Below are 144,179 nucleotides of genomic sequence, written 5' to 3' on the forward strand. Positions count from 1 at the left end.
GGAATAAACGATGACATCGTCCAGGTATAACAGGACCGTCTCGAAATTCCGGTGTCCCAGACAGCATTCCATCAACCGCTGGAAGGTTCCTGGTGCATTGCAGAGCCCGAACGGCATACAGTTGAATTCACTGAGACCCATCGGGGTGGTGAATGCAGTCTTCTCCTTGTCCGCCTCTGCTACAGGAACCTGCCAGTACCCGCTAGTAAGATCCAAAGTGGAGAAGAAGTTAGCAGATTTTAATGAAGCTAAAGATTCTTCTATTCTAGGTAACGGGTACGCATCTTTGTGTGTGATACGGTTGACCTTTCTGTAGTCTACACACATTCTCATGGTGTTGTCCTTCTTTTTCACTAGAACTAGTGGAGCTGCCCAGGGGCTACAGCTGTCCCTGATTACCCCAGCCTCCTTCATGTCCCGCAACATCCCCTTTGCATGCTGATAGTGTGCAGGGGGTACAGGTCGGCACCTTTCCTTTATGGGTGGATGGTCTCCTGTGGGGATGTGATGTTCTACCCCCTTTACTCGCCCGAAGTCTAGTGGGTGTTTACTAAAGACTCTTTCGTACTCCTGAACCACCCGGTAGACTCCCTGTTTTTGGTGTGAGGGAATGGAGTCAGTACCCAAATGCAGTTGCTGACACCAGTCCTCCATTTGTTTCTTAGAGCCGTTACCTTCCTCTGAGGCAAGGGTTCTACGGCCTTTACCGAATTTTGGTTTATGGTGAACAATTTGGCTAGCGTGGCATACCGGGGCAGGTGTACTTCTCTCTCCCCGATATTTACGATGCGGACAGGTACCCTCCCATGGCGTACATCGACCACCCCCCGTGCTGTCAAAATGGTGGGCCTACTGTCTGAGTAGACGGGCTCTACCATTGCTTGGTAGTCTCTACCTCTCAGACCAATAGCTGCCCGGCACCAGATCATCATCTCACTTTTCGAGGGCATGGCAATAGGGAACGGGTCACACTTTCTCACGCTACCAATCTCACCACCAGATAATTCCACCTGTTGCCGTTTCATCAGTGCCCGGATCTCTTTTTGGAGGACACGCTGCTGGCTGGAACTGGCGTTCTTGGCAGCCTGCTGTAAAATGAGAATCACCTCTGCAAGACAATTTTCAATCACGTTAGTTCTCAAGGTTATTCTAGGGTGACTCTCATGACGGTTAATGTCCACAATAATCAGTCCTTGTGCCGCTAGATTGACTTTACCGATCTTAATGGTCACCTCTTTGAATCCCACCTGCGGCACGGGCTGACCATTGCTGGCGATGATACTCAGGTCGTCATCTGGGTAGCGGGTTATGTCCGAGTCATTCCAGTACCGCTTAAAGAGCACGTACGGGATGGTAGTCACCTGTGACCCAGTGTCTAGTAGGGCACTCATAGGAATGCCATCCAGTACCACAGGCAGACTGGACGTCCCCCTACGTATTTATCACGCCAGTTTGAAGGGCCTGATGATCTTATTCCTGGGGGTTGGCCCTCTGCCCCAGGTTGTGCCCATTTAAATGACAGTACCTTGCCATATGTCCGGGATGATTGCAGCGGCGGCAGATGGGTTGTCCGTCCTCGTTGTATCTGTCGCTGGGTCTTCCTCTGGACGATGGGATCCTCCTCTGTCGGTGCCATGGGACGTCCTCCGGACTGGTGGCCAGCTTGATTCTTCCTGGAGGAGAGACCTGTAAAGACTGCACAGTTCGGGTTAGCGCGGCTACGCTTTTAGTTAGCTCTTGGACCTGATGGTGCAGGTCTGTAGCCGGGTTGTTGTCCAAAGCCTGCGCACCAGCTCCTATAGGCTCTGCAGACAAGGGCGCCGCCTCCTGGTGATAGGTAATAGCAGGGCACCGGTGGGTGACAGCGCTACCCGGTGCCGGTTCTCTGAGCACCCGGATGGCCCTGTCTTTGAACTTTGCAAAGTCTAAACCAGGGTTCTGCAAGGCCATTGCACGTAACTGGGTTCGGTGGGCGTTGGACAGCAGACCCTCAATGAATTGCTCAGTTAACAGTTCATCTGCATTCCGCACACTGTCAGGGTCTGCCTGTTTAATGCCTCCCAGGGCCTCTTGCAAACTCAAAGCATAGTCTCTTATACTGTCTTGGGCCCGCTGCTTCCACCCATTTTGATCTCGGCTGAGGTGCGGGTATCAAAAGTGTCCTTCAGACGGACCAAGATCTCCTTTACGGTCTCCTTGTCCCGGACTGACCAGGACTTTACTTCACGCTGGGCTGCACCGGTTAGCTGGCCTATCAATATGCTCAATTTCTGGCCCTCCGTCAGGGGGTATACCTTAAATAGGCTGTACAGTCTCTCTTTAAAGTCGCTTAGGGTATGCGACTCCCCTGAGTATTGGGGCAGCCAGGCCGCTCCGGGGATGTAAGGCATTGTAAATGGCATTACTGCGGCAGTGGCCGCGCTGGTGGTAGAGGGTCCCTCTGTGTCTGTCATCTTCCTCCCCCCTAGTTAAGTATGGCCTACCTTCCGACGATCCTCTTCTGTAGACCGCGGCTCCGCTGGTGCTGCTCCGGACGAGGACCTCGAGTCGCGTCCTGGTGACGTCAGCGTCGCGCTCTCTCCCTTCCAGGACCTTGTGCAGCGTCGGTGCGTGGGGCGGAGCTTCGGGTCTCGCGCGCTTTCGGCGTCCACGCCCCTCTTCTTCCCGCGCGGCGTCCCGAAGATGGCGTCCGATGGCGGGAAAACGACTGCGGATGGCGGGAAAACAGCTGCGGATGGCGGGAAACTTCTGAAGATGGCGGGAAACGGCTCCGGATGGCGGGAACCTTCACCACGGCAGGTATGACAGTCTTTTGAAGGCACGCAGTACCCGGTGGTTGCGGGCACGAAATCCTGCCGACTACGCCAAAGTTGACGCGCCCCCTGGGCCGTGTGTGAACGTGTGTGGGTTACCAGGAGCCGGGTCTCTGGGGGTTGTAGTCTCCGTGGCGGCAACCCGGTCCCGTGGCTCAGGGTGGTCAATCCAGTGGCAGTGTTTATAGGGTTTTGTGGTTTTTAATGTCCGACTACGCCACCCGTGGATTGCGTTCAGGGTGTACCGCCGCTGCGAGGCTGTCCGCTGAGGCTGGTGTGGTGTGCGCAGCTAAAGATGGGATAACTCCCCACGGGAAGAGTATGGCCTCAGGGCAGGGAATGTGGATGATGGGAGTGATGGTGCGCGGGCGTCCCAGTACTAGTAGTGCTGTATGCAGTGAGAAAGCAGGAACGACTCAGAGTCTTTGCAGTACAGTTCAGGGTCTTTACTGATGATATTAAGGCAGACCCTCCCGGGAGTACTGGCTAGCATAAGGGGCCTGGTCAGTCTGCGAGCAAGCAGGAGTTCCCCTGGCCAGGTGGAGTTGTAGGCCTCCCCGTCTATCTGCACTCTTCCTGGCTACCTTGCTGTAAGCGAAGGAAGTAGCCCACGTCCCTGAGTATACCGTGTGGTGCTCACCCGTATGGCTGGTGACTTGGGGCCTTCTGATAGCCTCCGCTCCTCGATGGCGGTGCTGGTCCCTTCCTTGTGACTGAGCCTCTGAGCTTCTTTGGCCAGAGGACCTGGAATCCCCTGCCGGCTGGTTTCTGCTGCTGGACTTAGAGGTTCCCACAGCCTCGGACTCCGTTGTCCGGTAGTAGTCTCTTCAGCCAGGACGAGCAATATATCTGCTTCCAGTCCCTGGCACTCAGCTCCTGCTCCTACAGAGCTCCTAGCTGTCTCTTGCCCTGTGTCTGGAACTGCACTCCAGGCTCTGACTAACTAACCCCGCCCCAGATCCAGTTTATATAGGGCAGGTTCCTCCCCTATCTGGCCTGGGACAGGAGGTGTTGCATGTTTAAGGGCTCCTGACCAGGAAACCTCCCACCTGCTCTCAGACGTAATATTTCTATTACTGTGGTAACCAGACCCCTGGGGTGCCACATATGTTCATGATACGGGAAGCTGAACCTTCTTATTGTTTGCTCCTGAGTGGGCGGATCCCTGCAGCAACACAGACTGTGCCATACGTTATGTTTTTGTTTTCCCATTAGGCCAGAAAGGCCGTGTTTATTTTGCTAACTCTACACTGGCTCATGCAGTACTTTTAATAAACCAGTGGAAAATTTAAAGAGACAGCGTTCCTGTGTCTACCTGTATGTGCAGCCGCGTTAGCCGGTCTACCACATGTGGTGACTAGAAGTGTGGGTAAAATCCCCTGGAAGCAAGTGTGTTGGCTGTGGACAAATTGCATGTCCTGGGTAAAGGCGGCTATAAGAATGGAACAACGGTCAGACAAAATGGAGGAGCTGATCAAGCATCTAGTCCAAAGCCAGCAGCAGCAACAAGCCCAGCAGGAGACAAATAGACACCTGACACAACAGATCCAACAGCAGCCAGGGCAGATGGAGCTCCTGCCAGGGGATATACAGAGTAGAGAAATTGCTACACCCCCAAGTCCAGATGATGACTAATGTCTGGAAGGCGGTAAGAAATGCAATGCAAAAGATGACCCAGGGGGATGATGTATAGTCATTCTTGGTGGTATTTGAAAGAGTTGCAGAGCAGGAAAAGCTGCCACCGGAGCAGTGGGCAGAGGTGCTGGCGCCCTATTTAACTGGCAAGCCCCAAGAGGCTTATTATGACCTTGCCTTACATGACGCAAAGGAATAATATGCCAAACTGCAGACAGAAATATTGGCACGCTTGGGAGTAACTTTGTCTGTCAGGGCCCAATGGGTCCACCAATGGGCATATTTTGGCAACAAATTCCCCCTGCTCACAAATGTTTGACTTGCTACATCTTGTTCAGAAGTGGTTGCAGCCGGAATCCTCCACCACAGCTCAGATTGTCGAGCGCATGGTGTTGGACAGGTTTATTCACGCCCTTCTTAGACCGGTGTAGACCTGCGTTGCCCAAGGAGATCCCAGAAATGCGGAGAACCAGGTGGGCTTAGTGGAAAGGTACCAGATAGTGATGAGCGAGCACTAAAATGCTTAGGTACTCATTGTTTGAGTCGAGCAAATTGGAATACGCGAGTGCTCGGTCGGTCCGAGTAACATGCCCAATGTAAGTCTATGGGAAACTCGAACATTTTTCCGGTGGCTCCCACCAGCAGTCTGCAGAGGGCCTAAAAATTGCCCAAATCGATGGGAACAGTGCTCAAATGACATGGGAACAGCATGGGGAAGACCCCTGGAAGCATTTCTGACTTCCAGGTCAATGCTGTCAGCAATGCTGTCAGAGGTATTACGCCACTTTTATGGACTCACAATAATTATTATTATTATTATTATTAATTTATATAGCGCCATTGATTCCATGGCGCTGTACATAAGGGGTTACATACAAAATAAGAATATCACTACAGTAAATAAACTAACAATGATAGACTGGTACAGAGGGAAGAGGACCCTGCCCTTGCGGGCTTACATTCTACGGGAATGGGGAGGATATAGTAGGTTGGGGAGGTTGCAGTAGTAGTAGCTTCGGCGTTGTTGAGGAGGCAGTGTGGTCATTGCAGGCTGTAAGCTTTCTTGAAGAGATGGGTTTTCAGGTTCCGTCTGAAGGATCCGGATGTGGTGGATAATCGGACGTGTTGCGGCACAGAAATCCAGAGGATGGGGGATATTCAGGAGAAATCTTGGAGGCGATTGCGTGAGGAACGGATAAGTGTGGAGGAGAGAAGGAGGTCGTGGGAGGACAAAAAGGAAACCAAAATGGACTTTCCTGGGAAATATGTTATGGAACATCCTTTCCAGGGTAATGACTTGTATAGAAGGCAAAATAAATATACAAAAACAAAAATGCTCCTCCACACCTTGGACTATGTTCACACGTAGCGTTTTTGATGCATTTTTGCACTTTTGCATTGCTTTCAACCAAGACAAATGCATTCACCAGGAAATGTCATTTAAACATCATCAGACACATCTCGTTTCATTTATGATGGAGGGACTCTGAAAGTCACAAAGCCTATTTTTATAGGGCCATTAGGCGGCCCTTACTATTCTTAAGGGCCAGCAGTTGGCCCTCACTATTGTTAGAGAGCCATCAGCCGGCTATGCTTTGTTGTTCCCATTATTAACAAGTGGGTCTCCTATACTGTTTGCCTATGCAGTGAAGCAACGGTTGCCAAAAATTTAGAGGAGCTCCAATGTCCCTTGCAAGAGACGTAAAGGTTGGAGGGCCTCCTGAAAACAATGTTCCCATTATTAGGAAGTGAGTCTCCAATACTGTTTGCTTACGCAGTGAAGCAACAGCTGCCAAAAATTTGGAGGAACATATGGTGGTGAAATGGTGGTGGAGGATGAGGATGCGGAGAAGGAGGACAAGAGCAAATAGACAAAATCAGGAAGCGTATACCCATGCCTGGGTGTGAAGACAGAGGTGCATGGGAATAGAGTTAGACCTCCCAAAAAAATGATAATGTCTTTGAGTTTATGTTACATGGCTATCATTCGATGGTGTTGAGAGTCAGCCTGTCTTCCTTTTCAGTTGACAGTCGGATGCGCCTATCGGTTATAATTCCACCGGCGGCACTAAAAACCTGCTCTGACCAAACGCTAGCGGCAGGACAGACCAGGACCTCCAAGGCGTAGAGAGCCAGTTCATGCCATGTGTCCAGCTTGGATACCCAATAATTACAAGGCACAGAGGAATCACGGAGGACGTTGGTACGGTCGGCAAGGTACTCCCTCAGCATCTTCCGCAACTTTTCCCTCCATCAGAGCTTGTGCGATGGGAGAGTCTGAGAAAACTGTCCCAGAACTTTGACAGTGTTCCACTGCCTCTGCTGGATTGCATTTGTGTCTCTCTTGCCTGTACTCCTTGGTTGTCCAACGAACTGTGACCTCTGCCGCCAAAGTTTTCAAATGGGATTTTTTAATAATTCCGCAAGAAGGGCCTTCACGTACTGCCCCATTTTATTAGGCCTGTCCTGCGTGGGAATAAGAGACAGAAAGTTCTTCTTTAGCATGGGTCTAGTAGTGTCACCAACCAATAATGACTGTCACCCAAAATTTGGACAATGCGAGGGTCACGGGAAAGGCAGTGTAACATAAACTCAGGCATGTGTGCCAGACTGCAAAGAGGCAAGACTTCCGTGTCCTCACCAAGAGGACGACTGACAATGTTCTCCTCCTCATCCTCTTCCTCTTCCTCCTCCTCCCTGTCCTTAAACCATCCATGCTGAACCAACGGTATGACAGACGTGCAGGTAGTACCGTCTATAGCGCAGGAAACTAGCTCCTGTTCTTCCTCCTCCTCCTCCTCTTTGTCACCCAATCCACGTTGGGATGAGATGAGGCTGGCTTGTGTGAAATCACCCTGTATGGTTCCTTGCTCCATCTCATCGTGCTCCTCCTGCAATGCATCCTCTTTAATTGTGAGCAGAGAGCATTTCAGAAGACAGAGAAGCGGAATGGTGATGCTAATTATGGCATCATCGCCGCTCACTATCTTGGTGGAGTCCTCAAAGTTTTGGAGGATGACACATATGTCTGACATCCATGTCCACTCCTGAGGTTTTATGTGTGGAGTCTGACCTGAATACCAACAGCCTTGTTGTTGCTGGTAGTCAACAACTGCTCTATTCTGCTTACAAATCTTTCCCAACATCTGCAATGTAGAGTTCCAACGCGTGTGGACATCGCAGATCAGTCGGTGAGATGGAAGGCTGCAAACGAGGCTGAAGCACTGCAAGGGCGGCGGGAGCTGTAGCTGACTTTCTAAAATGGGCACACAGGCGGCGTACTTTGATAAGCAGATCTGGCAGATCCGGGTAGGCTTTGAGAAACCGCTGAACCACGAGGTTAAGCACATGGGCCAGGCATGGTACGTGTGTGAGCTCGCTTTGCCTCAGAGCCACCATCAGGTTCCGGCCATTGTCACACACGACCATGCCTGGCTGTAGGGTCAGCGGTCTGAGTCCTAGATCTGCCTGCTCTTTCAGAGCTGTCCACAACTCTTCAGCATTGTGCGGTTTGTCACCGAAGCATATTAAGCTTCAGCACAGCCTGTTGCCGCTTGGCTGAGGCAGTGCTGCAGTGCTTCCAGCTTGCGAATGATGTGGTCATTTCGGAGATGGAGGCTGAAGAGGAGGAGGAGGTGCAGGAGCTGTAGGATGAGGGGGCAACCCTGATTGACCTAGGGCCTGCAATCCTTGGCGTCGGGAGGACGTGTTCCGTCCCAAGGTCCAACTGGTTCCCGGTTTCCACTATATTAATCCAGTGTGCCGTCAGCGAGATGTACCATCCCTGCCCACAAGAACTTGTCCACATGTCCGTGGTTAGGTGGACTTTCCCAGTAACTGAGTTGTTGAGGGCACGTCTAATGTTATGGGACACGTGCTCGTGTAATGCGGGGATGGCACATCATAAGAAATATTGGCGGCTGGGGACCGAGTACCGAGGGACGGACGCCGCCATCAGATAGCTTCCTTCTCCACTACCCTAAAAAGCAACATTTCTAGTTTAAGCAGTCGTGAAATGTGTGAATTTAGAAGTGTGGCCTGTGGGGTGTTGGCTGCGTATTTGTGCTTGCGTTACACGGACTGGGGTAGAGACAACTGAACGCTGTGCTGGGATAAGGATGTGGACATGCTTGCTGATGGTGCTAGTTAAGAGTGTTCAACGACAGGTGCAGGGCGGGAGGAGTCTTGGCATGTGCCATGGACAGGGGATTGGCATGCATGCACAACAGTGGAACAAGCACTGGTATCACCCGCAGACACTGTTGTTGAACCCTTCGGCCCACTTAGTCGAGTGCTTTGTTGCCATGTCCCTGATCATGCTGGTGGTGGTCAGGCTGCTAGTTTTGCTACCCCTGCTGATGCTGTCCTGGCAGGTGGTGCAAATGGCCTTTTTGGGGTTATCAGTAGAGTCTTTAAAATATAACCAGACTCGGGAAGACCTAACAGTTGTACTGGCAACTTCCGTCGTGTTGGCATTTCGAGGAACACTTTCCCGCCTTGTGTCTGCGGCGACCACACTGCTTCTTCCTGCCTGTTGTGGTGCTACACCTCCCTCCCCCTGTGTGCTGCTGTCCTCACTCTGTATGTCCCACTGCCAGCTTGGGTCAGTTACTATTCCATCCACCACCTCGTCTTCCACTTTCGCACTCTGGTCCTCCTCCTGACTTTCTGGCAATTTTTGTCTCATCATCATCATCATCCACCTCTTGCGACAGTAATTGCACTTTCTCACCGTCACCTTCGTGTGACTGTGGCTGGTCCAATATTTGGGCATCGCTGCACGTGCTCTCCTCTTGACGCGTTTGAAGCTGGCCGAGCGAGAGACCCGAATCTACAAATGCAAAAGTGAACAGCTCTTCTGAGTGTTCAAGTGTGGGATCAGTTGTCTCCGGGGACGCGGCATGGTGGGAGGAAGGAGGATCAGGGTGAGGAATATGCGGTCCAGACTCACGGCTACTGAGACTTGACCGTGTGGAAGACAGGGTGGTGGTGGTGGTGGCAAAGTGACTGGAAGCATTATCTGCTATCCAACCAACAACCTTTTGACACTGCTTTGGGTTCAATAGTGGTGTACTGCGGTCCCCTAGTAATTGGGACAGGAAGGTCGAGCGACAACATGTGGGTGTTTGTTGTGGCACAATTTCAGCTTGCTCACGGCCACGTCCTCGGCCCTGGCCTCTGCATGCACCATCAACATCACGACCACTTCCCCATCCCTTGCCACGCACATTGCCCATTTTTAATGGAGGACAATATTTTCCACGTTCAAGAGGAATGGCTGATTTTGGAACGCTGTAATATGTGATACGTCTGACAGAGAAACACAATGTTAAACAGCAGGCCTGTAATTTACTAATATTATTCCACACAAAGACCTAGTGTGAATAGCTTGACCGACACACTGCAAGAAAATGAAAATGGAAGAAATGGCTGATTTTGGAACAGTCTTATAGGTGTTATGTCTGACAGAGAAGCATGGTTTTAAATAGCAGGTCTGTAATTTGCTAATACTATTCTTCACAGACACCAAGTGGGAATAGATTGACTGACACACAGCAACGAAATGAAGATGGAAGAAATGGCTGATTTTGGAACAGTCTTATAGGTGATATGCCTGACAGAGAACCATGATTTTAAATAGCAAGCCTGTGATTTACTAATACTATTCTACACAGAGACCTAGTGTGAATAGCTTGACAAAAACACTGTAACAAAATGATAATGGAAGAAATGGCTGATTTTGGAAAACTCTTATAGATGATATATCTCAAAGAGACACACGGTTTTAAATAGCAGGCCTGTAATTTACTAATACTATTCTACAAAGAGACCTACTGTGAATAGCTTGATCGACACAATGAAATGGAATGAAAATGGAAGAAATGGCTGATTTTGGAACAGTCTTATAGGTTTTATGTCTGACAGAGAACCATGGTTTTAAATAGCAGGCGTGTAATTTACTAATACTATTCTACACAGAAACCTAGTGTGCATAACTTGACAAACACACTGCAACAGAATGGAAATGGAAGAAATGGCTGATTTTGGAACAGTCTTATAGGTGATATGTCTGACAGAGAACCACAGTTTTAAATAGCTAGCCTGTAATTTACTAATAATATTCTTCATAGACACCTATTGTGCATAATTTGACCGACACACTGCAACAGAATTGAAATGGAAGAAATGTCTAATTTTGGAACACTCTTATAGGTGTTATGTCTGACAGAGAACCACGGTTTTAAATAACAGGCCTGTAATTTACTAATACTATTATTCACAGAAACCTAGTGTGAATAGCTTGACCGACACACTGCAACAAAAAGAAAAAGGAAGAGGTGGCTGATTTTGGAACACTCTTATAGGTGTTATGTCTGACGGAGAACCATGGTTTTAAATAACAGGCCTGTAATTTACTAATACTATTATTCACAGAAACCTAGTGTGAATAACTTGACCGAAACACTGCAACAGAATGGAAATGGAATAAATGGCTGATTTTGGAACAGTCTTATAGGTGATATGTGTGACAGAGAACCACGATTTTAAATAGCAGGCCTGTAATTTTCTAATACTATTCTACACAGAGACCTAGTGTGAATAGCTTAACCGACACACTGCAACAAAATGAAAATGGAAGAAATGGCTGATTTTGGAACAGTCTTATAGGTGTTATGTTTGACAGAGAACCACGGTTTTAAATAACAGGCCTGTGATTTACTAATACTATTCTACACAGAAACCTAGTGTGCATAACTTGACAAACACACTGCAACAGAATGGAAATGGAAGAAATGGCTGATTTGGGAACAGTCTTATAGGTGATATGTCTGACAGAGAACCACGGTTTTAAATAGCATGCCTTTAATTTACTAATACCATTCAACACAGAGACCTAGTGTGAATAGCTTGACCGACACACTGCAACAAAAAGAAAATGGAAGAAGTGGCTGATTTTGGTACAGTCTTATAGGTGATATGTGTGACAGAGAACCACGATTTTTAAATAGCAGGCCTGTAATTTTCTAATACTATTATACACAGAGACCTAGTGTGAATAGCTTAACCGACGCACAGCAACAAAATGAAAATGGAAGAAATGGCTGATTTTGGAACAGTCTTATAGGTGTTATGTTTGACAGAGAACCACGGTTTTAAATAACAGGCCTTTTAATTTACTAATACTATTCTTCACAGAAACCTAGTGTGAATAACTTGACCGACACACTGCAACAGAATGGAAATGGAAGAAATGTCTAATTTTGGAACAGTCTTAAAGGTGATATATCTGACAGAGAACCACGGTTTTAAATAACAGGCCTGTAATTTACTAATACTATTCTACACAGAGACCTAGTGTTAATAGCTTGACCGACACACTGCAATGAAATGAAAATGGAAGAAATGGCTGATTTTGGAACAGTCTTATAGATGATATGTCTGACAGAGAACCATGGTTTTAAATAGCTGGCCTGTAATTTACTAATACTATTCTACACAGAGACCTAGTCTGAATAGTTTGACCGAAAAACTGCAACAAAATGAAAATAGAAGAAATGTCTGATTTTGGAACAGTCTTATAGGTGATATGTCTGACAGAGAACCACGGTTTTAAATAGCAGGCCTGTAATTTACTAATACTATTCTACACAGAGACCTAGTCTGAATAGTTTGACCGAAAAACTGCAACAAAATGAAAATAGAAGAAATGTCTGATTTTGGAACAGTCTTAGGCTATGTGCCCACGTTGCGGAAATGAAGCAGAAAATTTCTGCTTCATTTCCGCATGTCCTCTCCCGGAAAAACGCATGCGGAATTCCGCACGCGTTTATTGCTCGTTTATCGCGCGCTTATCGCGCGTTTAACACATGCGGAATTGCCTTGCGTTTTTAATGGATTGCACAAGGCAATTCCGCTTGCGGAAACGCAAAATTAATGAACATGCTGCGGATTTTTGAACGCAGCATAAACGCTGCGGAAAAATCCGCAGCATGGGCATAGAACTTGCGGAATTCCCTTGGGGACCATGGGGAGCGGATTACCTAGCGTTTAACGCTACGTGGGCACGCAGCCTTAGGCTATGTGCCCACGATGCAGAAATGAAGCAGGAAATTTCTGTAGCATTTCTGCATCTCCCTAGCAGAAAAAAACGCCTGCAGATTGTGCATGCGTTTTTCCTGCAGAATACATGCGGATCCACATGCGGATTCACATGCGTTTCTGCATGCAGATTGACAAGCGCTTTCCAGGCGATAGCATCACTTGGAAAGTGCTTGACAACTAGGTCACACTGTATAAATCCATGCAACCGGCATGGATTTATACAGTGTGAACCGTAAAAATGAAAACAAATAAAGCTATACTCACCCCCAAGGCCCCGGCGTGGCTGCAGCGCTGCTTCCTGTCTGGTTCCTGGATGCCGGCATCTCGCGAGACAGAGCGGTGAAGGGCCTGCGGTCACATGACTGTGACGTCACCGCAGGTCCTCAAGCGATGCCGGCATTCAGAGAGAAGCCGCCGGACAGGTGAATATAACTTTATTTGTTATTTTATTCTTTTTTTACAGGTACAATGGTACCCAGGTCTGGATGAGAGTCTCCTCTCCTCCAGAACTGGGTACCATCCGCACATAGAGACGCATAGAAGCCGCTTGTAAAAATGTACAGTCGCGGTTTCTATACGTCTCAATGCAAGTCAATGGCGGGAGTTCCGCTGCGCTTCCGCAAAATTAAATGACATGCTGCGGATTTTTGTACGCAGCATAAACGCTGCGGAAAAATCCACAGCATGTGCATAGAACATGCGGAATCCCCTTGGGGACCATGGGGTGCGGATTACCTAGTGTTTCACAAGCGTTTATGCTGCGGAAATTCCGCAGCATAAACGCTTGAAAAATGCTACGTGGGCACCCAGCCTTATAGGTGATATGTCTGACAGAGAACCATGGTTTTAAATAGCAGGCCTGTAATTTACTAATACTATTCTTCACAAACACCTAGTGTGAATAACTTGACCGACACACTGCAACAAAATAAAAATGGAAGAAATGGCTGATTTTGGAACACTCTGATAGCTGTTATGTCTGACAGAGAACAACGGTTTTAAATAGCAGGCCCGTAGTTTGCTAATACTTTTCTTCACAGTCAGCAAGTGTGAATAGCTTGACCAACACACTGCAACGGAATGAAAATGGGAAAAATGTCTGATTTTGAAACAGTCTTATAGGTGATATGTCTGACAGAGAACCCCGGTTTTAAATAGCAAGCCTGCAATTTTCTAATAATATTCTTCACAGACACCTAGTGTGCATAACTTGACCGACACAATGCAACAGAATGGAAATGGAAGAAATGGCTGATTTTGGAACAGTCTTATAGGTGATATATCTGACAGAGAACAATGGTTTTAAATAGCAGGCCTATAATTTACTAATACTATTCAACACAGAGACATAGTGTGAATAGCTAAACTGACAAACTGCAATGAAATGAAAATGTAAGAAATTGCTGATTTTGGAACACTCTTATAGGTGATATGTCTGACAGAGAACAACGGTTTTAAATAGCAGGCCCGTAGTGAGCTAATACTTTTCTTCACAGTCAGCAAGTGTGAATAGCTTGACCAACACACTGCAACGGAATGAAAATGGAAGAAATGTCTGATTTTGAAACAGTCTTATAGGTGATATCTCTGACAGAGAACCCCGGTTTTAAATAGCAAGCCTGCATTTTCTAATAATATTCTTCACAGACACCTAGTGTGCATAACTTGACCGACACAATGCAACAGAATGGAAATGGAAGAAATGGCTGATTTTGGAACATTCTGATAGCTGTTATGTCTGACAGAGAACAACGGTTTTAAATAGCAGGCCCGTAGTTTGCTAATACTTTTCTTCACAGTCAGCAAGTGTGAATAGCTTGACCAACACACTGCAACGGAATGAAAATGGAAGAAATGTCTGATTTTGTAACAGTCTTATAGGTGATATGTCTGACAGAGAACCCCGGTTTTAAATAGCAAGCCTGCAATTTTCTAATAATATTCTTCACAGACACCTAGTGTGCATAACTTGACCGACATAATGCAACAGAATGGAAATGGAAGAAATGGCTGATTTTGGAACAGTCTTATAGGTGATATATCTAACAGAGAACCATGGTTTTAAATAGTAGGCCTGTAATTTACTAATAGTATTCCACACAGATACCTAGTGTGAATAGCTTGACCAACACACTGCAACATAATGGAAATGGAAGAAATTGCTGATTTTGGAACACTCTTAAAGGTGATATGTCTGACAGAGAACCACAGTTTTAAATAGCAGACCTGTAATTTACTAATACTATTCTACAAAAAGACTTTTTGTGAATAGCTTGACCAACACACTGCAACAAAATGAAAATGGAAGAAACGGCTGATTTTGGAACAGTCTTATAGATTATATGTCTGACAGAGTACCATGGTTTTAAATAACAGGCTTGTAATTTACTAATACTCTTATTCACAGAAACCTAGTGTGAATAACTTGACCGACACACTGCAACAGAATGGAGATGGAAGAAATGGCTGATTTTGAAACAGTCTTATAGGTGATATGTGTGACAGAGAACCACGATTTTAAATAGCTGGCCTGTAATTTTCTAATACTATTATACACAGAGACCTAGTGTGAATAACTTAACCGACACACTGCAACAAAATGAAAATGGAAGAAATGACTGATTTTGGAACAGTCTTATAGGTGTTATGTTTGACAGAGAACCACGGTTTTAAATAACAGGCCTGTAATTTACTAATACTATTCTTCACAGAAACCTAGTGTGAATAGCTTGATCGACACAATGAAATGGAATGAAAATGGAAGAAATGGCTGATTTTCGAACAGTTTTATAGGTGTTATGTCTGACAGAGAACCATGGTTTTAAACAGCAGGCCTGTAATTTACTAATACTATTCTACACAGAAGCCTAGTGTGCATAACTTGACAAACACACTGCAACAGAATGGAAATGGAAGAAATGGCTGATTTTGGAACAGTCTTATAGGTGATATGTCTGACAGAGAACCACAGTTTTAAATAGCAGGCCTGTAATTTACTAATAATATTCTTCATAGACACCTATTGTGCATAACTTGACCGACACACTGCAACGAAATGAAAATGGAAGAAATGGCTGTTTTTGGAACAGTCTTATAGGTGATATGTCTGACAGAGAACTATCGTTTTAAATAGCAGGCCTGTAATTTACTAATACTATTCTTCACAAACGCCTAATGTGCATAACTTGACCGACACAATGCAACAGAATGGAAATGGAAGAAATTGCAGATTTTGGAACACTCGTATAGGTGATATGTCTGACAGAGAACCATGGTTTTAAATAGCAGGCCTGTAATTTACTAATACTATTCTACACAGAGACCTAGTGTGAATAGCTTGACCGACACACTGCAACATAATGGAAATGGAAGAAATATCTAATTTTGGAACACTCTTATAGGTGATATGTCTGACAGAGAACCACAGTTTTAAATAGCAGGCCTGTAATTTACTAATACTATTCTACAAAGAGACCTATTGTGAATAGCTTGACCAACACACTGCAAGAAAATGAAAGTGGAAGAAATGGCTGATTTTGGAACAGTCTTATAGGTGATATGTCTGACAGAGAACCATGGTTTTAAATAGCAGGCTTGTAATTTACTAATACTATTCTACACCGAAACCTAGTGTGAATAGCTTGATCGACACACTGCTACAGAATGGAAATGGAAAAAGTATCTGATTTTGGAACAGTCTTATAGATGATATGTCTGACAGAGAACCACGGTTTTAAATAGCAGACCTGTAATTTACTAATACTATTCTACAAAGAGACCTATTGTGAATAGCTTGACCGACACACTGCAAGAAAATGAAAATGGAAGAAATGGCTGATTTTGAGACAGTCTTATAGGTGATATGTCTGACAGAGAACCATGGTTTTAAATAGCAGGCCTGTAATTTACTAATACTATTCTACACAGAAACCTACTGTGAATAGCTTGACCGACACACTGCAACGAAATGAAAATGGAAGAAATGGCTGATTTTGGAACACACTTATAGGTGTTATGCCTGACAGAGAACCACGGTTTTAAATAGCAGACCTGTAGTTTGCTAATACTATTCTTCACAGACACCTAGTGTGAATAGGTTGATCGACACACTGCAACAGAATGGAAATGGAAGAAATGTCTGATTTTAGAACAGTCTTATAGTTAATATGTCTGACAGAGAACCACGGTTTTAAATTTTAGGCCTGTAATTTACTAATACTATTCTACACAGAGACCTAGTGTGAAAAGCTTGACCGACACACTGCAACGAAACGAAAATGGAAGAAATGGCTGATTTTGGAACAGTCTTATAGGTGATATGGCTGACAGAGAACCATGGTTTTAAATAGCAGGCCTGTAATTTACTAATATTATTCTACACAGAAACCTAGTGTGAATAGCTTGATCGACACACTGCTACAGAATGGAAATGGAAAAAGTATCTGATTTTGGAAAAGTCTTATATATGATATGTCTGACAGAGAACCACGGTTTTAAATAGTAGGCCTGTAGTTTGCTAATACTATTCTTCACAGACACCTAGTGTGAATAGCTTGACCGACACACTGCAACGGAATGGAAATGGAAGAAATGTCTGATTTTGGAACAGTCTTAAAGGTGATATGTCTGACAAAGAACCACAGTTTTAAATAGCAGGCCTGTAATTTACTAATATTATTCTTCACAGAGACCTACTGTGAATAGCTTGATCGACACACTGCAACAAAATGAAAATTAAAGAAATGGCTGATTTTGGAACACTCTTATAGGTTATATGTCTGACAGAGATCCACGGTTTTAAGTAGCAGGTCTGTACTTTACTATTACTATTCTTCACAGACACCTAGTGTGAATAACTTGAGCGACACAGTGCAACAAAATGAAAATGGAAGAAATGTCTGATTTTGGAACAGTCTTATAGGTTCTATGTCTGACAAAGAACCATGGTTTTAAATAGCAAGCCTGTAATTTACTAATTCTATTCTACGCAGAGACGTAGTGTGAATAGCTTGACTGACACACTGCAACAAAATTAAAATGGAATAAATGGCTGATTTTGGAACACTCTTATAGGTGATATGTTTGACATAGAACCACAGTTTTACATAGTAGGCCTGTAATTTACTAATACTATTCTACACAGAGACCTAGTGTGAATAGCTTGTCCGACACACTGCAATGGAATGAAAATGCAAGAAATGTCTGATTTTGGAAACGTCTTATAGGTGATATGTCTGACTGAGAACTACGGTTTTAAATAGTTAAGAGACAATTTGACCATGAAGAATGACCATCGCAGTCAGAGGCAGATGATTTTCCCCAGTGTATCCTTGCTTGCGCCGAGATGGATATTCCAGAGTTGATGGTTTCAGGGGGAATTTTGGGACTGCTCTAATGGAGGACCATACGTTAAAAGGGGCATGGGACAATGTTACTGTGATAAAAATGAGGTTTCCCAGGAGGCGGGCGCTGACACCAGGTCTCCATATTTCACGGTAAATGAGGATCTGCTATATTGGGTCATTAAACTGAGAGGGGAAGTATTAGAGCAGCTGTTAGTACTGGAAAACTATTGGCCTAGGCTATTAGACCTGGTCCATTCTCATGTCTTGGGTGGGCATCCGGGCAGAGAAAAAACCCAAGAGTGGGTTCTTCAAAGGTTTTACCGACCTGGGTGTCACCAGGAGATTGATAATTATTGCATGTCCCATTGGAACAGATTACCATGGACCTTGTTGGGCCCCTTGTTAAGTCCGCCAGGAGGCACCAATGCATCTCGGTGGTCATGGTCTATGCAACACGGCATCCAGAGGCGGTACCACTGAGAAACTCCTCCGCCAGGAGTATAGCCTGAGAGCTTTCCATATTTTCTCTCGGACGAGCCTGCCAAAGGAGATCCTGATGGACCAAGGAATGGCATTCATGTCCAATGTAATGAGAGAGAGTTATGTAAGCTCTCCATATTACACAGCTCAGGACATCTGTGTACCATCTGCAAATGAACGATCTGGTAGAGAGGTTCAACAAGACCCTGAAGTCCATGCTTAAGAAGGTCGTGGAGAAAGATAGCCAAGACTGGGATTGCCTACTCCGATACCTGTTGTTCTCTATTTGGGAAGTTCCACAGTCCTCTACAGAGTTCTCACCATTTGAGTTGTTATACGGACGGCACCCTGTGGGACTTCTAGATATTGCGAAGGAGACCTGGGAAGCAGAGGTTACATCCCACCAGAGCTTCATCGAGGATGTGGCCCAGATGCAGGACAGGATCACAAAAGTGATGCCAATTATAAGGAAGAGCCTCCTTCAATCGCAAGAGGCCCAGGGAAGGGTCTACAATCGGGTGGTGAGGATGAGACAATTTAGCCATGGAGACCGGGTGTTGATGTAGATCTCCAGAGTTGAAAATAAATTTCTGGTCAAGTGGCAGGGGCCAGATGAGGTGGTCGCGAAGCTGAATGACATCAACTACAAGGTCCACCAGCCAGGGAGAAGAAAGCTGAACCAGGTGTATCATATCAACCTGCCTAAACCGTGGCGAGACAGGGAACCATTGGAAGCTATGTGCATGGAGGCCAATCCAGAAGCCAAGGTCGATGATGTCACTATGGCAGAGACACTGTCACCAGCCTAGAAACAACAGTGCCAAGAACTGCTTAAGTGAACCAGAAACCTGTTTTCAGAGTTGCCAGGACATACGCAGGTTGTTGAGCATGAAATCCTGACGAAACCACATGTGTGGGTTAACCAAAAACTGTATCGAATTCCCGAAGCCTGCTGCGAGGTGATTTAGAAGGAGATGAGAATGTTGAGCCTGGAAGTCATTGAGGAGTTGAAGAGCGGCTGGTCCAGCCCCATTGTCCTTGTGCCGAAGCCTGATGGAGAGTAGCGTTTCTGTAACGACTACAGGAAACTAAATGACACGATATAGCTATTGGGCTTATTAGTAATGATACAATGTCTGATAACTGCAATAGCCGTGTATCAATTAAAAAGTAACTTTTAATCAGATATTTATAAAACTTATGGTGCAAGTGCTCACAGACTGACAAAAATATAATATAATAAAAGATTGATCCACTCATACACTCCTTTTTCTCCCAAGTCACACCCAATATCCAGACATCAAGTGTTCAAATGACCTTACATATATTCAATGGTCGTCCGACCTATAGACAATTATTGTATATGCAGGAAAGTTTAACTGGATTAGTCCTACTAGCATGAATCAGTGGTCAGTGGTCACTCAACAAAAAGCATCTGGTGATACACATCAATGACCATATTACCTTAGTGTTGAATAAACATAGAGGTCAGTGTCAGATATAATGAAAGATGCTTATTGGACAGGAGAAAATGCAAAGGGAACATAATTGTTTACCTAAAATGCAGCAAATAGTAATATTAGGGTCTGTCCATAATTAGCCCTACTTCATGGTTATGATACTTAATTTGCACAAATATACCAATGGGCAGGGAAAAGACCCGACTACTTCATGACCCTACAACACATATCCCCAGTTTAATTATACATGGGAGAAAGGAAGGGCATATATCCAAAAAATGATCTCACCCATAGCTCTAGAGACTTCTATTGTCCATTCTCAATTAAGGTGAGCATCATATTATACGAACCACCCAGATGCGTTTTTTCAGACTGAGTCTTCAGGGGGAACAGAGGTTCATAGATTTCCATTAAGGGGCAAAAAAGGTTTCTCCTAATTGGTGCTGCTTGAGCAAAACAATAATTGTGTATAGGTCGGACGACCATTGAATATATGTAAGGTCATTTGAACACTTGATGTCTGGATATTGGGTGTATGAGTGGATCACTCTTTAATTATATTATATTTTTGTCAGTCTGTGAGCACTTGCACCATAAGTTTTATAAATATCTGATTAAAAGTTACTTTTTAATTGATACACGGCTATTGCAGGAAACTAAATGAGGTGTCCAAATTGTATGCATAGCTGATGCCCAGGTCGATGAATTCTTTGAGAGGCTAGCGTCAACCAGATATATCACCACTCGAGTGATATATCTGTATTGCACACACGCTGCACATTCACGTTGTATATTCACACAATTGCTGCATACAGTTAGGTCTATATATATTTGGACAGAGACAACATTTTTCTAATTTTGGTTCTAGACATTACCACAATGAATTTTAAACAAAACAATTCAGATGCCGTTGAAGTTCAGACTTTCAGCTTTCATTTGAGGGTATCCACATTAAAATTGGATGAAAGGTTTAGGAGTTTCAGCTCCTTAACATGTGCCACCCTGTTTTTAAAGGGACCAAAAGTAATTGGACAATTGACTCCAATGCTATTTCATGGACAGGTGTGGGCAATCCCTTCGTTATGTCATTCTCAATTAAGCAGATAAAAGGCCTGGAGTTGATTTGAGGTGTGGTGCTTGCATTTGGAAGGTTTCGCTGTGAAGTAAACATGCGGTCAAAGGAGCTCTCCATGCAGGTGAAACAAGCCATCCTTAAGCTGCAAAAACAGAAAAAACCCATCCGAGAAATTGCTACAATATTAGGAGTGGCAAAATCTACAGTTTGGTACATCCTGAGAAAGAAAGAAAGCACTGGTGAACTCATCAATGCAAAAAGACCTGGGCGCCCACGGAAGACAACAGTGGTGGATGATCGCAGAATAATCTCCATGGTGAAGAGAAACCCCTTCACAACAGCCAACCAAGTGAACAACACTCTCCAGGAGGTAGGCGTATCAATATCCAAATCTACCATAAAGAGAAGACTGCATGAAAGTAAATACAGAGGGTTCACTGCATGGTGCAAGCCACTCATAAGCATCAAGAAGAAAAAGCCTAGACTGGACTTTGCTAAAAAAAACATCTAAAAAAGTCAGCACAGTTCTGGAAGAGCATTCTTTGGACAGATGAAACCAATATCAACCTCTACCAGAATGATGGAAAGAGAAAAGTATGGCGAAGGCGTGGTACAGCTCATGATCCAAAGCATACCACATCATCTGTAAAACACGGCGGAGGCAGTGTGATGGCTTGGGCATGCATGGCTGCCAGTGGCACTGCGTCACTAGTGTTTATTGATGATGTGACACAGGACAGAAGCAGCCGAATGAATTCTGATGTATTCAGAGCCATACTGTGTGCCCAGATCCAGCCAAATGCAGCCAAACTGATTAGTCGTCGTTTCATACTACAGATGGACAATGACCCAAAACATAAAGCCAAAGCAACCCAGGAGTTTATTAAAGCAAAGAAGTGGAATATTCTTGAATGGCCAAGTCAGTCACCTGATCTCAACCCAATTGAGCATGCATTTCACTTGTTAAAGACTAAACTTCGGACAGAAAGGCCCACAAACAAACAGCAACTGAAAACCACCGCAGTGAAGGCCTGGCAGAGCATCAAAAAGGAGGAAACACAGCGTCTGGTGATGTCCATCAGTTCAAGACTTCAGGCAGTCATTGCCAACAAAAGGTTTTCAACCAAGTACTAGAAATGAACATTTTATTTACAATTATTTAATCTGTCCAATTACTTTTGGTCCCTTTAAAAACAGGGTGGCACATGTTAAGGAGCTGAATCTCCTAAACCCTTCATCCAATTTTAATGTGGATACCCTCAAATGAAAGCTGAAAGTTTGAACTTCAACTGCATCTGAATTGTTTTGTTTAAAATTCATTGTGGTAATGTCTAGAACCAAAATTAGAAAAATGTTGTCTCTGTCCAAATATATATGGACCTAACTGTATATACATACATATACACACGTGGTCAAAATTGTTGGTACCCTTCGTTTAATGAAAGAAAAACCCACAAATGTCACAGAAATAACTTGAATCTGACAAAAGTAATAATAAATTCAAAAATCTTTGAAAATGAATAAATGAAAGTCTGTCATTGCTTTTCAACCCTGCTTCCACAGAATTTAAAAAAAAATTAAACTCATGAAATAGGCGTGGACAGAAATGATGATACTCTTAACTTAATATATTGTTTAACAACCTTTAGAGGCAATCACTGCAATCAAACGATTCCTGTAACTGTCAATGAGAGTTCTGCACCTCTCGACAGGTATTTTGGCCACTCCTCATGAGCAAACTGCTCCACTTGTCTCGTGTTTGAAGGTTGCCTTTTCCAGACGGCATGATTCAGCTCTTTCCAAAGATGCTCAATAGGATTGTCCTTTTCTTGATATGCTTAATTTTTCCATCTGTGAACATAGAGCTGATGTACCTTGCCAAAAACTTCCATATTTGTCTCATCTGTCCATAGGACATTCCTCCAGAAGCTTTGTGGCTTGTCAACATGTAGTTTGGCTAATTCCAGTCTGGCTTTTTTATGATTTTTTTACAACAATGGTGTTCTCCTTGGTCGTCTCCCATGAAGTCCACTTTGGATCAACAACGACGGATTGTGCGATCTGACACTGATGTTCCTTGAGCTTGAAGTTCACCTTTAATCTCTTTAGAAGTTATCATTGGCTCTTTTGTTACCATTCGTATTATCTGTCTCTTTGATTTGTCATCAATTTTCCTCCTGCGGCCACTTCCAGGGAGGTTGGCTACAGTCCCATGGATCTTACATTTTTGAATAATATGTGCAACTGTAGTCACAGGAACGTCAAGCTGCTTGGAGATGGTATTATAACCTTTACCTTTAAAATGCTTGTCTATAATTTTCTTTCTAATCTCCTGAGACAACTCTTTCCTTTGCTTACTCTGGTCCATGTTGAGTGTGGTACACACCATGTTACCAAACAGCACAGTGAGTATCTGTAGCCCTATATACAGGCCCACTGACTGGTTACAAGATTGTAGACACCTGTGATGATAACACACACACATATACACACATTGCGCACATTGTACACACATTGCACATTCACACAAGTGCTGCATATACAGAACATAAGTATTTGATACACTGCCGATTTTGCAAGTTTTCCTACCTACAAAGAATGGAGACGTCTGTAATTTTTATCATAGGTACACTTCAACTGTGAGAGACAGAATCTAAAAATAAAAAACAGAAAATCACATTGTATGATTTTTACATAATTAATTTGAATTTTATCGCATGAAATAAGTATTTGATACAATAGAAAAACAGAACTTAATATTTGTGACAGAAACCTTTGTTTGCAATTACAGACGTTTCCTGTAGCTCTCGACTAAGTTTGCACACACTGCAGCAGGGATTTTGGCCCACTCCTCCATACAGATCTTTCAGCTTTCGGGGCTGTCACTGGACAACATTGAGTTTCAGCTCCCTCCAAAGATTTTCTATTGGGTTCAGATCTGGAGACTTGCTATGCCACCCCAGGACCTTGAAATGCTTTTTACTGGGCCACTCCTTAGTTGCCCTGGCTGTGTGTTTCGGGTCATTGTCATGCCGGATGACCCAGCCATGACCTATCTTCAATACTCTTACTAAGGGAAGAAGGTTCTTGGCCAAAATCTTGCGATACATGACCCCATCCATCCTCCCTTCAATATGGTGCAGTCGTCCTATGCCCTTTGCATAAAAGCTCCCCCAAAGTATGGTGTTTCCCCCACCATGCTTCTTGGTTGGGACAGTATTCTTGGGGTTGTACTCATCCTTCTTCTTCCTCCAAACACGGTGAGTGAAGTTGAAACCAAAAAGTTCTATTTTGGTCTCATCTGACCACATGACCTTCTCCTATACCTCCTCTGGGTCATCCAGATGGTAACTGTGAAACTTCAAATGGACCTGGACATGTGCTGGCGTGAGCAGAGGGACCTTGCGTGCCCTGTAGGATTTTAATCCATGACGGCGTAGTGTGTTACTAACGGTAATGTTTGAGGCTGTGGTCCCAGCTCTCTTCAGGTCATTCCTCCGATGTAGTTCTGGGCTGATTCCTGACCTTTCCCAGAATTATCCTTACCCCACGAGGGGAGATCTTGCATGGAGCCCCAGACCGAGGAAGATTGACATTCATCTTGTGTTTCTTCAACTTTCTAATAATTGTGCCAACAGTTGTTGCCTTCTCTCCAAGCTGCTTGCCTATTGTTCTGTAGCCCATCCCAGTCTTGTGCAGGACTACAATTTTGTCCCTTGTGTCCTTATACAGCTCTTTGGTGTTGGCCATGGTGGAGAAGTTGAATTGTGATTGATTGTGTGGACATGTGTCTTTTATACAGGTAACGAGTTCAAACTGGTGCAATTAATACAAGTAATGAGTGCTGAGTAGAAGTGCTTTTTAGAAAAACTAACAGGTCTGTGAGAGCCAGAATTCTTGATGGTTGCTTGGTGATCAAATACCGTATTTTTCGGACTATAAGACGCACCTAAGTTTTAGTTTTAGAGGAGGAAAATAGAAAAAATGTGGTCATGATTAGAGATGAGCAAACCTTTCAAGGTTTTGTTGGGATCTGCTCGGCGATCTTCCCGATGTTCGCCGAACAGTTTGTCGATCATATCCGAACCCCATTAGATTCAAAGGGAGGCAAAACCAAATGATAGACACCACTTTCAAAGGGGCCCAAAAGCTGCCAAAACAGCTCAAATTAGGGGCAGACACCAGGAAAAGTGGCATCAATTGACCCACAGTACAAATTTTATAATGGCACAGCAGCAGTCAACCGTGGGCCATGCATGAGGTATCACGTTCTGGGTCAGCATTTACAACTTTGAATGTAACTTCAAATTAAGATGAGGTTGGTGAGGGATCGGTGTAGGCCTGCTGTGCTGGGAGCCCTGATACAACATGCAACAGCTCAAGCTGCTTTTCTGCTCAGCCACACTTAATGGCACAAATATCAGTTGTGTAGACTACTATTGGTAGAAAAATTCATGGATAGTAACACAGTTAGTTTACTGAAAGTAAGTGCAGCCCTGCCTTTCTGAGAGCCCTACTGCTGCAGGCAACACACATGAAGGAGACCCAACTTATAGTCTCCACATTTAAAAAAATTATTGCCACACACCGCTAAAGTGTGATCAATTTCACCAGAGTAGAAATTGTATTAAGGGGACCAACACCCCTTCCACTAAAGGAAACACCCAGATGGAAACCAGACCAGGAGTCTCTGCATTTCAAAAAATTAGAGACAGACACTACAAAAGTGTCATCAATTTCACCAGAGTAGAAATCGTATAATGGGGATCGACACCCCTTCCACTACAGGAACCACACCAGATGGAGTCCCAACCAGGAGTCTCCGCATTTCAAAAAATTAGGGGCAGACACCATCAAAGTGGTATCAATTTCACCAGAGTATAAAGAGTATAATGGGAACCAACACCCCTTCCACTACAGGAAACACACCAGATGGAGACCCAACCAGGAGTCTCCACATTTAAAAAAATTATTGGTAACATCAACAGCAGCAAAAGCAGGCACAGAAGCCACGACAAAGATGTCACAGACTGCAATAACGTGAGATCAATGCAGCACATTAAAAACTACACCATCGCCTAGTCTGCACAGTCTGCGATTGGGGTGCAAAACTCCTTAGAGATCCATGACTTGTTCACCTTTATGTAAGTTAGACGGTCTACACTTTCAGGGGACAGCTGGATGCACTTATCTGTCAGGACACCTCCAGTAGCGCTGAAGACACTGTCTGAGAGAATGCTGGCTGCCGGGCATGACAAAACCTCAAAGGTGTGACAGTTGAGCTAAGGCCACTATTCCATTTTTGAAGACCAAAATATAAAACGGTCCAAACCTTCTCTGATGGTATTGATATTGAGTTCGTGATACTCCTGCACCATCCTCTCCAGTCGTTCGCTACATGTCAGACTTACACTCTGTTGTGCTGGTGCACGAGATGGTCTAAAAAATGTGTCAAACGACTCACAGAAATTGCTTCTGACACTTACACTGCTGCTGCTAAAGTTATTGCATTGACGAATTGACATTCCTGTGGTTGAAAGTCTAGAGCTGCGATGCACACTGTGTGCCTCACTGCTGTCTAAAAGCGTGTTTCGATACTCCAGCATGCGCTGGTCTTTTTCCAGGGGAGGGAAGCGTCAGGCAAAATTTACTCTTGTACCATGGATCTAACAGAGTGGCAACCCAGTAGTCCACACTACTGTATTTTGAATCCTAACAATACAGGGATCATGTTGCAGATGTTGCAGCAAGAAGGCGCTCATGTGTCAGGCTCTTCCATGCATTCCAAGCCCATTATGTGTTGGTGGCTGGGTAACACTGATGCTTGCTTCCTCCATCCCCTCCCACAGACAACAGAGAAGGGATCATTATCCTCTTCATCTCCTGACTGTTGCTCGCCCATCACCTTTTCCTCCTCGTCCTCCTCCACTTGTTCCTCGGCACCTTCACTGTCACTAACAGTTTGTCTTATACCACAAGCCCCCCTCGATTGCTGTAATACACCCTACCTTATCACCTGCCTGTGTGACAACAGTGTGGAACTTAGAGACATTGTTATCCCTTCCGCATCCTCCTCTGCTTCCTCCTCTTCCTCTGGGACCACCACCTTCTCCCGCAGACTATTCAAAATGTGCTCCGGCATGTAGATGATGCTGATGATGGCATAACCATCTTAGTAGCCATTTCAAAACAGTGCAGAAGGGTGCAGAGGTCTTAATCTGTGCCCACTCCACAAACGTGATTTGCACCACGTCCGTACTGCATTGACCCAGACTATACGACATGAGACACTGCGTCAGTGCTCGTCACTGCTGCCACAGTTGCTGCAACATGTGCAGAGTGGAATTCCACCATGTCGGCACATCACATATCAACCAGTTAACCGGTATGGACAAAGACATCTGTATTGATGCAAGACGGTGACCTGCGGGATGCGAACAGTGGAAGTGAGCACACAGCGACCGTGCTTTCTGCAGCAGCGCATCCAGGCAGGGATAGTGGCGGAAAAATTATTGTACCACCAGGTTGAGGACGTGAGCCATGCAAGGCACATGTGTGAGGTTGCCCCAGCGTAGGGCCGCCACCAAGTTCGCACCGTTATCGCACACGGCCTTCCCTGGCTCCAGGTTCAGTGGAGAGAGCTATTGCTCAAACTTGGCCTGGATAGCTGTCCACAACTCGTGAGCTGTGTGACTGCGATCTCCAAAGCTTAATAATTTTAACACTACCTGATTGTGTTGAGCCCTGGCTGCGCAGTACAGAGGTGGGGGGATTCTCTCTGCACTGTTGGATCGCGTGTCTCTTTAAAGCAGGGCTGAGGGTGCAGGTGGAGGCCCTAGAGGAGGTGAGGAGATGGAGGAGGCAGAAGCAGTGGAGTGTTAGATACAGAGGTTTGTCCCGCAAGCCTTGGGGATTCCAAGACTTGTGGAGCAGCCCCTTATACGCCTGCCCCCACAGCCACCAGAGTCACCCAGTGCCCAGTCAGTGAGATGTAACGCCCCTGGCCATGCTTACTCGTCCAGGTGTCTGTGATGAAATGAACCCTAGCAGACATAGATTTAGTCAAGGAAGGGGTGATGTTGTTTGTGACATGCTGGTGTAGCGCAGGCAAAGCTTTGTTACAGAAGTAATGGCGACTGGGCAACTGGTACTGGGGGACTATGATAGCCATCAGCTTTCGGAAACCGTTTGTATTCACCAGGCGGAAAGGCAGCATTTCCGTGGCCAACAGATTGGAAATGGTGGAGTTCAACCTCTTAGCTTTGTCATGTGTAGGATTAAACAATCTGTTATGTGACCACAACTGCGGGACCAAGGTCTGGCTGCTGTGCTGAGAGAGGGTGGAGTAGGGTGAACATGACAAACTGCTGGACCGTGAGTGAGGTGCAAGCGGAGATGTTACAGTGGATTGAGAATGATGTGGTGTGCTCGGTGAAGCAAAAATAGCAGGCATGTCCACTTCCGTTAAGCTGATGGGCTGTCACTCAGCCTGACTGGAGCGGGTAAACAAGTGGAGGTTCTGCGGCTGGAGACCTGTGTGAGAAACTTGGCACAGTGATAGAGGAGGAAGAAGCAGCAGATGTGATTGATGGGGCTGTCAATGGTTGATGAGGCTGGCTGGTCCGCATTTTATCGCAGTGAGATTCCCAGACGCATGTCGATTGCGCATGTGACGGTTCATGCATGTAGTAGTCAAATTATTGCAATTTTTCCCTCTACTGAATTGTTTTTTGCAAAGTTAGCAGATAACATGAGTTGGGTCATCCTTTGCCGTCTCAAAAAAAGGCCCAGGCTAGGCAACCCTTGCCGCCCCTGCGAACTGCCGACCCATGACCGCTGCTGGCCACAGCCACAGTTGAGGATGCAGTTCTCGTCGTGGTTGCATCACTCCCTGTCTGGTCACAATGTAACCTTCTCGTCTTCCTCCTCCTCCTCTGCTGAGCTACTCAGCTGCGTGCCTCTGAGTTCACACCAAGTGGGATCTACAACCTCATCATCATCCTCTCTGTTCTCCCACTCCTCGCCCTGAGACTCACCCTCCTCATCTTCCTGCCCTGAGAGGAGAGCACAGTACAGTCAGCATGTGCCTCTGGTATCTTAGTCTCATCAGGATCACATCCCCCCCCCCCCCCCGGGGTTAATATCTGGTGATGAGGGTCAGGATTCTTCTCGGACCCTACTTCATTCTACCCTGGATCCAACAGAAAAAAAAAATCTTTGGAGCAGACCTCTGATGCCCATGGCATAGAATGTGTGAACAGCTCTGCAAACTCGCCCATCTGTGGTTCCCTACAGTCAGTTGGTCGGTTGGAGAGTTGTGATGCGGGGGGGAAACAAGGGTAATTGGGGTGCCACCTCTGAGGACTGTACTGTGTGTGATGTTGAGGTGGAGGAAGAGGAGGAGAGGCCACTTCATGCAGCACTTGCCATCCACTGGAGCACATGCTCTTTCTGGCCCTCATCTACAAGGTGTACTGCTGTGCGGCTGCCAAAGAGAGGGAGTGGAGTAGCCCATCCAGTAATATAAGTTGTTAATTGTCTTTGCATAGGACATGACGGTGTTGGCTCAGTAGAGCTTTCACTAACATTACCACCTACCCTATGTACACCTTGAACACCAAGCCTATTTCCCCTTTCACCACAACCTCGCTTTTTCCCACTCATGGTGGATATACCTTTCCCCTCTTTTAACCAGCTGTTTAACAAACCTATGCCCAGACCTGTGAGTCACCTGTCACTAAGTTTCCAAGCAGTATTTATTTGCTCAGATAGTGTGGCTGGAGAACGTTATTAGCAACAAAAAAATTGATTTTCTACTGTGGAGTCCTGGATACAGCAGAATCTCAATGCAAAACAATTACAAGTTGAGATGTGGCCTGCTTTTTGTAGCACAGTAGTAACAGAAAAAATTAGAGTTTCAAAGGTGTACTCCTGCATGGAGCACAATTTCAGCATAACAGAGTTCTATGCTGAAATATGGCCTGGTGTCTCTGTCTGGACCACACTAATAGCAAAAACAATTGATCTGCTGGAAGGTCGATTTCCCAGCCACACAGGATCCTATCTATCTAAACTATCTTCGACTGTGCAATATTCGTGCCAAATTTGAGCAAACTGAACGTTTTCCGAACATGTTCGCTCATCTCTAGTCAAGATGCATGTTATGAGCGAGGGGGTCTTCTGCTGACACTGTTATAGGGGTAATGTCCCCCAATTCTGTACTAATAATCCTCATCCTGGTATATATATGCCCCCATCCTGGTAAATATGGCCCCCCCTTCCTGTTATACGTGGCACCCATCCGCATCCTGGCATACATAGCCCCCATCCTGGTATGCATGGCACCCCCATCCTGGTATGAATGGCACCCCCATCTCCTTCCTGGTATGCATGACACCCCATCCCCATCATGCTGAAGACATTAAAAAAATAAAGGATTCTACTCACCTTCCCTCTGCTGCAGTGCTGCATTCTGTACTGATGTCAGCTGCTGATCTCAGTGAGTAAGCAGCACATGACATCACTGCCATGTGCCCTCACACGCTGAGGTCAGCTGCCAGAATATTCACTGCTCCTCACGCCCGGACTGTGGATGTGGGGAGCAGTGAATATTCTTTCTCCTTAATAGCACGCACAGTGTGAGCCACAGCCTCCTGCAGCAGCCACGTGATCACGTGTGCCTGCTATTAAAGAGAATGAATATTCACTACTCCCATGCCCATGGAAGTGGAGAGCAGTGAATACTCATGCTCGTAATAGCAGGCACACTGTTAGCTGCAGGAGCCGGTGGCTGCGGCTGACACTGTGCATGTGCTATTAAGGAGAATGAATATTCACTACTCCACAAGCCCATAGGTGTGGGGAGCAGTGAATATTAATTTTTTTTAACAGCGGGCACAGTGTTAGCTGCAGCAGGCTCCTGCCTCCTGTGACCCACTTCTTTGCCGCTGCTGCCACCCACCCCTCCCTCCATCCACAGCTTGACTGTACATCCGGACTATAAGATGCACTCCCCACTTCCCATCAAAATTTTGATGAAAAAAAGTGCATCTTATAGTTTGAAAAAAAAGTGCATCTTATAGTTCGAAAAATATGGTACTTATTTCATGCAATAAAATGTAATTTAATTATTTAAAAATCATACAATGTGACTTTATGGTTTTTATTTTTAGATTGTGTCTTGCACAGTTGAAGTGTGCCTACGATAAAAATTACAGACCTCTCCATTCCTTGTAGGTGGGAAAACGTGCAAAAGCAGCAGTGTATCAAATACTTATTTTCCCCACTGTAAATATATATATATTGTAAGGTTTTACTCACTCAGCTTCTTTTGAGGTAGGCACAGAAAGCGGTTTCTTTAAAAATGTCCAAGGCAGGTTTATTAGAACTTCATAAATCGCACTTTATAAGTAAACGAAACACAGCCTTGTCCGGCACAAAGTAACAAAACAGGAAAATAAACAATCCATACAGTAGTGCGAGTTTGCCCACTCACGGTTAATGTCCTTCAGCACAAACACGCTGGAGGTCTGCACACCTCCAGCCACAGAAACTGAATGAGACACTTGGTCTCCATTTTAGTTACGAAATCACGCCCCCGGGGGGTGGGGATATTTCAGCAGCCATTCCCTTCCATCTCTTATGATTGCTCGTAAAACCCGGCCCTGGTACGCCCTATTAACCCTCTCAGCACTATGTGTGCTGGAGCATGCTTTCCCAGGTTTAGTTCACTGAAGCTACCAACCTTGGTGATACATATCTCTCCTCAAGGACCTGTCCGGTGGACATCTTACATACCCCCCCTCTGCCCAAAGCCTGGGGGCTTGGCACCATCCGCTATCAAACAGTGGACCCTCGACAATGCGTCAGCATTGCCATGCAGTTTCCGGGCCTATGCTCTACATGGAAGCTAAAATCCTGCAGGACTAGGAACCACCTGGTCACTCGGGAATTGTTTCCTTTCTTTTCCCTTTTCCACCTTAGTGGGGCATGGTCTGACACCAGCCTGAACTTTCTGCCTTAGAGATAGTATCTAAGCGGGTCCAACACCCACTTGATGGCCAAACATTCCTTCTCCATTATGGAGTAATTTTTCTCACAAGATGTTAGCTTCCTGTTTAAATACATTATGGGGTGCTCTTCTCTGTTCATCTCTTGTGACAGGACAGCACCCAGCCCTTTTTCTGATGCATCCGTCTGGACCAAAAACTCCTTTGAGAAATCTGGTGCCACCAGCACTGGCTGTTTACACAGTGCTAGCTTCAGTTCTTGGAAAGCCGTCTCAGCCTCAGGAGACCACTTAGCCATAGCCAACTTTGTCCCTTTAAGGAGATCTGTCAAAGGGGCGGCTATTATGGTGAAGTTAGGGATGAACTGGCGGAAGTAGCCCAAGATGCCCAGGAATGCTCTTACCTGCTTTTTTGAGAGGTTGTGGCCAATCCTGGATCGCGTCAACTTTATTTATTTGAGGCTTTTTCTCGCCTCTGCCTATGACATAGCCCAAATATTTGGCTTCCCCCATGCCCATGGAACATTTCTTTGGGTTTATGGAAAACCCCGCCTTCCGTAGAGCATCAAATATCGCCTGGACTTTACTCTGATGGCTTCCCTAATCCTGGCTGTAGATCACGATATCATCCAGGTAGGTCGCTGCATACTTCTTGTGGGGAGCTAGGATCCAGTTCATGGCTCTCTGGAAGGTAGCTGGAGTCCCTTGCAACCCAAACGGCATCTTTGTGTACTGAAAACAACCATCTGGCGTTGAAAAGGCTGTCTTCTCCTTGGCATCTTGAGCCATAGGAATTTGTCAATACCTTTTTGTGAGGTCAAGGGTGGTAATGTACCTGTCCAGCCCTAGCCTTTCGATTAGTTCATCTACCATGGGCATTGGGTGTGAATCAAACTTAGAGACCTCATTCAGTTTCCTATAGTCATTGCAAAACTCCATCTAGTTTTGGCACTAAGACTATGGGACTGGCCCAACCCATTATTTGACTCTTCAATGACTCCCAGACTCAGCATGTGCTTCACCTCTTTCAAGGTTACCTATCGGCAGGCTTCAGGAATCATATATGGCTTCATGTTTACTCGGACATGAGGTTCCTTAAGCACCTCATGCTCTATGATCTGTGTACACCTCGGTAGATCCACTGTAGCAACTCTTGGCACTGTTGCTTTTCAACATGTGACAGCGACTATGCCACCTTAATCTCTCCCATGTTGGCTCCAGACTTTGCCACCAAACACAGAGCTTCCATGGGCTCCCTATCTCACCGTGGCTTGATCTCACCTGTTAGGGCTTCCTTCTCCCTGGTTGGTGGACTTTATAGTTGACATTGCCAACCTTTTCCACTACTTCATAGGGGCCCTGCCACTTAGCCAGGAACTTTGCTCTTCAACGTAGGTACCAGCACCAGTACTCGATCCCCAGGGTTGAAGTGTTTCGCCCTCGCCGACCTATTGTACACCCTCGACTGTGTCTCTTGTGCTTTGGGGAGGTGTTCTTTCACAATGCGCATCACCTGTGCAATCCTCTCTTGCATCTCGGCCACATGTTCGATTCCACTCCTGTAGGGTGTAGACTCCGCCTCTCAGGTCTCCTTCGCTACGTCCAGGAGTCCGTGGGCGTGTCGGCCATACAACAGCTCAAAAGGGGAGAATCCAGTGGAGGCCTGCGGGACTTCTCTGATGGAGAATAGAAAGTATGGCAGTAGACAGTCCCAGTCCTGGCTGTCTTTCTCTATGACCTTCTTCAACATGGCTTTCAAGGTCATATTAAACCTCTCTACCAAGTCATCTGTCTGTGGGTGGTAGACTGAGGTCCTGAGTTGTGTGATTTGCAGGGTCTTCCACAGCTCCCTCATCACCTTTTGACATAAATGGAGCCCCTTGGTCCATTAGGATCTCTTTAGGCAACCCTGTCCTGGAAAAGATATGGACCAACTCGCAGGCTATACACTTGGAGGATTTTCGTAGTGGTATGGCCTCCAGATACCGTGTAGCATAGTCCAGTACCACCAGGATATACTGATGTCCTCTGGCGGACTTGACCAGGGGTCCCACTAGATCCATGGCGATGTAATCGAACAGGACCTCAATGATAGGCAGTGGCCCTAAAGGGCTATGGAAGTGAGCCACCTGGGAGGTCAGCTGACAGGTGTGACAGGACCTACAATAATTCAAGTTCTCTCAGTGACACCCGGGCCAGTAGACCCTCTGGAGGTTCCTTTCCTGGGTTTTTTCTACACCCAGGTGACCTCCTAAGACTTGTGCATGGGCCATATCTAACACCCTGCGTCTGTACGGCCCTGGCAGTAGTAACTACTCTATTACCTCTCTTCTGAGCTTGGTGATCCCATATAGTAACTCCCCATTTACGGCAAAGTACGGAAATCTGGTGTCAGCCCCTGGCTCTTGAGCAACACCATTCAGAACAGTGACATTATCAAACGCCCCTTTTAGAGTTAAGTCTCTGAGCTGAGCGGTTCCAAAGTTTCCTCCGGACACCTCCAGCTCAGGAATGTTGGCCTCCGGGGATGCTGCCTCATCCTCATCCCCAACAAGCACACAAAAAGGAAACCCATCGGCTGCGGCATGCAATGAGGTTTCTTTAGGAGCGACCTGGTGGTTGTCTGAACAAGTCGGCATCCTTTCCTTTCTTTCTCCCACAAGTCCCAAAACAAGGCAGAGTCCTGCCCTATTGTAACAGGGTGGCTTCACCCACCTCATGGGACTCGGCGCCACAGTTTGTGTCTATGACCACCTGGGCCACAGGGTAGTCCTTAGCGTATCCATGGATAAAATGGACGCCGACCTTTTTCCTCGGAATCAGCCGATGAGGAATTATAGCCCTCACTAGGGTTACCAAACTCCCCGAGTCCAACAGACCAGTCATTTGCACTCCATTCACTGACATGGGGCATGCTTGTGGTCCCTCGCCTGGTTGAGGAACAGCACTGCAGGCAGGATATGTAAAATATGAGCAGCGCCGTTCTGCGCTGCAGTCCATTGGCTCCTTGGCCATGGAGCAACGGGCGGCTATGTGACGTGGGGTGTGACACCTCCAACAAATTAAGACATTGGATGGGGCCTTTGGCAGCAACTCAGACCCCTCCTGGGCTCTAGAACGCCCTCCAGATGTGGCTCTACTGCCCCTCTTTTAGGTGTTTGACCCCCTTTGGAAATCCCAGTATGGAGATGCTACTACCCCTTGCTTCCCCAAGGAACTCTCTACCTCCTGGTACCTTTCCACCAACCCCACCAGGTCATCAGCATTACGGGGATCTCCCTGGGCAATCCAGGATAGTACCGATCTCGGAAGAGAATGTATGAACATGTCGATGACAACTTTCTCCACTATCAGTGCTGGGGAGGAAGATTCAGGGTGCAACCACTTTTAGACCAGGTGTAGGAGGTTGAACATTTGGGACCAGTAAGGTTTGTCATTGCAATAGGCCCACTGGTGCACCCATTGAACCCTGACAGTCAAAGTCACTCATAAGCGCGGCAAGATCTCCATTTTCAATTTGGCGTACTCCTTTGCGCCCGCAAGGCCAGGTAATAATAGGCTTTCTGTGGCTCCTCCGTTAAATATGGTGCCAGAACCTCCGCCCCCTGCTCTGGAAGCAATTTCTCCCATTCCGCCACCATTTCAAATACAGTCAGGAACACCTCGACGTCATACCCCGGTGTCATCTTTTGTAGGGCTTCTTACCATCTTCCTGACGTGTGAGTCATCACCTGGACTTGGGGGAGGGGCAGTTACCCTGCCAGGGATCACCTCGACTAGGAGCTCCATCTGCTGCTTGTGCTGCTGCTGCTGTTGATGCTGCTGCGCCTGCTGCTGCTGTTACCACTCCTGCTGCTGCTGTTGATTAGCCTGCACCAGTTGCTTTAGCAGTTCCTCCATGCCGCTGGATGTGCCTTGCTGGCTGGCGGCCTTCACCCAGGACATAAATGGTTTCCTGTAGCAGTCACGCAGCCCCTTGAGATTCATGCCCGTGCTTCTAACACCAATTGTAGGGTTTTACTCACTCAGCTGCTTTTGAGGTAGGCACAGAAAGCGGTTTCTTTAAAAATGTCCAAGGCAGGTTTATTGAAACTTCATAAACCGCACTTTATAAGTAAACTAAGCACAGCCTTGTCCGGCACAAAGTAACAAAACAGGAAAATAAACAGTCCATACAGTAGTGCAGGTTCGTCTGCTCACCGTCAGTGTCCTTCAGCACAAACACGCTGGAGGTCTCCACACCTCCAGCTACAGACACTGAATGAGACACTTGATCTCTGTAATGCACACGCCCGGGCTGAGTGGCGTGTGCGCGTGATTCCACCGGACCGTGCCGGAGAGTGAATGCCTGGAGGGGCGTAACTAGGTATTCACCCGATCCGACCAGGGTCGCACGACAGCATACGACGCCAGTGCACCAAGGAGGAACCGAGCAGAGGGACCAGGTGCTACTCCAGGACAGACCCCGGACACGGCTGTTGACCCACACAGGGGAATACAGGAACAGACTGGTTAGGCTGGCACACAGACTGGTGGGTATAGGCAGGCACGACTGGTATGCAGGCAGGCGGGTATGCAGGCAAGGGGGTACAGGCAAGCACGGCTAGAGTGCAGACAGGGAGGTGCAAGCAGGTAGGAACACAGGCGGGATAGGACCCAGTACACACTGGGACTCAGGAACAGAACCACAGATGTGGCGGACAAACACAGCAGAGTGAGGCCGCCCAGAGAGGTGAGCGAGAGCAGGGCAGGACGAGACCGCCTAGAGGGGTGAGTGAGAGCAGAGCAGGACGAGGCCGCCTGGAGCGGTGAGCAAGAGTAGAGCAGGACGAGGCCGCCTGGAGCGGTGAGCAAGAGTAGAGCAGGATGAGGCCGCCTGGAGCGGTGAGCAAGAGTAGAGCAGGGCGAGGCCGCCTGGAGCGGTGAGCAAGAGTAGAGCAGGACAAGGCCGCCTGGAGCGGTGAGCAAGAGTAGAGCAGGACAAGACCGCCTGGAGCGGTGAGCAAGAGTAGAGCAGGACAAGGCTGTCTGGAGCGGTGAGCAAGAGTAGAGCAGGACAAGGCCACCTGGAGCGGTGAGCAAGAGTAGAGCAGGACAAGACCGCCTGGAGCGGTGAGCAAGAGTAGAGCAGGACAAGGCCGTCTGGAGCGGTGAGCAAGAGTAGAGCAGGACAAGGCCGCCAGAGCGATGAGTAAAGGCAGAGCAGGCTAGAACCGCCGGAGCGGTGAGCAAAGGCAGAGCAGGCTAGAACCGCCGGAGCGGTGAGCAAAGGCAGAGCAGGCTAGAACCGCCGGAGCGGTGAGCAAAGGCAGAGCAGGCTAGAACCGGCGGAGCGGTGAGCAAGGCAGAGCAGGGGGGACAGGGCTCTGTTCACACGGAACAGACAGGAAGGGAAAGGCAGAGCCAGATACCCACAGGGTACTTGCAGTGAAGTAGCGAGTGGACCACAAACTCACAAACAGGAGTACAGTGACAACGAGCAGGAGTAGGTACGACTTCAGACTCTGCAGAAAAAGGAAAGGTACGGACATAGAGAAACACGGGAAAACAGGCTAGAAGAGTATACAGACAAGAACAGACACAGTAGCAAGATACAGGAGCGGGTCTAGGAATGCAGCCCCTAGAAGGCGGGAGGAACAGGCCAGGAGCGTGTTCAGACAGGACAGACTAGATACAGGAGCGGGTCTAGGAATGCAGCCCCTAGAAGGCGGGGGGAACAGGCTAGGAGCGTGTTCAGACAGGACAGACAAGATACAGGAGCGGGTCTAGGTATGCAGCCCCTAGAAGGCGAGACGAACAGGCAAGGAGCGTGTTCAGACAGGCCTGGAAATACAGCCTCCAGGATAGGCAGACAAGAGAACACAGAAGGGAACCTGGCACATTCAGAGTGAAAGACCACACTGAATGAAACACAATGCTCAGGCAGGGTTTCTTGGGAGGAGCTGGGTTAAATACCAGGTGACAGACAGCAATAGGCTGAGGACGCACAAGGGGTGTGCCCGCAGCAGGTACAAGAAACAGGAAGTGATCGGGCGCCGCCCTTAAGCAGCAGACACAGAGGCAAACAGACAGCATGGAGGGAAGCCAGGCTAGCAGACTGGACTGGAGATCAAGTGCGTGCTCTTGCACAGTGGGAGATGGACCACTATACAAGGACGCCGCCAGGTATGTTACAGTACCCCCCCCCCTTACACCCCCTCTTCTTCAGGCCTGCTAGAATGTTCCGCAGGGAATTCGAGGGCCAATCCTTCACTTCAAGGAGATCACTTCCATTGTCCACAGGAAATACTGGTCTCATCTGAGTAGTTAGGATGCTACCTCCTATCCAGCCATCCTCAGCAACAGACGAAACGGGTGGAGTACCAGGAACAGCACACAAGGAAGTCTCTCTCCACTTATTATCAGGTAGCAACGCAGAGGGTTCAGGAGACCACTGGAAGCCCTCCACCGGGTTGGAGGGGTGCAGAGACTCGGGGGTAACCTCTGCTTCGGGGTACATCTTGTCAAGCTCACAGGATGAAATGGGCGAGGTATCAGGTACAAGGTGTAGAAAAGTCACTGTCTCTTTGTTATCAGGTGGTACCCCGGAGGATTCAGGAAACAACTGGGGGTCCTCCGCCGGGTCGGAAGAGTGCAGAGACTCGGGGGTAACCTCTGCTTCGGAGTACACTAGGTCGGACTCACTGGAAGAAGCGGGCGAGGTATCAGGTACCGAGTATAGGAGAGTCTCTGTCCATTCGCTATCAGGTAGCACCCCGAAGGGTTCAGGAGACAACTGGAGGTCCTCCGCCTGGTCGGAGGGGTGTAGAGACTCGGGGATAACCTCTGCTTCGGAGTACACTAGGTCGGACTCACTGGAAGAAGCGGGCGAGGTATCAGGTACCGAGAACAGGAGAGTCTCTGTCCATTCGCTATCAGGTAGCATCCCGAAGGGTTCTGGAGACAACTGGAGGTCCTCCGCCTGGTCGGAGGGGTGTAGAGACTCGGGAGTAACCTCTGCTTCGGAGTACACTAGGTTGGACTCACTGGACGAAGCGAGCGAGGTATCAGGTACAGAGTATAGGAGAGTCTCTGTCCTTTCGCTACCAGGTAGCACCCCGAAGGGTTCTGGAGACAACTGGAGGTCCTCAGCCTGGTCGGAGGGGTGTAGAGACTCGGGGGTAACTACCACTTTGGGGTACCCATTGTCAGGCTCACAGGACGGAGCGGACAAAGTATCGAGTACCGGGTGTAGAGAAGTCTCTCTCCATTCGTCATCGAGTGGTATCCCGGAGGATTCAGGAGGTAACAGGGGGTCCTCCGCCAGGTAGTAGAGGTGCACAGACTCGGAGGTAATCACAGCTTCGGAGCATCCATGGACATGCACACTGGTTAAAGTGGGTGAAGTATCTGATGCCGAGTGCAGGAAGTTCTCCTGTGTGGAGTCTGGATGGGCAGTAGTCTCTTCGGGCAGGAGAACTGGTGCACTACCCACGCACATTACCCGTTGGGGCTTCTCCGGGATATAGGGAGATGAAGCTTCAGTCGGGACTTCAAGGTTGGGGTCAGGAGGTCTCAGGGAGGACAGACCCTGGCGTGACGGCTTGCCTCTACGTCTAGCACGTCTGGACTGCCTCTTGAGGTTGGGAGAAGTATTCCGGAGAGACTAGTCACCCTGTGAGGATTCTGGGTGGGCAGTAGTCTCATTGGGCTGGAGGACTATTGCGCTACCCACACACATTACCCATCGGGGCTGCTCAGGATATTGGGAAGTGAAGCTTCAGCAGGAGCCTCCGGGTTAGGATCATCGAAGACCATTAGAAAGGCCACCAGGAAGGCCATTATGTCCAGTACGATAGAATCCTGTGTTTCCCATAGGGGGTTGATCCATTCCAAGGCATCACCCGCTAGGTTAGACATAATGAATCCCACCTTAACCCGATCGGTGGGAAAACAAAGAGGGTAGAACTTGAAGTATAGCAAGCATTGCTCCACAAATGCACGACTCTGTCTTGGATCCCCATAGTACCGTGGCGGATCCGCAGGAACGAGAGCTGATAGATCCATCTGGACGGGTGCGTAATTTGCCTGGAACTCAGCTAGAGAAAAAAAAAAAATTATTTATTTATTTTTAATGCACGTATTCGCTGGAAAACGTCTCAGAGAGCGAAGGCCGTGGGGCTCAACGGGAACCATGGCCTGAGCATGCCTTAATGCACATGCCCGGGCTGAGCGGCGTGTGCGTGTGATTCCACCGGACCGTGCCGGAGAGTGAATGCCTGGAGGGGTGTAACTAGGTATTCACCCGATCCGACCGGGGTCGCACGACGGCATACGACGCCAGTGCACCAAGGAGGAAACGAGCAGAGGGACCAGGTGCTACTCCAGGACAGACCCCGGACACGGCTGTTGACCCACACAGGGGAATACAGGAACAGTCTGGTTAGGCTGGCACACAGACTGGTGGGTATAGGCAGGCACGACTGGAATGCAGGCAGGCGGGTATGCAGGCAGGGGGGTACAGGCAAGCACGGCTAGAGTGCAGACAGGGAGGCGCTAGCAGGTAGGAACACAGGCGGGATAGGACCCAGTACACACTGGGACTCAGGAACAGAACCACAGATGTGGCGGACAAACACAGCAGAGTGAGGCCGCCCAGAGAGGTGAGCGAGAGCAGGGCAGGACGAGACTGCCTAGAGCGGTGAGTGAGAGCAGAGCAGGACGAGGCCGCCTGGAGCGGTGAGCAAGAGTAGAGCAGGACGAGGCCGCCTGGAGCGGTGAGCAAGAGTAGAGCAGGACAAGGCCGCCTGGAGCGGTGAGCAAGAGTAGAGCAGGACGAGGCCGCCTGGAGCGGTGAGCAAGAGTAGAGCAGGACAAGACCGCCTGGAGCGGTGAGCAAGAGTAGAGCAGGACAAGGCCGCCTGGAGCGGTGAGCAAGAGTAGAGCAGGACAAGGCCGCCAGAGCGATGAGTAAAGGCAGAGCAGTCTAGAACCGCCGGAGCGGTGAGCAAAGGCAGAGCAGGCTAGAACCGCCGGAGCGGTGAGCAAAGGCAGAGCAGGCTAGAATCGCCGGAGCGGTAAGCAAAGGCAGAGCAGGCTAGAACCGCCGGAGCGGTGAGCAAAGGCAGAGCAGGCTAGAACCGCCGGAGTGGTAAGCAAAGGCAGAGCAGGCTAGAACCGCCGGAGCGGTGAGCAAAGGCAGAGCAGGCTAGAACCGCTGGAGCGGTGAGCAAAGGCAGAGCAGGCTAGAACCGCCGGAGCGGTGAGCAAAGGCAGTGCAGGCTAGAACCGCCGGAGCGGTGAGCAAAGGCAGAGCAGGCTAGAACCGCCGGAGCGGTGAGCAAAGGCAGAGCAGGCTAGAACCGCCGGAGCGGTGAGCAAGGCAGAGCAGGGGGGACAGGGCTCTGTTCACACGGAACAGACAGGAAGAGAAAGGCAGAACCAGATACCCACAGGGTACTTGCAGTAAAGTAGCGAGTGGACCACAAACTCACAAACGAGAGTACAGTGACAACGAGCAGGAGTAGGTACGACTTCAGACTCTGCAGAAAAAGGAAAGGTACGGACATAGAGAAACACGGGAAAACAGGCTAGAAGAGTATACAGACAAGAACAGACACAGTAGCAAGATACAAGAGCAGGTCTAGGAATGCAGCCCCTAGAAGGCGGGAGGAACAGGCCAGGAGCATGTTCAGACAGGACAGACTAGATACAGGAGCGGGTCTAGGAATGCAGCCCCTAGAAGGTGGGAGGAACAGGCTAGGAGCGTGTACAGACAGGACAGACAAGATACAGGAGCGGGTCTAGGTATGCGGCCCCTAGAAGGCGAGACGAACAGGCAAGGAGCGTGTTCAGACAGGCCTGGAAATATAGCCACCAGGATAGGCAGACAAGAGAACACAGAAGGGGACCTGGCACATTCAGAGTGAAAGACCACACTGAATGAAACACAATGCTCAGGCAGGGTTTCTTGGGAGGAGCTGAGTTAAATACCAGGTGACAGACAGCAATAGGCTGAGGACGCACAAGGGGTGTGCCCGCAGCAGGTACAAGAAACAGGAAGTGATCGGGCGCCGCCCTTAAGCAGCAGACACAGAGGCAAACAGACAGCATGGAGGGAAGCCAGGCTAGCAGACTGGACTGGAGATCAAGTGTGCGCTCTTGCACAGTGGGAGATGGACCACTATGCAAGGACGCCGCCAGGTATGTTACAGTCTCCATTTTATTTACAAAACCATGCCCCCGGGTGGTGGGGATATGTGAGCAGCCATTCCCTCCCATCTCTTATGACTGTTCGTAAAACCCGGCCCTGGTACGCCCTATTAAGCCCCTCAGCACTACCTGTGCTGGTGCATGCTTTCCCAGGTTTACATCACTGAAACTACCAACCTCGGTGATACATATCTCCTCTCATGGACCTGTCCGGCGGCCATCTTACAATATATATATATATATATTGTGACATGTAAAAGTAGTGCTGTTGCTTCAAAAGCATCCAGCAACAATACGAGTTAACACAGTCACAAGAGACAGGAAGTGATGTGCTTCAGAAGCATCCAGCAGCTAGAGGGGTTAACATAGTCATAGGAGACAGGGAGTGTTTAGCAGAGCCCCAGGGGGATTGTGGGGAACTTGTTATTGTAGTCTGACTGAAGCCGAAGAGAAAGGTGGTTTGTTATCTGTATCTTACAAAAGGCAACTGAGCAGAATTCAGATCAGGAAAGAAACTAAACACAGGTCAGATAAACTCCCTGAACTAACAGTGCAGAGTATTATCTGGCAGGAAGATAAGGACTGGAATGAATTGTATCACAGGGATCATCTCCCTCATCAAACCCCCCCCCCTCAATCTCCATGCAGGATAAAGAAGGCTGTGTACTAGTGAGTCCTTGTGTAGGAAAGCCTGCTGTTTATGCATGGAAGTGTGCAGCCAAGAGATCTAATCTGTGCTGAATTATGCTACTGAAGAGACAGACGTTACTGTGCCTGCTTTATGAGACTGTACTGTAGTGAAGATTATTGCTGTAATATCCCTGAATTGCACTGGCCGTGCTTCAGATTAAATTCCACTGTTAAACTGTTGAAAAAGACTCTTGTCAGATGTGTCAGGTCAGCAATTGAATCTATTGTGTGCCTGAGAGAAGCTGCAGCCTATGGTCGCCCTGAGTAACGGTTCCCCCAGGATTCCAAAGAATTCATGAAATCCGTCTCGCCCTATCTGAACCTAGCGGCGTGCATGTAACAATATATATTTATATATATAATATATACACATACACACAGTCACTGTACATACATGTTGCATATACTTATACTGCACACACGCTGAACGTTGACACGGCACACACAAGCTGCATATATACACTGCGCACACACATGCTGCACATACACACACTACACACAGTATAATGAGTGATGTCTAACTGCTCTCAACATCTCCCCAATGACTGGGCACGAGCAACTATAACCACTGTTCCACTTATACTGCCAAACATGATTAAAAATGCTATTTATTGCATATTACCATATTACCACTATACAGTATCTGCGGGCAAATATTGTGTTTATAGATGACAGCGTCTCTTTAATGACTTGATGTTCAGTTCAAAATATATAGCACACAATACTCTTCCAGATCAAAAACCCCTGGGGATTTCAGATGGTAAATTTCACTGTGTTGGACTCCAGAGTGGCCATCACCATTATATTTCATACATTGCTGTGTCATGAGCCCCGATGATATAAATACAAGTCCACAATAGGCTGCAGGAGCACAATGCACTGAAATGGGAAATACAATCACCGCTTTGATGGCAACAGTTATCTCTGGACATGTTTTTGTAGACATCCAGGTAGAAAAAGCAAGATTAATGTTACATCACCTATTGAGAAAAGAAATAGGAAAGTAATTACTTCATAACAGCTGAAAAAAAAAAAACAAATCATATTGCAAAATGGTGTGGAAAATCATCACGATTCACCCTAGGAGAAGACCATCACGAAATAATAAAGGAAAGAGGTGAAGATATTGATCTTTACATGCAAAGGCAATGCAATTCTACATGTTTTTGTGACATCTTTATCTGTGCCTGCCCTTCCTGTCGTTGCTTCTGCACACGCGACAACTCTAGTTCTGTGTCCTCCGGGACTTTAATTCTGTCTAGGCCGAGATGTCAAGAGTTAACTTCTGGCAGTGTTGTCTCCCTACTGAGTAGTCTGGGAGGGGCTGCAAACTAAGTAACCTTCTAAGAACCAGAGATTTTTTAATTTTTGCGCTTTCATCTTTTCCTACCCTTTTTCCAAGAGCTATAACTTTTTTTTTGCCGACATAGACGTATTAGGTTTTGCTTTTTGCGAGATGAATTATACTTTTGAAGGACACCATTGACTTTAGTATATAAAAATGGGAAAAAAATTCCAAGTGGGATAAAATGGTGAAAAAAAATGCAATTCCACCATTGTTTTTTTTGTTTTGTTTTTACAGAATTCATTGTGCAGTAAAAATGACCTGCAAAAATGATTGTTCGCATCAGTCTGTTTACGACGATAACAAACATGATTTTGTTGTAGTTAAGTGATGAAAATAAATTCTAAATATTGTAAGAAAATGTTTTTTTGCTTTGTGTCATCATTTTCTGAGACCCGTAACATTTTTATTTTTCTGTTGATGGGGCTGAATGGCTGCTTGTTTTTTTGTGTGGTATGATGATATTTTTATTTATACCAATTTTGTTATATACAAGTTGTCAAATCTTGTTATAACATTTTTAGGTGGTGAAGTGACTCAAAAATGACAATTATGATGTTTTGATTTTTTTTTTCTCTTTATGACAACCGACTGGATTAATTCATTCCATTTTTTAAGAGATTAGACTTTTATAAATGGTGAGATACCAAATATGTTTATTTTTTTCCTTTCTTTGATGATTAGAATTTTTCTGGCTGTCACAGTAACCCATCGGCCAATGGAAGATGGTGCTCGCGAGCGCCGATGCGCATTTCATTTACACTCAGCTGTCAGAAATTGACAGAGTTGTTTAAATGGTTAAAAGCCACAGCTAGAACTCCACTCCATTAGAAACTGATGCTGGCTGTGTAATATCTAGTATCTGCCGTCTGTGTACACCTGTTTTCCCCTTCCTGAAATTCTACTGTCATCCACTGCCAGTTATAATTTGACTAGCTTAAGTGAACTCCTGTGTGCCTTGCTCTTGCATTCCCAGTGGATATTCCTAATTCTGACCTTTGCTCACTTTCTAACTATATTGCCTTACGATACTGTCTCTATATGTACCTTCTGGCTGTCAAACCATTCTTTCTACCAGCCTGCATCACCAGCCAGCAGATGACTCCATGGTCCCAACCTCGGGGCCCCTGTGTTTTTCCATATGGAAGTGCATTGAGCTGTAGGGTGCATTGCTGCAAAAGGGAAAAAAAACCCTCTTTAAATCTTCTTCCTTAGCGAGTGTGAACGAGCTGAGTGTGACCGGAGCGTAAGTGCAAACGGAAGTAAGTGTGTGACTTGTTGTTCAGTGACTTGGATTCAGGGAGTTTGGAAGGGAGGATTTTGGACTGAATTGCTGTCTGTATTTTATTAATTCTTTACATTTCTTTTTACCTAACATGTCTGTCTAGTGCAATCCCCATTAGGAAATGAGCTCCATTATTGGCAATGCTATCGAGTGTACATTTTGCCACATGTATGCAATCCTTGAAAGGCCGGTCGGGGTTGCATACTGCTGCACGAGATGTGTGTGACGCGCCCAGGGGATGTGGATGACTTGGCGCCCGGGCCTTGTTGCCTGGTCTTGGGGATGTCGCGGTAGTCAGCTCCCGGGCCCGTACCCTGGGCCTCGCTTTAAAAGGGTGGATAATTATGTGAAAGTTCGTGATGCCACCTGAGGTGTCTGGTGAGGATCACCAGCACTGTGGCAGCCCACTGAGGCCGGTGTTAAGGCAGCTTGGGTGGTAGAGCTCTCCAGAGGTGGAGCTAGGCCTCAGGGCAGCGTGGATGTAGGGATGCAGGACAGATGGGACCCAGCCGGGTCAGAGTAAGAACAGGGACAGACACGATAGTCACTTCAGTACCTTTTACAGGTGGTATTCAAGGCACAATCCGGAGCACTGTAGGGTGAGGGGTGCAAATCAGGACTCTCCCCAGTGAGCGGGTGTAGGGCCTCCTGTCTCTTGCCTTTGTTTAGTAAGTCTCTGGCCTGCTTGGAGCTAGGCCTAACTTAGTCTCTGTCTTGCACCTCCTGACCTTGTGGTAGGGCCTTCTGTTGGAGATCACTCTCCCTGCTTGCAGGGCCTCCGTGACTCCTGACCCTGGTACGTATCAGCTTCTGGTGAACCTGGGACCTGTAGTTCACCAGGGATTCTGGTTGTTTCTTACTGGGTCATAGAGATCCCTGTAAGCTCGGACCCGGTGTCCGGTATATGCTTTCGGGGTGAGCTGGTTAAGCTCCTCTGCCCCTTATGTTACTCACTTTCCACTCGCCTTCGCCCACGCTCGGGCCCTCACTAGGCTACACACAGCAGCAGGCACACGTTTCTTCACTGCTCTTATGGTGTCGGTACGCCCTCAGCTCGCTAACTTGAGCTTCACTCTAACTTTCTCACTAGAGGAACTGAACTGAGAACTCTGTCCCTCTCTGGCTCTGAGCAGGGACTCTGTTCTCTAGACTGAGCTCGACTCTGTATTAAGACCTGTACTTGCTGAACTCTCCAGAGGAACTGCCTGCCTAACTCCACCTTCCCTATTTATATCCCTAACGGGCTCCCTCTGGTGGTCTGAGGTGGAAGGTGGAGGTGTGTGTATGCTGTGAGGGCCTCTTGTGGAGGAATCCGTCAATGCACCCCTCTAGGATCTGTGGTACGAATGCGCAGCAGGGGCGCCACATGTGCACGTTGTGCGTTTGGAAGCCCAGGTACTGGATCTAAATGAGCAGCTGACAACACTGAGATCCATAGACAATATGGAAAGGAGTCTGCTGCTCACTGAGCAGCTGCTTACTGGGGTAGATGTGGGGGAGGGTGGTAGTAGGGAGCTGCAGGACAGTGAGACAGCTAGCTGGGTGACAGTTAGAAGGGGGTAGATGGAAGAGTGCAAGGGAGGCTAGTTCTGATACGGCACACCCCAGTAAGTTTGCAAACTTGGCAGATGAGGGGGTGTCGGTACAGGGGTAGCACTGCTGCGGCAAGGCATCTCCCCTGAAAGCCGAAGGAGTGTCAGCTCCAGTAAGGGGGGAAATAGGAGAGCAGGGCAGGCCAGGCAGGTGCTGGTAGTGGGGGACTCAATTATTAGGGGTACAGATAGGGCAATCTGTCACAAAGACAGGGATCGTCGAACAGTGTGCTGCCTACCTGGCGCTCGAGTGCGGCACATCGCTGATCGGCTTGACAGATTACTGGTAGGGGCTGGTGAGGACCCAGCGGTCATGGTGCACATTGGCACAAATGACAAAGTTAGAGGTAGGTGGAAGGTCCTTAAAGATGATTTCAGGGAATTAGGCTGCAAGCTTAAAGCAAGGATCTCCAAGGTGGTATTCTTTGAAATGCTACCTGTACCATGTGCCACGCCAGAGAGGTAATGGGATATTAGGGAGATAAATAAGTGGCTCAAGAACTGGTGTAGGAAGAAGGGATTTGGGTTCCTGGAGAACTGGGCCAACTTCTCAGTTGGCTACAGACTCTACACTAGGGACCGGCTGCACCTCAATGGGGATGGTGCAGCTGTGCTGGGGGAGAAAATGGCTAGTATGTTGGAGGAGTGTTTAAACTAGGGATTGGGGGGGAGGGTATTCATTTTATAGGTGGGGAACATAGTGCAGATAGTGACCTGGGCACAAATAAAGAAATTGGGGGTGGGGTTAGAGCAGTCAATAAAGTAAGAAGGAATAGAGGTACAGAGAGATACATAAAATGCACGTACCCTAATGCCAGAAGCCTCACCAACAAAATGGAGGAATTAGAATTAATTTTGTTGTGAAATAATTATGACATGGTGGGGATATCTGAGACATGGCTGGACGAGAGCCATGACAGGGCAGTTAATTTACAGGGCTATAGTCTGTTCAGAAATGACCGTACAAACAAGCGAGGGGGGAGTGTGTGTTTATATGTACAATCATCCTTAAAACCGATCTTGCAGGAGGATATATGTGAATCTAATGAAAATGTAGAGTCCCTGTGGGCTGAGATAAGGGGAGGGGGAAAAATAATAAATTACTGATAGGGGTTTGTTATAAGTATAATGGAAGCAGCGGAGAATATCCTCGTAAAGCAAATAGATGAAACAGCCACTCAAGGAGAAGTCATTATTATGGGAGACTTCAGCTACCCTGAAATACATTGGGGGACAGAAACCTGTAGTTCAAGCAAAGGTAATAGGTTTTTGACAACTATGAGAGACAATTACCTTTCACAACTGGTTCAGGACCCAACAAGAAGGGGGGCACTCCTAGACCTAATATTAACCAACAGGCCAGACCGCATATCAAATATATGAGTTGGGGGTCACTTGGGTAATAGTGATCACAAAATAATAAGTTTTCATGTAACCTTTAATAAGATGTGTAGTAGAGGGGTTACAAGGACACTAAATTTCAGGAAGGCAAATTTCCAACAGTTGAGAGATGATCTTAGTGCAATAAACTGGGACAATGTCCTGAGACATAAAACTGCACAAAGCAAATGGGAGACATTTATTAGCATCCTGAATAGGACCTGTGCACAATATATACCCTATGGGAATAAACATGCTAGAAATAGGAGGAAACCACTATGGCTAAACAGAGCTGTAAGGGGCACAATAAGTGACAAAAAGAAAGCATTTAGAGAACTAAAGCAAGTAGGTAGTGATGAGGCATTAAATAAATATAGAAAATTAAATAAATTATGTAAAAAAACAAATCAAGGCAGCAAAGATTGAGACAGAGAGAATCATGGCCAGGGAAAGTAGAAATAATCTCAAAATATTCTTTAACTACATAAATAATAAAAAAAAAACTAAAAAATGATAGTGTTGGCCCCCTTAAAAATAGTCTGGGTGAAATGGTGGATGAGGATGAGGAAAAAGCCAATATGCTAAATGATTTTTTTTCAACCGTATTTACACAAGAAAATCGCATGACAGAAAACATGATTAGTGATAACAAAAATTCTCCATTAAATGTCACTTGCTTAACCCAGCAGGAAGTACGGCGGCATCTAAAAATCACTAAAGTTGACAAATCCCCGGGCCCGGATGGGATACACCCGCGAGTACTGCCGGAATTAAGTAACGTCATAGATAGACCATTATTTTTAATCTTTAAAGATTCCATAATAACAGAGTCTGTACCACAGGACTGGCGTATAGCAAATGTGGTGCCAATATTCTAAAAGGGGAACAAAAACTGAACTTGGAAATTATAGGCCAGTAAGCTTAACCTCTACTGTGGGTAAACTCCTGGAGGGTTTCCTAAGAGATGCTATACTAGAGTATCGGAAGAAGAATAACCTCATGACCCAATATCAACATGGGTTTACGAGGGACCGTTCCTGTCAAATTAATTTGATCAGTTTTTATGAGGAGGCAAGTTCCGGACTGGACCAAGGAAATGCAGTGGATGTTGTTTATATGGATTTTTCAAAAGCATTTGATACGGTTCCACACAAAAGGTTGATACATAAAATGAGAAAAATGGGGATAGAGGAAAATATATGTATGTGGGTTAAGAATTGGCTCAGTGATAGGAAACAAAGGGTGGTTATTAATGGAAAACACTCAAACTGGGTCTCAGTTAACAGTGGGATACCACAGGGTCAGTATTGGGCCACCTTCTTTTTAACATACAGTGCATTGTGAAAGTATTTGGCCCCCTTGAACTTTTCTACCTTTTGCCACATTTCTGGCTTCAAACATAAAGATATAAAATTCTAATTTTTGGGGGAAGAATGAACAACAAGTGGGACACAATCGTGAAGTAGAACGAAATTTATTGGATATTTTAAACTTTTTTAACAAATTCAAAACTGAAAAGTGGGGCATGCAATGTTATTCGGCCCCTTTACTTTCAGTGCAGCAAACTCACTCCAGAAGTTCAGTGCGGATCTCTGAATGATCCAATATTGTCCTAGATGACTGGTAATGATACATAGAATCCACCTGTGTGTAATCAAGTCTCCGTATAAATGCACTTGCTCTGTAATAGTCTCAGGGTTCTGTTTCAAGTGCAGAGAGCATCATGAAGACCAAGGAACACACCAGGCAGATCCGAGATACTGTTGTGGCGAAGTTTAAAGCCGGATTTGGATACAAAAATATTTCCCAAGTTTTAAACATCTCAAGGAGCACTGTGCAAGCGATCATATTGAAATGGAAGGAGTATCAGACCACTGCAAATCTACAAAGACCCGCCGTCCCTCTAAGTTTGCCACAAGCCACCTGGGAGACACACCAAACATGTGGAATAAGGTGCTCTTGTAGCATCCTGGGGGTTCGGTTGCTACAGAGGTATTGCATCTCACCCAGACATGTGATATCTCACTCTCAGGTAAGGATGGAGTGTGGACCAGGACCCCGACACCTGCATGCATTACAACACATTTCCAGGGGGCAGGGCGACAGATATGCTCCAAGTAGATCATGACAGTCCCTGTCCCTGGCTGGAGTGGGGGAAGGGAACACCCAGGAAAGGGGGAACCCTGTAGTGCAGGAGCAGGGAGTAAGCAGTTCCTGGGTACACCTGGGGAGAGGTACAAAAGGTGGGCACCATCTTAGTTCAGAGAGAAGTCGGTTCAGTGGAGTCAGAGAGAGGATGTGACAGAGCAGGACTCTGTGGAGCTCTGCTCCGGACGCGGGTCTAGCCTGTGAGACCCAGTCAGCACTGAAAGAAGGGAGAGAGAGTAGGGGAGAAGAGATGAAGAAGAGCGGAGGAGGCTCCAGGAACACTGAGGAAAGAAGGGACCCCCAGGGGTGTGGACTGGCTGGTAGCCACCATACGCCCGCATCTACCTGAGTAGTGGGGTCAGGCCAAGGGGGAGACCAGTCCCCGAAACTAGTGGAGGCGGGGAACTACCCTCAACTAGAAACCGGAGGCTGTGACATTTTATATGGTGCAGCCCCTCGCTACACCCGCTAGGAAGGCACCACATAGGGTCAGGGAAACTGGCGCCGAAGTTTACCCAGAGAAGGCCGGAGGCAGCCGGACAGAAGCGTGGTCACTGGTGGGGTATGACAAGCCAGAGGAAGGATACGCAAAGGGGGTCCTGCGAAGCGCTCCAAAATCATCTGGGAGTTGGCCGAGCTCCCTCACCAGGTGAACATGGTGCGACGCGGGAAGTTACAGCCGGCCGGAGAATGTGGAATAACGAACTGTGAGTAAAGACCCTGGACTGCATTACAGAGACTCTGAGTCATTATTCCCACGCACCATCACCCCGATCATTCACCTATACAGCCCTGGGGCTACACTCTTCCCGTGGGGAGTTATACCATCCCTGTGCTGCTCACCAACAGCAGCCCCAGCGGTCTGCCCTGCAGCAGCGGTTCATCCTGACCGCAATCCACGGGTGGCGTAGTCGGACATTTGAAAATAATGAAAACCATATCAATAGACTGCCACTGGTTTGACCACCCTGAGCCACGGGACCGGGTCATCGCCACGGTGACTACAACCCCCAGCATCCCACCAAAGGCCCGGTTCCGGGTTCTCCATGCAGCCCAGGGGGCGAGTCACTCTGGTCAGATGAAACCAAAATTGAACTTTTTGGCCACAATGCAAAACGATATGTTTGGCGTAAAAGCAACACAGCTCATCACCCTCAAAACACCATCCCCACTGTCAAACATGGTGGTGGCAGCATCATGGTTTGGACCTTCTTTTCTTCAGCAGGGACAGGGAAGATTGTTAAAATTGATGGGAAGAAGGACGGAGCCAAATACAGGACCTTTCTGGAAGAAAACCTGTTGGAGTCTGCAAAAGACCTGAGACTGGGACGGAGATTTATCTTCCAACAAGACAATGATCCCAAACATAAAGCAAAATCTACAATGGAATGGTTAAAAAATAAACATATCCAGGTGTTAGAATGGCCAAGTCAAAGTCCAGACCTGAATCCAATCGAGAATCTGTGGAAAGAGCAGGAAACTGCTGTTCACAAATGCCCTCTATCCAACCTCACTGAGCTCGAGCTGTTTTGCAAGGAAGAATGGGCAAGAATTTCAGCCTTGGACATACTCCAAGTGACTTGCAGCTGTAATCGCAGCAAAAGGTGGCGCTACAAAGTATTAACTCAAGGGTCTGAATAATATTGCACGTCCCACTTTTCAGTTTTTAATTTGTTAGAAAAGTTTAAAATATCCAATAAATTTTGTTCCACTTCACGATTGTGTCCCACTTGTTGTTAATTCTTCCCAAAAAAATAAGAATTTTATATCTTTATGTTTGAAGCCAGAAATGTGGCAAAAGGTAGAATCGTTCAGGGGGACCAAATACTTTCACAATGCACTGTATTTATTAATGACCTTGTAGGGGGCATACAGAGTAATATTTCAATATTTGCAGATGACACTAAACTCTGCAGGGTAATCAATACAGAGGAGGACAATTTTATATTACATGATGATCTATGTAAACTAGAAGCTTGGGCTGATAAATGGCAAATGAGGTTTAATGGGGATAAATGTAAGGTAATGCACTTGGGCAGAGGAAATAAAATGTATAATTATATTCTTAATTGTAAAACACTGGGCAAAACTGTCAGTGGAAAAGACCTTGGTGTATTGGTGGACGACAAGCTCACGTTTAGTGGCCAGTGTCAGGCAGCTGCTGCAAAGGCAAATAAAATAATGGGACGCATTAAAAGAGGCATAGATGCTCATGAGGAGAACATAATTTTACCTCTATACAAGTCATTAGTGTGACCACACTTAGAATAATGTGTACAGTTCTGGTCTCCGGTGTATAAGAAAGACATAGCTGAACTAGAGCGGGTGCAGAGAAGAGCAACCAAGGTTATTAGAGGACTGGGGATCTGCAATACCAATATTACACTTGGGGTTATTTACTGTGGAAAAACGAAGGCTGAGGGGTGATCTTATTACTATGTACAAGTATATGAGGGGACAGTACAAAGACCTGTCTACTGATCTATTTACTCTGAAGCCAGAGATGGGGACAAGGGGGCATCTTCTACATCTGGAGGAAAGAAGGTTTAATCATAATCACAGACGGGGATTCTTTACAGTAAGAGCAGTGAGACTATGGAGCTCTCTGCCGCATGATGTTGTAATGAGTGATTCACTACTAACATTTAAAAAGGGCCTGGATGCCTTTCTTGAAAAGTATAATATTACAGGTTATATATACCAGATTCCTTGATAGGGCGTTGATCCAGGGAACTAGTCTGATTGTCGTATGGAGTCGGGAAGGAATTTTTTCCCCAATGTGGAGCTTCGTGTTTGCCACATGAGGTTTTTTTGCCTTCCTCTGGATCAACATGTTAGGCTATGGGTTGAACTAGATGGACTTAGTCTTCCTTCAACCTTAAAAACTATGTTATGTTATTGTGGCACCCCTGAGGGTTCGACCGCCACAGGGATGCTGCACTTCTTTAATGGAGTGTAGTGTTCCTCCTCTGAGGTAAGAACAGTGTGATGGTCAGGACTCCACCTCCACATCCAACACCACATTTCTCACCAGAGGGGGCTAAAATGCACTAGGTGCTGCCCTCCTGGTTACAGGGAGACTGGGGAACCAAGAGTTAGGGGAACTATTTAGTGGGTGAGGGTGGAGGACTCACATTTTAGTGACACTTTAAATTTCATATTTAATAAAAAGCCATTTTTGGTTGCGGGTCTTTCGATTGTGATCTCCCACCCTGAACGTGGATCCTGTGTGGACCTGCAGCGGATGGTGACACGGCCCTCGAACCCTGGCCTTGGGTCGAGGGGCAGGTTGCAGATAATGTATGTCTCAGCCCGGTCGAGGACCCTGACCAAGAAGGCCAGGGAGGATGCAGACGGAGCGGTATACGCCACCTGTCCTCGCCAACCTGATCTATTCAGAGGGATTCCGGCTGCAAGAGGGGTACCGGCCCCCGACACCCGACCTTGCTACTCCATGTCCTGGTCGAGGAAGCCGGGTAGGCCCTGAGGATCCCACCGGGTATCGGAAGGAGCGGAGCTGCCACCCGTACCCTTTTTCTGAGAGGAGTTCAGAGGGAGACCCGGCCTATCTACACACACATAGACAGGAAAGCACTCGGTCTGTAGTTTAGGAACACTCTGGTGTGGGGTCCAGATTGAACACTGGACTTACTCGCAGGTTGTCGGACCCCCTTCGTCTCTGGTGACCGCAGAACTCTGCGAGGAACAGGGAGTCGCCTTCCTTCTGCCATCTCTTATGTGAGTAAAGCCTTGGAAGTTCACCCCTATGGCCTCCGGACTCTTTATTCTGCGCTACACCGCACTACGCAGACTTTCTAGACTACAACCCTCTCTCTCCTGGCTCTCTGCCCTGAGGCCCTGCTCCGCCTGTGGGGAGTAGTAACAACGCCGGCTGCCCTAACACCAGGCCTCAGCGGACTGCAGCAGCGCTGGTAGCCTTCACCAGGTGCCACAGGTGGCGTAGTCGAGATCAGCCACTCAACCCGGATAAGCCCGTACCATCCTTTTTTAATGTGACGGCCCTGGGCACGGAGTGGGTCCGGGCCACGGCTGCACCCCATCTCTCCATCACAGGACCCGACTCCGAGTCCCCCATCTCCCAGGGTAAAAAAAGGGCTTTCGAGTAGAGGTGTCACATTATGTTACTATATCCCAGTACAGGGGTTAAAAGGTGAAGGCTCTGGATACTCCTAGGGTTCTGGAATACAGTATATGTCACCAACTTGTTCATTCCATGTTTAGAAGACTTTCTGCTGTCCTTAAAAATCATGTTGGTCATACTAAATACTACATGCAAGAGTTTATAATGTGGAGTAAATTCACTTTTGCATACAATAAGTTGAGTAAAACTGAAGATTTTGTAATGAAAGTTATATTATTATTATTATCCTTGCTTACATGATATGGGTTAATAAAATGTTTTATAAGACTCAATCTTGTCAAAATTTTGTATTCAGTGAAATGTTGATTCAGATCTTACTTTTCAAAGGGGATGTACTCATTTATATGGAGAATAACTAATGGATGAGAAATACTCAGGCCCTACAATCAATTTTCTAGGCTGCTACGTAACCTTGCCACCTTGTCATCTTTTCAGTGTCTAGCCGTTGATATTTTTATTACTGTGCTATCATCTGCTGCACTTCGTATCGTGATAATTACTGCCTTTCTCTCCGTCCTTACAAGTTGATATGGACTTTAACTTAACACGGTGCTTGTAATAACAGTCTGATCAAAATGTCAATGGAAGGAAAGATACATTATTTCCATTATCGCCTTCATATTGACGAAAACGAAATCAGGTTTCTTCGTATCTCCACCGATCATCCATCCCTTTGATATATTAAGTTACCGTGTGGCAAGTCGATCTGTTGCGGTGGTAATATACACTTTGTTAGTTATGAGATCCAGGAAAAACTCAAAAAAGACGAGAAAGGACAGTAATAAGGAAGGGAATTACCTCCCTGAACAAAAAAAAAAAGTAATGGAAATTGCACAAAAATTAATCTCAGTTTGCTCAATATAGCTCCATAAATCTTCCTTGCACCCTGAGGAACGGAGCAGTCTTCTCCTCCAGGTCATTCATAAGGATATCATTTCTCAGCCACCCCCTACGAAATAGCACAACTGGATTGTGAGACCAGTCATCTGGATGATTTATAATCCAAGCAGATCTCATTCATCATAACCACTTTCAAGATCACAATGCAAAAGACTTAATGCAATAGAAAATCTTTATTTTTGCCCTGAAATGCGTTGGTACAAGGTGTAACATATAAATAATATATAAATCTTCCAGGAACAGTTCAACCTAGGTGTAGGAAATAGTAACACTGTAATATCTGTATAGCCTTGGAGATGTATTTCTCTCTGATCCAGTGTTATCTGTTTGTGGAGGAGGGGAGCAGGATGTACATTGATTGGTTAGTTACAATCTTTCTAGTCTTTAATGATCCAGAACAGACGTTCAAATTCCTTTTTAATAGTCGTATTGCTATCTATAGCCATAAAAATGAAAGGCATTTCTGTAAAGGAAGGATTGTCCGTGTTCCTGACTTGCATTCATTCAATAATATTGTCATAAAACGCACATTAAGCCGAGGCAGCAGAATCCGGAAACTGCTATCCCTGAGGCTTTAATGTAAACATTGTAACATATTTAATACTAGAAGATATCAATATGTATTGATCAATGGATTGTGGTTTTCTCTTGGCCAAGAAGAATGACTATTAGAAAGATTAGTTCAGCTTTCTAACCTGAGCAAAATAATTTTGCCAACAGTGAAACAAGTGCTTCTTCATTGGCACCATGTATGACACCTTGTATCAACACACACAGGGGTCTTTATCAAGGATCTAGCCATTCCTTTAGCATGGAGCACCTAGAAGGAATCTGGATTACTAACCAGTTACATACACAGATACCCATCACAAAGTTTTCTTGATCGTACCGTATTAATTCGGTCTGGACCACATCAAATTTCAATTCAACTTTGATGTGGTCCGTAGTTGTAAATCAGCACACATGAGTTCAGAAAAAAAGCAGATAATAGTTATATACCCCCCAGGTTACAACGATTTCACTGATGGATTTTCAGTTGAGTTTTTCTGCAGCCAAAAAAAAAAAAAACGTAAAAGTGAAACGTGGCAAATTTTTCAATGAAGCCAAATTGTGAAAATTATTTTTAGCGCAAAATAAATGCATATGTGGCGCCCCTGCGGGTTCAGTCGCCACAGAGGTACTGCATCTCACCCAGAGGTGTGGTATCCCACTCTCAGGTAAGGATGGAGTACTGCACACTTGCATCCATTACACTTCAGGAGGGAAGGGCAAGATTGCTCCTAAAGGAGAGCACAGTCCCTGGTCCCTAGCTGGATGGTGGAACCATGTCGTGGGTGTGGGTGGAGGAAGAAGTCAGGCGAGCACTTCAGCAATAGTATATAAAGGGGAGCCATCTTGAGAGAGGTGTTCATTCAGAGGAGGACATTGAGAGGAGCAGGAGCTCTGTAGGAGCTCTGCTCAGGAGGAGCGGGCCTGAGTTGAGAGGCCCAGGAGGGAAGGCTGAAGAGGAAGGGAGCGGAGGAAGGCTCCAAGAGGAACAGAAGGGATCCTAGGGGCACGGGAAGTGCGGATGCCATTCGTGTGCCCTAGTCTGCAGGAACGTGGAGGGATCAGGCCGCAGAGGGGACCGGCCCCTAAACTAGTGGAGAACTTCAAGGCTCAGCTAGAAACTGGAGGTTGCGGTACCTGCAAGGTGAAAAGGTGGCCACAGAGGGTCCAGGGGACTGCAGGTCGCCCGACAAGATCCGAGGCTACCGGCTTGGGACACTGATTGCGAGGCGCAGGTCAGGAGGGTGAGAGCCAGCGGAGGAACACGACCAAGGAAGGCACATAGAACGGGGTCCCGTTACGTACTCCTGAAATACCTGAGGGATTGCTGAACCCCTTCCTTGGTGAACACAGGACGGCGTGGGAGGTTACCCTGGTCCTGGTAGCCTGGAGTTCAACGACTGTGAGTAAAACCTGAAGACTGCACCCCACTATATCCTTGAATTATTGCGCACTATCACCAGCTCTGCATTACACAGCACCAACATCTACCTCATTAATCATCACTGCACCGCCCTGGAGCTTAGCTCTACCTGTGGAGAGCTGAACCAACTCTGCTGCGTCACCATCAACTCCAGAGGATCTGCACCGCAGCGGTGGCCCCATATAGCCGCATGCCCCAGGTGGTGTCACGAACATTAAACTATAAAAACTATAATCCCCTTTTATTGACCGCCCTGGGTCACGGACCGGGTCACTGCCACTGTGACATCCCCTGCACCGACCGGCCCGGCACTGAGTACCCCACGGCCCAGGGAGCGCGTCACATGCAAGTAAAAAAACACCTTGTTCTCAAGAGGTGTCCACCAGGTTACAGAAGAAATTTTCTTTTTACAAATCATATTCTAAATTTTGTTTTACTCCTACCTCATCTTTTCTCAGAGATGCTACATCATCTTTAATCTTTTCTGGGGGGATTTAAAAATGTTTTATCCTCAAGTACAAAAAAAGTATTTAAAAAAAAGTAGTTTACTTACCCTCACCAGATACAGCACAGACTTTCCATCATTGCTTCTGTTTCCAGTGCTAAGTCTCCACTGCTGTATCTGTTGTTTGTCTGCATCACTGATGTCATGTCAACAGCACTGCAGCCAATCACTGATCCCAGTGGCTTGTGCCATCTACATCAGTGATTGTCAGCAGCACTGTTGATGTGACATCAGAGACAAACAACAGATACAGCAGTGGAGACTTTGCACTGGAAACAAAAAGGGTAAGTAAAACATTTATTTTTTACAAAACTTTTCTGTAACTTAAAAGTAGAAAATTAGATACTATGCTCTTTGTGCGGCCAGAAGACCATTCTGAAGTTACACATGCCAAAGGTGGAGTAGGATCATTTAAGCAAGAAACCTATATGTACATATTAAGTTTGACAGAATTAAGAAACTTTCTGCAGTGGTCATAATGTTAGCCATATGTTGACCAAGAAGTAGTATCAATGTACAGTACAGACCAAAAGTTTGGACACACCTTCTCATTTAAAGATTTTTCTGTATTTTCAGGACTATGAAAATTGTACATTCACACTGAAGGCATCAAAACTATGAATTAACACATGTGGAATTATATACTTAACAAAAAAGTGTGAAACCACTGAAAATATGTCTTATATTCTAGGTTCTTCAAAGTAGCCACCTTTTGCTTTGATGACTGCTTTGCACACTCTTGGCATTCTCTTGATGAGCTTCAAGAGGTAGTCACCGGAAATGGTTTTCACTTCACAGGTGTGCCCTGTCAGGTTTAATGAGTGGGATTTCTTGCCTTATAAATGGGGTTGGGACCATCAGTTGTGTTGCGCAGAAGTCTGGTGGATACACAGCTGATAGTCCTACTGAATAGACTGTTAGAATTTGTATTATGACAAGAAAAAAGCAGCCAAGTAAAGAAAAACGAGTGCCCATCATTACTTTAAGAAATGAAGGTCAGTCAGTCCGAAAAATTGGGAAAACTTTGAAAGTGTCCCTAAGTTCAGTTGCAAAAACCATCAAGCGCTACAAAGAAACTGGCTCACATGAGGACCGCCCCAGGAAAGGAAGACCAAGAGTCACCTCTGCTTCTGAGGATAAGTTTATGCGAGTCACCAGCATCAGAAATCGCAGGTTAACAGCAGCTCAGATTAGAGACCAGGTCAATGCCACACAGAGTTCTAGCAGCAGACACATCTCTACAACAACTGCTAAAGAAGAGACTTTGTGCAGCAGGCCTTCATGGTAAAATAGCTGCTAGGAAACCACTGCTAAGGACAGGCAACAAGCAGAAGAGACTTGTTTGGGCTAAAGAACACAATGAATGGGCATTAGACCAGTGGAAATCTGTGCTTTGGTCTGATGAGTCCATATTTGAGATCTTTGGTTCCAACCACCGTGTCTTTGTGCGACGCAGAAAAGGTGAACGGATGGACTCTACATGCCTGGTTCTCACCGTGAAGCATGGAGGAGGAGGTGTGATGGTGTGGGGGTGCTTTTCTGGTGACACTGTTGGGGATTTATTCAAAATTGAAGGCATACTGAACCAGCATGGCTACCACAGCATCTTGCAACAGCATGCTATTCCATCCGGTTTGCGTTTAGTTGGACCATCATTTATTTTTCAACAGGACAATGACCCCAAACCCACCTCCAGGCTGTATAAGGGCTATTTGACTAAGAAGGAGAGTGATGGGGTGCTACGCCAGATGAATTGGCCTCCACAGTCACCAGACCTGAACCCAATCGAGATGTTTTGGGGTGAGCTGGACCGCAGAGTGAAGGCAAAAGGGCCAACAAGTGCTAAGCATCTCTGGGAACTCCTTCTAGATTGTTGGAAGACCATTTCCGGTGCCTACCTCTTGAAGCTCATCAAGAGAATGCCAAGAGTGTGCAAAGCAGTCATCAAAGCAAAAGGTGGCTACTTTGAAGAACCTAGAATTTAAGACATATTTTCAGTTGTTTCACACTTTTTTGTTAAGTATATAATTCCACATGTGTTAATTCATAGTTTTGATGCCTTCAGTGTGAATGTACAATTTTCAAAGTCATGAAAATGCAGAAAAATCTTTAAATGAGAAGGTGTGTCCAAATTTTTGGTCTGTACTGTATAGATTCAAAGTAGCCAGTTGGGACCAATTCTGATATATGTCTAAGGATGTAAATGTATAAAACGAGGATGAATCCTTTTTGTTCAGAGAGAATTTTTTAAAGTCTAGTGAAAGTTTTCATGCTCCGTGCCAGCCATAATAAACCTGAAGATTCTGTCTTTTGAGTTGTATTCTACAACAAATGGAAAACCACTTTAAGGAGGCTGTTGGATGGCTGTTCGGAAGTCAGATGTTCCTTTCTTCATACACATGCATGCTTAGAAAGAAAATAATTTTTAGTCCTATACTTGGTTGTCATCAGGGAGAGAGAAATGTTGAGCAACACCCTGGAATGAAATTCCCAGTACCCATTTGTGGTTTGGATAGAGGCAAGTGGTAATATACAGGTAATTACGTGGTGAAGTACCGTGGACAGAACAAGCAACAAGATATTGTCTCCTTATTAAATATACTAAATGCATTTGATATAGCGAGAATTTAAAAATGGCAGTGTGTCATAGCTGTGAAGTTAAAAGATTATATATTATTTGCCCAAAATATACTAGGGAAAAATTGCAAACTTTTTCAATTTTGCGCAACAGCTTTACTCTAACTTATGCCACAAATTATGACGGGAATGACAAGTTTAGTAAATTCCCCCCTTAATGTGTGATTTTATGCCACCATAATGTCTGATATGTTATGTGTATTTTTCATAAGTGTTAGAATTGTCTTCATTTGATTTTTTACACAGTCCAATACATTTACATATGACTGGCAGCATCCTTACTGGTAGAGAACCAATGTAGGAACTGTTGGGATAGACAGAGATACATATTATATACAGTATATATATACACTGTAAATACACAGCAATAAATATCGTGATCTTTGTATGATGAATATCAGTGTATATAAGTTACAAATATATAGCTGTGCTATATACAGTGGGGAAAATAAGTATTTGATACACTGCAGATTTTGCAGGTTTTCCAAATGCAAATTAATTATATAAAAATCATACAATGTGATTTTCTGTTTTTTATTTTTAGATTCTGTCTCTCACAGGTGAAGTGTACCTATGATAAACATTACAGACCTCTCCATTCTTTGTAGGTGGGAAAACTTGCAAAATCGGCAGTGTATCAAATACTTAATTTTCCCCACTGTGTATATGATATATATATATATATATATATATATATATATATATATATATATATATATATATATATATATATATACACAGTACAGACCAAAAGTTTGGACACAACTTCTCATTTAAAGATTTTTCTGTATTTTCTTGACTATGAAAATTGCACATTCACACTGAAGGCATCAAAACTATGAATTAACACATGTGGAATTATATACTTAACAAAAAAAGTGTGAAACAACTGAAAATATATGTCTTATATTCTAGGTTCTTCAAAGTAGCCACCTTTTGCTTTGATGACTGCTTTGCACACTCTTGCCATTCTCTTCAGAGTGATGAAAGTCATGAAAATACAGAAAAATCTTTAAATTAGAAGGTGTGTCCAAACTTTTGGTCTGTACTGTATATATACATATATATACTCTATATATATATATGTAATGTATTATACAGTATATATTATATATATATATATATATATATATACACACAGACACGTTGCAATATATAAGTATATACGGTATATATATATACACACACACTCACATATATCCACACACACACATACACTTGAATATTTGCTATTGTATTTTCCTTGAACTCTGGTCTTACATCTCACAGTTTCGTCTTAATTACATACGATTGTAATGACAAAATATCCCTATGGTTCCCAGAAAGACTCCATCAGTTCTCTTCACAATTAAATTCATTATGTCACCTTGTGTTTACTTGATACCGCCAGTGCGAGGGGAATTGGAGTTTATCTGCCATCAGTAAGTATCAGACAGTAGCTGATGACATATATCTCCATTACCTCCTGAGTGTAAATTACTGTTTCCTCCAGCTGAGCTCCATGTAGCTTTCCCTCATCCCTGCTTCGCAACTGGGAGACTGATCTAGTTACCGGTCACATGAAGCTACTTTCTGTAAAGACACAATTTCCACTCATGTTTCTGTCCATACAACAGATCAGCTATAGCCAGCTATGCCGAGGCAATGGCGCTACTATGAGTTCTTGGGGTCTAATGCAGATCCCAACATGCGCCATCCATGACTAGATGTCTAAGAGACGTTGGCTTTGGCAGTCTTTTGGAATCAAGGCGATGCAACTTCTGCACCTGCTATTGTTTCACCCCTGATGGTATCAGCAGATTCATATATAAGAAGAGCATCAGAAATAAATGTACGCTAGACATACTGGGGGGATTACATCATTTTCGGGTTGAACATTTGTTGTGGATTTTTTTTTTGAAGGTACAGAATTGACTGGTCCCATTGGTGTACCGGAGGATCCTCTGGTAGGCCAACACGCTTGACACAATGATCTCTTAGAAGCAGAAATCTAACTTACAGTTGCCAGACATGTACAAAATCTGCACTAAGGGGCCTGGACATTACATAAAACTTAAAGTACTAGCAAAGTTAGAATTAGAATCTGGCAAAATCAGACAAATATCTGCCTGATTGCCCAAGAGCATCCTAAGAGGAACCTCAGAACCAGCTCCCAAATTCAGCTGCAACCTCCATATTTCATTTTTTTATGTTCCAGAATCTGCATAATGCTGCACAGACACAATTCTTACAATTATGTCACATGATCTGGGTAATGCACACTAGAACGTAACAAACTCAGTAATGTCACAATACAATACTAACAAGAAACACCGTGATGTTATAAATGTTTTTTCACATAGCAAGGTCACAGAAATAATGCATGTAATTTTGTAGAAATCTGATGTACCAGTGCTGAGGAAACAAGCTTCCGAACCACATGCAAATTAGTCTGGTGGTGCATTTTGGGTGTATCAAGTGAATATGGTTGATGCACCAAAAAAACTTCAATGTACCACCAGACTAATTAGCATGGGGCTTTGGAACTTGTTTGGTTTCTCAACGCTGGCACCTTGGATTTCTACACATCAGCTATTATTTGCATTGTTGTTCTAGCACCTATACAAACATTCCATTAGTTTCAGTAATAAAACCCTCTTGACAGATTCCCTTTAATGAAAAGAAATTGATCCCACAGAAGTGAGAATGATAAATCTGCTCCTTGCTTCTCTTGGATCCATTTACACTTTTAATTAAAAAAAAGTAAAAGTAAAAACCACAATGAAAACACAGCATGAAGCCCACCTAAGGAGAAAGCCACTGGTCCCATCAATGAAATAGAAATCCAGGAGGTAAATAACTGAAAGAAGAAAAAGTGTATTCAGCATGAGGTCTATGACAACAGCATTTATGATCTACTTCCAATTTTAGTTTGTAAACTCAAAAATATTTTCTATACTTACATTGTAAAGTACAGATGAATATTTTTAATTGTCTTCAGGATTTTGGCCCCTAAACTGACACAATCTGATCCAGGATGGTAACAAGTTCAGAATGATGATCATTTTTCTTCTGCAGATCCAGCAAAAGGAAGAAAAATAACTCAATGTTCAAATTACTGTAAGGAGTCACAGGGGTGGAGCCGCTCTACCGAACAGTCAAGGAGGCAGGACTCCATTGTTGCTCGTTTCATTTCCTGGAGACAAGACGTCATCGCAAGTCAGTTCCAACAGCATTTGGAATTTGCACATAGCACAGATCGATCCGAGCCTAACTGAGTCTGTTTCCTCTCCCACCAAAGGTGGCTTGTGATGACAAACCTAGCCTATGGGACATCAGTCTACCTGTGCAAAACAGATACACTGTGTGATGCCTAATGCACGGCATGAGGGGGCAGAGCATGACACAAAGAATACCAAAGACAGAATATGTGTATCATGCACACAGATGATGTATATAATATGTATACAGTTGAAACCAGAAGTTTCCATACACTATATAAAAAGACACATCTGCATGTTTTTCTCAATATCTGACATGAAATCAGAATAAACCTTTCCTGTTTTAGGTCAATTAGGATTACCATCATTTTTAATGTTTGCCAAATGCCAGAATAATGAGAGAGAGAATGTTTTAAGGCATTTTTATTACTTACTGCAAAGTCAGAAGTTTCCATACATTTCATTAGTATTTGGTACCATTGCCCTTAAACTGAATGACTTGAGTCAAACATTTAGGATATCCTTCCACAAGCTTCTCACAATAGTTGGTTGGAATTTGGGTCCATTCCTCCTGAAAAAACTGGTGTAACTGATCCAGGTTTGTAGGTCGTCTTGCTCGCAGCCTTTTCAGCTTTGCCCATACATTTTCAATATGATTGAGATCAGGGCTTTGTGATGGCCACTCCAAAACATTTACTTTGTTATCCTTCAGCCACTTTGTTATCATTTTGGCAGTATGCTCCGGGTCATTGTCCATTTGGAAGACCAATTTCCAACCAAGCTTTAACTTCTTGGCTGATGTCTTGAGATGTTGCTTCAGTATTGCCACATAATCTTCTTTTCTCATGATGCCATCTATTTTGTGAAGTGAACCAGTCCCTCCTGCAGCAAGACAACCCCACAACATGATGCTGCCACCCCTGTGTTTCAAAGTTGGGATGGTGTTCTTAGGCTTCCAAGTTTCTCCCTTTTTCCTCCAAACGTAATGATGGTCATTATGCCCAAAAAGTTACATTTTAGTTTAATCATACCACAGGACATGTCTCCAAAAATGAAGGTCTTTGTTGCTGTATGCATTTGCAAACATTAATCTGGCTTTTTTATGCTTCTTTTGGAGCAATGGCTTCTTCCTGGCAGAGTGGCCTTTCAGCCCATGTTGATACAGTACTCGTTTCACTGTGGATTGTAATGCAGCAGCTTGCTAGCATTACTGTAAATGGTCCAGGATGTGTTTTACCTGACCATGTACCTTCCCCTTTAACTGACTGGTCACATGACTGTGACATCACACAGGTCCTGTATGCACAGTAAAGGTCTGTACACATGACTGGGACAGCACACAGGACCTATACACACAGCTGACTGATCACATGACTGTGACATCAGCAAGGTCCTGTCAGTATGGGTATATGTGTGCACAGGATATATAAACCCTGGTGATTTGAGACAGGTGTGTTCGGTGTGAGAGACATGAGGCCTGTTCCCCTTGTGTGTGGGACACCGTTCTGCCTAGTGAGGCTGAGTGAAGCCTGGCAGCCTGAAAGGCTGAGACTGGATCCTGTGAGTGGATGCTAGTGGCCTTGGAAGGCAGAGGCTTGGTGAAGAGTCCGGAAAGGCGCAGACTGGATGTGTGTGAGTGGAACATTCCAGTAGCCTTAGACGGGACGACGGCTAGAGACCCCTACCTGGGAAGCCACAAAGCCACAGTGGTGGCGGATTAAAGGGACTGCAGCAACTAAACCCTGCAAGGGTAATACACTTTGTTACATGGACTGTGTTATGGACATTGCTATAGTATTATCTTGCTGAAGGCTGTGTCCTGGGCCAATTGGGCCTGTCTGCTATTTGAGAGACTCCCGGATGTTAAGTGTGTAAACATACCGGTGACAAACTAAGATGGACATTATGTGTGTGAACAGCGGTTTATGATAACATAATAAACTGCTGTATTGAGAAAATACCGGAAGGACATTGCACGTGTGCTTAATTTACCCGGTGCAGCGAGTATCCCCCAGTATGATGATTAGCGCTGCCTTACATATGGTAGAGAATGCAGGCAACGACAGCCCGGTTGCTAGCGTCAACGGCACAGGATGACGAGTGTGGATAAAGCATCTTGCGGCAACTCGGCAGGGTTGCAAAGATTGGCGTCGCACTCAAACCTGGTTTGCTGTGGCTCGGCGGGGCTCACGAAGTTTAAAGCATCTTGCGGCAACTCGGCGGGGTTGCGAAGATTATCGTCGCACTCAAACCTGGTTTGCGGTGGCTCGGCGGGGCCACAAATATTTTTTCCGGGAGAGCGGTGAAGTTCTAGTGTGAACAGCGTACCGCGATGGCTGTGAGCAAAGCAGCAGATCTGTCTGGAGCTATTGAGCGGTTGAAGGGCCAGTTGGGACCGGAGCAGGTATTTGGGAAACTTTTACTGGACATGGTGCAGGAACCGCAGGAGCTGTGGGCACTATATGGAATGGCGGCAGTGGACCATTCTATGGACTCTCCGGGGGCGCCAGTGTTGTCCCAGAGTGCCCGGGGAGGTGGTAAGAGATGTTGTGAACCGAGTCCTAAGACTACTGCTGATTTTTTGTGTAAAAATTACCCTGCCGGTGTGGTTGTTAAAAAGGGGGCGGAGTCAAAAAAGGGGTGGATTTTCACAAGAGTGTGGACTGCAGAAAACTGGAAATTGTTACTGGTTGTGGGTTGGTACCTCCTAAAAATGACAATGTGACCATTGATAACGGGGTAACTCCAGTAAAAGGGGGTGACGTCAAAGTGGGAGGTGACCTGTTAGTCCACAACACCATGAGGAATGACACAGACCCCGTAGCTGACTGTGACGCTATGAAAGTAAAAAGTGAGTTCAGTCAGGAGGGGCTAGATGAGGGGAGAGAGTCCCCCTCTCGTCGTCGACGGCGCAAGGGCCACAAAAAGGTTGCTCCGGTAGTACTCCCTGAAAATGAAAATAAAGAGAATATAGTACTGTGTGCCTATGCTTCAAGTGTGGATCCTCCTTTAGAGGTAGAAGAGGAGATGACGTTGCCAGTAGCAACCTCCGGTACGGTACTGAGACTGACGGATCAGGATCCAACAGCCCTGAAAGGGGAGGCGGCCAGTCATGACCAAGAGCTGGAGCCTATCAGGCCGCAGTGTCAGATTGACGTGCAGCAGTTATGTGAAAACCTGGGGAATGTGTCCTCAGACCAACTGAACCTGGAGTCTGAGCAGCAGAAAATATACCAGGTTATGAGGAACTGGCAGCGAGACATGGAGGGAAGCAACGCGGAAATTAACCATTGGAAGGAAATGTTCTACGCAATTAAGGAGGACCGCCGCAAAATCAAGGAGGAGGTTTTTCAATTACAGATTGACAAAGCGGTGTGTGAAGATGAGTTATGCGAGGTGAAAGATCGCTTCTCCCTGGTACAGTTAGAGCTGTCTGCCCTCAAAGAGGCGCTGCAGCATGAAGTTGCTGGGCGTGAACAAAACCTAGAACGATTGCGCGAACAGTTCAACCAGGAGCTGTGTGACTCCAAGAAGGAGTGTGATGAAAAGTTCGGTATGGAACTGCAACAACTTAAGAGAGATTATGAGGATCTCCTCAAGGTAAAAGAAAAACTAGAGGAGGATAAGGCGGGTGCAGAGCAAGTGCGCCAAGTGGTTGAGACCACTCTGCAAGACACCCGTGAGGAGAATGATGGTCTCCGGGGAAAGACCCTAGATCTGGAAGCTCAGGTGAAGGAGCTACAGATGTCCTGTGATACTCTCCAGAAGGCGGAGACGTACCTTAAGGAAACAGTCAGCAAGATGGAAGCTGAGCGAGAGAGGATGGAGGAGTCCATCGGAAAAGCCACAGACCAGGGCCAGAAGTTGACCGCTGGTGATGGGAGGTATGAAGCAGATACCTCCTCGAGTAATGTGAGCTTGGATGATACGGTGGAAGTAAGAGCCGAGATCAGGGAGCTCAAGGAATTGCTTCAGGCCCATTTGAAGCAAGAGAGGTCTGAGAGAACTCTACTGTTAAAAGAGCAGTTGAAGCAGGAAGAGCTTCAGAGACGGGCCGCTGAGAGGCGAGTGACGGAACTAGAGGAAGAGGTTTCCGGGCTCAAAAGTCGCATGACAAAGTTTCACTCAGTGAACGAGGCCTCCTTGGAGAAGGAAAAGGGCAAACACGTTGCACTCACTCCCTTATACCATGAGAAGGTGGACCTGAGGAGAGCTAAGAGCATGATAACAGAAGATAAATATGAAGTGGAAGTGGTCAAGACGAAAATTCGTGAATTTGTAGCTGTGAGTCAGCTCAGGGTAAGCATACAGGGGGAAGAAGCTGAAAGTCAGTTGTCCCTGAACCCTGAGCTGGTTGATCGTCTGGAAACCACTGGTGAGACCGAAACGTCTTGGTACAAATGCCTCGTAGATGTACCCGAGGATTTGAGGGAAGAATGCACCCGTGAGTCCGTACATGAAGAGTTTAAGAAGGCTGTGAGAGCCTGTAAGGTGTACTTGACCTCCGAAGCTAAACAGCTGGTGGTTCTGTCCATGACCGAAGTCACAGTGAAGAGGGTGGCGATCCTAAGTGATATGCATTGGCGATGTATTCGCACGAAGCGGTTTCTCCGGTTGAAGAAGGAACAAGCCGTTAGACAACTGGAGCTGATGAGGAAAGCTCACAGTATGCGTGAAGAGGTCATCCGGGTGCCTCATGTTCTGGTGAGATAACTCATTGGGAGAAGCGGTCGAGCCATGCAGATGTTGGTCAAGAAGTCTGGTGTGGTGAAAGTAAGCAGTCCACGTGATCGTCAGTACTGGATACCAGACGATGACGGCATGGTATCATTCTCCGCTGTAGGAACAGAAGAAAGCCTAGAATATATACGCATGCTGTTGGAGTACTGAGTGACCTACCTGCGAGAGGTAAAACAGTTGAATCTCGCTAGACTGCGAGTGGATAGACAGCATCATCTGAGTAACAGAAGATGGCAGCCGTCTAGAAGTTACGAGACCAGACAGAGAAAGGGCCCCCTAAATAACAGAACAGCTATAGCTGGAGTTAGGGACCTTTCAAGATGTCCTGAGAGTAGTGGGCGTGGGTTTAGAGGTAGTGAGACCTCCAGTAACTCAGGTTTGAGCAGCCCATACAAACGACCCAATAGAGGACGGGACATTACGGAGTCGAACCGGACCTTAGATACCAGGGCATGTGAGTCACACCGCGGTATGACTGACCGCTGGGAGCGGGGAAGACCTGACAAGGTTACGACTGACCGCTGGGAGCGGGGGAGGTCTGACAAGATTATGACTGACCGCTGGGAGCGGGGAAGACCTGACAAGGTTACGACCCGGAAAGGTGACCTGACAAAGTCAGTGACAATGACAAATGGTAGGTCCCTAAGGAATTTGCTAATGTCATTGACTAAGGTTCCAGGGGCTGAGTAGCACAATTGTAAAGTACATGGTCTCTATGTGAGCTGGGGGTTATAATGTTATTGTGTATATTATGTGTTCAACCCCACAAGTTTGAACAGAGGGGGGGGGGATATGTAATGCAGCTGCTTGCTAGCATTACTGTAAATGGTCCAGGATGTGTTTTACCTGACCATGTACCTTCCCCTTTAATTGACTGGTCACATGACTGTGACATCACACAGGTCCTGTATGCACAGTAAAGGTCTGTACACATGACTGGGACAGCACACAGGACCTATACACACAGCTGACTGATCACATGACTGTGACATCAGCAAGGTCCTGTCAGTATGGGTGTATGTGTGCACAGGATATATTAACCCCGGTAATTGGAGACAGGTGTGTTCGGTGTGAGAGACATGAGGCCTGTTCCCCATGTGTGTGGGACACCGTTCTGCCTAGTGAGGCTGAGTGAAGCCTGGCAGCCTGAAAGGCTGAGACTGGATCCTGTGAGTGGATGCTAGTGGCCTTGGAAGGCAGAGGCTTGGTGAAGAGTCCGGAAAGGCGCAGACTGGATGTGTGTGAGTGGAACATTCCAGTAGCCTTAGACGGGACGACGGCTAGAGACCCCTACCTGGGAAGCCACAAAGCCACAGTGGTGGCGGATTAAAGGGACTGCAGCAACTAAACCCGGCAAGGGTAATACACTTTGTTACATGGACTGTGTTATGGACATTGCTATAGTATTATCTTGCTGAAGGCTGTGTCCTGGGCCAATTGGGCCTGTCTGCTATTTGAGAGACTCCCGGATGTTAAGTGTGTAAACATACCGGTGACAAACTAAGATGGACATTATGTGTGTGAACAGCGGTTTATGATAACATAAACTGCTGTATTGAGAAAATACCGGAAGGACATTGCACGTGTGCTTAATTTACCCGGTGCAGCGAGTATCCCCCAGTATGATGACTAGCGCTGCCTTACAGGATATTGACTTAATCTTATCAGCTTCTGCCATCATCTTCACAAGGTCTTTTGCTTTTGTCCTTGGGTTGATATGCACATGTTGTACCAAAGCACGTTCATCTCTGGGACATAGAACCCATCTCCTTCCTGAGCGGTATGATGGCTGGACATTCCCATCTTGTTTGTACTTGCGTATAATTGTTTGTACAGATGAACGAGGCACCTTCAGGTATCTTGAACTTGTACCCAAGGATGAGCCAGACCTATGCAAGTCCACAATTCTCTTCCTGATATTTTAGCTGATTTCTTTAGACTTTCCCATGATGCTACACAAAGAAGCTGTGTGTTTCAGGTGTGCATTAAAATACATCCACAGGTGTGTCTCTAACTCAGATGCTTCCAAACACATGACATCATCAAATGGGCAGTCCAGAATTGTTTAAAGGCATAGTAATCTTAGTGTATGTAAACTTTTGACTTTGCAGTAAGTAATAAAAATGCCTTAAAACATTCTCTCTCTCTAATTATTCTGGCATTTGGCAAATATTAAACATTATGGTAATCCTAACTGACCTAAAACGGGAAAGGTTTATTCTGACTTCATGTGAGATATTGAGAAAAATATGCATATGTGTCTTTTTATATAGTATGTAAACTTCTGGTTTCTACTGTATATATTCCGTATAGTGGACATGTCACTTGCTCAAAAGAAATTGAACATCTGTAAAATTCTCTGAACTCCTTTAATTCTGCTGCTTTTCTTCCTTTTTGCGCTTCGTTGCTTTATTGCAGAGATATTCAAATTTGATGCTTTTGAAGCACAGTATGTGAAATCTCTGCTTGTAATCCACTTGGGCGTTTCTTTAGTCTTCTCTGGAAGCGTGCACTTTCATCCCTCCTTCCCAGATGCTGCCAATCACAGCTTGTCAGATGATCTAGCAATCTCAGATGTTGCTGAGCTGTTATTGTCAGCACCTGAGAGGGAGAGGTGAAGGCGCACGCCCCCAGAGAAAACTCTGAAGAAACGCCCAGTAGCACTACAAGCAAAGGATTCACATACTGCGCTCCAAAAGCAACAAATATGAATATCTATGCAATAGAGCAACACATCACAAAACAGAAAAGATCTGCAGAATCAGGGGAGCTCGGGGATTTTAACAATGTATTTTTTTCAGCAAGTGACAGGTCCTCGTTAAGGAAAACTTTCATTTTAAAGACCCATTATAGACACTTATGGCATATCCAAATTTCAAGAATATGTGTCTTGTTTCAAATCAGTTAACAGATGCTGCATTCAGATGAAACATTAAGAAGGAATGGAGAAATATCTGGAAATGCACATTGAGTTGTGGAAATAGTCAAGTGCGTATGCATGGCTACCTCTATATTCATAACCAGTGTTGGACTGGGGTACACCAGTTACCAACGCCAGGGCCCCACTTTTCAGCTACATGCAAATGTGATATTATCCTTAATCACAAATTTATATAACAATGAGCTGGGCAGATTGTTACATGAATAAGATGTCGCCTTTGTCTGTTCATAGTGATACAGGTATATAGTGCCAAGAACTGCTCATATAAGAGGGTGGTGGCCCACTCTTGCATGGGGGCCCACCGGAGGTTTCTCCTGTCCTCCTATGGGCCAGTCCAAGCCTGCTCATAACCTGGATGTGACAGCTTGTGGCTATCTTACTAGGTAGGATAGAGGTTGGGGGAATCATGTTTTGAAGCCAGCTGGGGGTTCTAGAAATGTGCATATGTGAATATATCATGTGGATATGCCATGTATGTCTATAATTGTTATAACCAGGGGTGGATTAAGAGTAGCAAGGGCCCCGGGCAGTTTAGAAGGCGCGCCCCCAACATACACACACACACCTGATGTATCACATGTCACATGATCCCCTGTGATAGATCATGTGATAGTTCACGTGAAATTAATTTGGTACAATATTAATTATAATAATTTTTTTTAGACTGTGTGCCCACGATGCGTTTTTTAAGCGTTTCCGCAGCGGCAATTCCGCTGCAGAAACACTTAAAAAATGCTTGGTAGAAGGTCTGCCATGTTCCCCAATGATAATCCGCATGTGCTGTGTACATGCTGCGGAAATTTCCGCTGCGGATTATCATTGCGGAAAAATCCACAGCACTATCAATGACTTGCATTGGAACGCATGGAATCCGCATTAATGCATCTGTACATGCAGAATCCATGCATTTCAATGTGCGGATGGTACCCGGATGTGGAGGACAGGAGACTCTCCTCCGGACCCGGGTACCATAGAACCTGTAAAAAAAAGAATAAAATAAAAAATAAATATTATACTTACCTTCTGATGGCCCCCGATGTCTTTATCCGATGCGTCCTGGCTTGCCGGCAGCTCGTGATGGTCTGAAAGGGACCTGCCGTGACATCATTTAGTCATGTGACGGGTCACGCGACCGCTGATATCGGCAGGCCATCAGAAGGTAAGTATATATTTTTTATTTTTTACCATTCTTTTACGGTCACACTATATAAATCTATGCTGGTTGCATGGATTTATATAGTGTGACCAAGTTGTCAAGCACTTTCCAAGTGATGCTAAAATCGCTTGGAAAGCGCTTGTCAAACCGCATGCGGAAATGCATGGGAAGAGCGCTTCACATCCGCTTGTCCCTGGCAGGAAAAACTCATGTACAATCCGCATGCGTTTTTTCTGAAAGGGAGATGCAGAAACGCTCAAAAAAAATCCAGAGCATTTCTGCATCGTGGGCACATAGCCTTACATTAATTGTATGACTCAATATGGAGCACACGTAGCCATCTATACACAGCGGGAGGCCGCACGGCGCCATCTATACACAGCGGGAGGCCGCACGGCGCCATCTATACACAGCGGGAGGCCGCACGGCACCGTCTATACACAGCGGGAGGCCGCACGGCGCCATCTATACACAGCGGGAGGCCGCACTGTGCCATCTATACTCAGCAGGAGGCTGCACGCAGTCACGCACACACACAAACATATACAGACATACACATATATACACGCATAAACACATTTGAAACACAAAAAACATATAAACAGACATCACACAATTATGTCTGCCTGCGCACACACACACACACACACACACACACTCAATCACACACACTCTCACACACTCACCATCCCCCGGCTCGGCTCCAGTCCTCCTGCTCCTTTCCGCTCCAGTCCTCCTGCTCCTCTCCGATGCAGGCTGCAGCAATGTAGGCCGGGCGCGCACTGCGTGACGTCACAGCTAGGAGACACGGCCGCGCACAGGGCCGTGTCTCCTAGCTGTGATGCTGCTGGGCCAGCACAGGGAAGTTAACTGGTGCAGTGCTGGCCCGGCCGAAGAAAAAGTAGCGGCCGTGCCGCTGCTGGGGGGAGCGGTCGGGGGCCCCCCACCACTGTCTGCCTGTATGCCGCGCCCCTGTGTATGCTGGGCTCTGCCTGACGTCATGTGGCAGGGCGGTCCCAGCATTATTCAAACTGCCCGCCCCGGTGGATCTGCAGCTGGCCGGATGGGAGCGGCTGCGTGATGCAGCGTGTCTGAATGACTGCTTTGAACTCTGGAACCACCCTGCTTGATTTTATGAGACAGGGCGGTCCCAAAGTTCAAAGCAGCCACTCACAGACACGCTGGCTGCATCACGCAGCCCTGTATGTGCACTAGCGCCGGTGGAAAATTTAAATGATGTTGGGACCGCCCTGCCACATGACGTCAGGCAGTGCAGTACCAACAGCATTTAAACTGCATGCCCGTGCTAGTGAATATACAGCCGCGGCGGCCAGATGGGAGAGTCATGTGGCACTGGCAGGGTGGGGCGACACAGTATGATTCAAACCGCCTACAGCTGCGAGCCCGCAGTGGTGATCATCTAAACCTTTGGCCAGCGCGGCGATGACCGAAAAAAATGCGCATTATAATGGGAGCAATTCATGGGCCCCCTGGAGCCTCAGGGCCCCGGGCGGTAGCCCATATTGCCCTCATTATAATCCGCCTATGGTTATAACCTTTTGTTTACATGATTATTTTAGTGAATACTCATATTCTTTAAAAAAAAAATTAAGCATCTTCCCTTACAACTCTGCATTTGGGCTGTTCCTCTGTTATTCCTCTGAGAAATTTATGAATAATATGACAAATGGGTGTGTTCCTATTGTCCAATCAGAGTGAAGAGTTCCTGACTGTGTAGAGGCACACTACTGTTTGACAAAGGGTATAGCAACACCAGGTTGACCATTTATTCCTACATTTCCAGGAGGAATAATAGAGGGACAGAGCAGAGTTCTAAGAGAAAATGCTTTAGAATTTGTATTTCATGGGGAATACATGTATCTACTACAGCGAGCAACAATGAAGTGGTAACAGGTCTTCTTTACCGAGGTAGTTTAATAAAGACAGCTCCTGTCCATATTATTCCATGTTCAATACCCCCGATCCCCCATCATGAGCCAGAATGAAGACCTAATCTGTCTGAATCCCATGTCCATACATTATACATTACATAGATGACCACTCATTGAAAAGGGCCCTATGCCATCACTGCCATCATCTGTACTCCAAATATGCTGAAGGCAGGAAAATAGACTGGGGAAATGCCAGGCTTTGGAAGACACTTTCATGTAATATTTTTTTTTTTTTTAAAGAATGAAGACAAATTTCCTAATAAAGTTATTTGCAAAGTTTCATAACTTTCCATGCTGGGCAAAATTAAACTTTAGTTGCTCTTTAATATTTCTTTCTAATCCATGACCAGCTATACTCTAGGGTTGTGGTCCACACATGTTGTCCTGCTGTGCAGTTACAGTCACCTGCTCCTATCTTGTCCTATGAAGAATTCTACAGTGAAGTTGTTTTTTTACATTTTCTCTATAGTAAGGCATTTTATGAAGATGGACAGAGCCATCTACTGGTGGCAACATGAACATCAACATTTCCTTGTGTTAGATGCATTATGAAAGTCAGTTACAAGGGTCTCAAGCATTCTTCACTGTGATAACATCTGAGTTATAAAGGAAATAGATTGAGCCTCCATTGATCCTGTTTAAGATGCATATCAGTGGTATTAACATACCTCAAAAGGATTCATTTCAAGAATGGCTATGCTAGAAAAACAAGCCATGAACAACACATCGTTGTAGTAATGATATCCACTGTTAACACTGTAAAACTTCTTTTAATCTAGTTTTGAAAATCTGACATTTGTTTTTGGCACCAAACTGTGACATACTAGAACTTCCAAAGGTCGAAGAGGATGGAACGAATTAACTTGAATAAGAGGGAAAATGGTTTGAGAACGTCAGAAAATGATCGCTCATATAAAGGAAAATTACTAATATTTGTCACAATGTAATACTTATAGACTTATAGGAATGCTAATCATATTCTCACTCATAGTCTATAAGTATTAAATAATTGGTTCAAGAGATCAGGAAATTGATTCCAGGTACAAGTGAATCATTCTCCAATACCTGGGATTGATGCAGAGTGCTGTATGTGAGAAGTGCTGCTCACACACTACAGCTCTCATTTCACAGTCATGTCATGCTGTGAGATGAGAGCTGTAGTGTGAATTTAGAGGTTGTCGCATACACCGTTCAGCATCAATTCCAGGCACCAGCACAATATTCTCCAATACCTGTGATTGTTGCAGAGCAGTGTATGCGACAAGTGCTGCTTACACACTCCAGCTCTCATCCACAGCACTGTCATGTTGTGAGATGAGAGCTGTAGTGTGCATTCAGAGGTTGTCGCATACACCGCTCTGCATCAATTCCAGGCACCAGCACAATATTCTTCAATACCTGGGATTGATGCAGAGCAGTGTATGTGACAAGTGCTGCTTACACACTCCAGCTCTCATCTCACAGCCCTGTCATGTTGTGAGATGAGAGCTGTAGTGTGCATTCAGAGGTTGTCGCATACACCGCTCTGCATCAATTCCAGACACCAGCACAATATTCTCCAATACCTGGGAATGATGCAGAGCAGTATATGTGACAAGGGCTGCTTACACTCTGCAGCTTTCATCTCACAGCACTGTCATGCTGCGAGATCAGAGCTGTAGTGTGCATTCAGAGGTTGTCGCATACACCACTCGGCATCAATTCCAGGCACCAGCACAATATTCTCCAATACCTGGGATTGATGCAGAGCAGTACATGTTACAAGTGCTGCTTACACACTGCAGCTCTCATCTCACACCACTGTCATGCTGTGAGATCAGAGCTGTACTGTGAATTCAGCAATTGTAACATACACTGCTCTGCCTCAATTCCAAGTACAGCAAATGATTCCCCGATGCTTCGGATAGATACCGTATGGTGTTTGTAATAACACACGGCTCTGCTCTTCTCCCCCTATGCAAATAAGTATTAAGTATTTGCCAGCAGTTAGATCTGTGTGACCTGATTAGACTTGAGTCTTACCATATCACACAAAAATGTCAGTTCTGACATTCTCTGGGGGGTGGGTTATTTTTTCCACTTACATGACACCTCCTGCTTATTATTGGGCAACATCATGTAGGGAAAAAAGTAAACACTTTGCTATGCTACCGCCGCCTTGGTTATAGTGGAGATTAGCATATAACGTTTACAAGCTGATATCTCCGCAACAGAAATGAGAAATAAAAAAAAATAAAAGATATATTATATTCAGATCTTCAGCCTCTTCATCATGATGTGGCCAGTTTAGCATGTGAAAAGTGGTGAGAGGTCCTCTAAGTAAAGAATATGCATTCGAAAAGCTCCTTCACCAAGGGATGCCACTTGTCACAGATGGCAAATAAAGACGACAGAAGATACTTCATTAGGTATATTGACCTAGTAATTCTCATGTGACAATTCCTGCCTCACTCATGTTCCAGCGTCCTCATATAGGGGTGAATTGTAGTTCAGAAAGGAGAGAAGGGAAATGGAAACTTCTTCGTTTTGCAATGAAAATAATGTCCCCAGCAGGGGTAGGCTGACTAATCAGGGGAACCAATAATGGGCAAATGATATAATGACGTTTAGCCACTAGGGTGTAGAAACCAACAAAAGACGACCCCTGTGCATGCAAGCACCATATATATGTCACTTGATGTCCAGTTACTGTATGGTATGTCCATCTCTGTCACTGAAGCTGAGAGCAGCTCACCTCATTGAAACTCAATTATGAGATCCCACCAGTCTAACAAAAACTTATCTGTGATGTCACAGTAGATTACCCAATTGAAATTGAGCTGTGATGTCACCTAATTAAAAATGGAAAATCAGCTGTGATGTTGCCTAGTTATAAATGGAAACTCAGCTGTGATGTCACCTAGTTATAAATGGAAACTCAGCTGTGATGTCGCCTAGTTAAAAATGGAAACTCAGCTGTGATGTTGCCTAGTTAAAAATGGAAACTCAGCTGTGATGTCACAGTAGCTCACCCAATTAAAATTCAGCTATGATGTGACAGAAGCTTGGTAAAATCTGACTAAAATCCACCTAAGAAATCAGCAGATTTGAGAATAACTGGCTAGGGGCAGTGTCAAGATGGAGGTGGCCGAACTTGCATTCTCCTGCAACCGCCAACAGTGAAAGTAGAGATGTGTGGGGATCCCGGACTGTTCTGTTCCCCTGTTGCCCCAGCTGGTGTGAAGGGATGTACCCCAGATGTTAAATAAAGTGTCCAGGAGAACAGGAGAGAAGATGAAGCACAAGGCTTGGTGGTTCCATCATCTGTAGGAACAGAGGCACAGGCACAAATGTTCCATCAGATATCCTAAATGGTAGTTAAGTGTGCCCCGGTTTTCCTACAAGGGCAGGCTTTAGGTTCTGTATCTACCTCATTGTTGTCCAAATTTACAACCCCACTCTACAGGGCAGTATTCTCCCCAGTGGGCCCCAACTTCCAGCTTGTAGACCAAGTCTACCTCCATTTACTGTAGCGGAGCAGCAAACCATGTGTAGTTGCTGCTCATCCACTTTCCATGAAGGCAGCTCCCCTGTGGAATTTTACTGCTCTAAGCTCCAATCAGGGTTGTGGCCTTTATATAACTAACCCCTCTCACTAGCTAGAAGATTCTGTGGTGTGTGTGGGGGAATAGGGAGTTACTCTAGCTTAACCAGCTATCTAAGAGAACCAATTGCATGTGCAAAGCTATATGAACTTAAAGGGAATCTATCACCAGATTTTTTACACCTATTCTGAGAGCAGGATAATGTAAGGGCTGGGACCCTGACTCCAGCAATGTATCACTTACTGGGCTGGTTTCTGCAGTTTTAAGAGAAATTCCTATTATATATCTTATGCAGATCTACCAGTTCTTTGACTGCTGAGCTCTGTATAACCCCGCCCCCACCACTGATTGGCAGATTTCTGTGTATGCAGAGTGTACAGAGAAAGCTACCAATCAGTGGTGGGGGGCGGGGTTATACAGAGCTCAGCAGTCAGAGAACTGACAGATTTGCAGAAGATTAAATAGGGATTTTTATCAAAACACCAGGAAGCAACCCATTAAGTGATACATTGCTGGAATCAGGGTCTCTGCCCCTACATGATGCTGATCTAAGATAGCAAAAACCTGACAGATTCCCATTAAAGGAACAAACACAATAATAGCATAAATAATACCAATTTTGGGTATTGCAAATGCCCACTTGTGACTGAAACTCTCCTGTGAGATCACAGCCATTCATCTGACACCACCAAAGTTGTGATGCCCCAACAGTTCAACAATTAATACAAGGTCAGACACCATTATATACAGGCCAAGCGAGCGCTGTCAAACAGAGTCAGGGGAATTGCTCAGTATTCAAATTGAGGGGGCGTAAAGGTGTACCGAGCTCTTGGCCATCCCAAGGGTACACCGAAGCCCCCTCATTTGCATATATCATAAAACAAGTTTTATAAGTAATTACAGCAATTGAATATGTAGGATTTTCATAGGAGCTAAGTCCCCTATATAATATTTTAATTGGTTTCATTTGCATTTCGGGGGTGACAGTCTCCCATCATGAAAATAAATGTGTATAATAAAAAAGGGTCTCCCTGCCAGGGAAATGTTCTATAGTTTCATAAAAAAAGACAACTGATGCAAAAAAAATGTGCATCTTAATATAGAAATTTTATTTGCATGCTTTGACATGATATACATGTTCTCATGATCCTTATGAATTAATAAAATCCATTACTAACATGAAATGGATATTTCCAAATAAGCTCAACGCCAGAGCTCCAGCAGCTTTCTCCTTCCTATCCAGACATGTGGCTTCTGCAGATACTTACTAATCTGTGCACTAACGGCTCTCAGCTTTTTTGATCATTTTAGCTGAACACCTCACATAAGGAAGGCGCTGGTGCGATCTGCAAACTTCAAGGACTCTGATGGAAGATGCAATACAAGTCATCACAGGCAAGTGTTTTAATTTGAGCTCGTATTTTGCTTCAGAAGGTCGAGTGTCACCATTGATCTGCATCAGTAGCATCTACTAAACAGTACACATGACATTATTAAAGCAAGTACCTAATGACATGAATGGAAATGTGGCAGAGACTGGAAGCAAGATATAGATATCGCATCCGGGGCATAAGTGAGAAATAGTAGGATAAAAACTATTAAGGAGAAATCCCATAAACACTGCCACAGGGTACTGCATATCCGACTTCTATTGATTTGAATAGGAGGCGGATGTGTAGTACCCTGACACGGCCACTACCAGAAGATGGCGCAGCTCCACAAGTGAGCACTTCTGGCCGCCGCCGACACAGATAACAGCTGATCGGCGGGGTGCCGGATGTCGGACTCTGGCCAATCAGACATTGATGCCTAAGGATAGGTTATGAATGTAAAAGTAGTGGACAATCTCTTTTACTAGGGAGTGATACAAAGCATTATTAAGAGTCCAATATGGAGGTCCTTATCTGTGCCGGGTATAGTTGACGCGCATTTTTCTGGGTTGGCTGAAGAGACTGGCTGGCAAATTTCTACCTGAGGGGCAAGCACAAAGCACTGGCCCATGGGTAGCAGCCTATCCATAACCTGTTAAACATTGTTAAGTAAATAAAAATGGATTTTAATCCAGTCACCAATAACTGAGTTGACTTTTCCAGACCGATGTTATCTTTTCCAGATCGCACACTCGAGTAGTCTCAGACACTTGATTGCACTTTTAATAGCAGATCAATCATTTAGAGGGACCAGAAATTATTACTGACTTTTTCTTATTTTCCAATAGAGGTAGGTGCTATACTGTAGTTAACACATAGCTAGCTACCTTGTAATAAAATAGCTACCTGACTTATAGGAAGAATCAACACCCCAAATAACATTTTAGTAATAATTGGCTATAAATAATTTACCATAATAGTTACTTAATACATCTGAGTATATATGGAAACCTTTTCACTGAAGATCCAACACTTACTGCACAGATATAGCAACAGAACCAAGCTCACTGCATAGATACAGTACCAGAACCAAGCTTATTACATACTGTAGATAAAGCAACAGGAACAAGCTTACTAAATGTAAGAAAATAGTAACACAATTAAGCTTACTATATAGATGCGGTGTCTAAGGCTATGTTCACACGTTGAGTATTTGGTCAGTACTTTACCTCAGTATTTGTAAGCTAAAACTAGGAGTGGAACAATCAGAGGGAAAGTATAATAGAAACACGTCACCTCACCACTTCTGTATTTTTTGCCCACTCCTGGTTTTGGCTTACAAATATTGATGTAAAATACTGACCAAATACTGAATGCGTGAACGTGGCCTAAGGGGTAAATGTTTCTCTTTGTGTAGTGCACTAGCCAGCGTAAGGAGACATATAGGCAACACAATGCTCATCTAAGAAATTAAATATGCAAAGATCCTTTTCAGAGATATTGAATGTTAATATTGCTGCAGTCACTGGAGTTCAAGTGCTCTATCTCTCTGAACCGGCATATTTTGCATATCTAATTTCTTAAAGGAGCATTGCATGATCTAAAAGTCTTCTTCCGGCAGCTCGACACCTTTCTACAAGGAGAAACGTTCCTTTTTAGAACTTTATCAGAGGCATCTCACCCAGTCAAATCAGATCTTTTGATTTGCACTGATGAGGGGTAAACACCCTGAAACACTTGTCTGCATATACTTTCATTAGGTGGCACTAGAGTTCCTGTTCTCTTCCTCTCTGCAATTTGCATATATAACAGAACCAAGCTTACTACCTATCTGTGGATTATGGACTTCAGGAGCTGGTTACAGCAGGAACCATTGATGGTTTCAAAAAGGTTTAGATGCCTTTGACAAAAAAAAAAGTAATAAAATCTTATGTAAATGTATAAAGTTCTTTTCTGAATGTTTGGTCCAGTGGATCGACAGCTGGCATCTGAAAAAGTTAGCTCTTTTGGAGCGGATTGGATCATGTATTTTTCTTGAACATACAGTATGACCCTTTCGTTTTATCATTCCCGTCCTTCAGATGAACTTGATGGACGTTTGTCTTTTTTCAACCATATTAACTATGTAAGTATCTTCTCGCTTCTCTTGACCTCATCCACCTGCTATGTCTGCCAGTACCAGACTGCTTCTCCCACCGATGACCTCGTCAGCTGTCTGTTCCTATAGATTGAACAGCTGCATTACATCACTCCAATAACAGATTTCTTTAGGGGTCGTCAGCAATCAGTCACCTTCAGGGTCCATTTAACCTCTTCCTGACTGGGCAATTTTCTGTTTCTGCGCATTCGTTTTTTTTCCTCCTCTTCATCCAAGAGCCAGAACTTTTTTGTTTTTATATAGTAGCCACATAGCCGTCTGAGATCTTGTTTTTCTGTGGGATGAGTTGTAGTTTTGAATAACACTGTTCATTTTACCATTCATGGAAAAGAGAAAAAATGTCCAAATGCGGTGAAATTACACCTAAAAAAAAAGGCAACTCTGTAATTGTTTTTTGTTGTTTTGTTTTAATCCCTTAAGAACGGAGTCAATTATGTCCTTAATGACCAGGCCAATTTTTACAATTCTGACCACTGTCACTTTATGAGGTAATTACTCTGGAAGCTTCAGCGGATCCCCCTGATTCTGAGTTTCTTTTTTCGTGACATATTGTACTTCATGATTGTGGTAACATTTCTTCGATATCACTTGCGTTTACTTGAGAAAAAAACAGAAATTTGGCAAAAATTTTGCAATATTCAAACTTTGAATTTTTATGCCCTTAAATCAGAGAGATATGTCACACAAAAGAGTTAATAAATAACATTTCCCACATGTCTACTTTACATCAGAACAATTTTGGAACCAAATTTATTTTGTTGTTCGGAAGTTATAAGGGTTAAAGTTGACCAGCAATTTCTCATTTTTCCAAGAAAATTTACAAAAACATTTTTTTTAGGGACCACATCACATTTGAAGTGACTTTGAGGAGCCTTTATGACAGAAAATACCCCAAAGTGAAACCATTCTAAAAACTGCACCCCTCAAGGTGCTCAAAACCACATTCAAGAAGTTTATTAACCCTTCAGGTGCTTCACAGGAACTGAAGCAACGTGGAAGGAAAAAATGAACATTTAACTTTTTTTCACAAAATGTTTACTTCAGTCCCAATTTTTTATTTTCACAAGGGTAACTAGAGAAAATGGACCATAAAATTTGTTGTGTAATTCCTCCTGAGCACGCCGATATCCCATATGTGAAGGAAAACTGTTTGGGCGCACGGCAGGGTTCGGAAGGGAAGGAGCGCTATTTGACTTTTTGAATGTAAAATTTGCTTGAATAATTAGCGGACGCCATGTTGTGTTTGGGGAGCCCCTGATGTGCCTAAACAGTGGAAACCCCAAACAAGTGGCCCCATTTTGGAAAATAGACCCCTCAGGGAACTTATCTAGATGTGTGGTGAGCACCATGAACAGTCAGGTTCTTCACAGAAGTTTATAACATAGAGCCGTGAAATTAAGAAATCAAATTTTTTTCCACAAAAATGTACTTTTAGCCCCAATTTTTTTATTTTCACAAGTGTAACAGGAGAAAATTGACCCCAAAATTTGTTGTGCAATTGCTCTTGAGTACGGACATACCCCATACGTAGAGGAAAACTATTGTTTGGACGCACGGCAGGGCTTGGAAAAGAAGGAGCAGACTTTGATGGAATGGTCTGCGGGAGGCATGTCGCGTTTGGAGAGCCCCTGATGTGACTAAACAGTGGAACCCCCCCCCCAGTGACCTCATTTTGGAAACTAGACCCCATGTAGTTTTAGCCCCACATTTATAATTTTTGCAATGGATAATAGAAGAAAAAGGTCCCTATCATTTGTTACGATATTTCTCCTGAACGTGATGATGCCTCATATGTCATCAGAAATTACTGTTAGGCCACACGCCAGGGCTGAGAAGGAAGGAGCACTGTTTGGCTTTTGGAGCATAGATTTTGGTAGAATAGTTTGTGGTCGACATATGCGGAGCCCCTAAGGTGCCAGAACAGCAGAAAAACCCCAAAAGTGACCCCATTTTAGAAATTACGCATCTCAATGAATTAATCTATTGCTGCAGTAACTATTATGTAACATCCACGCCAAGATTTATTCTGGAGAATTCCAAGTTTAGTGTCCATACATTGTGCCCCCATAAAGTGTAGTGCCCCCATACATTTCTCCTAGTGACACAAATTAAGTGCTCTCCCCACTACAATAAAGCCAAACATGTGGCCGCTTACTGCGGTTTAGGCACAGTGGGGCACAGAAGTGGGCATTTGGATTTGGGAGCGCAGAATTCACTGGATTTCATTTTAGGGGGCAGGAGCTGTCGCTTTTCCAGAGTCTTCTCTACCAGTAACGTGGACCCCCTATAGTTCCAGTGACAGACCTGAGAAGGAGGCTGGTTTTGTGTGGGATAAATTAGGGGTTTTATTGGTAACATTTTAGGGTACATAATTTTGATTGCTTCCAGAATAAGACTGGATCACCATTCTACGCTGAGCACTTATGTCGGGGTTTCCATGTAAATCCCACAAAAACGCGATTCAGATGAAACCCCCAATGGAGCCACCCACCACAAAGAGGCAGATGGAGACACTTTGGAGTCTCTTTGACGTCTGCTCCGGTGGTCTCCATCTTTTCAGCCTTTTACAGATCTGTGGTCGTCCACACTTGTACGTTAAAACAAAGCCTAAAATGGTGGTACGCCACCGGAACAGAGACCAGTCCAAAGGGTCTATCGGTCTCATAAGCGAGTGGCTCCATCTGAGTTTTTTGGCTGAATTGCGGTTTTGATGAATTTACACGGAAACCCAAATGTAAGCGCTCAGCGGAGAGCGCAGGATAAATGTGAGCCGAGCCTTATTCCGATTTTTTTGGAGGCAGAATGAAGAAATAGACAGCAGTACCAGAATAGTTCTTATTGATATTTTTTTTGCGGTTCACTGTGCTGTATAACTGATAAGGTGGATTTATTCTTTGGGTCTGTGCGATTACAGCGATACCAGATTTATGGGTTTTTTTAGGTTTTGCTGCTATCACACACTAAAAAGCTTTTTTTTATATAAAAAGTAGTTATATTTGTTGCCATATTCTGAGACCTGTAACATTTTTTATTTTTTGGCGAACAGATCTGTATGATGGCTTATTTTTTGCGGGACAAGTTGCAGATTTTTTTGGTACCATTTTGGGACACAGTAATTTTTGATCACTTTTTATTCAGATTTTTCAGACACGGAATGAACAAAAACCAGCAATTCAGTTATTGTTTTTATTTTTTGCGCCGCTCATCGTGCAGTAAAAGTGATAAGACCAATTTGTCCGTCAGGTCGGTACGTTTACAGCGATACCAGATTTATATATTTTTTTTATACTTTGCTATTTATACAGACTAAAAACAGGATTTTACAAAAAAAGAATTTGATTTTGCATCTTCACATTCTGAGAGCTATAACTTTTTTATTTTTTTGCCGGATGAGCCATATTATGGCTTGTTTTTTGCGGGACGGTTTGGCGTTTTTATTTATATAATTTTTTTTTTTTACATACGACTTTTTGATCTTTTTTTATTCACTTTTTTGAGAGTCAGTATGATGAAAAAGTATCATTTTTGGCGTGCTTTTTTTTTACGCCAAACAGACTAACTAACATGACAGTTTTATAGAGCGGATCGTTCCAGACGAGGTGATACCAATTATGTGTACGTTTTTTGTTTATTTTTGTTTTATCACAAATGCTGCGTTTTGAGCAGCGAAATGGATTTTAGTGATTTGTGTGCGCTTTTTGTATGTTTTTTTGTTTTTGTTTTTTTTTTATACATTTTATTTAACTTCTTTTTACTTTTTCACCAAGTCTCACTATGGGACATGTGTGATTGTCACTTTGATAACTGGTCTCATACTCTGCAATACCTCTGTACTGCAGTCATGAGACCTGTCAGTGAGTTACTGAACTCACTGACTCGGACTGTGAGATTCAGCTTATTGCTGGATCTCACAGGCCACCGTACCCTTAGATCATCACATGATCTCAGGGTACCATGCAGGGGGGGGGACATATAATTGGTGCAACCTGTGCAGTTGCACAGGGGCCCTAGAGATAAGGGGGCCCATTCCCACCTCCAAAGCAGGTGGAATTGTGCATTAGGATGGGCTGCAAAGGGCCCATATACTGTTCTTGCACAAGGGCCTCTTCTGACCGTGTCCGCCAGTGGTACCATGGTAACCATCGAGACCCGCGATTCTCATCGCGAGGGTCCAATGGATACGAAGGGGGTCGCAAGACCCCCTGGTAAGCACTTAAATACCGCTGTCACGATTGACAGCAGTATTTAAGGGGTTAATCAGCATCGAGACCAGCCAGGGCCGATACTGCAGGGAGTCAGCTGTCACACACAGCTGACACCCGCAGGAATCGCCGCCGCCAGGTGGCGCTATTTACTCATTCCAGAGTGACACATTTTAGCGGCGCTGTGGAATAAGTACCCTTAATGATTGCCGTAAAAAATGCGTTACGGCAGGAGTTAAGGGGTTAAACTGCATTCATCGTGCAGTAGAAATGACCTGGCAGTATGATTTTCCATGTTAGTACAATTATGGTGATACCAAACTTGTATATTTTTTATTTAAATCCCGAATGTGAACTCGGGTCGCCGATGGGTTGCTATGACAGCTTGGGGTCTGTTGAAGACCCCCATGCTTGTCATTATGGAGCTTCTTTGAACTTCTGCCTGAGGTCAGGCTTCCAATGAGACCGTGATTTTTACTATATACAGCAATGTTGTGACATCTCTGTATATAGCACAAGTGATCAGACAATCGCAGCTTCAAGTCCCCTAAGGGGACTAACAAGAACAGTGAAAAGTTAAAAAAATGTTTAAAAAAAATGAAAGAAAAAAAACAAAAGTTCAAATCACCCCCCTTTTTCCCCTATTAAATGTAAATATATGAAAAAAGACACATATTTGGTATCGATGCATTCAGAAAAGTCTGATCTATCAAAATATAAAAAAAATTAACGCCATTTGTAAACACAGTAAACTAAAAAAAAGTTCAAGAACGCCAAAAATAAGTTTTTTTGGTTGCTGCAATTGACGCGCCCCTGGACCTGTGCCAAGTAGCGTTGCGCACGCGGGGGCCTACCCGGAGCCGGATCTGATAGGGGTAGTAGTTTCGTGGCGGTGACCCGGTCCGTGCCCAGGGAGTTAAACTAAGTGGCAGTGCTTGTCAGAAGATGTTATATTGCTCGACTACGCCACCCGTTGAATGCGGTTATGAGACCGCCGCTGCAGGGCAGACCGCTGAGGCCGGTGGTACGGTTGTGCAGCGTGGATGGTATAACCCCCAACGGGAGGGGTATGGCCTCAGGGCAGCGGACGTGGATGATGGAACACTCAGAGACGGTGCGGTGTCGTTCAGGGTCTTTACTGGTGGCAAAGGTAGACCCTCCCGGAGTACTGGCTAGCGATCGGGGCCTGGTCAGTCCGTGAGCAGATGGAATCTCCCCTGGCCAGGCGGAGTTGTAGGCCTCCCCAACTAATCGTACTCTTCTGGCTACCTTGCTAGAGGCGGGTAAAAGTAGCCCACGTCCCTGAGTGTACAGTGTGGTGCTCACCCGTATGGCCGGTGACTCGGGGCCTTCTGGTAGCTTCCGCTCCACGACGGCGGTGCTGGTCCCTTGCGTGTGACCGTGCCTTCGGGTTTCTTGGCCAGAGGACCTGAAATCCCCTGCCGGTCGGTTTCTGCTGCTGGGTAAGGATTCGTCCCCACAGCCTCGGACTCCGGGTCCGGTCAGAACTCTTCAATCAGGGCGAGCTCTACAGCTTCCAGCCCCTGATCTCTTTTAGCACAGCTCCCACAGAGCTCCTGATCTTTCTTTCCCTAAAGCTGCTCCACTACAGACCAGACTGTGTCTCTGTCTGTGTTCTCTCACTCTACTCTACTCACTCACCCTGCCTCAGCCCCAGCTCTATATAGGGGAAGTTCTTCCCCTCCCAGGACTGGGCAGGAGGTGTGGTATGCTTAGGATTCCTGACCAGGAGACCTCCCACCTGCTCACAGACGTAATATGGCTATTACTGTGGAAACCAGACCCCTGGGGTGCCACATTCCCCCCTAGTGAAATTTAGTACTCCGGGACTAAACATATTTTTGTAAACAAAACAAGTTATAAACAGAAACAGCATAACAAAGAAAAACACATTATGATGGTCACGGCGTGTCCGCAACCGGGTGCAGTTTTTGAAGAAAACAAGGGTGTCCATTTCACCAAGGAACAGGGAGCCGTAACCAGGTAGGGGTCTGTCCTACCCCGAGTCTTTAACAGTCTTAGTCCTTTCCTGGGTTACGCTCCAAACATATATACAAAGGATTCCGGATAATCCATTAAAGACACCTATGAAATAACTAGAGATACATAATTATTTACAAACAACAATAAACAGGTAAATGCAAATAAAACAGTCTAAACACTTTAGATCCTCCAACGTACGGGCAACTGGCCTCTAGTGGCTCTAGTGGACCTACGGAGCTTACTGACTGGTCCTGAGCTACAAGATGTAGGAGCTGTCAAAGGTAAACTGGGCAGCTGTCTACGGGCTCTTTGGCTCACTAGGGGTACGGCAGGCTCACTATAAGCAGAGGATCGCTTCTCCTGGTCTGCTTTTGTGGGGTCTTCTGCCTCCTGGACCGGCTGCTCTTCCAGCTCTACCTGTTTTTCCGTAGGCACTTGGGATGCTGGCTGGAAGAAGGTGAGGACGGGTACCACAACGGCGCCATTTACTTTAGTCCAAGACCGAGGGAAGTCTCCGAGTACAGTACTAACCATCTCCTCCCTTTCCTCTACGGGTTGAGGGTTTTCTTGCTCTTCTTCAGGGTTTCGTAGCTGCTCGGGACACTTCTTCAGGTGATCTCGGGAGACAATGGCTGTGGTTTCTCCTCCATCCTTACTGATTGTGCAGACTTTCGGGTTTTCATGGCTTGATGGCAGTACGGTGTACGGGTCCTTTTCCCACTGGTCGTCCAACTTGTGGAGCCGTCTTTTCCTCTTCAAGACCTGCTCTCCAGGTACCAGGGGAACAGCGGGAGCATACTGGTTGTAAGTCTTCTCCTGTTTTTCTCTTGCTTGACGGAGACTTCGCTCAACGCTCTCCTGTACTTTCCGGTACTGCTGCTGTCTCTCTGTGTCCCAGTCTGCTTCTGGTGAAGTGTCCTCGGGTGTCAGGACTCCCATATCCAGATCAACAGGCAGCTTACCAGGTCTTGCTCTCATCAGGTAAGCCGGGGTACAGTTGGTAGAACCTACCGGGATTTGGTTGTATAGGTCCACCAGATCAGGCAGTTTCTCAGGCCACAGACTGCGTTCTTCCAGGGGCAATGTTTTCAGAAGGTCTATCACCACCTGGTTCATTTTCTCACAGAGTCCATTGGTTTGCGGATGATAGGGTGTTGTTCTTATCTTCCGGCAGCCATACAGAGTGCAGAACTCCTGGAAGACTTCCGCTTCAAAGGCAGGTCCTTGGTCCGTCAGCACCTGCTCTGGGTATCCGTGTGGACGGCAGAAGTGCTGCTGGAAGGCTCTAGCTGCTGTTTGAGCCGTTAAGTCCTTGACCGGGACCACCACCAGGAACCGGGAGTAATGATCTACGATTGTGAGGGCGTAGACATACCCAGATCTGCTTGGAGCCAGTTTCACATGGTCCAGGGCTACCAGTTCCAGTGGCTGTCGGGTGATGATGGGCTGCAAGGGAGTCTTCTGGCTGGCACGGTCCTTCCTTCTTAGGTGGCACGGTCCACAGTCTCTGCACCACCTCTCGATGGTTCCTCTCATGCCTACCCAGTGGAACCGCCCGCGCAGCAGGAACTCCAGCTTCTTCCATCCGAAGTGCCCAGCTCCGTCGTGGTATGCCTCCAGTACCATAGCCGCGTCTCTTCTTGGCACCACTACTTGCCAGATCAGTTCATGCGTCCGGGAGTTAACCATTCTGCGGCACAACTTCCCCTTGTAAAGGAACAGTCGACTCTTCTCAGCCCACAGTTGCTTGGTCTCCTCCGGAGCGTCTGGGTCAAGGCGGGCATCTGGCTGAGTCAGCATCTCCTTCACCAGTCGGACGGCGGGGTCACTGTCTTGCGTTTCCGCCCAGTTGTAATGAGGTAAGGGGTTGAACGTAGCGGATTGCTTACCCCTTACACGGTGGGAATACTGGATAGTCCCATGACGGTGGAACGCGGGGAGTTCAACTTCTTCCAATTCCTCTGGATCTTCCCCTACGTCCGGTAGGTTTGGCATTCTGGACAGGGCATCCGCGTTGGTATTGGAGCGTCCTGCCCGGTATTTGATCGTGAACTCATAGTTGGACAGGCGGGCCATCCATCTCTGCTCCAGGGCACCGAGTCTTGCCATATCCAGGTGTGTCAACGGGTTGTTATCCGTGTACACGATGAACCGGGAAGAGGCGAGGTAGTGCTTAAAGCGTTCGGTGACTGCCCACACCACTGCCAGGAATTCTAGCTTGAATGAGCTGTAATTCTCAGGGTTTCTTTCGGTGGGTCGCAGTTTTCGGCTGGCATAAGCAATTACCCGTTCCTTCCCCTGCTGGATCTGGGACAGTACGGCTCCTAGCCCGATGTTACTTGCGTCGGTGTAGAGGATAAAGGGCTGGCTGTAATCAGGGTACGCCAGGATTTCATCCTCCGTGAGGGCCATCTTCAGCTGGCGGAAGGACTCTTCTTCCAACTTCTCCCATCTGAAGAGCGGCTTCTGATTCTTGGCCTTCCTGGACTGGCCTATCAGGAGGTCCTGCATAGGAGCTGCCTTTTTGGTGAAACCGGGAATGAACCTTCGGTAGTAGCCTACCAACCCGAGGAACTGCCGCACTTCCTTTACGCTGGAGGGTCTTGGCCATTCCTTAATCGCGGTGATCTTATCAGGGTCGGGAGCCACTCCGTCAGCACTCACCACGTGTCCCAGGTACTGCACCTTTGGTTTCAGGAGATGACACTTGGAGGGTTTCATCTTTAGGCCGTAGTTTGCCAGAGCTTCGAACACTTCTGCCAGGTGTTTCAGGTGGTCCTCATAGGTCTTGGAGTAGACGATGACATCGTCCAGGTATAACAGGACCGTCTCGAAGTTTCGGTGTCCCAGACAGCATTCCATCAACCGTTGGAAGGTTCCTGGTGCGTTGCAGAGTCCGAACGGCATGCAGGTAAACTCGCTAAGTCCCATCGGGGTGGTGAATGCGGTCTTCTCCCGGTCCGCCTCTGCTACAGGAACCTGCCAGTACCCGCTAGTGAGATCCAAAGTAGAGAAGAAGTTAGCAGATTTTAAAGCGGCCAAAGACTCCTCTATCCTTGGTAAGGGGTACGCATCTTTGTGTGTGATACGGTTGATTTTCCGGTAATCTACACACATTCTCATGGTGTTGTCTTTTTTCTTAACCAAGACCAGTGGAGCTGCCCAGGGGCTACAGCTATCCCTGATTACCCCAGCCTCCTTCATGTCTCTAAGCATTCCCTTGGCGTGTTGGTAGTGTGCAGGGGGTACGGGTCGGTATCTCTCCTTTATGGGAGGATGGTCTCCCGTGGGGATATGATGTTCTACCCCCTTTACTCGCCCGAAGTCTAATGGGTGTTTACTAAACACTCTCTCGTACTCTTGAACCACCCGATAGACTCCCTGTTTCTGGTGTGAGGGAGTGGAGTCAGTACCCAAATGTAGTTGCTGACACCAGTCCTCTATTGTTTTCTTAGAGCCGTTACCTTCCTCTGGATGAGATGGAGGCAAGGGTTCCACGGACTGTACAGAATTTTGATTGATGGTATACAATTTGGCTAGCGTAGCATACCGGGGCAGGTACACTTCCCTTTTCCCGATGTTTATTATGCGAACGGGCACCCTCCCATGGCGTACATCAACCACCCCCCGTGCCGTCAAAATGGTGGGCCTACTATCTGAGTAGACTGGTTCTACCATTGCCTGGTAATCTCTACCTCTCAGACCAATAGCTGCCCGGCACCAAATCATCATTTCACTTTTTGGGGGCATGGCAATAGGGAAAGGGTCACACATTCTCACGCTTCCAATCTCACCACCGGAGAGTTCCACCTGTTGCCGCCGCATCAGTGCCCGGATCTCTTTTTGGAGCACTCGCTGTTGGCCGGAGCTGGCGTTCTTGGCAAGCTGCTGTAAAATGAAAATCACCTCTGCAAGACAATTTTCAATCACATTAGTTCCTAGAGTTATCTTTGGGTGACTCTCGCGCTTGTCAATGTCTACAATGATCAGTCCCTGTGCTGCCAGTTCGACTCTACGGACTTTAATGGTCATCTCTTTGAATCCGATCTGTGGCACGGGTTGACCATTGCTGGCAATGATACTCAAGTCGTCGTCAGGGTAGCGGGTTATATCCGAGTCATTCCAGTACTGCTTAAAGAGCACGTACGGGATGGTGGTGACCTGTGACCCGGTGTCAAGTAGGGCACTCATAGGAATGCCATCCAGTACTACAGGCAAGACTGGACGTCCTCCCACGTATTTGTCACGCCAGTTCGATGGGCCTGGTGATCTTATTCCTAGGGGTTGGCCCTCTACCCCAGGTTGTGCCAGTTTAAAGAACAGTACCTTGCCATATGTCCGGGTTGATTGCAGCGGCGGCAGATGGGTTGTCCGTCCTCGTTGTATCGGTCGCTGGGTCTTCCTCTGGCCGGTGGGGTCCTCCTTGGTCGACGCCACGGGATGTCCTCCAGTCCGGATGCCAGCTGGATCTTCCCTGGAGCAGCAACCTGTAAAGACTGCACAGTTCGGGTTAGCGCAGCTACGCTTTTAGCTAGCTCTTGGACCTGATGGTGCAGGTCTGGAGCCGGGTCATTGTTCAAAGCCTGCGCATCAGCTCACACAGGCCCTGCCGACAAGGGCGCCGCCTCCTGGTGGTAAGCGGTAGTAGGGCGCCTGTGGGCCACAACGCCACCCGGTGCCGGTTCTCGGAGCACCCGAATGGCTCTGTCCTTGAACTGTGCAAAGTCCAGATGAGGATCCTGTAAGGCCATTGCCCGCAACTGGGTTCGGTGGGCATTGCAATATAGTCCCTCTATAAATTGTTCGGTCAACAGCCTGTCCTCGTTTCCCACGCCGTCAGGGTCGGCCTGCTTAATGGCTCTCAGGGCCTCTTGTAGGTTTAGTGCATAGTCCCTTATATTCTCATGTGCTCGCTGTTTGCACCCGTAGAATCTAAGCTTAATCTCAGCTGAGGTGCGGGTATCAAAGGTGTCCTTCAGCCGGGTTAATATCCCTGCTACAGTCCTCCTGCCAGGTGGCCAGGACTTTACCTCCCTTTGGGCTGCCCCGGTTAGTTGGGCCACCAGGATGCTCACTTTTTGCTCTTCTGTGAGGGGGTACACCTGGAAGAGGCTATCCAGCTTTTCTCTAAAGTCATTCAGGGTATGTGACTCCCCTGAGTACTGGGGTAGCCAGGCTGCCCCCGGGATATAGGGCATCGTGAAAGGCATGACCGCTGCAGCGGTGGCGCTGGCGGTGGCTGTGGCAGTGAAGCTCTCCTCCGTATCCGACATCCTCCTCCCCCCTAGTGGACCGTGGCCTACCTTGCGATGATCCTCTTCCGTAGGCCGCGGCTCCGCAGTGGATCGTCAGGGTCGAGGACCTTCCGTCGCGCTCCTGTGACGTCGGCGTCTGCTGGGCTCCTTCCAGGACCTTACGCAACGTCCGGACGTGAGGCGGAGCTCCAGTTCTCGCGCGCTTTCGGAGTCCACGCCCCTCTTCTTCCCGCGCGGCGTCTTCAAGATGGCGTCCAACGGCGGGAAAACTCCACGGATGGCGGGAAGAAGGCAGAAGATGGCGTCCAACGGCGGGAAAACTCCACGGATGGCGGGAAGAAGGTAGAAGATGGCGTCGGATGGCGGGAATCTTCACCACAGGTAAGTTTAAAAGTCTCTTTTTCAGGCACGCAGTACCCGGTGGTTGCGGGCACGAAATCCTGCCGACTACGCCAAAGTTGACGCGCCCCTGGACCTGTGCCAAGTAGCGTTGCGCACGCGGGGGCCTACCTGGAGCCGGATCTGATAGGGGTAGTAGTTTCGTGGCGGTGACCCGGTCCGTGCCCAGGGAGTCAAACTAAGTGGCAGTGCTTGTCAGAAGATGTTATATTGCTCGACTACGCCACCCGTTGAATGCGGTTATGAGACCGCCGCTGCAGGGCAGACCGCTGAGGCCGGTGGTACGGTTGTGCAGTGTGGATGGTATAACCCCCAACGGGAGGGGTATGGCCTCAGGGCAGCGGACGTGGATGATGGAACACTCAGAGACGGTGCGGTGTCGTTCAGGGTCTTTACTGGTGGCAAAGGTAGACCCTCCCGGAGTACTGGCTAGCGATCGGGGCCTGGTCAGTCCGTGAGCAGATGGAATCTCCCCTGGCCAGGCGGAGTTGTAGGCCTCCCCAACTAATCGTACTCTTCTGGCTACCTTGCTAGAGGCGAGTAAAAGTAGCCCACGTCCCTGAGTGTACTGTGTGATGCTCACCCGTATGGCCGGTGACTCGGGGCCTTCTGGTAGCTTCCGCTCCACGACGGCGGTGCTGGTCCCTTGCGTGTGACCGTGCCTTCGGGTTTCTTGGCCAGAGGACCTGAAATCCCCTGCCGGTCGGTTTCTGCTGCTGGGTAAGGATTCGTCCCCACAGCCTCGGACTCCGGGTCCGGTCAGAACTCTTCAATCAGGGCGAGCTCTACAGCTTCCAGCCCCTGATCTCTTTTAGCACAGCTCCCACAGAGCTCCTGATCTTTCTTTCCCTAAAGCTGCTCCACTACAGACCAGACTGTGTCTCTGTCTGTGTTCTCTCACTTTACTCTACTCACTCACCCTGCCTCAGCCCCAGCTTTATATAGGGGAAGTTCTTCCCCTCCCAGGACTGGGCAGGAGGTGTGGTATGCTTAGGATTCCTGACCAGGAGACCTCCCACCTGCTCACAGACGTAATATGGCTATTACTGTGGAAACCAGACCCCTGGGGTGCCACACAATACCACAAAAAATGCTGTAACAAGCGATCAAAAAGTCACATCTATCCCAAAATGGTATCAACAAAAACGCCATCTCGTTCTGCAAAATATAAGCCGTCACACAGCTCCATCGACAAAAAAAATTAAAACATTACGGAGCTCAGAAAATGGCAACACAACCCCCCAAAAAGTTTATTTTCAAACTTCTGGGTTTTTTTTTCACCACTATAATAATAAAAAAAACTGGACATATTTGGTATTGCCGTAATCGCACTGATGAGCAGAATCATATTGCAAGGTCATTTTCACCATAAAATGTACACTGCGTTGTAAAATGAATGGTGTCATTCAAAAGTACAGTTTGTCCCACACAAAAAACAAGCCGCAATATGACTATAAGGACGGAAAAATAAAAAAAAATCATGGCTCTGGGAAGGAAAAAAACGATAACGCAAATTGACAGCATAATGAAGGGGTTGATAAAAACATGCTACACGCTGGGCTTCATAGGAGCACCGTCATGTCAGGCACGGGGGATTTCAATAGATCCCAGGCTCTAATAGCAACCCATCGACAACCTGCGTTCGCATTGCGGGGATCTGATGGGTGTTAAAAACGGTGGGTTGCGTGCTGAAAATGCCACAAAGTGATACAGCTCAGAGACAGGTGAGGTCACTGTACGGAAATGAACCATTAGTAGGAAACCACTTTTACATAGCCCCAACATTTTTTTTTTTAATTCCAACCAATGCCCCAAAATATTTAAAAACTATATATCTGATCTTGTAAAATATAAATGTAACCCCCCCCCCATCATCACGTGTAATATATACCTGACCTGCCTCTCATCTGTAATATGTATCTGACTGCTGCATGTAGCCCTGTCTTCAGCGCCCCCTATGGTCGCACCCCTGCAGGGTACCATACAGTCAGACAGGTTGCGAGTTTATGTAGCAAGGCTTTATTCTGCGCAGCTTGATTGATATCCAGTGACGCAATTCAAAACTTTTTTTTTTTCTTTGTGCTGAGAACCTGATTCAGAGGAGAAATCAATTGCTCGCAGGTGATGATGGAGTCAGTCGGATTGTTCTCGCTGGACTTGCTGAACTAAGTGGCTTGTGAATTCATGGAGTCAAAACAAGAGGAGAAGACCTGTGAGTAATCCAACTTTTCTCTACTTTTTATTATTATTTTTACTGTTTTAGTTGATTCAGTAATGGATAACAAGACTGGAGGTTAGTAGATGTGGAAAATTTGGAAATGGGTTGGAAGGAAAGGAGCAGGTAAGAAGCTGGTTTAACCCCTAAGCCTATGTTCACATGCAGCTTCTTTTTTTTTTCTGAAGCCAAAACTTGTTTTCTAGGCAGGAAAAATGCTCTATTTCAGCGTCTTATTGTTGCATATTTCCAGGTATTTGGCTTTGACAAACTTTTATTGATAGTCATGTGCGGATTTTCCACATCTAATATAATTCAATGAGAAAAATCTGCACATAAAACTCCGCATACCCGCAAGAGAGATTGACATGTTGTGGATTTATACAACCGCAAAGAAGGGCAGTTTATTTCTATAAATCCCATTCACCTTGATGGAACTGCAAGATGCTCCATTTTGTGTAATGAAAATATTCAGCATTAAACTTGCACCAAATAATCATTGTGAGAACTTAGCTTTAGTAATCCAGATACACTAGCGTTCAAAAGTTTGGGGTCATTGATAAATTTCATTATTTTTGAAAGAAAAGCACATTTTTTTTCAATGAAGCTAACATTAAGTGAATCAGAAATCCACTCTATACATTGTTAATGTGGTAAATGACTATTCTAGCTGCAAACGTCTTGTTTTTACTGCAATTTCTACATAGGTGTATAGAGGCCCATTTCCAACAACCACCACTCCAGTGTTTTAATGGTACATTGTGTTTGCTAACTGTGTAAGAAGCTAATGGATGTTTAGAAAACCCTTGCACAAGTATGTTAGCTCAGCTGAGAACGGTTTGGCTGATTTGAGAAGCTATAAAATTGACCTTCCTTTGAGCAAGTTGAGAATCTGGAGCATTACATTTGTTTGTTCCATGAAACTCTCAAAATGGCCAGAAAAAGAGAACTTTCATGTGAAACTCGACAGTCTATTCTTGTTCTTAGAAATGAAGGCTATTCCATGCGAGAAATTGCCAAGAAACTGAAGATTTCCTACAACGGTGTGTACTACTCCCTTCAGAGGAGAGCACAAACAGGCTCTAACCAGAGTAGAAAGAGAAGTGGGAGGCCCCGCTGCACAACTGAGCAACAAGACAAGTACATTAGAGTATCTAGTGTGAGAAATCGACGACTCACAGCTCCTCAACTAGCAGCTTCATTAAATAGTACACGCAAAACGCCAGTGTCAACGTCTACAGTGAAGAGGCGACTCCGGGATTCTGGCCTTCAGGGCAAAGTGGCAAAGAAAAAGCCATATCTGAGACTGGCTAATAAAAGGAAAAAATTTATATGGGCAAAAGAACACAGACATTGGACAGAGGAAGATTGGAAAAAAGTTTTATGGACAGACGAATCAAAGTTTGAGGTGTTTGGATCACACAGAAGAACATTTGTGAGACGCAGAACAACTGAAAAGATGCTGGAAGAGTGCCTAATGCCATCTGTCAAGCATGGTGGAGGTAATGTGATGGTCTGGGGTTGCTTTGGTGCTGGTAAAGTGGGAGATTTGTACAAGGGCCATAACTTATTTTTTTCTGCCTATATAGCCATATAAAGGCTCGCTTTTTGTATTTGAATGACATCATCCATTTTACCATGCAACATACTGGAGAAAGTGAAAAATTCCAAGTGCAGTGACATTGTGGGGAAAAAAAAAAGAAAAAGCAATTTTGGGGATTTTTATGGCGTTCATTGTGCAGTAGAAATGACCTTTTAAAGTTTTCTTAAAAAATCATTAGCGTTACTATCTTCCGACACCCATAACATTTTACATTTTTCGGTCGATTTGTAAGGGCTTGGGTTTTTTTGCGTGATGAACTTTTTTTTATTGATCCCATAGATACGACATTTTGGTTGCTTATCATACTTTTTGTAGAGTTGCAACAACAAAAAACCTGTTCTGCTAATTTAACTTTTGTTACAGAGTTTACTGATCCGGTTACATAGGTAGAAAAAAGACCTCGGTCCATCAAGTTCAACCTTTCTTCTTCAATTATTGATTTTTATATTTTGATAGAACTTTAGAAAAATCTAATGTTTATTCTGAACGATTGCTTATAAAATAGTCCCAGTGTTATACTCCTTCCTGACCACAGAGGGCGACTCTCAGATTAACATTCAAGTGTCTTGGTGTCTGCCATGTAAGCAACTAAAAATGTACTCTTCTTCTTCTTTTCTTACACATGAAGGATTCACCTCCTGTGATGCACATGTATCTTATGGTCAGAAGTGCAGCTTGGGCTAGGTTTTGCAGTCTGACTTAGGCTATGTTCGCATGTTGCATTTTTTTTCAGCATCTTTGCTTTGGCTGCTTTTTTTATGCAAATTAAAGCCTGTTTTTTTACAGTACCAACAAAAGCTATGAGATTTCAGAAATCTCATGCATGCTTATTTTTTTTATTTTTTCTTCCTAACCGAATCGGAAAACTGCTGCGATTTTTTTTTTTTTTTTTTTTTTTTTTTTTTTAGATCTGCAACATGACAATCTTTTCCAGTGTTTTTTGCAGCATTTTGATTTTACCATCGTAAGTAATGAGACAGTGCAAAAAGACACAACCATGCGTTTTGGTGATTAAAAAAAATAATAATAAATCTATCTTTATTAAACTTATGCTACAGACAAATGACGCATGTAATACTGAGCAAAACACAGTAAAACCTGATTTTTGTAAGCAGCTTCTTTAGTGCCAAGAGCAGGTTTTTCCTGCAACTTGTGAACATAGTCTGATAGTAGCTGTTTCTTTGCTGTGTACGTTTTTTTGTAGCAATTAGCTTTGTCTTGTGTGCATTATTACTGCCACCTTGTGCAAAAGATGTAAAGTGACAGAACAAATATATAATGAGCAGGTATAATAAGTGCTCAAAGAAGTTTTCTATCAGCTTTTTTTTTTGCCCATTATTTACAGATTATATTGGGGCTGAAAATTACATAGTCTCGAATGTCGTCTAAAGGAGAAATTAACAATTACCTTCACCACAGAACCAAAAATGAGGAATTCAACCTCCCCTAAATATTAAGTGCATTCTGGTTTCAGCAAACAAAGGCTTTTCATTGCTATGTATGGTAAGTCTTTGGGTAATTTTAGCTTTTACTTTTTACTCCCCTTCTTCCAAAAGTGATAACTCACCCTTACTGTAACAAGCCATGCACCTGTATGTGCCCGCTATCAGTATTTGCAGCGTTTCGGATGCAGTTCACTTGCGGTGCATTGTACATTAGAAGCACAGTGGATGGATTTATAGAAATCTCATGCCCACTATGCTTCTACTGGACGCCACATAAACTCACTGGCGGCGTGGCTTTAAGAGCTGCAGCATATTAATTTCTGTTACGGAGACTCTACAGCCTGATCTTGGGCACGTACTCTTATTGTTGTGTATAAAATGTGGGGGATGGGAGTATACTGAAACTACATGGAGCAAATGCCACTGCACACTATGTGCCTTGGAAATGTTGCTTGTATCATACATATAAATGCATAATGCAAGCAAAATTTCCAAAGTGGAGGGGCACATTTACCCCATGTAGTCTCCATATACTCCCATCCCCCACGTTTTAAAAATGAAACTTATGGCCCTCTGCACTTATACAGAACGCTGCTGCTTGCTACCACTGCCTGTCTGCCACATGGCCCACATTATACATACTTTAAATAGTGGCAGACGAGCAGCAGCTACAGGAGGAGCGAAGGAGGAGGGAGACCAGGAGGAGCAGGAGCAGTAGCTTGTCCCCAGACTTCAGTCGCGGGAGCCGGCAGAGCCACCATCAACTCAAGCAGAAGCTCCTCTTCGGTAGGCATGGCTTCAGCCGCAGAGCCCGTGCCCTGTATGTGGGTACATCCTGCCAGATGTCATGCGGCAGGGCAGGCCCAGCATAAGGGACCTGCGGCCACGGCGGTTACAATAAATGCGGATTATAATGGGGTCAATTAGTTCTCAGACCATAGGCCGCCCGGAGCCTCGGGCCCCGGGCGGTAGCCCAGATTGCCCTCATTATAATCCGCCTATGAGGCCAGTACACCAGGAGACGTGGAGGGGGCCGTAGGAGGGCAGCAACCCAGTAGCAGGACCGCTACCTCATTTTGACTTGTTTTAAGGACATTACATCAAAGTTGGATCAGCCTGTAGTGTGTTTTTCCACTTTAATTTTGGGGGTGACTCCAAATCCAGGCCTCCATTGGTTAATAAATTTGTTTTCCATTGATGATTGTTGTGTGATTTTGTTGTCAGCACATTTAACTTTGTACAGAACAAAGTATTCAATGAGAATATTTCATTCATTCAGATCTAGGATGTGTTATTTCAGTGTTCCCTTTATTTTTTTGAGCAGTGTATATTGAAAACTTGTAAAACTTTTTATTATAGAAAAAGTGAACCTGATGGGTTCCTGCTGCCCAAACCAGAGGCATGACTCAGACTCCGGCTGTTATTGAAGCCAGGTATGTTTTAATCCTCATTCAGGCTTAAATATCTTCATTTTTTTTAAGTTGAAATGAAATGTTTTATCCTATTAAAATGACTATATTAAGTACATATAACCGGCATCACTGTATCCATAATGTCAAAAAAGCAAATGACTTTTTTAAAGTGTTTTTTTTCCATTCCCACTGTTAATAAAAGACGATCCAAAACTTATATTTATCCGAATAGGATGCTATTAAAAATGATTCAGCTGTCGAAAAACGAGCCCTCATAGAGGTCCATTAATGAAGTTTTTTTAAAAAACCATTGTGACTTGATCCATAGGCTGGGGTTTACATAGCTACTTTCAAAGTGACATTTGTTGCGCAACCAAAGGTGTCGTTTCTGCGTGGTAGCACAACCCAAGTGAATAGGGGTCTGCGACTGAGACAAGCAAGTTGCCAAAAAACAGTTCTGGATGGACTTCTTATGACTTGCTTGTCACAGTACCTTTTGTGGTTGCAACGTGACCCCATTCACTTGCACACTACATTGCAGTTTAATACGTGTGTCCCTAACATAGAATTAGTTATTGGGCTCTTCAGAAACAGCGCCACCCCTAACCATTGGTTGTGCATGGTATTGCTTAGCAAACCTTAATTACACTGAGAATTGTAACACCCACTTATCTTTTAATGGCTGGATTTCTATACGTGATGCACTCGCGCACAGTGTGATTCGAGGGGTGGGGGGCAAACTAGTGTATAATACTACAATGAAAAGATTGCAAGTAACAGACGCCTTTATATTAACTGTTATTACCGTCATAGGAAATGTGCCTGTAATGGAACTCAGCCAGTGTTTTACTGGTAAAATTACAGCTCTTTGCTCACACAAAGCTCCATTTGTTTCAGCCGGCAATCGGATCGTTTTTTAAAATCCAGAAAAGCGCAGTTTCTCCCAATAACGCGTCTCTACAGGGAACAAATAGGTAATTGGATATTTACTCACAAACTGACACAAAAATGATGTATCCAGCTGCAAAATCGTCACCGGAGTGCATAGCAAACCTGGGCTTATCTGATTGTACGTGTGTATAGCACAGCCGTCCATTCAGCATTCGCTGCATCTGGAAATGTTTCATACTCTTGATATATAAATGTTATTTTCTACCTATCATTAGAGATGAGCGAATAAGTTTTGCAGCACCCTGGTCCAGCGGAGAGGCTCGTATTCTATGGGAGCTACATTCAACCTGCTGGAATCCAGGCTCAGGAGAGGCATCGGGTATGCTGGCAGGAAGGAGGCGGTGTACAAAGCTCTTGTCCGTCAGCAACGGAATTCTAATGTAGCCAATGGACTAGGGTTCTGCAAACTGATTTGCTATTCTCCACCGATCATCCAAAAATTTTGAGAAATCTCCGTAATTTTTTTTTTTTCAACTCACACTACCTATAATTTTATTAGAAGTATACAATGTGTCTGATAGATGTGGGGCCCAGCAATGGGATTAACATCTATCACTAAAACATGGTCCACTTGAACGCCACCAAGAATGGATAGGTGGTCGTGCATGTTCCACTTTTTCACAATTAATTTTCCCCAGGGACACATGAGAGAAAGTGACTGTTGTGGAAGCCAGGCCAATGGACCAAACGTCATTGTGCTCGTTATTATTGCTTCATATAAAATTGCTATCACTTAATATTGAGCAGAATTAAGTCTGACTAGCTGCTACTGCTAATATACACTGCTCAAGAAAATAAAGGGAACACTTAAACAACAGAATATAACTTCAAGGGAATCAAACTTCTGTGCAAATTGCCTCTTCGGAGAAAAGAGGACTTGTACTCTATAGCGCCACCTATTGGAAGCATTGATCCTACAAGTCACAATCAAACTTCTGTGAAACCAAACTGTCCACTTAGGAAGCAACACTGATTGACAATCAATTTCACATGCTGTTGTGCAAATGGAATAGACGATAGATGGAAATTATTGGCAATTATCAAGACACACTCAATAATGGAGTGGTTCTGCAGGTGGGGACCACAGACCACAAATCAGTACCAATGCTTCCTGCCTGATGTTTTGGTCACTTTTGAATGTTGGTTGTGCTTTCACACTTGTGGTAGCATGAGACGGACTCTACAACCCACAGAAGTTGCTCAGGTAGTGCAGCTCATCCAGGATGGCACATCAATGCGAGCTGTGGCAAGAAGGTTTGCTGTGTCTGTTAGCGTAGTGTTCAGAGGCTGGAGGCGCTATCAGGAGACAGGCCAGTACACCAGGAGACATGGAGGGGGCCGTAGGAGGGCAACAACCCAGCAGCAGGACCGCTACCTCCGCCTTTGTGCAAGGAGGAACAGGAGGAGTGACTCGCCCCCAGAGCCGTGGGGTACTCTGCAGCCGGGCCTATGGATGCCGGTGGGGAGTATCACGGTGGCTGGCCCAGTCCGTGGCCCAGGGCGGTCAACCAAAAGAAAAAGGGGGGTTTTGGGTATATATATGGGATGTTGGAATAGTTCGTGACGCCACCTGTGGTGCCTGGTAAGGTCTACCAGCGCTGCGACAGTCCTCTGAGGCAGATGTTAGGGCAGCTTATGATGGAACGGCTCCCCACAGGTGGAGCGGGCCTCAGGGCAGCGTGGTGAAATGGATGGTGGTACAGGTGAGAGACGGCCAGGTAGGTTCAGGGAGAAATGAGACACTCACACGGGGGTTCGCTTCGGTACCTTTACTGGTGTAGATGCAGGTATGGTCCAGGGTACTCGGTACTAAGGGTGCACTTCTGGACTCTCCCCAGTGAGCGGGTATAGGGCCTCCTGATCCGTTGCTTTCACTCGCTAAGCTTCTGACCTGCCTGGAGCTAGGTCTGGCTTAATTACTCTCTCTATCTCTCTTTCACCTGCTGACCTGGTGGTAGGGCCTTCTCTTGGAGATCACTCTCCCTGGTCGCTGGGGCCTCCGTGACTCCTAGCCCTGGTACGGTAGTCAGCGTTGGTCAACCTGGGACTTGTAGTCCTCCAGGTATCCGGTGGTCCCTACTGGGTATAAAGGGACCCTGTAGGCGCAGACCCGGTGTATAGTTCGGAGTGAGCCTGGTACGCTCCTCTGCCCCTCGATGCTTCCTCTCGCCTTCGGCCACACTCAGGGTCCTCACTAGGCTTCAACTCGTGCTGTAGGCCTTGGCTCGCCTAAGCACAGCAGCCTGCGTGCTGCTTCTTCACTGATCTCCTAGCGTCAGCACACTCTCAGACTCTCTGACTCGGTCTGAACTGAACTGCCTGGCTCCACCCTCCATATATATATCCCTATCGGGCTCCCTCTGGTGGTATGAGGTGGAAGGGTGGAGGTGTTTGTATGTAATGAGGGCCTCTTGTGGAGAAGTCCATCCATGCACCCTGGGTCCTGTGGTACCTGTGCACAGCAGGGTGCCACAGGAGCACTACCAGAGCCCTGCAAAATGACCTCCAGCAGGCCACAAATATGCATGTGTCTGCACAAACGGTTAGAAACAGACTCCATGAGGGTGGTATGAGGGCCCGACGTCCACAGATGGGGGTTGTGCTCACAGCCCAACACCGTGCAGGACGCTTGGCATTTGCCACAGAACACCAGGATTGGCAAAGTCGCCACTGGCGCCCTGTGCTCTTCACAGATGAAAGCAGGTTCACACTGAGCACATGTGACAGACGTGACAGTCTGGAGACGCCGTGGAGAGCTATCTGCTGCCTGCAACATCCTTCAGCATGACCGGTTTGGCAGTGGGTCAGTAACGGTGTGGGGTCGCATTTCTTTGGAGGGCCGCACAGCCCTCCATGTGCTTGTCAGAGGTAGCCTGACTGGCTTTAGGTACCGAGATGAGATCCTCAGACCCCATGTGAGACCATATGCTGGTGCGGTTGGCCCTGGGTTCCTCCTAATGCAGGACAATGCCAGACCTCATGTGGCTGGAGTGTGTCAGCAGTTCCTGCAAGATGAAGGCATTGAAGCTATGGACTGGCCCGCCTGTTCCCCAGACCTGAATCTGATTGAGCACATCTGGGACATCATGTCTTGCTCCATCCACCAACATCATGTTGCACCACGGACTGTCCAGGAGTTGGCGGATGCTTTAGTCCAGGTCTGGGAGGAGATCCCACAGGAAACCATCCGCAACCTCCTCAGGAGCATGCCCAGGCATTGTAGGGAGGTCATACAGGCACGTGGAGGCCACACACAATACTGAGCCTCATTTTGACTTGTTTTAAGGACATTACATCAAAGTTGGATCAGCCTCGAGTGTGTTTTTTCCACTCTAATTTTGGGGGTGACTCCAAATACTGGCCTCCATTGGTTAATAAATTTGATTTCCATTGATAATTTTGTTGTCAGCACATTCAACTTTGTACAGAACAAAGTATTCAATGAGAATATTTCATTCATTCAGATCTAGGATGTGTTATTTCAGTGTTCCCTTTATTGTTTTGAGCAGTGTATGTTCTGATAGGACTTATTGTAATGTATTCTTATCTGTAGAAGCTAATCAAAAGCCTATAATTTACTGCTTTTTATAAAGTTTATATAAAGTAGCAAATCGTACTGCTCCTGTTATTCCGATCTTGTACCTTGATCAACAGCTCCGCGCACAGTGGGCTGCGCCCTCGCGCGCACAGTGGGCTGCGCCCTCGCGCGCACAGTGGGATGTCACCACAGTTGTACAGTCAATTTAAAAAAAAAAAAAAAAAATTAAGCTTCTCCCCTACCCCCATTTTTATGCTGTTCCAGTCTACACTATGTACTGAGACACAGCTGGCGTGATGTAGTGATGGCATCGTGCCCGCTGCACTCTGACACGCAGGCTCAATAATAGAAGAGGGAGCTGATGGTTTGGAGTTCCATCATTGTTTTCACCAATATCTGTATCCTGAGAATACAGATACAGGGGTGGGGTTGGGGGGGGGGGGGGGGGCAACATGTGTAAACAATCAAAGGGCCACACTCTGCACAGGTCTGTTTCAGACAATCCTTCTTATCGAGGGGCTGTTCGAACTAAATTGTGCACTCTCCGATACGGCAAGCGGAGGCAAATTTGCTTTTGAAGTATCAGTGGAGCGCAGGGACACTAAATCACTGGATCCGGCCAGCTACAGAGCAGCACTTACAAGCTCTATAGAAAAGAGTGCTGCTCTCATTGCCTAGGAGAGAGGCCACTGCTGATAGAGGTGGCCAGTAATCTAAGCAACGAGTACTAAAATGAAAAAATCTATCCGTTCTTGAGAAGGGAGAAGATTCTTAGGGTATGTGCACACGATGCAGAAATGAAGCAGAAAATTTCTGCATCATTTCTGCATCTCCCTGGCAGAAAAAACGCATGCAGATTGTGCATGCGTTTTTCCTGCAGAATACATGCGGATCCACATGCAGATTCACATGCGTTTCCGCATGCAGATTGACAAGCGCTTTCCAGGCGATGTTAGCATCACCTGGAAAGTGCTTGATAACTAGGTCACACTATATAAATCCATGCAAACAGCATGGATTTATATAGTGTGACCCGAGAGAGTGTATATACTTACCTCCGATGGCCCGCGCTGTCCTGCTCAATCTGTTCTCCCGGCTGCCGGCAACTTTGAATTGAAAGACCTGCCGACGTCAGCGTCACGTGACCCGTCACATGACTCTGACGTCACCGCAGGTCCTACAACTCACTGCAAAGTGCCGGGAACCAAGCGGGAGCGCTGCGCGGGCCGACAGAAGGTAAGAATACATTATTTTTTATTTTATTCTTCTTTTTACAGCTTTTTTAATGGTACCTGGGTGTGGATGAGACTCTCCTCTCCTCCACACCCGGGTACCATCCGCACATTAGAACGCACCAATTACGCAAGTACAGATGCTGTCTTGCGGAATTGGCGCGTTCTAATGCAAGTCAATGGCGGCGAAATCGCCGCGTTTCCGCAAAATTAATTGACATGCTGCGGATTTTTGACCGCAGCGTTAACGCTGCGGAAAAATCCGCATCATGGGCACAGCACATGCGGATTTCCATTGGGGAACATTGCTTCCCTTCTACCATGCGTTTTTCATGCGTTTCCGCGGCGTTTACGCAACTGCAAAAACGCCGCGGAAACGCATGAAATACGCATCGTGTGAACACAGCCTGAATAACAAGTACATTGCAAAGTTGCTTGTTTCTTACACGTACTTTTCAAGTATAAGGGTATGTGCACACGATGCAGAAATGAAGCAGAAAATTTCTGCATCATTTCTGCATCTCCCTGGCAGAAAAAACGCATGCAGATTGTGCATGCGTTTTTCCTGCAGAATACATGCGGATCCACATGCAGATTCACATGCGTTTCCGCATGCAGATTGACAAGCGCTTTCCAGGCGATGTTAGCATCACCTGGAAAGTGCTTGATAACTAGGTCACACTATATAAATCCATGCAAACAGCATGGATTTATACAGTGTGAACCGAGAGCGTGTATATACTTACCTCCGATGGCCCGCGCTGTCCTGCTCAATCTGTTCTCCCGGCTGCCGGCAACTTTGAATTGAAAGACCTGCCGACGTCAGCGTCACGTGACCCGTCACATGACTCTGACGTCACCGCAGGTCCTACAACTCACTGCAAAGTGCCGGGAACCAAGCGGGAGCGCTGCGCGGGCCGACAGAAGGTAAGAATACATTATTTTTTATTTTATTCTTCTTTTTACAGCTTTTTTAATGGTACCTGGGTGTGGATGAGACTCTCCTCTCCTCTACACCCGGGTACCATCCGCACATTAGAACGCACCAATTACGCAAGTACAGATGCTGTCTTGCGGAATTGGCGCGTTCTAATGCAAGTCAATGGCGGCGAAATCGCCGCGTTTCCGCAAAATTAATTGACATGCTGCGGATTTTTGACCGCAGCGTTAACGCTGCGGAAAAATCCGCATCATGGGCACAGCACATGCGGATTTCCATTGGGGAACATTGCTTCCCTTCTACCATGCGTTTTTCATGCGTTTCCGCGGCGTTTACGCAACTGCAAAAACGCCGCGGAAACGCATGAAATACGCATCGTGTGAACACAGCCTAAACATTTATGATTTTGAGAAACACTTTGAATGAGGCTGTGTTCACACGATGCGTATTTCATGCGTTTCCGCGGCGTTTTTGCAGTTGCGTAAACGCCGCGGAAACGCATGAAAAACGCATGGTAGAAGGGAAGCAATGTTCCCCAATGGAAATCCGCATGTGCTGTGCCCATGATGCGGATTTTTCCGCAGCGTTAACGCTGCGGTCAAAAATCCGCAGCATGTCAATTAATTTTGCGGAAACGCGGCGATTTCGCCGCCATTGACTTGCATTAGAACGCGCCAATTCCGCAAGACAGCATCTGTACTTGCGTAATTGGTGCGTTCTAATGTGCGGATGGTACCCGGGTGTGGAGGAGAGGAGAGTCTCATCCACACCCAGGTACCATTAAAAAAGCTGTAAAAAGAAGAATAAAATAAAAAATAATGTATTCTTACCTTCTGTCGGCCCGCACAGCGCTCCCGCTTGGTTCCCGGCACTTTGCAGTGAGTTGTAGGACCTGCGGTGACGTCAGAGTCATGTGACGGGTCACGTGACGCTGACGTCGGCAGGTCTTTCAATTCAAAGTTGCCGGCAGCCGGGAGAACAGATTGAGCAGGACAGCGCGGGCCATCGGAGGTAAGTATATACACGCTCTCGGTTCACACTGTATAAATCCATGCTGTTTGCATGGATTTATATAGTGTGACCTAGTTATCAAGCACTTTCCAGGTGATGCTAACATCGCCTGGAAAGCGCTTGTCAGTCTGCATGCGGAAACGCATGTGAATCTGCATGTGGATCCGCATGTATTCTGCAGGAAAAACGCATGCACAATCTGCATGCGTTTTTTCTGCCAGGGAGATGCAGAAATGATGCAGAAATTTTCTGCTTCATTTCTGCATCGTGTGCACATACCCTAAAAGGGCTTATCTGTCACCCATGTTGTGTCAATATTATTAGTGTATGATATATTCCCTTTAGTTAAAGATCCGCTCCAGGGAACTTTTCATTACTGTTCTGTGTAGTACTCACCGTCACGACATACATACTGAGATTTTCTTTTCACTTTTTCTTCTGGCCATTTTATAGTAACTTTTACGAAACTTGAGTCAGAAAACCCGGCTGCTCCATAAGTCACTGTACAAAGTGGGGGTTGGACCTCTGGTTGGACTACTGATTGTCATCAGTGGTATAGCTGATCCGCCCTGGATCTGGACTCTGTTTGCATTGCTCTCCCGCGTGATCTGTATTGTAACCGCGCCTTTCCATCCTAGAAAACCTCCTTTGACCAATCAAATTAGTTTGTGCTCATATTGAATTCTAGTGAGTCTTCCCCTCTCAACTTTTCTACACTTCTCAGAGAGCTTTTTCAGCACTTTTGATCAGTTTATTACTTTGTGTCTTGGTACATCAGGTTTGATAATCTGTCAGATGGGTGAACAAAACCTGGTAGCAGATTCCCTTTAACCAGAAAGTTGCCTTTTTATGGACCTCGGGAATAGAAGCTTTGAGATATGGCAAATTTATTTTTAATGTATTTATTAATAAATGTACAACGCGTTTTGACTCTGGACAGTAGTCTTTATTAGGCACCTAATTCACCACTGAAAGAAGGGAAAATGTAATATAGTAGAGGTTACATAGTGTTGAGAAGAATTATCTTTACTTGGAATCTTTATCATTAAAATAAATAAAAACATTTTTATATATAAAAGCACTTCATTTATATAAAAGTCCTCTGTAATACGCGATTCAGACATATTTTCATAATTCCTGCAAAAAATGCTAAGAGAACAATAGATTCCCAAATATTACAAGACCTCATACACAATCTATATTCTGACTCCTTAACTAGGCAGCGAGTGTGGGGATCTTCAGACAGTTTCTTTTGATGTCTCTATGTACCAGTACTCCCACAAAGAGATTTCATCAGTTAATTTGACTCGACTGCAGAGGCACGTATGAAGATTACAGAAGGTTTATTTTCAAGCTGAATTATTGCAGTTATGCACAATTACAGTAGGTAAAAAAAAAATGACTATCCTGGACCAGAGATGCAAAGACATGGGCTTCTTAACATGGCTGACATACACAGAATGAGGATGAAGGAAGGAGATATTGACATTAGAGCTGAGGAAGCAGACAGGGAGGACAAACTTATAGAAGGGGTAAACCTGATTGCATAGCAGCACAACAATACAATGACCATACAATACTGTATGATTCCCAAGTCATGGGACACAACAATCTAGTTATGTTAAACTTAAAAAGCAACCAACAAAACCTTCAGGACAATGATATCTGTTTTAGGCCCCCTTCACATGTCCTGATGTTTCCACTACTGGAAAGAACAGTATTGTGTGATCCGTGTGTACATATGTGCTGTCCGTTTGTACATGTGCATCATTCGTGAGCCGTCTATGTGACACGTACCAGAACAGAATGTAGAATAGAACTTACAGATTATTAGGTGTTAAAGATGTGCAAAGGTATACAGTAGATAGCGCCTTGTGTGTGTAGGTTACTGTACATGGATTGAGCTAATAAATAAATGAAAAAAATGACCTGGGGTGCCCCCATTTTTTATAAACAGCAAAGGTAAAGCAAACAGCAGTGATTATCAGGCCAGGAAGGTCCCTTGTTGTTGGGCTTTTCCAGCCTACTGAAAATACCAGCCAGCAACCGCTCCAGAAGTGGCGCATCACATAAGATGTCCCAATTCTGGAGCTTCATCTTCAATCTTTGAGTTTGATGTCAGCTGTGAATTGTTCAAAAACACAGTTGGCATCCAGCCCTGGGGTTAGAAATTGGAGAGGTGTCTATCAGACACCCCCATTACTAAGCCAGTACTAAAAAGAAAAAACACACAAAAATACTTAATTTAAAAAAAAAAAAAAAAACACTCTCCAACACTTTCCCTGGTTGACCAATTTATTAAAAAAATAAAATAAAATACCGCGCAGGTCCGCCGTAGTGCAGGGAATCCGCTGTAGTCCAGGGAGTCCAAAAATGGAAACCTGAAATACAGTGTTGTGAAAGAATGTTTGCCTCCTTCCTGATTTCTTATTCTTTAGCATGTTTGTCACACTTAAATGTTTCAGATCACAAAACAAATTTAAATATTAGACAAAGAAAACACAAGTAAGCAGAAAATGCAGTTTTTAAATGAAGGTCTTATTATTAAGGGAAAAAGAAATCCAAATCTACAGGGCTCTGTGTGAAAAAGTGATTGCCCCTTCCCCCCACCCCCTTAATTTATATTTTAACTGTGGTTTATCACTTCTTTGGGAAGCTGAGTTCAATTTCCCTAGCCACACACAGGCCTGATTACTGCCACACCTGTTCTCAATCAAAAAAATCACTTAAATAGGACCTGCCTGACAAAATGAAGTAGACCAAAAGATCCTCAAAAGCTAGACATCATGCTGCAATCCAAAGAAATTCAGGAACAAATGAGAAACAAAATAATTGAGCTCTGTCTGGAAAAGGTTATAAAGCCATTTCTAAAGCTTTGAGGCTCCAGCGAATCACAGTGAGAGCCACGATCCACAAATGGCGAAAACATGAAACAGTGGTGAACCTTCCTAGGAGTAGCCTGTCGACAAAAATTACCCCAAGAGAGCAGCGACTCATCCAAGAGGTCACAAAAGACCCTACAACAACATCCAAAGAACTGTAGGCCTCACTTTCCTCCAATTAAGGTCAATGTTCATGACTCCACTATAAGAAAGAGACTGGGCAAAAATGGCATGCATGACAGAGTTCCAAGAGTAAAACCACTACTGAGCAAAAAGAACATAAAGGCTTGTCTCAGTTTTGCTAGAAACCATCTTGACGATCACCAAGACTTTTGGGAGAATACTCTGTGGACTGATGAGACAAAAATTCAATTTTTTGGAAGCTGTATGTCCCATTACATCTGGCGTAGACGTAACACAGCATTTTAAAAAAAGAACATCATACCAACAGTAAAACATGGTGGTGGTAGTGTGATGGTGTGGGGCTGTTTTGCTGCTTCAGGACATGGAAGACTTGCAGCGGTAAATGGAACTGACGCGCCCCCTGGGCCGTGTGGGGAACACGGAACCGGACCTTTTGTGGGATGCTGGGGGTTGTAGTCTCCGCGTGGCGGTGACCCGGTCCGTGGCTCAGGGTGGTCAAACCGAATGGCAGTCTGTTTGTTGTATTTTAAATGTCCGACTACGCCACCCATGGATTGCGGTCAGATAGTACCGCCGCTGCAGGGCAGACCGCTGAGGCTGGTATTGGGAATGCAGCAGAGAATAGTATAACTCCCCACGGGAGGAGTATAGCCTCAGGGCAGAAAGTAGGGATGTTGGTGGTGATGGTGCGCGGGAGCAGCAGTAACCACACGGAGTCTGTCATGCAAGTCAGGGTCTTTACTGTTGGTGGTATTAAAGGACCCGTCCGGAATACAGGTTAACAAGGGAGGCCTGGTCAGTCTGAGAGCAACTGGGAAATCCCACTGGTCAGGGGGAGTTTGTAGGCCTACCGTGCTGACTTCACTCTTTCTTGGCTATCCCGCTGTAGTGTAGTGGTAGCCCACGTCTGAGTGTACCGTGTTGTTCTCACCCGTATGACTGGCGACTCGGGCCTTCTGTACTTCTCACCCCTCCAGGGCAGTAGTGGTCCCTCTCGTGTGGCTGAGCCTCCGGGCTTCCTTGGGCCAGAGGACTTGAAGTCCCCTTCGTGGTGGTTTTCTGCTGCAGGGCTTATAACCCTCACAGCCTCGGACTCCAGTGTCCGGCTTTGTAAGTCTCTAGTCAGGATGAGCTCTTCTAGCTACCCTCCTGGCCTCGTGTTCCTCCTCTGCCTACAGGGACTCCTCAGCCTGCTGCTGACCTGTCTCTGGAACTTGTCTCTGGCTTCACTGTCTAACCCCGCCCCAGATCCAGTTTATAAAGGGCAGGTTTCTCCCCTCCCTGGACTAAGGCAGGAGGTGCGCATGCTAATTGTCCCCAACCAGGGAACCTCCCACCTGCTCTCAGACATGACATTGCTGCCACTGTGGCGACCAGACCTGGGGTGCCACAGAACCATGAATTCTGCTGTATACCAAAAAATCCTGATGGAGAATGTCTGGCCATCTGTTCGTGACCTCAAGCTGAAGCGCACTTGGGTAATGCAGCAGGACAAAGATCCAAAACACACCAGCGAGTCCACCTCTGAATGGCCTAAGAAAAACAAAATTAAGACTTTGGAGTGGACTAGTCAAAGTCCTGATCTTAATCTGATTGAGATGCTGTGGCATGACCTTAAAAAGGCGGTTCATGCTTGGACACCCTCCAATGTGGCTGAATTACAAAACTCTGCAGAATTGTTGTAAAAGACTCCTTGCCAGTTATTGCAAACGCATGATTGCAGTTGTTGCTGCTAAGGGCGACCCAACCAGTTATTAGGTTTAGGGGTCAATCACTTTTTTACACAGGGCCCTGTAGGTTTGGATTTCTTTTTCCCTTAATAATTAAGAGCATCCTTTAAAAACTACATTTTGTGTTTCCTTGTGCTACATTTGTCTAACATTTAAATTAGTTTAAATATATGCGTGACAAATATGCAAAAGAATAAGAAATCAGGAAGGGGGCAAACACTTTTTCACACCACTGTATATAAAAATGTACCTCATTCACCAATTTATTAGGAAAAAAGGTCCCATGCAGGTCCGACATAGTCCATCGCTTCCCACGACATTCCCCAAATCTGGCTCACGCTGCGCTCAGACAGTGTCATCACCACTCCTCAGAGTCACCGGGTCATGCGTCGCTACGCGAGACCCAGCAACTTTGAAAAGCAGTAATACTACTGCTCTTCACATTCGCCAGGTCAGGCGAAGTAAATGTTTGTACAATAAATAGTACATCGGGCGTTGGTCATAACATATCACAGGTGGTGGCCCTGCCTAATGCCTTGCAGTGATGGCCACCTGTTTATGAATGGGCAGCGGTGACACAGGCAATACTGATGTTGGTGTGGTCTACTCCATATTGTCAAATAAATAGGGGACAGGAAAGTATTTAAGTTTAAACTTCTTTTACTGATGGTTACAAATGTTGGTCCACAAGCCTAATGGTTTCATACCTGTAGTGCAGTGGTACTTACAGTACTTTTAAATATCAATTGACAGCAGCAGGCTTTCTAAATTAATGGCGTTGGGTGCAGAGGTCCTTCCCAGCGCAGTCCTTAGAGTAACTCTTTTGTATAAAGTTTTAATGTTACAAGGGGTCCAAAGAGTTGCGGATTGGTGGAGGTCTTGGTCTTGAGATCCCCCACCCATCATTCAAAACAGTGCTCCAAAGCATACAGGAGCACGCATGGACAGAGCGGTATACGGGCTCAATAGTAAGTCGACGGATACATCCAAGGCTCTGTGCAGAGTTTGGGCAGAGCCGTAGCGTTACTATTGAAGTCACACACCACCCCATACACACAGTGCCTGCAGGATTACAGGCACTTCAGAGTGGTGTTTTTACCCATTGTTGCAAATCTCAGCTACCCAGACCACCACTGATCAGGAGCAATTTGCAGCCCCTGTAGCATATTAACGTCTTCTTTAAACGCCAATTACGCTGTTAGACCCTTCTATTTCCCATTGTTTCTTATTTTCATCTTTTCTTCATCTTCACCTTCTTCCAAGAGTCATGATTTTTTTTTTTTTTTTTTCAATCCTTTACAGAACGAGTTCTACTTTTCAATGACACCAACCATATTATGATGTGATGCACTGGAAATCGGAAAAAAAAATCCAAATGCATTGAAATTGCAAAAAAGTGCAATGCCACAATTTGTTTTTTGGGTTTTATTTTATTTTTTTTTACCATGTTTACTACACAGTAAAACTGACCTGGCAATACGAATCTGTTACAGCTGTGACACATGCAGAGATAGCCTGTCTATCTGTGCATGTGTTGCAAGTGTCACGGTTGTTAGACAGCTGTAAGTGCGGTGACGATGAATGAAATGCCGAGCACGCCAAAATAGTCGACGAGCAGGCCAAAATACTCGGCAAGCACCTGAGCGTGCTCGCCGAAGGGTTAATGAGGCATACTCGATCATCACTAGTTACTACATTTTACATTTTGAAAAATTGTACTTTTACAAACGCCGCCAAATTGAATATTTATATTTATTTTTTTCTTTTGTCTTTATTTTTAAAGTGAGGAAAGGGTGATTTTTTTTTTTTCTCTCCTTGGGAAACTTGAACTTGTCATCTGATCACTTGTTCTATATACTGCAATGCCACTTGTATTGCAGTATATTGCTAAAACGATCGTCTGCAACAAAGCTGAACTTATTGTGCCAACATGGTAACCATGGTGGTCTTCAGCAACAATGTTCCCACAGGACTTTGCGCCTTAAATGCCACTGTTAGCGATTGACAGTAGCTTTTAAGGGGTTAACAGCAGGGATTGGCGCTAATCTCTGCTCTGACAGATAAATGACAGTCATATTACATATCTGCCAGTTATGGGGCGGGCTCAGATCCTGAGCCCACTCCATCACACCCAACTGACATGCGACATATGGATATCGGGAAGAGGTTAATTATGCTATAAATGGAAATGCTAAAAACAAATAAGTTGTAGCTCTGGAAGACAGCATTTATCTGGCAAAACACAAGCCCTTTTTATCTGTGTTGGAAGGGAAAAAAGTTTTGACTCTTTAAAAGGCGAGAGTGGAAAAGACTATTGTGATGAAACAAAAAAATGGATGCATCTTCATTGGGTTGTCTGAGTAGAAGGTGCTCATTACTGGATGTTGGGATTCTGTAAAAATAACAAAATTAAATCTTACTCGCCTGCTATCAGTCTCCTGCATCCAGTGCAGCCTCTGCGCGGTCAGCACCGGAAACAATGAGGTCATCAACCAAATGTGTTAGGCTGCAGATGTCTTGAACTGTGCATCAAAAGAAAAACATCCAATGATGCACCATTCACGTCACCTAACCGCTGCTGCCTATCACAAGCCGCATCACTCTCATGGTTGGTTGAATGATGATGTCATCATGTCTGGTGCCGGTGTAGACCACAGAGCAGCTGCCTGGGATCCAGGAGACTGACAGGTGAGTGTGATTTACTTTTGCAGAATCCAACTCCCAGGTAGAAAGCACCTTTTACCCAGACAACCCCTTTAAACATGTACAGTTGCACGTGCACTAAGCATATACACTTTATTTCTTGGATTCCAGTGTTTGGAAAATGAAGTTGACTGCGCTAATCAAAACCACAATATCCATGAAAAAATGCACGTTACACACATGCCTCTATTTTATAATGGAACCCTATGGGGAGTGAGGTATCTATCCATCCCACCATATTTTAAAAGGATGTGTAAAACATGGTGAACATAGCCTTACTGATGTTTGTGAATGTATATAGATGGGTTTATATACAGCACTGGTCAAAAGTTTGGACACACCTATTCATTCAATGGTTTTCCTATGTTCTTATTGAAATGTGCACATTGTAGATACAGATTGAAGGCAGGAAGACCATTACGGAACACACATGGAAACAAGGAGTTGGAGGATTACTCAAAGTACCTCCCTTTTTACTCTGATGATAGCTTTACACCATCTTGGTATTTTCTCAAGCATCTTTATCAGGTCGTCATCTGGCATGGCCTCCAATGAACAAGTAACCCTCATCAAGAGTACATTTGTGGAATCACCAGCATTTAGAAAGTGTTTGTGACTCGCCCCCTGGGCCGTGGGGCACTCGGAGCCGGGCAATAGGGAGACGATGGGGGTAGTAGTGGCGGCCCGGTCCGTGGCTCAGGGTGGTCAGACCAGTGGCAGTCCTTTATAAGTTTTAAGTAATGTCCGACTACGCCACCCGTGGATTGCGGTCAGGGCTAACCGCCGCTGCAGTGCAGACCTCTGGGGCAGATGTAAATGTGCAGCTCCGAATAGTACAACTCCCCACGGGAAGAGTATGGCCCCAGGGCAGTGTATGAAGGATGATGGAGGGGATGATTCCGACCGCGTTAGCCAGGAAATGGAGGCCTCTTAAACAGTTCAGGGTCTTTATTAGAACAGGTAAAACGACCCAGAAAAAGGCCCGGCTAGGAGGGGGCCTGGATGTCTGAGAGCAAGTGGGAAGATGGCCCTGGTCAAGGTGAGGGTGTCGGCCTACCGTGCTCTCTGTGCTCCTTCTGGCTATTTCCCTTCTGGTAATGTAACAGCCCACGTTCCTGAGCTCACCGTGTCCTCTCGCCCATATGGCTTGCAACTTGGGTCCCTTGCTACTCCTGGCCTGGTACGGCTCTGCTGGTCCCTTCTGCTGTGGCGGAGCCTCCGGGCTTCTTAGGCCAAGGAACATACTGTCCCCTGCGGACTGGTTATCTGCTGTAGGACGTGGAATCCTCACAGCCTCAGACACCAAAGTCTGGTAGATTAGTTTCTTTATCTGCCAGGACAGACTCACTTCGCCTTTTGTCCCTGGCTCGTGGCTCTCCTACTGCCACACGTCCTCTTAGGCTGTAACACAACTGTCTGTCCCTGCTCTGGGACACCTCTCAATCCAGAGACAGGTTGTCCAGTTCTCCCTAACCCTGCCCCCAGCTCCAGCTTTTATAGGGGCAGCCTGCTCCCCCTACTGGTCTGGGACAGGAGGTGCTGCATGCTAATGGTCCTTGACTAGAGAACCTCCCCCTTGCTCTCAGACACAGCTTTATTACATTTGTGGCATCCAGGCCAGGGTGACACATTTGCGACCATCAGGTGTGTTTTGCAGTAGTGTCGAAACACAGTTCCATACAGTTCTGAGGCCTATTCCACAACTGTTCTAAGCCAGAATATGGGACTAACCACTTAACGAAGTAAAGAGAAACAATAGTCCATCATGATGGTCAATCTGGGAAAGTGCTAGCACCTTGAAGGTATCCTCAAGTGCAGTCATGAAAACCATCAAATAATATAATGAAATTGACTCTTATAAGGACAGCTCCAGGAAAGGAAGACCAAAAATTACCTCTGCTGCAGAGGATAAGTTCATCAGCGTTGCCAACCTCATAAACTGTAAATTGTGAGCTCCTCAGATCCCTCATAAAAGATGCACAGACATCAAGTAGTAGACAAGCTCCAATGTAGGAATGTGCGACATCAGAGATAAGAATCCCCAACTACTGTCCAAACGAGACCCTATGGAACCAACTAAGGGAGGAAGAGTTTGGAGCACCGGGTCTGATGACGGAGTTCCTCGATATAAAAGGCCAGCGTGGCAAAACGGGAGGAGATTTGGCAAGTGAAGGAAAGGGCACATCGAGCATCAAGGAAGACGTGGAGGCCGAGGTAATAAGCCGTGTCAGAAGGCCCGAAGCAGTGGACTGTGGCACACCTGGAAGCGGAACCTGGGCGATGCCAAGTGAGTTCCGGAATCTAGACCCAAGGACCCGATCCACGCCGGTGAAGGCCCGACAACACCAACAATAAAAAACACAAATTAGGCTAGACATGATTAAAACTTAGCAAAATGAGAGAAGAGGGGGCAGGGCAGGACATGATTTTAGATGTAGAACACACATACCAGTCCATGCACGATTTTCACATTTTTAATCACATATAGTATGACTTATATTTTTTTCATTGTTGGCTTGTGCAGTAATAGTTATTTGATTATTGTTTTAACATTTTTTTTACATTTTCTTTTTAGGTCTGTAAATCACTGTGGAATTAATGGCACTATATAAGCGAGTAAAATTAAATATAAATAATACATTTTTTGGGTTGTGTAGTAAGTGGTATTCATTGTCAGTGATTCATTTATATGATTGGATGCTTCCTTCCAATATAGGCTTTACTTTGAAATCTGTTCTGTGGTCTGAGTCAAAATTTTAGATTTTTGGTACCAATCGCCATGTCTTTGTGAGACTGAGAAAAGGTGAGCAGATGGTTTCTACATTTGTGGTGCCCACCATGAAGCATTGAGGGTGGGTGTGATGGTGTGGGGAGGCTTTATTGGTTACACTGTTGGTGATTTATTCCAAATTCAATGCACCCTTACCCAGCATGGCCACCACAGCATTCTGCAACGATATGCCATCCCATCTGGTTTACACTTCGTGGAACTATCATTTGTATCGCAACAGGACATTGACCCAAAACACCTCCAGATTATTGTAAGGGCTATGTGACCAAGAAGGAGAGGGATGGAGGCTGTGTCAGATGGCATGGCCTCCACAATCTCCCAACCTCAACCTAATTTGAGTTGGTTTGGGATGAATTGGATGCAAAGTGAAGGCAAAATGGCCAACAAATGCCCAGCACCTCTGGGAACTTCTTCATGGCTGTGGGAAAGTCGTTCCAGGTGATTCCTGATGGAGGTGTAAAGCTTTCATCAGGGTAAAAGGTGGATACTTTGAGCAATCTAAGATTTAACACACATTTTGGTTTATTTCATATATGTGTCTTCTTGTTTCCATGTGTGTTCTTTTGTGGTTTTGCGGCTTTCAGTCTGAATCTACAATTTGCACATTACTTTAGGAGACCGGAAAACTATTGCATAAACAGTTGTGTCCAAACTTTTGACCGGTACTGTGCAGTGGCATAATGATCGTGATTGCAGTGTGTCTGAGGACGCACATCCAGCGGAAGTGTATCGCAGTGTAGGGACCCTCTGGCTCCATGCGCTGCAATACACGCCGCCTGCCAATCAGAGGCCAGAAGCTGACAGTATGCCAGACATTGACGTCGCATGTCAATGATGTCCTGCATCGCCATAGCAGGCACGTCGATGTCAGCTGTCGGCCTCTGCAACAGCTACAGAAGAGAATGTCACACATCTTGGGATCGGACGAAGGTGAGAAGAATGTTTTTTGTATTCTTTTATGAGGAGGCAAAATGGGGAACATATATACCAGAAAGGGGCCTAGGATGGGGGACATATATAACTGAATGGGGCACATCTATACCAGGAAAGGGGACATAAATATCAGGAAGCAGCCCAGGATGGGGGACATGTATACCTGGAAGGGGCCCAGAATGGGGGACATGTATACCTGGAAGGGGTCCAGGATGGGGGATACTACTACATAATGAAGGGGGCAGGCAAACACATATGTCTGTCTTTATAGGATTTAGAACGTTACAAATGCCCATACATCTGACCAACATGCAGGTGGGGGGCTCAGGTCAAAATTTTGCATCGGGCCTCTTCAGACTCTAGTTATGGTACTGTGTATGTGTGCTAAATATATATTTATCACACATAGTACTTATCAAAAGTTAGATTCCTCAAAATATCCCATTACACTCTGATTACAGCTTTACATCCCTTGGCATTCTCTCAGCAGCTTATGTACACTGCTCAAAAAAATAAAGGTAACACTAAAATACCCCATCCTAGCTATCACTGAATGAAATATTCCAGTTGCAAATCTTTATTCCTTACATAGTGGAATGAGTTGAGAACAATAAAACATTAAAATGATCAATGTAAATCACAATTAATATCCCATGGAGGTCTGGATTTGGAATGATACTCAAAATCAAAGTGGAAAATCAAATTACAGGCTGATCCAACTTCAGTGGAAATGCCTCAAGACAAGGAAATGAGGCTCAGTATTGTGTGTGGCCTCCACGTGCCTGTATAACCTCCCTACAACGCCTGGGCATGCTCCTGATGAGGTTGCGGATGGTCTCCTGTGGGATCTCCTCACAGACCTGGATTAAAGCATCAGTCAACTCTTGGACAGTCTGAGGTACAACATGGCGTTGGTGGATGGAACTAGACATGATGTCCCAGATGTTCTCAATTTGGATTCAGGTCTGGGGAACTGGCAGGAGAGTCCAAAGTATTAATGCCTTCATCATGCAGGAACTGCTGACATACTTCAGCCATGTGAGGCCTAGCATTGTCTTGCATCAGAAGGAACCCAGGGCCTACTGCACCTGCATATGGTCTCACAAGGGGTCTGAGGATCTCATCCCGGTACCTCTGGCTAGTACATGGAGGGCTGTGCGGCCCTCCAAATAAATGCCTCCCCACACCATTACTGACCCACTGCCAAACCGGTCATGCTGGAGGATGTTGCAGGCAGCACAACGTTCTCCATGGTGTCTCCAGACTCTGTCATATGTGCTCAGTGTGAACCTGCTCTCATCCGTGAAGAGCACAGGGCGCCAATGTCGAATCTGCTAATCACCCTGCACAGTGTTGGGCTGTAAGCACAATACCCACTTGTGGACATTTGGCCCTCATACCATCCTCATGGAGTCTGGTTCTGACAGTTTGAGCAGACACATGGATGTTAGTGGCTGCTGAAGGTCATTTTGCAGGGCTGTGGCACTGCTCCTCCTGTTCCTCCTTGCACAAAGGAGGAGGAAGCGGTCCTGCTGCTGGGTTGTTGTCCTCCTACGGCCCCCTCCACATCTCCTGGTGTACTGGCTTGTCTCCTGGTATCTGCTCTATGCTCTAGACACTACGCTGACAGATACATCTACCCTTCATGCCACTTCTCCCATTGATGTGCCACCCTGGAGGAGCTGCACTACCTGAGCAACTTCTGTGGGTTGTAGACACCGCCTCATACTACTGTACCTCTAGGGATGAGAGCAATGACAAAATGCAAAAGTGACCAAAACAGCAGCCAAAAAGGATGAGAACAGAGAAATGGTCTGTGGTCACCACCTGCAGAGCCTCTCCTTTATAGGGGTATCCTGCTAATTGCTGATCATTTCTACCAGTTGTCTGTTCTATTTGCAGAACAGCAGGAGAAACTGATTCACAGTCAGTGTTGCTTCATAACTGGACAGGCTGATATCGCAGAAGTGAGACTGACTTGGAGTTACATTGTGCTGTTTAAGTGTTCCCTTTTATTTTTTTGAGCAGTGTATATAAGAAACAAAGACATGGATGTCTACCTAATACTTAACATATACTAAAATCTTCTACCTGATTGTTACGTTTTACATTTTGAGGCTGTTTGATTTCTCTGTATAATTAAAGAACAAACAAAGATAGAAAAGTAGCTACAACCGGTTGTATTATTATTTCTTGTAAGTATCAATGTTATAAGACAAGTGCTGTGTTCTTGATAGTCTGTCGAGCTGCTGAATTTGCTGGTTTTGTCCACCAGATAGAGCTAAAGGCTTTGAGAACTAGCACCGACTGAATTTCCATTGCTGATACTGAGATGTGACCAAGGGCCGGGTTCACAAATTCAGACCTAGAGATTGGGCCGCTTCACTGCTGGACGGTGTTAATTGATTAGAGGGTTCTGAGAAGTTTAACGACTGCAGCACTCTCATTATGGGAACAGTCCCTGTAGTGTCTTGGAGTATTGGGAACAGTTTTGTATGGATGATACAATGTATATAAAAGTAATGCCTCTACGGTACAAGAATTAAGAGAACTGTAAATGTTACTTTATGGATAACTGAACAGAACTAAGTGACATATTCATGGGACCGGTGTAAGACCAGACACCGCATTCACTTTGAAGTGATACCGAAATGTCACTTTTTTTTAGCCCCTGGGACATTACAGAAGCAGCTTGTTGTATAAATATATTATGAAATTGCTTACAACTGAAAAAGTTGTGTGAATAATGCTAGGAAAATATGTCATTATATGCACTTGATTGTCTCCCCAATTTGCAAATGTAGCAATAAAATTAAAGCTTGTATCGTACACACTGCCGCTTATTCCCAAGCCCCTCTCACTAATCTTATACCCAAAGCCAGCTGGAATAAGGGGCACCAAATTTATTAAGAGGCGCCACATATTTTGGCTGTCGGTACTCCAGAGAATACAATCCATGCCAGCCAAGAGCCACTGTAGGATTCTGCAAAAAACATCAGTTTTCTGCTGTGCATTACAGTAAAATTGTAGCACATTGGTTTTGCCCTTGTTTACTAAGGCAATCCCATTTGTATGAAAAGTTTCCAGGTGTTCTGACTTTTGGATGCCAAAAAACTGGCACAAAAGGGAATGAAAAGTTACATAGTTTATAAGGCCGAAAAAAGACAAGCGTCCATCCAGTTCAGCCTATTTCTTGTGCACTGCAGCTATTCCTCAGCGTTGATCCAGGGGAAGGCAAAAAAACAAACATGCGGTATAGGCCAATTTACATCATTGAGGAAGAATTCACTTCCCGACACCAATCTGGCAGTCAGATTAAATCCCTGGATTAATTAACTAACACTAAGCATAAGATGTAATTTTATTGTTCTCAAGAAAGGCGTCCAGGCCTCTCTTGAACTCATTAAGTGAGTTGGACATCACCACTTCCTCTCCCAGAGAGTTCCAGAGTCTCACGGCTCTGACCGTAAAGAATCCCCTTCTATGCTGGTGCAGGAACCTCCTTTCCTCCAGACGCGTAGTGTGCCCCCTCGTCTTTGTCACCATCCTTGGTATAAACAGGTCATGGGAGAGATCTCTGTACTGCCCCCTGATGTATTTATACATGTTTATGAGGTCTCCCCTAAGCCTTCTCTTTTCCAACGTAAATAGGCCTAATTTTGACAACCTCTCTGGGTATTCTAGTCCCTCCATTCCCTTTATTACCTTAGTCGCCCTCCTTTGTACCCTCTCTAGCTCCAATATGTCTTTCCTGAGCACCGGAGCCCAGAACTGTGCACAATATTCTAAGTGCGGCCTTACCAGTTCCTCTATCCAGTCTGATATAAGAAGATGGAACTGAGAACCAATTAGGACCAAATATCCATGGACCTTCACAGCATATTAATATCGTCCCCCAGCAGTTTGCTTTGCCTTTTGGTTATTAAAAAGAGGGACCCTAAAAAAAATGATGTGGGTTCACCCTTGTTTTTAATAACCAGCAAAGGCAAAGTAGAAAACTGTGGGCTGATATTAATAGGCTGGGAAGGTCCATGGATATTGGCCCCTTCCCAGACTAATAAGACCAGCCCTCAGCCACACCAGAAATGGCACATCCATTAGACACACCAATTCTGGCATTTAGCCTCGGCTCTTCCCTCTTGCCCTGATGCGGTGGCAATCAAGGCAATGGGATTGTAGGGTTGATGTCAGCAGCTGGCTCTGACATCAAGCCCTGGGGTTAGTAATGGAGAGGTGTCTGTCAGACAACCCCATTACTAACCCCACAGTCAAAGGAAATAAACACACACACAAAAGTCCTTTTTATTTGTAAAAATCACTCCCCAACAATTTTCCTCTTTCACCCATTTATTAAAAAATAATCCACCCCAGTCTGCCGTTATCCACATGGATGTCCCGTGACAATCCCCCGTCTTCAGAGAATGAAGCTCCATAGATTGGAGCAGCAGCCACTGCCGGTTCTCACGCTGCGCTCCATGAGAACCCAGCTGCTGTGACGAGTGGTGACGTCAGTAGTTACCTCAGTTCACAGCCGCTGTGTCACACAAGGGACCGCTCGAGAGCTGGAATGATGAGCAGTGACATGGCTGCGGCTCCAGTCTATGGAGTTTCTTTCTCTGAATGGGGCTCCATACACTGGCCGAAGAAGACTGTGATAGTCATGGGACCTCCAATGTGGATTATTATTTTTTTTATTATTATTGAGTGAAAGAGGGAAATTGTCAGGGAGTGATTTTTACAGGGCTTGATGTCAGCAGCACGGTCTATTAAAAATAGGGGGGCCCACGTAATTTTTCTTAGTGTCCCCTTCCTTTTTAATAACAAGTAAAGGCTAAGCAGAAAGCTGTGAGCTGAAAAATAAGATTATATATAAAGATTATATATTAATAGGCTGGGAAGCTCCATGGTTATTGGGCCCTTCCCAGCATAATAAGACCAGCTGACAGCTGTCTGCTTTCCCTAAGCTGGTTATTAAAAATAGGGGGGTCCCCAAGCCATTTTTTTTAATTATTTTATTTTTTTGCTAAATACAGGTGTGCTCAAAAGTTTACATACCCCGGCAGAATTTTTCCTTTCTTGGCCTTGTTTCAGAGAATATGAATGATAACAAAAAAACTTTTTCTCCACTCCTGGTTATAGGTTGGGTGAAGCCATTTATTGTCAACTACTGTGTGTTCTCTTTTTAAATCTTAATGACAACCAAAAACATCCAAATGACCCTGATCCAAAGTTCACATACCCCAGTTCTTAATACCGTGTATTGCCCCCTCTAACATCAATGACAGCTTGAAGTCTTTTGTGGTAGTTGTGGAGGAGGTTCTTTATTTTCTCAGATGGTAAAGCTGCCCATTCTTCTTGGCAAAAAGCCTCCAGTTCCTGTAAATTCCTGGGCTGTCTAGCATGAGAGATCTCTCCAGAGTGGCTCAATGATATTGAGGTCAGGAGACTGAGATGGCCACTCCAGAACCTTCACTTTGTTCAGCTGTAGCCAATGACAGGTCGACTTAGTCTTGTGTTTTGGATCATTGTCATGTTGGAACGTCCAAGTACGTCCCATGAGCAGCTTCCAGGCTGATGAGTGCAAATTTGCCTCCAGTATTTGCGGACTCCACAAGTAAGGTACTTACAGACACACAGATAGCACACGGATTGTGCACATGGACACTGATAGCACCAGCACTGTTTTTTCCGGTACCGGAAATATCAGGACATGTGAAGTAGGCCTAATACAGAGTGAAGAGACACGCAAAAAGTCCCAATTAATGGTAGTTACACAGATAAGTATAGAGACTCAATTTACAAATTAGGAAGGGTATGTACCCTGTATTCAGGCAAAACACCAGCCAAATACCCAAAGCGTGTTTCGCATGAGTGGTTTCCTCAGGGGACGTGGCAAAAGATGTCAGTGTCCATCGTAAATATCAGGCCGATCTGATAACCTGATCGGATTTAGGTTAATCACAGTGTTTGAGGTGACCCATGCGTACCCGTGTCCGAGGATCTGAATGCCGCACATCTGCTTGTCAAGTTTAATTGCGCATGCGAGAAGCACCTGGCCGCATCCCACACATGCGCAACAGACCTCAAGACGAGCAAGTGCACGTGCACCCATGTGAGCTATTATATATGAGGTTACTTGGCTACTGCCCTTTTATTTGTAAATATGACATCTTTTTATTTGCTGTTTCAAGCAGTATTTCTGGCCTATTCTTGGATCTTTTTACGAAGTTAGCAAGTGTGCCCACCTGCCCTTTTTTTAATGTAATTTTCAATAAAATGTACAACTTTTATACGGTAGCGTGGACTCTTAGTTCTCTTTTTTTTCTTCGATATTTTTTTTGAGTTGCTACAACTAATGGGCATAAGAATTTCTTGACAATTATGTTAAACTGGAATTTTGTGAGAATAAATGGACAGAACTGGGATGCAACTAGGATGCCATCAGTGAGCTGACTGTTTTTCATTGACCCATAGACTTGAATGGCTGAGTTTGGTCCATGCCTCAGATCAAAAACTGATCTCTGTTTTTTGCAGACCACTTGAAACTCAATAAAACACAGACACGTGAACAGCCCCATATATTATAAGGGGTACATGTTCTATTAAGTGCAGCGCTCGTGTGGCGCCCTGCTGTGCATTGGTGCCACAGATCCCAGAGGGGTGCATGGACGGATTCCTCCACAAGAGGCCCTCGTAGCACTCACACATCTCCACCTTCCACCTCAGACCACCAGAGGGAGCCCGTTAGGGATATAAATAGGGAAGGTGGAGCTAGGCAGTCAGTCTGGATTAGTCGGTTTAGAGAACAGTGAGTGAAGTTTGGTCTAGAGAACAGTTTCCTCAGGGGACAGAGCTAGTTCCAGCTCCTGCAGAAGCTAGCCTGCAGTGAAGCCCAGTCCAGACTCAGAGAGCTCAGATTAGTGAGCCAAAGGCGTGCCGACGCCATAAGAGAGGTGAAGAGTAGCCAGGCCTACTGCCAGTGTGAAGCCTAGTGAGGGCCCCGAGTGTGGCCGAAGGGAAAGTGGAGTAAGCGAGCTACATAGGGGGCAGAGGAGCTTAGCCAGCTCACCCCACAACCATTTACCGGACACCGGGTCCGCGTCTGCAGGGATCTCTACGACCGGCAGAGACTGCCGGAACCCCTGGCGAACTATATGTCCCAGGAACACCAAAAGCTGACTGTTATACCAGGGTCAGGAGACACGGAAGCCCAAGAAACCAGGGAGTGTGATCTCCATCAGAAGGCCCTACCACCAGGTCAGCCGGTGCAAGGCAGAGACCAAGTTAGGCCTAGCTTCAGGCAGGTCATAAACTTATCAGGAAAAGGCAAGGACAGGAGACCCCACATCCGCTCACTGGGGAGAGTCCTGAAGTGCACCCTTCACCCTACAGTGCCCTGGATCGTGCCTGAAACACCACCAGTAAAGGTACTGAAGTGAACTGTCGTGTGTGTGCCTATCCTTCCTCTGACCCGGCTGGGTCCCCTCTGTCCTGCATTCCCTCTCTTACGCTGCCCTGAGGCCCCGCTGCACCTGTGGGGAGCCGCTCCATCTAAGCTGCCTGATCACCGACCTCAGAGGACTGTAGCAGCGCTGGTGATCCTCACCAGACACCACGGGTGGCGTCACGAACTTTTCCCCTATCCATACACCTTTCCCCCATTCCTTTGCTTTTAAGAGTGGCCCCAGGGTACGGGCTCGGGAGCCGGCCATCGCAACATACCCCAAATCTAACAGCAAGGCCCGGGCGCCGAGTCGTCCCCAACACCCTGGGCGCGTCACTCGGCTATCTTTGCCGCTGCCATTGGGGGTCTTGGCTGCTGTTCCCAAATAATACTTAATTTGCAATATTGAATTCTGACTTTATTAAGTCACGTTAAGCAAGTGCGTTAATATCCAGACGTGATTATAGGATGACCTATAATAATCCAGTCACTCTATCCACCAGGCTGGCAGCGGCATCATATCAGACCTCATAAATTTGATGGAAGAAGAGTGAATTATTTCTTATTAGATTTTGATCCTGCCGTCGTTACTTTACAGCCCAGAGAGCTTCATTGGAAGAAAAGCTGAAATTAAAGAAAAACCAAGAGGAGACCACCGGATATAAAGAGTAAACTCCTGTATAGGCGAGAGCTGGTAGTTTGGCGGAGGTCGGACCACTTGTGGACACCCATTGATTGACAGTCAAGAGGTGGAGACAGAAGAGTAGAGTCTAGTATATAGAATATATTTCCATGTACTCCACCAGTTTTTGCATTTTTCACCTACATTTAGACTTACGGATGTGAAGAAGTCGCCCATTTGGCTTAGATCTCACTCACACGGCGGCCTGAGACGCTTTAACAAACCCTGTGACAGCTGATAAAGGAGCTGCGGGCTGAATGCTTTCCAGATGCAGGTGACATTAGACAGACGAGACCAGGACAGCTTTATATGACAAGACAAAGAACTATCCAACCTGCCAGCTGCACCATTCCCTCTATACATTTTATACCACGCTGTTTCTCCTAATTAGAGAAAAAGTCATTGATCCTATAGAAAAATACTGGAATCTGAATTATATAGAGCTACAAAGTACATAGACTGTAGCACATGGGCTCACAATCTAATTTCATGAAAAAGGGTTAGACATTGATGGATTCAGCCTAGGATAGGTCATCAATATCAGATTGGTGGGGTTCCGACACCCGATCATCTTTAGTGACTCCCACTGTGGTCGGGAGTGCTCAGTGTAGAAAGCCAGAAGAGCACAGTGCCGTGCATTATGTAGTGGCCATTAATGGGTACTGCAGTTCAGCTCCTCTTGAAATGAGGGCTACTCCAAAAAAGTGAATAATGGACAAAAGAGGTGTATAATAAAAAGGTATACACTTTATTGGTACATACAATTAAAATGTATTAAAATAGTGGGGAACGTTACACAGAAAAAAATAAAGTTCACTACAAACGTATTAATAGGATGTATGTGAAAAGAGGCTAGTGAAATTACTATATTATCATTAAACTATTCATAGCTAAAATAAGATATAGCATATATCAAAGTAAACCAATAAATATGTAAGTACTTAGGAGTGAGGAATAGGAACTGAGCTGCAATACCCATAACAGCCACTACACAATGTATAGAGCGCTGCTGTTATGGCTTGTGTACCCTGACCTACTGATTTTTTTTCACATTCAATTTATGGGTAAGATTTCAAGACACATTTTCCCGTAACTGAGATAGGATATGACAGTTGGTGCTTTTAAAATTCTATGGAGGGAGGAGGAGCTAGAGGCAGACACAGTCTTTCTGCTGCAAGATCTCCTCAAGTGACATTTACTGTTCTCCATAGAACATTATGAGCACCAGCTCTCATGTCTTATCTCAGTAATGGGAAAGATTGACTTCACTAAATGCAGATTTTACCTGTGAATTAATAATATTGAGAATGAATGATCAGTCCCGGAGGAGAAAGAAGCTGATTTCTATAATAAGATATGTTACAAAGTTGCTTATTTTCACGTGTACCATTGATTTATGGGAGGGGGGAATAAAGCGACTGTTACTTTTTAAGGATTTACCATCAATATCAAAGTCTCAGCCAACCTCTTTATTGCCAATAAACATACTGAATTAGTAATTCCACAAATTACAGAAGGGTAGTCCAGGGTCAGAGTATGGGATGCCATCAATCAGCAGAATCAAGGAGCATTAGATCCTTCTGGACCCCAGTGCTGCAAAAGTAACAATGTCTGTTGTGACAAAGTAACTGGCAAAGTACTGGAGGGGAGGTTGTTAGCCCCAGTAATATAAACATAGAAAACATGCTCCAGCACACGAAGTGCTGAGAAGGGTTAATCAGCCATGTTTAGTGCTAGAGTGATTAAACACCTGTAGAGAGGGAGGAGGTCAGAGGATAAATTCGCAGCCTTTTAGAGCATTTGGTGTGTGGTGGGTCTGGAGGTACAAGCTTCGTAGCTGTATTGACATGTGAACAAAAGCTAAGTTGTAATGGACCGGTTTGTGCACTCACTTCGGAGCCTGATGCAGATTTGGGTTGGCCAGAGAGATCCCTGGAATGCCGATGACTAAGTCAGACTGGTTGAAAGGCATCAGGGGGTCGACGGGTCCATACTGGGGGACGTAGGTTAAAAAGGGGGTGAGGCGTCCGAAGTCCAAGGGAGCGGCGGCGATCATGCCGAGGGCCTCATTGGGGGATGTAATTTGCTGGAGATGTCATTGTCCAGGTCATGTAGCTGCCCATTATCCCCTGACCACAGAGAAAATGGGCTGTAGTATGGGACACCGATGTTCATTCAATGCATATCCAGCTTGCAGTATAGACTGTCCATCCGGCAGGAGCCCCAAGCTTGTCCTGTAAAAGTGAATGGCAGACAAATGACTGGATTACTAGACTCAGGGAATTTGGCGACCCTTGTGAGGGCCACACTCCCTGTCCAATTGATCCCCGGGAAGAAGGTGGGTGTCAGCTGCATTCTCGGAGATGCTAAAGACTATCCAATGGCCAGAGTGGTCATTCAGTCGGCCCGAGGTACTGAGTCCCATGAGGTCGACATGATCTAGGATTTATTGCACCTAATTATCATAGACTGGAACTTTTGTGTTGTTTTGGGACTTGTGGGGAGGGTTAGAGACCTCGATTGCTCGGATAAGAAAAAAAGTCTCACCAGCCCTGGAGTCTGATGGGTTTCCATTGTGAGTAGTGGATGAAGAGGAGAAAGTATTAACCCCTGATGCAGACATTCCTGAGATAGGGGTGACCAGAGAAAATTTTTGGTTCACCCAACATAGGGACCTAACACTAAAAGAAGTCTTCAATAAGGTAACCGTTACAAACGGTATAACCCAGGAGTCAGGGGCTGACACCCCTATTTCCTGTTGAGTGGGGACTTATTGTACCAGGTTACTAAGGTGATGGAGGAGATAGTGGAGCAATTGTTAGTACCAGGACCCTATAGATAAAGGGTGTTGGACAGGGCTCATTCACATGTCTTGGGTGGCCATCTGGAGGTAGACAAAACTTGAGAATGGCTCATGCGGAGGTACTATTAACCAAAATTTCACCGAGAAATCCTAAAGTATTGCAAGGCCTGTCCCACGTGCCAGTTAACCGCTACCACCTCTCTTCCAAAATCCTCTCGTGCCGCTACCCATCAATGCAGGGCAACAGAAAAATCATGTTGAAACTCCATGTTGGCTGGATCGACCAGAAGGTGACACTAAGGGTGTCACCGTGGCTGAAACACTGTTACTGGCCCAGAAACAACAGTGCCGAGAACTGCAGAACCGGGACCTGTGTTCAGAGTTGCCAGGGCGTACGCAGGTTGGTGAACATGGAATCCTGATTGAACCACATGTGCAGGTGAACCAAAAGCCGTATAGAATCCCCGAAGCCCGCCGCAAGGTGATTTCGAAAGAGGGGGCTAAATTTGACACGTATGCGATAGCCTGCGTCAATGAACTCATAGAGGAGCTAGGGTCAGCCAGATACATCACCTCTCTGGACCTAACATAAGGTTACTGGCAAATCCTCCTCTATTAAAGTGCCAAGGAGAAAACTGCCCCTTCTACACCTGATGGTTGATTCCAGCATACCAGAAGCCCACTCGGGTTGCAAAGAGACCCAGCTACCTTCCAGAGGGCCATAGACCGGATCTTAGTCCCTCACAAAAAGTATGCTGCAGCTTACCTCGACGATATTGTGATATTCAGCCCAGATTGGGGAAGTCATCTTCAGAAGGTCCAGGCCATGCTAGATGCACTGAGGAAAGGGGGTCTACCATAAACCCAAAGAAGAATGCCATCGGGAAAAAGGAGGGAAAATACCTGGGCTACATCGTTGGAAGAAGCAAAGTAAAGCCGCAAATGAATAAAGTGGAGGCAGTCCAAAGTTGTCCGAAACCGGTCTCCAAGGAACAGGTTTGGGCATTTCTGGGAATGCTGGGATACTATCAGCGGTGAATCCCGAATTTTGCCATGATAGCCGCACCCCTGACCGACCTTCTTAAGGGCACGAAGACATCAATGGCCAAATGGTCTCTTGAAGCAGAGATGGCATTCCAAGAGTTGAAATTCAGGGCTACAGGACTGCAACTTTCATGTGCAACACAGGCCTGGGAAGGTGCATAGTAACGCAGATGCCCTGTTTTAGACTTCCCTGTTTGGTGACTGAAGGTGGCAAAACCAGCCCTGCTTTTGGAAGGGGGGGGGGATATGTGACAAAGTCACTGGCAAAGTACTGGAGGGGAGATTGTTAGCTCCAGTAATATAAACACAGGAAAATGCACCAGCACACAAAGTGACGAGAGGCGTTAATCAGCCATGTTTAGTGCTAGGGTGATTAAACACCTGTAGAGAGGAGGAGGTCAGAGGATAAATTCCCAGCCTTTTAGAGCATTTGGTGTGTGGTGGGTCCGGAGGCACAAGCTCTGGAGCTGTATTGCCGTGTGAAGGAAAGCTAAACTTTGTGTTATTTGTTCCTGAAGCAGGCTGTTTCCCGTAGCAATACGGACTGTGCAATACGATTTGTTTTGTTTTTCCTGTTAGGCTGGGAAGGCCTAGTTTGTTTTGCTATCATTGCCCTGGCTTATGCATTACCCTTAATAAACCAGCGGAATATTTAAAGAGACAGTGTTCCTGTATCTACCTCTATGTGCAGCCGAGTGAGACGATCTACCACACAATGTATACATTTGACGTGTGAAGAGGACTTGAAGTCATGATTGATGAAATCATTTTCATGAACTATGTCATCTGGATGATAATGGCTGTGCTCTTCTCGTTTGGTTTTGATATTCTGTATGCAATTGTTACTGATCTGTGTGGATCCGATTGTTGCGATCTGCACTGAACGACACAGCGGGAAATTTTTCTCCCCTTTTACAAAATGGAGCAGCTGGTCTGACACCCAACCATTGCTCCTTTCATTCACTATGGATGGGGAAAAGCCAGAAAAGTGCAGCACTCCGCAGCCTCCTAGGGAATTAACAAAGCGGTGTTCGAGCATGTGCACTGTGCGCCATTCTGCTGATCAGTGCATGTCTCTGTGAATGAACCACCGCCGATCGACAAGTTAGCAGTGCACTTTTCCCTGTGGATAAGTGAGAAAGAGGTTGTCCGGTGCAAACAACTTAAGTCCATTACCGATTATTTTTAATTTTTTTTTTAATTAACTATAGAGAAAAAAAAACAGACGAACACATAAAACTAACTTTAAAAAATGTGAAAATTGAAAGAATATAGCCCAGATAAAAACAGGAAAAAGCACCAAAATCAAAGCAAAAAGGGCACAAATGCAAGATTGAATCTGTGCCTTTTGTGTTCTAATACTTTTCTATTGTAGCAAGCATTCATTTTTTTCTGCAGTTTGTGTTACAGTAAGTAACTGTATGTCAGGAACATATTAATATCAGGAAAATGTTCTTCCATATCTGCCTGACATAGATGTTCACCCCCATCCCTTATTCCCCTTCTGCTCAGCACAAAAGCCCCAATTAACACACGCCTGGTAAATAGCTTATGCAAACACGGCCAGCCAAGGAGTGTTATAACTTCGTTAGGAAGTAAGCATTTTGTCTCTGAAAGACGCAGGAGGTAATTAAAACGCAGGCTTGCACTAATTTGCGTGTAACTGTTGAAGTTGCTTCCCAAGCCTCAAAGGAAAATTTCTAGACACACTGACTCCGATATTAGATATGAAATATTATGAGTTCCATACGTCCGGCAATAACGAGACCCAAATGGGTAGTGACCAAATCAGCCCAGGAATGTATAGGTAGTTTTCCAGGGCTGTAACCAAAATCAGGGAGCTGCAGCGCAAAAACACCAGAATGGCAGACTGCAGCTATGTGAAGTGTGATATCAAAATAAAGATAAAATCATAAGGGAAAAAATGGCGTAGTCTGCAAGCATCTGCGATCAAAGGGCGATGAGTTATCGCAGAAGTTAGCGTTTCTAATAAAAATGTACAGGCTGGAGACCGGCCCACATGATGTCGCCACAAGGGGCGTGTGGCCAGATCTGCCCTTAGGTATAAAAGAAGCTATGGAGAAGACAGGAGCACTCATTGCCAGGGGGGAATAAGAATTATAAGCAACGGGTCCTGTTCAATAACAGCATAATCTGGAGAGCCCCTCCTCCTCCTATATTGATTCGTCTCTGCGATCGTATAGTGTAAGTAAGTTATCTTCTCTTTCCTCCTGTTTATTTTATGTAACTGCCTATGTATTTTAATGTCCCCTTTGTAACATCCTTGTATATATTTTTCCTAACCACTGCCTCCCTTTTGGATTAAATATAAAATTTAACAGTTCTGTTTCTTTTGTTCTGTAATCGTTCCCTCCCCCGAAGCCATATACGCTACCAAAACGCCGACGTCCGGCCAGGGCCTGTATTATATTTCAAACTCGGCTGGAGGTGGCAGAGAGTATTAATAATTGGGCTATCGTGAAGCTGACGGTGACTGTACGGAGGGCGTTAAACACGGTTTCCAGGCTGTGGAACCCAGGGTGTTGAACCATACGCTCACTGGTCGCTTACCGATACCTACGTAGAGAGTAGTCAGGATCGCGTGCTCGCGACTCCGGATGAAATACGGACAGCGTGACGGCACGGTGAGATATTGTGTGATCTCCCCGGTGTCGTTCCTGACTGTGTGTGGGTGGAATCCCTGACAAATTGGTGGCAGCGGTGGGATATTGTGTCGTCCTGACAAATTGGTGGCAGCGGTGGGATATCGTGTGATCCTGCTAGTGCCGTTCCTGGCACTGTAGAATTAGACCAATATGGTCTAGCCTTTTTCTTTCCATTCCCCATTGGTGCCCATGCTGGTTCGCCAGTCATCCTTTCTTGGACCACCTTTACTAGGTACTAACCATTGTGTTATGCACCTGTCTGGCTCCGTTCCCTTCCCTTATGGCCACCACCCTTTGCTGTGCTCCACGTCAGGTTTTAAGAGTTGTCCGGCATCCTCATCATTTTACAAGTTGTTACATCTTCTTCCTAAGAATAGATAATTAGCGTGCACTCTGTCGGTAAGTTAGAGGTGCTGATGAAGGGGCGCGTGGTGCCCAGTACGTACAGAGAAATTATATCATCGCACACTCATAAGATTAGTTGCAGTGTTCATTTATTTTAGTATAGGCATAACATCAAACCAGTAACATGTAGTGGCGACAATAAATGGCGACAGTAGTAGTAGACGTTTCGGCCTAATCCAGGCCTTATTCATTAAGTCGCGCTACTGTAAAAGAGAGGTAAGATGTTTAGGATACATACATGTGAGGGAAGCAATAGTGATATACAACTCCATATAAAGTGATATTGACGGACGAGAAAAAGGCCAAAGAAGGGAGGGGGGGGGGGAGGGGGGGGTGGAAGGGAGGTGGATAGGGAGCAAGAAGTAAAATAACAAATATACATATATACAAAGGGTTACAATCGCTAAGTATCATGGAGTACACAGTAAGGTTACCTTGTATAGGTTGAGATGCAGATATGTGCCAGAAGGGATTATTATGGGAAATCTTGAGTAACACTGTAATGGCAAGGGATGTATTTTAGAGACATGTCAGGGTCCCATGTAGGAGGGGGAATTTTGAAGACCAGTACCTCGTTTGTATGCCTTGTACTTATCGGCCTATAGGGGACTGAAAACAGAGGAAGTCCCAGTTAATTAGTGCTATGCAAAGGGAAGTAAGACAAACCCCTCTAAGGTAAATACCTTCGCTTATGGTGTGGTACAGTGCTCCTGCGTCTCCATTTGGTGCTGTGGTCCCAGGTATGGCCGTTCATATAGGGGAGGAGGACAGCGTGTCTGTCTCCCTGTGCTGCTTATTGAACACTGGGAGTCCCCGTTTAAATATGTTGTGGCTGAGCGCTAAACCGGAAGTGCGTCACGGGAGGGGGCGTGTCCCCGGAAGTGACGTTACGCTCTGGGTATAATGGTGTATAGACGCTGAAGGTTGCTAAGGTACTCAGTACACAATAGTGGCTGGCTGACTAGCGCATGTGCAGAGCGCAGCGGGGCATAGATATACAGGAGTAAAGTATAATATAGCGTTGTTGTGAGTACGGAAAGAGGACTTATATGTTAAGGTGTAATGCACAGCATTGCGCTATGAATGGGAGCAGGGGGGCACCACTAGATATTGTTAGTATTAGGCACTTGGGTTAGTCCTAGAGGAGTTAACTCACCTATATGTACAAGTGGGTTCAGTGGGTCTGTAAGGAGAAAAGACAGTCAGTTATTGGAGGTGTATAGCAGACTATATCAATTAGGTGGTAATATATAGGAATTCAATGGATCCAATCGATCTCTCTGTTTAGACCTTTTGGGGATAACGTCTGTAGTGTATGGATCCAGTAAGACTCCCGTTGTCTTAATAGTTTAACGTGGTTGCCCCCCCGTCTAGGTCTTGCCACATGTTCAATCACTTGGAAGCGGAGTTGGGCCACCGTATGTCTGGCTCTGGTAAAGTGATCTGGTAGTGGGAGCCAATTCTTGCCACAACGGATGGTTGACTTGTGGCTTGCTATGCGATCTTTAATGTGCTGTGTGGTCTCGCCTACGTACAGCAGACCACATGGGCATTTGATAACGTAGATTACAAAATTCGAGTCACACGTAAAGAATCCCCTGATGGGGTAGCTTTTCCCTGTCCTGGGATGTGTGATAGTGTCAGACTTCATGATGTTGGAGCATGCTGCACAATTGAGACAGGGAAAAGTGCCGTGGCGACGAGTGCTGAGCAGGCGTTGAGAGGCAGTTGTACGTGATGACCCTATGTCTGCCCTAATGATCTTATCTTTGATGTTGGGTGCTCTTTTTGCGCACATGAGTACCGGATTTGCAAATGTGGGAATTTCTGGGTAGGCTCTGGCCAGGAGGGGCCAGTGTTTTTTAATGATGGCTTGAACTTTAGGCATTAAGGGGTGATGCGTGTGTACAAATGGCATCTTTTCCATTTTTGTAGTGGGCAGATGAGGGGGTTTTGGTTCCAGTGCTTGGTCTGCCTCATGCTGGAGGAGCTGGGTAGGGTAATTGCGTTCCCTGAATTTGGCAGACATGTCCTGTAGGCGTTGGGAGAGAGTGTTCGGGTCAGAGACGATTCGGGTCACTCTATGAAATTGGGAGCGTGGAAGACTATTTTTTGTAGCTTTGGTGTGGCAGCTAGAATAGTGTAGAAGGCTGTTACAGTCTGTTGGTTTAGAGAAGAGGTCAGTTATAAGTTTATTGTTGCCATCACGGATGACTAGAGTGTCAAGAAAGGAGATTTGATTAGGATCATAGGTAATTGTGAACTGTAGTTCGGGTCTGACGGAGTTGATATACGTGAAGAAGGTAATGAGTGTCTCTGGTGGACCCTGCCATATGAGAAAGATATCATCTATATAGCGATGATAGGTGGTGCAGTGTAGTTTGAATGACTCATTAGGATAAATGAAACTCTCCTCGAACCTGTGCATATAGGCATTAGCGTAAGCAGGAGCTACATTTGAGCCCATTGCGGTGCCCCGCTTTTGCACAAAGAAGTCGTCGCCAAATAGGAAGAAGTTCTGGTGTAGGATTAGTGTCAGTAGTTCTAAGCAGAATTGGATAGATAGGGGAGATAGATCAGACTCTGTAAGAAGATGTGCCGTGGCTTTTAAACCTAGTTCATGGGTAATTGAAGTGTACAAGCTGTTAACATCCAGTGTAACTAGTAGGCTGGTCGGGGTAAGACATGAGGTGTTCCTGATGATTTCCAAGAAGGCATTTGTGTCAAGTATAAAAGCTCGTGTTTTTTTGACAAGTGGTGTGAGAATCTTTTCTAGATAGATTGCTAATGGGGAAAGAATAGAATCAGTAGAAGCTACAATGGGTCGTCCCGGGGGTTTGGTCAATGATTTATGAATCTTAGGAAGGATATAGAATACGGGGGTTATAGGGTGGGAATTGGTTAGAAAAGTTGCTGTTTTGTGGTCAATGATTTTGAGATCAAGGTATCTGGTAAGAACTTCCTGAATTTTAGAGCGGATGTTACTGGTGGGGTCGTAAGAAATACGACTATAAGTCGTTGTGTCGGCTAGTTGGCGATTAACCTCGTCCATGTAACTTGTCCGGTCCATGATGACCGTAGCGCCCCCCCTTGTCTGCTGGTTTGATCACTATGTTTTTGTTGTTACCCAGGCTTTTTAAGGCACTTTTTTCCTCATTGGTAAGGTTTTGATGTGTGGGAAAGAATCCTAGGTGTTGGTGTAGCAGATTTCTGATGTCCCTGGTGATGAGAGCAATGGTTGTCTCAGTCGCGTGATTGGTGTGTGGAGGACAGAATGTACTAGGGTTACGTAACCCCAGATTAACTATGGAAAGCTCCATTGCAGTATCACCCCCTGGTGGAGGTGCTCTGAACATGGAGGTCTCTTTAGATAGTCCAAAGTGGGTCTTCAATCGTACAGACCGATAGAAATGTTGCAAGTCCTTCTCCAGCTGGAACGAGTCCCAGTTGGGTGTCGGACAGAAGGATAAACCTTTCTGTAAGACTGCTAGTTCAGTGGGGGAAAGGGTGTAACTGGAGATATTCTTCACCAGGTTCGGTGTCTTACCTGGGAGCGGGTTGTCATTCTTTCGTTTCCTTGATCTCCTTGTGGGTCTGGATGTTGGCGTCCTCCTTTTTTGGTTTTCCATAAAAAAGTTGGCTCGTTTCGCCCAGTAGAGGAATCTCTTCCCGAGCTGAAGGAGTTGTGATAACGCTGACCTGGTTGATGGCGGCGTGTAGAGGAACCGGAGGAGGCGTTCCATCTGTAGACCTGGTTGTTGCTGTAGTCTTCGTTATCCCTCTGGAATTTCTGGCGCTTGCGTTCTTGTAGGGTTTTTTGGTGATCTGTAAGAATTTTGTCAGTCTTATTCTTCAGCGTAGTCCACTCTGTTGATGATAGGTTAGTAATGAGTTGAGTCTCGATGGCGGCAATGGATTTCTCGCTCTCCTTAATAGCTTTCTGCAAAAAATCTACCGTGAGAATGATGATATCAAGGGAGCACTTATTCAATATCTTTTTGAACTTATCACAGTATTGTTCGTTATCCGAAAATAGTGTGGGGCGGAGATTACTCCTCAGACCTCTGGGGATCTTTCCCTGTCTATGATACTCAGCTAAAGTTACAGCATGTAAGTTATATGAGACAAGTCGTCGTCTCTCTTTTTCGTAGTCTTTACTTCTTATCTCCTCGGAGGGAGTCTTGAGAAATTCGCTGGACGTAGTCACTAATGACAATATATTATGACTGGTAGTCTCGTCGTATGCGAAAAATGTCGGTTGACATTTGGAAGACTGGTGCAACGCTCAAGACTAGTAAATCGTTAGAATAGATAATTAGCGTGCACTCTGTCAGTAAGTTAGAGGTGCTGATGAAGGGGCGCATGGTGCCCAGTACGTACAGAGAAATTATATCATCGCACACTCATAAGATTAGTTGCAGTGTTCATTTATTTTAGTATAGGCATAACATCAAACCAGTAACATGTAGTCGCGACAATAAATGGCGACAGTAGTAGTAGACGTTTCGGCCTAATCCAGGCCTTATTCATTAAGTCGCACTACTGTAAAAGAGAGGTAAGATGTATAGGATACATACATGTGAGGGAAGCAATAGTGATATACAACTCCATATAAAGTGATATTGACGGACGAGAAAAAGGCCAAAAAAGGGAGGGGGGGGAGGGAAGGGAGGTGGATAGGGAGCAAGAAGTAAAATAACAAATATACATATATACATATATACAAAGGGTTACAATCGCTAAGTATCATGGAGTAAACAGTAAGGTTACCTTGTATAGGTTGAGATGCAGATATGTGCCAGAAGGGATTATTATGGGAAATCTTGAGTAACACTGTAATGGCAAGGGATGTGTATTAGAGACATGTCAGGGTCCCATGTAGGTGGGGGAATTTTGAAGACCAGTACCTCGTTTGTATGCCTTGTGCTTATCGGCCTATAGGGGACTGAAAACAGAGGAAGTCCCAGTTAATTAGTGCTATGCAAAGGGAAGTAAGACAAACCCCTCTAAGGTAAATACCTTCGCTTATGGTGTGGTACAGTGCTCCTGCGTCTCCATTTGGTGCTGTGGTCCCAGGTATGGCCGTTCATATAGGGGAGGAGGACAGCGCGTAACGTCACTTACGGGGACACGCCCCCTCCCGTGACGCACTTCCGGTTTAGCGCTCAGCCACAACATATTTAAACGGGGACTCCCAGTGTTCAATAAGCAGCACAGGGAGACAGACACGTTGTCCTCCTCACCTATATGAACGGCCATACCTGGGACCACAGCACCAAATGGAGACGCAGGAGCACTGTACCACACCATAAGCGAAGGTATTTACCTTAGAGGGGTTTGTCTTACTTCCCTTTGCATAGCACTAATTAACTGGGACTTCCTCTGTTTTCAGTCCCCTATAGGCCGATAAGCACAAGGCATACAAACGAGGTACTGGTCTTCAAAATTCCCCCTCCTACATGGGACCCTGACATGTCTCTAATATACATCCCTTGCTATTACAGTGTTACTCAAGATTTCCCATAATAATCCCTTCTGGCACATATCTGCATCTCAACCTATACAAGGTAACCTTACTGTGTACTCCATGATACTTAGTGATTGTAACCCTTTGTATATATGTATATTTGTTATTTTACTTCTTGCTCCCTATCCACCTCCCTTCCCTCCCCCCCCCCCTCCTTTCCTCCCCCCCCCTCCCTTCTTTGGCCTTTTTCTCGTCCGTCAATATCACTTTATATGGAGTTGTATATCACTATTGCTTCCCTCACATGTATGTATCCTAAACATCTTACCTCTCTTTTACAGTAGCGCGACTTAATGAATAAGGCCTGGATTAGGCCGAAACGTCTACTACTACTGTCGTCATTTATTGTCGCCACTACATGTTACTGGTTTGATGTTATGCCTATACTAAAATAAATGAACACTGCAACTAATCTTATGAGTGTGCGATGATATAATTTCTCTGTACGTACTGGGCACCACGCGCCCCTTCATCAGCACCTCTAACTTACCGACAGAGTGCACGCTAATTATCTATTCTAACGATTTACTAGTCTTGAGCGTTGCACCAGTCTTCCAAATGTCAACCGACATTTTTCGCATACGACGAGACTACCAGTCATAATATATTGTCATTAGTGACTACGTCCAGCGAATTTCTCAAGACTCCCTCCGAGGAGATAAGAAGTAAAGACTACGAAAAAGAGAGACGACGACTTGTCTCATATAACTTACATGCTGTAACTTTAGCTGAGTATCATAGACAGGGAAAGATCCCCAGAGGTCTGAGGAGTAATCTCCGCCCCACACTATTTTCGGATAACGAACAATACTGTGATAAGTTCAAAAAGATATTGAATAAGTGCTCCCTTGATATCATCATTCTCACGGTAGATTTTTTGCAGAAAGCTATTAAGGAGAGCGAGAAATCCATTGCCGCCATCGAGACTCAACTCCTTGCTAACCTATCATCAACAGAGTGGACTACGCTGAAGAATAAGACTGACAAAATTCTTACAGATCACCAAAAAACCCTACAAGAATGCAAACGCCAGAAATTCCAGAGGGATAACGAAGACTACAGCAACAACCGGGTCTACAGATGGAACGCCTCCTCCGGTTCCTCTACACGCCGCCATCAACCAGGTCAGCGTTATCACAACTCCTTCAGCTCGGGAAGCGATTCCTCTACTGGGCGAAACGAGCCAACTTTTTTATGGAAAACCAAAAAAGGAGGACGCCAACATCCAGACCCACAAGGAGATCGAGGAAACGAAAGAATGACAAACCGCTCCCAGGTAAGACACCGAACCTGGTGAAGAATATCTCCAGTTACACCCTTTCCCCCACTGAACTAGCAGTCTTACAGAAAGGTTTATCCTTCTGTCCGACACCCAACTGGGACTCGTTCCAGCTGGAGAAGGACTTGCAACATTTCTATCGGTCTGTACGATTGAAGACCCACTTTGGACTATCTAAAGAGACCTCCATGTTCAGAGCACCTCCACCAGGGGGTGATACTGCAATGGAGCTTTCCATAGTTAATCTGGGGTTACGTAACCCTAGTACATTCTGTCCTCCACACACCAATCACGCGACTGAGACAACCATTGCTCTCATCACCAGGGACATCAGAAATCTGCTACACCAACAACACCTAGGATTCTTTCCCACACATCAAAACCTTACCAATGAGGAAAAAAGTGCCTTAAAAAGCCTGGGTAACAACAAAAACATAGTGATCAAACCAGCAGACAAGGGGGGTGCTACGGTCATCATGGACCGGACAAGTTACATGGACGAGGTTAATCGCCAACTAGCTGACACAACGACTTATAGTCGTATTTCTTACGACCCCACCAGTAACATCCGCTCTAAAATTCAGGAAGTTCTTACCAGATACCTTGATCTCAAAATCATTGACCACAAAACAGCAACTTTTCTAACCAATTCCCACCCTATAACCCCCGTATTCTATATCCTTCCTAAGATTCATAAATCATTGACCAAACCCCCGGGACGACCCATTGTAGCTTCTACTGATTCTATTCTTTCCCCATTAGCAATCTATCTAGAAAAGATTCTCACACCACTTGTCAAAAAAACACGAGCTTTTATACTTGACACAAATGCCTTCTTGGAAATCATCAGGAACACCTCATGTCTTACCCCGACCAGCCTACTAGTTACACTGGATGTTAACAGCTTGTACACTTCAATTACCCATGAACTAGGTTTAAAAGCCACGGCACATCTTCTTACAGAGTCTGATCTATCTCCCCTATCTATCCAACTCTGCTTAGAACTACTGACACTAATCCTACACCAGAACTTCTTCCTATTTGGCGACGACTTCTTTGTGCAAAAGCGGGGCACCGCAATGGGCTCAAATGTAGCTCCTGCTTACGCTAATGCCTATATGCACAGGTTCGAGGAGAGTTTCATTTATCCTAATGAGTCATTCAAACTACACTGCACCACCTATCATCGCTATATAGATGATATCTTTCTCATATGGCAGGGTCCACCAGAGACACTCATTACCTTCTTCACGTATATCAACTCCGTCAGACCCGAACTACAGTTCACAATTACCTATGATCCTAATCAAATCTCCTTTCTTGACACTCTAGTCATCCGTGATGGCAACAATAAACTTATAACTGACCTCTTCTCTAAACCAACAGACTGTAACAGCCTTCTACACTATTCTAGCTGCCACACCAAAGCTACAAAAAATAGTCTTCCACGCTCCCAATTTCATAGAGTGACCCGAATCGTCTCTGACCCGAACACTCTCTCCCAACGCCTACAGGACATGTCTGCCAAATTCAGGGAACGCAATTACCCTACCCAGCTCCTCCAGCATGAGGCAGACCAAGCACTGGAACCAAAACCCCCTCATCTGCCCACTACAAAAATGGAAAGGATGCCATTTGTACACACGCATCACCCCTTAATGCCTAAAGTTCAAGCCATCATTAAAAAACACTGGCCCCTCCTGGCCAGAGCCTACCCAGAAATTCCCACATTTGCAAATCCGGTACTCATGTGCGCAAAAAGAGCACCCAACATCAAAGATAAGATCATTAGGGCAGACATAGGGTCATCACGTACAATTGCCTCTCAACGCCTGCTCAGCACTCGTCGCCACGGCACTTTTCCCTGTCTCAATTGTGCAGCATGCTCCAACATCATGAAGTCTGACACTATCACACATCCCAGGACAGGGAAAAGCTACCCCATCAGGGGATTCTTTACGTGTGACTCGAATTTTGTAATCTACGTTATCAAATGCCCATGTGGTCTGCTGTACGTAGGAGAGACCACACAGCACATTAAAGATCGCATAGCAAGCCACAAGTCAACCATCTGTTGTGGCAAGAATTGGCTCCCACTACCAGATCACTTTACCAGAGCCAGACATACGGTGGCCCAACTCCGCTTCCAAGTGATTGAACATGTGGCAAGACCTAGACGGGGGGGCAACCACGTTAAACTATTAAGACAACGGGAGTCTTACTGGATCCATACACTACAGACGTTATCCCCAAAAGGTCTAAACAGAGAGATCGATTGGATCCATTGAATTCCTATATATTACCACCTAATTGATATAGTCTGCTATACACCTCCAATAACTGACTGTCTTTTCTCCTTACAGACCCACTGAACCCACTTGTACATATAGGTGAGTTAACTCCTCTAGGACTAACCCAAGTGCCTAATACTAACAATATCTAGTGGTGCCCCCCTGCTCCCATTCATAGCGCAATGCTGTGCATTACACCTTAACATATAAGTCCTCTTTCCGTACTCGCAACAACGCTATATTATACTTTACTCCTGTATATCTATGCCCCGCTGCGCTCTGCACATGCGCTAGTCAGCCAGCCACTATTGTGTACTGAGTACCTTAGCAACCTTCAGCGTCTATACACCATTATACCCAGAGCGTAACGTCACTTCCGGGGACACGCCCCCTCCCGTGACGCACTTCCGGTTTAGCGCTCAGCCACAACATATTTAAACGGGGACTCCCAGTGTTCAATAAGCAGCACAGGGAGACAGACACGCTGTCCTCCTCCCCTATATGAACGGCCATACCTGGGACCACAGCACCAAATGGAGACGCAGGAGCACTGTACCACACCATAAGCGAAGGTATTTACCTTAGAGGGGTTTGTCTTACTTCCCTTTGCATAGCACTAATTAACTGGGACTTCCTCTGTTTTCAGTCCCCTATAGGCCGATAAGTACAAGGCATACAAACGAGGTACTGGTCTTCAAAATTCCCCCTCCTACATGGGACCCTGACATGTCTCTAAAATACATCCCTTGCCATTACAGTGTTACTCAAGATTTCCCATAATAATCCCTTCTGGCACATATCTGCATCTCAACCTATACAAG

This window comes from Phyllobates terribilis, unplaced genomic scaffold (assembly GCF_046119375.1).
Source record: "Phyllobates terribilis strain yellow unplaced genomic scaffold, ASM4611937v1 Scaffold_7__3_contigs__length_470593459, whole genome shotgun sequence".
Lineage (NCBI taxonomy): Eukaryota > Metazoa > Chordata > Amphibia > Anura > Dendrobatidae > Phyllobates > Phyllobates terribilis.